This window comes from Gallinula chloropus (assembly GCF_964237585.1).
Source record: "Gallinula chloropus genome assembly, chromosome: 1".
NCBI classification, from domain to species: Eukaryota; Metazoa; Chordata; class Aves; order Gruiformes; family Rallidae; genus Gallinula; species Gallinula chloropus.
The window spans coordinates 136,768,995-136,903,237 of record NC_140085.1 but is presented as its reverse complement, the minus strand read 5'-3'; the positions used below and the strand labels follow the sequence as shown (position 1 = coordinate 136,903,237).

The 134,243-nt window shown below is 37.3% G+C and overlaps 1 protein-coding gene across 1 annotated transcript; it reads left to right on the top strand.

The window, feature by feature from the left end:
• Nucleotides 1–23,705: 23,705 nt before the first annotated feature.
• Nucleotides 23,706–114,226, top strand: STS (steroid sulfatase; the record flags this gene model as incomplete). Its single annotated transcript, XM_084261072.1, has 10 exons — nucleotides 23,706–23,764; nucleotides 25,941–26,093; nucleotides 27,661–27,782; nucleotides 30,264–30,386; nucleotides 35,817–36,240; nucleotides 45,129–45,265; nucleotides 70,198–70,335; nucleotides 81,261–81,420; nucleotides 83,978–84,099; nucleotides 113,723–114,226. 10 exons carry the CDS (start codon nucleotides 23,706–23,708, stop codon nucleotides 114,103–114,105), a joined length of 1,821 nt encoding a protein of 606 aa, XP_084117198.1. The 3' UTR covers nucleotides 114,106–114,226.
• Between the last annotated feature and the right edge of the window lie 20,017 nt (nucleotides 114,227–134,243).

Sequence of the window (134,243 nt, the reverse complement as noted above, 5' to 3'; positions counted from 1 at the left end):
TTATTTCAGTTATTATATTTAATTTTTTAAAAGTCCGTTTCGGTTTGTGGGTCTCCTGAGGCGAAGGACTGTAAGTGCCGTGCCGCTTAGGGAGGGAAGCGGGGCAGGTGCTGGCGTTTTGACGCTTTAGAGCTCCTCTCCTCTAAAACTTTCGTGTGCCTGTGTGGAAGTTTATGCGGATGGCAGCACCGCGGGATCGTCACTGGGGCCATGAACAAAAAGACACAAAACCTGAAGGGAAAGAGTAAAGTAGCGGTGTACAAGCCCATGTCTTCGTGGTTGCTGTGTGTGAGAGTTCATCGTGGGCTGTTTTGGGTGTTGGGTTGTGTTTGTTTGTTGGTTTTGTTTTTTTTTTTTCCTGAAATGTTCGAGAAACAAGCCAGTGTTATTGAGACAAAGGAAAATCTTCCTGCTCAGACACACCAATTTCCTCACCATTTCCTTTTTAGACGGTGTGTGATTAGTAAGTCAAGTCCTTCTGCCCCTCTGCTCTGCCCTGGTGAGACCACACCTGGAATATTGTGTCCAGTTCTGGGCCCCTCAGTTCAAGAAAGACAGGGAACTCCTTGAAAGAGTCCAGTGCAGGGCCACCAGGATGATTAAGGGTGTGGGACACCCTCCTTATGAGGAAAGGCCGAGGGAGCTGGGCATCTTTAGCTTAGAGAAGACGAGACTGAGGGAGGTGACCTTATTAATGGTTATAAATATGTAAAGGGCAAGAGTCAGGAGGATAGAGACAGTCTCTTCTCAGTGATGGCCAGCAATAGGACAAGGGGCAATGGTTGCAAGCTGCAGCATAGGAAGATCCATGGGAACATAAGGAGCAACTGCTTCACTGTGAGGGTGACGGAGCACTGGCACAGACTGCCCAGAGAGGTTGTGAAGCCTCCATCTCTGGAGACATTCAAAACCACCTGGATGTGTTCCTGCATGATTTAGTCTAGGTGATCCTACTGTGGCAGTGGGAGTTGACTAGTTGATCTTTTGAGGTCACTTTGAACTCCTAATGTTCCGTGACTCCCTTTTTATTTGTTTTTTTTTTTTCTCCCCCTCACACAGGTAACTCATCAAGATGGGTGAAATGCCAGTTGCAGAAGCAGGCATGAAAAGAGCTGTGTAAGGCCCCCAAGGTGACATACTGGCTTGGAGATTCGTACATCTGTGCCAAGGCAATGGTTAGCTGTGGCTTTGCATAAGGGAAGCCCTATCTCTGTTTCCTGTAGGTAGGCCTCTCAGCAATTTTTTTTTCTTTCTTCTGACTGTGCTTCCATTTAATTGGCAACACCACCATTTTAGCAAGTTAGTGGTGGTTTTTAGAGCCCTAACTGTAGGTGTCATAGAATCAGAGTTGGATTTTAATTTAGTCCCCTTGTGCCTTTTACCTTCCCCAAAAACCTGGCCCTTAAAAGCACCCTTACCCTACGTTTGTGAGAAATATCATAGACAGGAAGCCCTTGTGTCTCTACCTCTATTATCTTGGAAATAAGACAAAAAAAAATATCCTTAGCCTTTACCTTTTAATAATAAAACTTGACTTTCAAACAAAGTTTTTTTGAGTTTTGGGTTGGTTCTCTTTTTTTTTTTCTTTTTTTTTTTAAAAAAAAACCTTGTCTCATTATGTAAGGGTTGTGTTTAATGATGTTGCTTAGGCCCTGCCTATGCAGGCTAGGGAAAAGACATTACGCGGTGCCTTAGATGCCTTCTGTAAACGTCATGCATAGTCATGCTGTGCATCTGTTAGTTCTTGCATAGATTTAAGTAAAGGCGTCCTGTGCTTCCAAATTATTTTTTTTCTTAGTAACCAGTGTTCAGAATGCACATGGTTCTTTTGTTTCTGTAATACTGTGCAACAAGTCAATGTTTCAACTTCATTCCAGACAGCAAATCTGTTAGTTTTGTATCCAGAAACAAAAGAAAGACCAAATCCAAAACACAGTGAGTACAACAAAAGTGTTAATCTGTTAAAAGGAAAAAAAAATATGTATTTCTATCATTATGGTAATCTCCATACTTGTAATATTCTGCTATTCTAAGAATGTGTTTCTGCTGTAAGAGTGAACACTGTTGTGGCAAAAATTTCAAGAGCATGAATAATGAGGTTGTATGGCAGTTCTACCTGAGGTAGAATCATTCACTTTCTAATTATCAAATATTCTAAAAAAATCCATCTTTGGTATTTGTTGGCATAGTAACACCTGTACTTCTTAACAGGAAAGCCACATCAGTCAGGGTCCTTGTATTACTGTTCTGATTACAGAAAAGCATAGGCATTTTGTTCACAACTTCACCTTCCCTTACCACCTACCCAAAAGGGGTTATGCTTACTATTTTTAGTTTGCAAATCACCAGTCCGTATCATAGAACATAGGCTTATGCAAAAGTTTTGAGTATTTAAAGTGCAAATCCTAAAGACAACCTCCTTGGCAAAGCCCCACAGAATTGAAGTGCAATACACAGGATGAACCTTTTCAGAGTTAAGTAGTCTGTGATACAAATCTTATTGTGCAGATTTCAAGACAGTCTGGTTACCTGACCTGCTGATGACCTCAATTTGCTTTGCTTTATTCTGGCTCATAGTGATAATCAGCATAATGTTAGTTTACTTGATTCTTCAAAGCTACATTCAAACACAGGAAAATCTTCCCAATATAGACAAACTGTTTAGGTTTATTGACTAAGCCTTCTTACTAACATAATGAAATAGCTTGAAAGTCCAGGCAAGACCTCCATTTGTGGAGGTCTGTATTTTTCTAGATGCACAAATAAGTGAAAATGCTGATGTAAGGTGTGCTTGTCTTAAACATTTGTCTCAGACATCTAAGCCATAGTATTTGTTTGTTTGAAGTGAAGAGGACTTATTTTAATAACTTTTGAGTTATGGGAAGCATCCTGTACCTGGAGGTACGGTAACCCTGAAAACCGATCGTTAATTGTATCCTTACTAGCCTGATGTCCCCCTTTTAAAGAAGGGGAAATTTGCTTTACTGAGATGTAGTCATGCAGGTAGACTTGAACCCTGCGAAGTCTTAAGAACATGGTTAACTTCACATATATATTTTTAATTAATTTAACTTTCTACATGGGCACATATCAAAGCAGATGAACAAACCTTTGCCGAGTTTTACATTTTATCATGTTACGTAGTGTATATACAGATTTTTAAACAACTGTAGATTAACTGTCTTCTTACCCCAAATGAGTGTTTTCTCTGGCTTTGTAACAATATGTTAAAATAACTTCTATTGTTCTTGCATGTGGGATAAAGTGAAAATACTCAGGTATGTATCCATGGGGTTAAGTATGCAACACAGTGTTTTACGTATACAAACCTCAACCAGGTTTTTTTTTTTTTTTTTAACCTTTGTATGTTTCTTGTGGTTTTCTCTACCTTAAAGCTAAAACCTTTTCCACATCACTGAAATGTTGGTGACTGATATTCTTCTCCAGGAGAGTAAAAGCTTGGGAATATGCTTAATTATTTTCTTGGGTAATGCCCTTGACTCAAAAATTGTAGTTTCCTATGTTATTACTTCATATTGTGCTTGAAACATGGATTCCCTTACAGGATTTTTATAACACTGATACCAGCATCACGTGCCATGTGTTTCACGTGGAGATGACTGGCTTTATTTTCCTTGTTCTGCAGGCGCCTCAGCAAAGAGGATAAACAGATTATAATCCATTTTGCTTTGAATATTAAAAAGGAATCAAAAGACTTGAATAAATCCAGTAATTTAAAAGCTTTCACAATGATTTACATGAACAGCTGTTAAACCTACTATTAGTAACAAATTACTTGGAGTTAAATGCAATTTAATTCAGGTATCAGATGAGATTCTCAACAGTTGCTGTAGTTGAGCCTATAAACCCTCCTAAAATGAAACCCCACCCAGTGCTGGATGCCACCAATCAAGAGCTTTTCACCCTAACAACACCAACTAAGAGAATTTTAGTTTTTTTCAGTTCCATTTTTTGTGATTGCAAAAGGGAATAAGAGCACATGTCTTAAGGTAATGAAATACCGTACACCTGCTGCCCTAAGTCATGTTTATTGATTATGTTATGTCAAAAGGGAATATGTCCTCTTCAGTTAATCATATGGGTTTTCCTACAGCCAAGAAAGTAGGAGGAAAGAGAATCGCCCATTTTCTGGATTTTTATATTTGCCACTAATTATGATAATGAGGGATGAAAGTCTAGCAAAGTCAACCAAGCACACAAGAGGGAACTAGGGATTTGAGATATTTTTGGACGTCTGGTGAAGGTGCTGGAGGGCAAATCCTATGAGGAGTGGCTGAGGGAGCTGGGGCTGTTTAGCTTGGAGAAGAGGAGGTTGAGGGGAGACCTTATCACCACCTACAACTACCTGAAGGGAGGTTGTAGAGAGGTGGGTGATGGTCTCTTCAGCCAGGTGACAGGAGACAGGACAAGGGGAAATGGCATGAAGCTGTGCCAGGGCAGGTTTAGATTGGACATTTGAAAAAAATTTTTACTGAAAGAGTTGTCAGGGCCTGGAACAGGCTGCCCAGGGAGGGGGCTGAGTCACCTTCCCTGAATGTGTTCAAAAAAAGGGTAGATGAGGTACTGAGGGATATGGTTTAGCATAGAATGGGAATGGTTGGACTCGATGGTCTTCAAAGGTCTTTTCCAACCTTGTGATTCTGTGTCAGTTGCTGTGTTTATTGGTGGGGTTCTACAACAGAACAAGCAGTTTCTGAGTCTGGGAAATAAAGACTTAATGTTGTGCTTCAAGGCCTTTTTCATTTCCATTAAAGTCAGTGAGAATCATTTTCTCTCCTCTATGGCTTGTGATTTAGGTTTTTAACATCATTTTTTGTCTTCCAGTAAAATACTAGCTGCACACAGGCAAAATGTTCAGGTGATTAGCAGTGTCATTGTAATTGAAATCCTGAACTGCTGAATGGGTGAGTCCCACTTAGCCTTAAAATATCAGAGAGATTTTAAGAGAGGGCAAAGAGAAATGCATCCCCAGATAAGATCTGAAGCGGTGTATTTTGTTTTGCTATTCCTGTGTGATTTGGCTTCCTCTGTGGGATCATATGCAACTTTATTTATCTAACTATCCATTGTTGCAGGAGCGTAAAATGCTGTTTATCCTTTTGTTTTTCTTGTCTGCATGTGAATTTTAAGGTTATATTTTTTCATTTTTCTACAGTTTGATGGTTAAAGATTGCAGGGGAATGTTTGTATTAGTGATACCACGTGGTATCATACGTCCTCTGCCAACCTTCAAGACACCTATCGCCTGTTTGCTGCCAGCGAGGGTTGAACTGGGTGTAGTTGTCCTTCCAGTGGTCCCTTTCAGTTTTGTGTTTCTAAGCCTGACCTCTTCAAAGGCTGCAGTAGCCACATCACAAAATGAAAAAGAGGGAGAAGGAATTGTAATTCTCTGGGTCGTGAGGTCTCCAAGCCACTGATCTGCAGTGCTCCAGATTCAGGCTTTATATGCATGTTCCCCACTCAGGATGCAGCAAGTTGGAGAGTCGAATCTCCAGAGCTCAGACATTCTGCCTACATTGTGGGTGTATGCCCTTCCTGATGATTTTATATCTACCCAGTAGAGCCCCTGAACAGCCAGAATATCTCCATGATCAGGGTAAACATGCTGTCAGCATGGGACGCTGTTGGAGGCTAGCTGTTGTACAGTACCACAACCTTCCTGGTTTTGCAGTGGTTTGAGCAGCCTGAGGGTCTAGTTTATACCTAGCCCGAGAGGCCATAACACCATGCTGGAACTTAGGAAGTTGCAATTCTGATCAGGAAGCAGTTGCTTCCTGAAGATGGGAAGGGAGAGGAGAGGAGAGGGAGTAGTGCCAAAAAGGGTTAAGCAGCTGATGCTTGAGTCCTTTTTGGAGCTGAGTTAGATATGTGGACTTTTCTTGACTTGGGTATAACTTTTCCTTGGCTTCAGGAGTTAAGTGTACCTCTCAACCAAGACATAGTAGATGATCTTTCGAGGTCCCTTCCAAACCATAACAATCTATGATAATTCCCTTTTGGGAATTCCTCTCTCCTTCCCTACATGTGCAGATCCACAAACACACATGGTTTGTATACTCCAGAACATGCTGTTGTGGACAGCCAAATATGTCTGTAGGGCACTAACAAATTCTTGAATGAGGAAATAACCCCTTCGTTAGGATGTCCACTTACTTTAAGCATATATTTGTGTGCTTTGAGGAATTACATTCAATGTGTTGTAATAAAGTGTGTCAGAAAACAATATAGTCTTATTTTTACTTTATACATTCAACTAAAATTTTCTTAGCAGAAGATCAGCAACAGGTACTTGTTTTTAATAAACATTTGTAAAAGAAGGAACACCACTTCTAAAAATGGATACAGTTAGGTATATAAGGATGCCTACAAGGAATCATATAGTCCCAGTGCTGTCAAGCCAGTGAGAACCTGATTTTTAATATTATTTTTCCTAAGTCATCTAGTTCCACCTACTAAGTGCATCTTAAACATTTCACTTTGGGTTCTGTGAGATGAACGATCCTTCACCGTGGCACTGAAGGACTGAAAGATTACTAAACTTCCACTTCATGTGCTTACATATAGGTAAGACCACAAGAGATATTCATAATCAGTTTGAGTTATTTGTATAAAACCAGAATTGTTTGTGCTTAAAATATCTACCCAGATATTATATCCAAAATTTTCTAAATTGTTCACTGAATCTTTTGTTCTATCTCTACGTTTTTTTTTTAAATTTATCAAACATCAATCCTTCAACCTTTCATGATAAGTTATGCTTTCTGAAATTTTTAGCATTTTGATTGTTCTTCAGGATTCTAGTTTTTCTGTATCCTTGGAGAAGTTCAGCATTCAGGTAAATTTTTGTAGCTGTGGGTTTTATATGTCACAAATAAAAAGGCCATCTTCTACAAATAGACTGCTGCCACCTTAATGCCAAATACAAAATTCCTTTGGATTTTAAGAACTGAATTACCATATGAATTACCATTTTTGCCACAGTTTTATTTCATTCCATTCACTTATGAATGTTTTTTAATTCTTACTAATATTTTTTAGTACTGGAGTTTAGTCAGATTATTCTGACTGAACAAGAGCTGAAAACTTTTGTTGCCACTTGTCCAATTTAAAATTTAAATTTATGGGTCACTTCTAACTGAATCCTCGTTAATTAAAGATAGAATTATACTTCACTGAAATAGATCGGTGGCAACCTATCTAGCCCATGAAGAGCTTAATACCTTTTCATACAGTGTGAAAGTTTTTTCGGCACATTTTAAAGTATGAAGAATGATTATCCTACAAGCCTGATGAGACAGCTATCTGCAGGAAGCTGTGTTGCAAAATGAATTGTTATATTACCATTTAAAAGCTGCTGCATGTGTCATTTACACCAGTGGCTACTGCGAGCAATAGGGAATGAGGATATTAATGACCACATTTGACAGACGGGCTTCACAACCTGTTTTTCACTGACAGTTTTTCTTAGGCCAACAAGATGCTCTCATCTGGAAAAAATTAGGTTTATCCAATTTTCAAAAGCTATTCACAAGACTTATAATATCAAGATGGCTGTATATCCTAACTAAGAAGGATGTGCCATCCAGAGGCTGGCTACCTTGTGTTGGGGTCATGTTGAGTTGTAGAGCTTGGAGCAGAGGTGCTTCAGAAAGCCCAGAGCTTCACTCAGTAGGTGGCAGTCTTGTCAGTGCATCTGTACCAGGGCCCATCTGGGATGGTGTTTGCACTGAAGTTTTTTAAAGTTGGTGGAAATGCAGTAAGCCCTTGCTCACCTTTAATTTTTTTAATATATTTAGCTGGGTGATTGTTGATTCTTGAAGAACTTGACAAAGGCTGGGGACCCACATGTTTATCTGCTTTTTCCAACCTAATCACATCTAGGAAATAAAATAAAATAAAATACATTATCTAATACGTGTATTTTTTTTCTCTGTCCAAACCCCTCTTACTTTAAAGATCCTGTTCTGCATGTGACTTGAGGTAGTTTAGACAAGTATTATTGGATAGTTGGGATCTACTGATATAACAACTATGAACCTGGGATCTTTATTCTTACATGGCATAGCTGATACATTCTTCCAGCTAAACTCCTGTAGCTCTTAACTAAACACAACCACGATAAAAAAATCATAAGACCATGTCACTGAGTTCTGTATATAAAGGTTATTGTGACGTCCTCAGAACTGTACAAAGTCCTCTGCAGTCCACACATAAGGATTCCCCTACATCCTTCAGGACAACTACACGGCTATGGAAATTTTAGAGTGAAACTTGTTACAGGCGTTTTTGGACTAAGCTGAAGAGTAAAGTTTAAACATCTAGCTGCACTGAAAATCATGGAATAAAGAGCCCCTGACATTCAATAATCCAACTTGTACAAAGTCCCTAGGAACAGCAGAGTTGTGTCTTTTTATTCTGGGTATGTGTGACTTTCAAAAATTCTTCTGAAATTAGTTAAGTTCCTTGGGTATTCTTTTAGTAAGAGAGGCTAACAGATATCTTGTGTCCCATTTTTAGATCTATTTATTGGTGTATTTCATTTGAATCCCCATTATATATGTGTGTATTAGCATATTAATATGGAAGCATAAGCATTTAGATGTGCACCAGCATTCAACCATTCTAAACAAACATTATATCATGTTTTGTTTTCACAAAAGTATATATGTACTATACCTCATAGATGAACACTTAGTAATGTGTCTAAATTTAATCCTAAACTTTTAAAACTTTAGCAGAGATGTTTGATGAACTGAGACAAAAGGTCTGCCTCAGTGTATTTCTGCCCTTCCACTAGATTCCAGTAAACCCAGTCATGCATTTCCTTTTCTTCCCAAAGACTATTTAAAAAATAGTGTCACCTATTTTATAGAATCATAGGGGTTGGAAGGGACCTTGAGAGATCATCGGGTCCAACCCCCCTGCCAAAGCAGCTCCCTAGCTCATATTGCACAGATAGGTGTCCAGACAGGTCTTGAATATCTCCAGAGAAGGAGACTCCACCACCTCCCTGGGCAGCCTGTGCCAGGGCTCTGTCACCCTCACTGTGAAAAGTTCTTCCGCATGTTGGTGTGGAACTTCCTGTGCTCCAACTTGCAGCCATTGCCACTTGCCCTGTCCCCACAGATCACTGAAAAGGGGCTGGCTGATTCCCCCTGCATCCCATACTTAAGATATTTATAAATATTAATAACGTCCCCCTTTAGTCTTCTTTTCTCTAGGCTGAACAGTCCCAGCTCACTCAGCCTTTCCACATAGGGGAGATGCTCCAGGTCCTTAATCATCTTTGTAGCCCTTCTCTGGACTCTTTCCAGGAGATCCCAGTCTGTTATATACCAGGGAACCCAGAACTGGACACAATACTCCAGGTGGGGCCTGACCAGGGCAGAGTAGAGGGGGAGGATCACCTCCTTCGACCTGCTGGCCACACTCCTCCTGGTGCACCCCAGGATCCCATTGGCTCTCTTAGCCACAGGAGGCACACTGCTGGCTCATGGCCAACCTGTCATCAACCAGGACCCCCAGGTCCTTCTCCATTGAGCTCCTCTCCAGCAGGTCACCCCCCAGCCTGTACTGATACAAATGGTTGTTCCTTTCCAGGTGCAAGACTTTATACTTGCTCCTGTTGAATCTCATCTAGTTTCTCCCTGTTCAGCTCTCCAGCCTGTCCAGGTCTCTCTGGATGGCAGCGCAGTGTTCCTGCATGTCAGCCACTCCTCCCAGCTTTGTATCATCGGCACTTGCTGAGGGTGGATGCAATACCCTCATCAAGGTCGTCAGTGAAGATGTTAAACAGGACTGGACCCAACACTGAGCCCTGGGGAACACCGCTAGTCACAGGTCTCCAGTCATGCTTTTGAGTTCAATTCAATGAGTTGAAGATCCATATGAATGTTCATATATAAATGAGTAGATAATAACTCCCACTTGATGTCTGGAAGATCAAACTATCTTAACAAACACTCATAGAATCACAGACTGGTTTGCATCCCATGGGCAGGGGCACCCTCTACTAGACTAGGTTGCCCAAAACCCCATCCAACCTGGCCTTGAACACTGCCAGGGAGGGGGCAGACACAGCTCCTCTAGGCAACTTGTACCAGTGTGTCATCACCCTTATCTAATCTAAATCCACCCTCTCTATTTTAAATCCATTACTCCTTGTCCTTTCACTACTTGTCTTTGTAAACAGTCCCTCTCCAGATTTCTTGTAGGCCCCTTCAGGTATTGGAAGGCTGCAAGAAGGTTTCTAACAAAATGTGAAAGAAAAAACAAAGTTGAACTCTGTTCATATTCACGTGAAGTGGAAAAATATAAACGACAAAACCCAACACTAAAAAACAAATTAAAAAACCCCACTGGTAAAATGGTAATATAATCCATTAAACAGCATAGATCTGTTCCATGTCATTGGAGAATGCATTACTGGGTAACAAAGTACCCTATTTACCATAGCTTAAATGCAGCCTCCCTGTTAGCATTTCAATTTTCAGTCCTACTTACACTTTGAAGTCATTGAGTAATTGTCACTTTAGCATCCTTTAGTGATTTCTAATCGATCATGGAGAAGAAATCCAAAGAAAGAAAAAAAAAACCAACTTAGTCTTTCAGCGCTCAGATTTGGGCAGGAAAGTGGCAGGATATTCCTTTTTTCCTTCATTAACTCATAATTTTTTGCATACTGCTTTAGTTAGAATGGGTAGATCTTTTTCTATGCAGCATTTCGGTTGTTCCATATCAAGTGCCTTGAATTGTCACATTAATTAGCACAGACACGTCCTCTTTTCATTCAACCCATCTATGTTTTGGCATACATATCCTTGTTTTATCACTTCTTCTAATTTACATGATCACAAGTGTTTAATGAATGTTGCTTAATAATGATTTTCAAAATAAAATGTATTGCAAATAAATGGTTATTATTATACATCTCTGGAGAGGCACAGTGTATGTACAGAAGAACCTTGGTGAGGGACATGTATTTTTGTGTTTTGCCACAGATGTCTCTTTTTCTCAGAACCTTCTAAAATACTATTTTTCTAACAGTATGATTAATCAAAAGGATTAAAAACTACACATTTATTTTGACACTGAAAGGAATTGTAAAATTATCTTCATTTTCACATGTTAATGCTTTCAAAAAGTGCAAGCAATAGGTGCAGAGTTTTTCAAAGGTTCAAGGTAGAGCTAGCATTTCCTACTTTTATTTGAGACCGAGAAAAGATTATAATTTAAAATTGTTTCCAAGTTGTTACAGTACAATATTATTTTAAAGAAGAAGGAAAAAATAACACAGGAGAAAAGCTCTCTCTGATTTCTTGAACCACAGAAAAACATCATTTAAACTTTGCAGATAGACAGCTGTTCAGAAACATTGGTTCAGTTTGATTTTGCCCAGTCACTGATATCTTCAGTATTTTATGTTTAGAATGTAAGGCTTGGCTTGCCTTAAGTTTCAATGGCATCGCTTGTCACACCTCTTTGGACATCTTCCTGATCGAGTTTACATTCGAAAAATACACAAATTGAGAAGGAGGGAGAACATTAATACATAAACCAGTTAGCTCTTTTCAGAGTGCAATGAGTGATTTTTCATATTAGAGTCCTTGGGCTTCCTGGGAGCAGTCCTGTAGCAGACTGTGCAGTGAGCAAACCCGCGTGGGCTGTGGTGTACCGTATTTATGTAGAGAGAATTTCTGAGCAGTTCTGAGCCGCAGAAAAGTTTGAAGACCACTGATCTGAAATTAGACTTTAAAAGGTGCTTTAATGCAGTTTCTTAGAAGTTGCTATGTAGATATTCTGAAGGAATGTTTACCATGTGTACTGAAGGCAGACACCTACCTGAGATTCTGGCACTGCCCTTATTTTCCAAAAATATGGTGCAAAGTCACTAGCATTTGGAAAGCCTAACAGATCCTCAGCCACCAGCTAAAACACCTCTTGCACTATGAAAACATGTTGAGACTGTTTCCTGCTAGTGAAGTGGTGTCTTGTCAAGAGATGTTGTCAGCACTGTGTAACACCAGGTTATCTTTTTTCAGTGTTGTCCTGCTTTCTTTCCCTCCTCCCTCTGTTTCAGTTCACGTGACTTGGACTTTGTACCCATTTACTGATAATAAGTGTGAAGCCATCTTGTTTGAAAACTAGAGGCAGAAACTGAAACAGTTCCGTGCTGCAAGGTAAAATCCCCCTCCTGCCCCAAATCTGTTAATTTGTATATAGTTTCCTTGTAAACGTTGAGGTCACATATAATTGGAGTTCATATTCTTTCACAGCTCAAAGGAAATTCTTCATGGCAGGAAATTAGCGATTATGGGAGGTAATAACATATGCACTGTTGTCTTCTCCTCAAGGTATTGCTATGTATTTTAGATAAGAAAGGGGAAAAGGATGCTAATACTCAATTCTTGTCTGCTATAGTGGCAAATTATTTTGTAACAAAATGCACTTTGTTATTAGGTATTTCGATGAAGCGGAACATTCGCTGCCTACAACCAGTTAAGAGTATAAGCTTTACTTGAATTGTGAAAGCTTTTTTTTTAAAAAAAAAACAAAAGAGAAAGCAGGGTTTTGTGAACTAGAACATTTTCCAGCTGCACAACAGTGTTTCTTCTCTTGCCACTTTGGCTCTGGTTGTTTAAAAAGTAATGTTAAAAGTGTATGTAATTTTGATTACAGACTGTTTCAAGAATCAAATGGAAATGAATTGTTAAATAGTTTTGGAGAGGATTAGGCTCTGAAATAAGCTTGTAGTTTTGAAGTTACTCTGGTTTGTGGTCAGTTTATGTAATCTGCCAGAATCAGTTTGATTCAGAGGTGGAAGCTGGCAAGACTTAATTGTAACTTTTTTTTTAAGTGACAGTAAATGAATCTGCTATCTCTTGTGGTAATCTCATACACATCCAACCTGATAACTGGGGGTAAACACAGCTACTGAGGGCACAGTGCGTGTAAGAGGAATTGCTAAGACAGAGAGGACAGCAAGGAGTAACAGAGAAAGAGAAAAGGTAAGGGAAAAATCATCACTTCTAAATAGGTTGTATCTGCCAGGCTTAAACGGCAAGACTGCATTTGGTCAACTGCTCTGAGAAAAGAAGGAGGAAAAGCCTATTTAACCAAGTGTTAAGTACAAGTTAAACAGGTGATGAACACATATTGCTTGCTATGCAGTTTTGTAATGACTTGTTAATAATATGGGTTCCGTGCATCCTGTTTTCTCACAAACACATTTTTGCTTCTGCCCTTAGGGTGCTCTCTAGGTGGATTTTGTTTAAGTACAGACCTGTGTTAAATCCATACCAGACCAGCAGCTGAGGCTGCTTTAAAGCCAGGAGAGACACAGTCACCAATAGGAAATACTGTACACAACTGGCAGCTGGAAGAGACTATGTTGTGGGGAGAGAAGATGTAGAGAAGCCAAGCAAGGAGACACAGGAGCTTCATGAGAAGTAATGGTAGAGTGGTAGTGATAATAGCAGTACCGGAGCAAGAAGAAGTGGACTTGTCAAACAGCTGCATTCAAGAGGTATTCAGCCTGAGTTTAGATCATTGATATGGGATAGGAAGGGATTTGGAACTGTATGATTTAGAAATGTTGAGATTGCAGAAGAGTTTGTGAGGTGGTCTCTTGATTGTATGAGAGGAAGTTTGGAGTGAGGAGGAACGAAATAAATTTAGTTCAGGGTAAGAAGAGGGATGGAAGGAAGATAAGACATTTGAGATGAATTGTTAATAAGTGCATAACGAGTTGTGGCTACAGCACTCTGAGCTGGGAACATGCAGATTTGGGTTCACAGTGATAGTGTATTTTTCACATCCTGGAACTACGTTTTAAATTAAAAGGTAATGGCAAGAAAATGGCCTCTTTTTTCTACCATGGTAAAGAATCAATTCAGTCAGAAGGAGACCTCAGTGTACAGAGCTCAGACAGACCTGTTTTCCTCTGACATTGCAACTAGCCAGATTGGTGGTTGTATGGTGTTGTATGCAAACATGCCTTCTGCAAGAATCCTTAGTGTTACAAAATATAATTAGAAGTCAGTAGGCTAGAAGGCTTCTTAGTCCTCTTGTTTTTGTTTTGTTAATGTTTATGCTCTGCACTTCTGACAGACTGGCAACTATGATGAAGAAAATCAGAAGCTGTTGATATGGATTAGTCCTTTACAAAAATTACTCTTAGCTATGTAAGAAGCATCACTTTTCCAGTTAATATAAGTTATTATAATAGACAGCTAGATATCTTGTCTATTATAGCAGTTGTCTAATAATAGCAGTAAAGTATTAATCCTGAAAAATGCATGTTGGACAGAGGGAATGATATGTTCTTTTTCACTAATGAACAGAATCCATCCTTTAAAAACATAAGGTTGTGTTGGACCGAAAGGCACAGAGTGAAGGAAAATGTCCTTTCTTAAAAACTTACTTAAAGTCATTCCAGTATGATTGAAAAAGCATGTTATTCTCTTCAAATATAGCTGCAGCATGCTCCAGTCCAGCCCAAAAGATAATGAGACCCCTGGAGCTGTTATTGAAAACCTGTTCAAATGTTAAAAGGAAGTTAATACTGGTGTACCGCAAGAAAATGGAAAAAATGCCTCTTTGGAATACTTTTTATATTTATTTATGCTCTTAAAATGTCGTACAAAATAAGGTGAAAATGAAGTGAATTGCTGTAGTCTTGAGCTAATGATAATTTTCATTTTGTCCTGTTGAGATTTTGCCTCTTGGCTCCCATGTGCAAAGGGGTGCTGTTCCATTCTAACAGCAAGAATTCCTGGAGTCCCCGTGAAAGAGAGAAAGAGCTAGGGAAAAGGAAAGGAAGGGGGAGGGAGGGGGAAGGGGAAAGAGTTTTCTACTCGCAGAGGGCAGAAGGAACCTCAGCACATTCTAGTTTAACTGTTCCTTTTTCTGTATTGCTGTTGTTCAGTATATGCACTTCTACACTGTTCAAGATTTTTTTTTATTCTGTCAGCTTCTAAGGACCTATTTAACCTATTCTTGTATTGTAGGCAGAAATTTTTAATCTTAGAATAATTTGCTGTTCCAGATACGCTTTGTTTTAAGACTTTCATTGTAATTGTTGCCTAATCCTACGATGTTTGGTGGACTTGGCAGTGCTAGGTTAACAGTTAGACATGATGATTGTAAAGCTCTTTTCCAACCTAAATTATTCTCTGATTCTGTGTTTATATTCTGTCCATTAAAACTTTCTCAAATCTAAGTATATTCACAGTTACTTTCTTTTTTCTTTCTGGGGGATTCAGTTATTCCTTTGCATGCTTACTGAAATTAAGAAATTAGTAAATCTTTGGAATTGGGATAAAAAGTTGGTTAATATATATATACCTTATTTTGTAAATGTCTTTGCCCTTTGGCTTACACATTTTTGGAAGATTCTGATTTATCTATTTTGTAATCAGGCTGCTATGTAACTACTATGTAGCTCATAATCATTCTTTTCCTAATTGTACATGTGTTCTTTCCAAGGTAAATATTTTCCTGGCTTGTAAGAACTCTTAATTTCATGATCCCTTCTTTTTGTTTTGAAATCTGTTTTCCAGTAATCATATTTGATTTTAAGGCTATTTTGTACTTTTATTGTTTGCAATGAATAATGCTAGTGGAATACCTCTGCTTTACAGCTGGTTAGGTAATGATTTACCATCTTACTTCCCCATTTCTGAAGATTTGTACCCATCATTTTATTTGGGGAAAAATAAAAAATTATGAATGGATAATTCTATTTTATTTTTTCTATTTTTGCATTAGGTCATTAAAAAATGGTGGTTTGGGGGTTAATCTTTTAACCCTGTTCAAAATAACAATTTTGTCCAAAAAATCCAAACAAATTGTCATGAGACACTTTCATGATTATTTGCAGAATGAGGTCATAGCATTCCTTGACTATTAGTTGTATGACAGAAGTGACATAAAGCGGACATTTCTTTGTTTCAGAAATGGTAGAGAAGGGTCTTGGTCTTAAATAAGCAGCTGGGCTTGTTTATTTTGAATGTCTCTTCTGCAAATTAAGAGGAAGAAGTTACTCATTTATGTCTTGAGCCTCCTTCTCGCACCAGAAGTCAGTTGATCTCAAATTTAATTATTTTTTTTAAGTAAAAAGCTTTGCCATTTCTCTCCCTGGTAAAAGGTTCCCTTTTAGAACCTAGATGGATTGGATCACAGCAAAGAAACTTTTGGCTAATGGTGATCAATGAAAGTAATTTGCCATTGGATCTGTTCATCCCTTTTCATATTAAATGTGGTGGGTTGGCTCTGGTTAACAGCCAGGCACTGACACAGCTGCTCACTCACTCCCTTCCCCTCCTGCCCTGTGAGATGGGGGGAGGGAAAAAGGAGGAACAGAAATGAAAACACTCTAAGGCATAGGCTGAACAACTTGGGGAATTTCATTTATTGCCAGGTAACATAAATATTTAATTATTGGTTTGAGTATTGGAAAATAACAAAAAAGGAAAAAAACATTTAAGCATGAAGGCAAAACACCTTTCCTCCCGCTTTCCTGCCACAAGTACAGATTCCTTTCTTCCACCTTGTAGTCTGCATTTCACACTTTCCCTCTAGACATCTCCTGCCACATTGCTACTGCAGGTTGGTCTCAGTCCCTTCAGTGAGACCACATGTGGCACAGGAGGACAAAGTCCATGCTTAGCCACTTGTTACCCTCTGCCACTCCTTGTTACTCACTATTTTCCTGTCCTCTGGTGTGGATCCTCCTTGGGCTGCAATCCCTTTGGGTACATACCCACTCCAGCATGGAGCACCTCCTACTGCTCTGGTCTTGTTCCCTCCTCTTCCTCCTCTCTCTGGCCCCCACTGTCCTTCTCTCTGTGTTCCTTCCCTCCAAGTGTTTTCTGCCCTCTCAATTATGTTTCCCCAAGGTGCCACCAGCTTGACTGATAGGGTTAGCCCTGATCTGCCATGGATACAATGCAGAGCTGTCTAGAGTTATGGTGTTCAGCACATACTTTAATAGCATTTCTAGGAAAGAGCACAAAGGTTGGATGAGCACAACCATTTCCTCTCAATGATTTTACATGCCTTCTCAGAGAGGCATGCTCAGTTTCTACAATAGGGCAGACTGAACAGCTCTGTGTGGACAAACGAGACCTGCTTGCAGTACATACCCCTTTCTCGATTAAATGATCCGTATATATCTTTATTGTATGATAAGTGTACTGTTACCCTCTGTTCTCCTACCCATTACGTGAAAGGACAAACATGCATCACTACCCCATGATGGGAATAAGTGGTGTGACGGGGATCATGGTGTCTCCCATGGTGTGATGAGGATCAGGGGAACATATGATCCTTGAGCATGAGAGTGGGTGCATTCCAGTGACACAACAAAAATGTATACTATCACTGGACATTGCTCATGCACATTAACAATCTTGCTCTTGTCATATGTCAGGAGGTAAAGTGTTTTTTTTTCTTCTTGAGGAGGACCTGATGGAAGAAGGTCATAGGATCTGGTAATGACTGGACAGTCACAGGCCGTTTTCATTGTCTTGTGGGTCTGTAGCCCTTGGACAAGAGGGAAGCGGAGAGTCGGCTGTGATCCACAGTCAGCCTAAGCCCACAGTCTGTTGGTTGTTATCATCTGACTTGAGTGACAGTGGGGACTTGGTGAAGCACGTTACACTAATTGAGAAATGTAGTGTTTGTATATTATACAAAGGTTTTTTTCTTCATGTTTTATCCTGAGCACACACAGGCAATCAACTCAGCATCGAATTTATTTCATGTAACTTGTACACATCTAGTCTAAACTAGATCTCTTCTCTGGTTTGTGGAAAAAGTCCATGAGCATTACTTCCAGTATTATTATTCCAATCATAAGAAGAGATGAATCATCCTCTTAAGGTGCCAGTCTCTTTCTATTAATTAGAGAGGAAGCCCAACTAATTAGCTCAGACTAAATGCACAATTTTAAGATACATAAATGCAGATAAATTGGTTTGCACCATGAGGGTCTAGTTGATAGGGGCCATCTAGGCATTTGACTTAATATTGGCTGAATGCAGCCTTTCCTCAAATTTTGTGTCAAGTTGTATTGAGAGCCCTTGAGTGTTATCACAAAGTATAAATAACAACAGAGCTGTTTTAAAAATAATAATCCCACACTTTGAGAAGAAAGTAATGCAAATAAAACTCATCTTTTCTTTAAATGAGACATCTTGTTGGAAATAGTATAACATACTGAAACATTTTATTGATGTGCTACTTGCTAACTTTATGTAGCAAAGAAAAATTAACTGGCCATTTCACTACAATTTCTCTCATAAACCACCTTGACTAGAAAAATGGTTGTAGATATGGGTGAATGCAATAATATGTTATAAAATCCAAGGCTTTGATCTTGACAGACTCCGGAGGATGCCAGTGAATAACTCAAGGGGGGAAGAGGCTGATATTTGGGTTTTGAGGCTGTTTTTTTCCACTCAATATGTTTCATGTTTTCCACTAATAGACATTTGAAGACTGCCATTGGAATGAAGAAGACGTAGAAACTGTTTTTGAATTGAATTAAATTAAAATGTAGTGTTAAGCGGTTGCCCTTTTTTTCTCAGTGTCACTCCGAAAACTTGCATCAGGGCTTATATAGCAACCTTCTGACCTGTGCACTACCCCTGTGAAGGGAGTGTACTGGTGGAGTTTCTGTTTTTATCCAATATTACATTTAATTAGGATTTTTTGTTTTCCTTTTTAAACATTTTTGAGGACTATTACTATGAATATGAATACAAATTCATAAGAGAGTGGTTTAGCTACAGCTGGGTGAAGGTGAAGAGACTGTAACCAGTAAATAAGATGAAGCTATGGTTTATATGTTGTAGCAATTTGAGTTGTCACAGTACAACTTGTCAGTTAATTTCATGTGTAAGACTCACGGGGCTGCATATTTGTGTCTTTGCTTATTCTAAAAACAGAAGTGTGAAGTTTTAATCACACAAGTTCTTCTTCCTTGTGTCTATTTGACACCCTCGAAAAGGGCTGTATGTAAAATGCTCATTTCACACATCATCCAGCTGTAATATATTAAAAAGAAAGATTGTCAGCTTTCAAAACTTTGAGCTAGATATCAAGGATGAGTTAAGCTAAGCCCTCAAAGTATGTAAACAAGTGTCATGTCACGCTGGTTAATATGTTACAAAGTTCTTAGTCTAATTGGCACACACACATTAAAACAGCATAATAATAATTTAAACAGCTTAATAACAGCATATGTTAACAGCTTTACACATCAGTCAGCATCATGTGATATTTACTGAAGTTGATACAAATTTCGGAAACCAATCTTTCTCATCTCTCATCCTTCTGAGCAGCATCAACATCTAATGGTAACTTTTCTTGTATTTACACTAAACACAAAATGTGGGCAGAAAGATACAGACCGAAGATCCTTGTGAAGTAGTGAACTGTAAAACCAGAGCAGAGGTGCATCCCTCATACATGCTCACACATTTTAGTAATGTGCAATTATTTCTTTTAATCATCTAGAACACTTGTCTCTGATTTCCAGGAGGTGACATGACCCGGTCACTGATAGTTACCCAGGATTAGCTTTTTTTACCTAGAAAAACCTTTAAAATCACAAATCCAACCAATAACCTAGGACTGCCCAGTCCACCACTAAACCATGTCCCTAAGCACCACATCTATAAGTCTTTTAAATACCTCCAGGGATGGTGATCCAACTACTTTCCCAGGAAGCCTGTTCCAGTGCTTGATAACCCTTTTGGTGACTAAATTTTTCCTAATATCCAGTCTGAACCTGCCTGGTGCAACTTGGGGTCATTTCCTCTTGTCTACTTTTTAAAATGAGAAGTTTTTTTTCTCTTTCAGTATCATGCATAACTGGCAAATAGGATGACTACCAGTGTTATCTTGTGATTTTCTTTATTATATTGCTGACCAGAGCCCATATTCAAAATTACATTTCTAATGAGCATTTGGCTACCAGAAGGAATATTAGAATGAAAATCATGAAGTAATGATCACGATAAAGAGTGTATGGTCTAATATGTGTATGTAGTTAGACAGATTTTTTCCTACAAATAAAACAATGGCATTGTATCATTAAAGATAAACTTTACCTTCTGTTCAGGTTATAATTTACTACCAGAAATAATGTTTATTGTTTATTCATACTGCCATGAAGTTCTGTAATTTAGTTCAGATGAACCTAGAAAATTCTTGAGACGCCACTTAAAAAGGGTACTTAAACTGAACTTATATCTGATAGAGGCTCCTTGGCTTCATCTGTATTTGATTTAGATCATTATCAATCATGCTTGAACAAGAAACATGATTATTTTGTGCTTTTCCCAGCTCCTGTTAAGAGGAAATTTCTGTCTTAGAATGAGACCTTTTTTTTCTAAATTAAATACAGATTTTTATGGTGTACATAGTTACCAGAAGATGCATATTGAAATCTAATTGCCCTTTTCATAAAAGAATTCCAGTTTTTCTACAGGCGCAGGTTTATAGATAGACAGACCCCTGCCCTCTTTGCCCACACCTTGAGAAGGCTGAATGTAAATCAGTTCCACCCTGGAAAACAAACAGTCCTACTAATCTAACAGTCTGAAGTGTTTAACCAATAGCTAGGATGGAAGACTCCTGTGTCACTTCGACTTTCTGAGAAAAAAAAAAGGTGAAAAAAACCCCCAAAACCCAAGCTACAAATAGTCACGTCAAGTGTGCCTGGACCTGAGGAAACCGGAGGAGCACATCTGTCGCTGAGGTCTGGAGAAGATTCTGAGAAGGTATTTTTACCAGGGAGGAAGAGGAGTAGTAACAAAATCTTGAAAAATCAGCATTAAGAAATAGTGAGTTTTCACTATTAAAAAAATTTTTAAAAAATATATATACAAGCAATCTTATTGCTGAGATTGAGGTATCAGTGACCAATTAGAATGACTTTTTGCATGTTTTTAGCTGGTTTCAAAACCAAAATACTATTTGTTTTTCTAAATGAATTTGCATTATGAATGGGTCAAAAGCATATGACTTTCTCTTTTTAGAGTCATATGATGTAAAAGATGCAACAGACACGACCAATTTGTAAGAGAGAAATTGAGAGATTTGAGTTAATGTTATTAATAGTATAGAACATTACCATCTTTACAATTCAAAACCTTAGTTTTTTCTTCCAATGAAGTTGAGGAATTTTCTCTTTACAGAATCTTATGGATGACAGCATTTTCTTCTAGTGTGTTTACAGTATTATTTTTATGACTCTTAGGGAAATTTTTGGACTTCTGGCATTTGGTTAAGCCGGGTAATTTTAATATTTTTTTAATCCTGCTTAAGGATAGCACAACATTTTTTAATGAGATGAGTATCTTTAAATGTTGCTTATTTCATCAGAAAATACTGTTCCTCCAAGGATAAAGTATATTAAGCATTTTCTCAAAGGATTCTGTTACATTAAAAGAGATAAGTATCTTTAACAAAATAAAAATGGTGGGCTAATTCAGTTGGGAAGAGTTTCATATCATCATTCTTGTAAGTCATGCATGTGTCTAGTTATCAAGATAAGAATGAAACTTCTAGCAGTAACTTGAGTCAAATATGCCAAGGGTGATAAAATCCCAACAACTCTGTTTTCTGTATGATCTGCCATCATTTTTTAATGTAGAAAACTAAAACTTGAAAGAAGTGATTGGCAAATCCATATGAAATATCAACAAATTAATCACCAAATATAAACAAATATATATAATAACCCCCCTGTTGTTTTTATCCATTTGATTTCACACATTTGTAATTCATTCATTTCAATACAAATAAAAAAGATTAATTATTGGAATCCCAGTAATGCAATTTGGAGATACATAGAAAAGTGCTTATATGTGTTTATATGCATGCACATGCATGTGCAGATGTGTATCTTGAAACATGTATGTATGTATGTATGTATATATGTTCATATTCAATTTTTATAGAAGTTTAAATAGCATGTATGAAATCTGAATTATTATATGGCACTTGTAGCAAATTAAGTACTTTCTTAAATCTACTCAATTTAGCAGCAACCTTGGGAAGAAAGGAGGTAACATTAGTCCTGCTATATCACAAGGAAAGTGGAGGGGGGATTAAAAGGTGCACTTTCATGTCCTACACACAAATAAAGAAAAATGTTACCACCACAATCTAGAACATGTCTTCAAAGTTGAAGCCTATTGCAGGAAGGAGAAGAAAAGCAAATTGATTTAAAGCCAAAAAGCAAGTAAACAAAAAAGCTAATTGGTTGCAAGTGGACTAAAACAAATTCATGAAGGTAAAAAGGTCTATGGGGACCTACTGAGTCCAGTGTTCTCCTGTCCACAATACCCTAAATACTGATTGCCAAAAGCTAGAAGGGCACACCAGTAGAAGAATATACTTGCCAAGTTTCTTACCTTCTTTCCTTAAGCATTTGGACTGGCTGCTATTGGAGGCTAAATACAAGACTAAATGAAAGCTTCATCTGATTTGGTGCAATCGTTCTCATGTGAAGTCTGGAAATGCATGTCTTTTCACCATTGAAAATCATGGTGTGACACAGATGAGCTTCAGCATTCTCACATTTTCATTCTTCTCACATCCTTCCCCCTTTACTCTTCTGACTTTGTTATTGTCCATTCCACTCAATTTAATCCATCTGATTTTTCTTCCTTTCGACATACATTCCTTCAAGGTGCATTAAAAGTCTGCTGTGGAGAGAGCTCACCAGTGTTGTTGGGTTTGCTTTGGGGTTTGTTTTGTTTTGTTTTGTTTTCCTGTTTCCCTGTTGAATTAAATTCAGGGACATATTATCAGGTTGGAGGCAAAAAGCCCAGTGCGTGAAACCGTCTATAGATACTCCCTCAGATCAGAGGAGTATCTAGCAACATTGTTTCAGAGACATCTTTCAATAACTTTTTTAATTGATTTGCAAAATGTGAAATGGAGGTACCAAGTGAGGCTATCTTCTCCAAGAACAGATCGAAAAATGATAGATTTTCAGTCACTTTGCAAATGGCAACGATCTAGTTGATACTGGGCACAACTATTTTAAATTTTGCTTTGTAGATTTGTTTTAAAATATTGTATGAAGAGGCTATTTAAAATATATAGCAGATTTTATATTTGGACCAAGTTGATTAATTTTCTTGGGTATTTTAATGAACAGGCTATTTTCCTGATGATTTTTTTTTCTCTACATAGACTTAAAGTTGCTTTAAAATTCTGATAAATTGTAGTCAGTTAATTTCTGAGAGATTTCACTGACTGTTTAAAAAAAATATTATTTCTTTCTGGAAAATAAAATGCAGTTTCTACTTTAGTTTCCAACAGTAACTTTTCTCAGTCAAAGGAAAAATAATTTGTTATGTTCTTCTTGCTAAAGACCCCACACCTACTCAAAAAGACTACTCTCCATAGCTCTGTGCCTTCTAAGTAAAACAGAATGTTTTGTTTGGATAAGTTGAATTAAACTTTGGAATTACTGTTTGTAAAACTTGTTAGCTTTGTGCCTTTAAAATTACAGTTTTATTAGTTGCAAGAATATTTATTTATAGGTTTCATTCAGGCAATATAAGACTACAGAAAAACAGTGGACACTCAGTAATTCTGTGAAATAATGTACAGGTCCTGTGAGCATCCATGCAACTCTATATACATGTACATCAACATATATGTCAGCTTTTTCAATGTCCCTGTTACCATGGGCCTTGAGACCCTCGTGGTCTGAACAGTAGAGTAGGAACATAAGATGCAGCATCACGTAGTTCCTATCCCATGGGGTCAGTGTGTTATTCTTTTGCAACACATGGGAAGCAAGTCATGCTTGTTTATTCTTCCAGGGATGAAAGGTAAATCTGCTGTGCAGATTAAAAGTTTGCACTGTGACAGGTGCTACACAGCTTCATTAGTATGGTAATCTGATGAAGCGTGCGTTAGATGCATCCTATCTAGCAGAACAGTGTTTAGTGTTTTAGTCTTTATGTGTATGTATTTTCCACTTCTGAGATAAAGTAGATTGCTTCCCATGAAGTGAACCAGGTAGTGATCTGCTGCTGCAGTGATACAGCGAAGCTCTTTGGGTATGGTCAGCTGAAGTCTAAACCAAACCTGTTGTCATCAACGTGAATTATAAACGTCAGTGGGTTATAAAGTGTATGCTAAGCAGAAAAAATCACCTAATAGGCTTCTTTTTATCTGTGAACAAGCACTAAAAGAGATAAATTCCTCTTTGCAGCTATACTTTCTGACAGGATGGCGATAATGAAAGCTGGGAATCAGAAGTCCCACTCTGTCTTGGTTGATCCCCCACTATCTTGATCTCATCCCACTTGTGTCAGTCACAAATCTTATCTACATAGGCTCTTCTTTCCAATCAGTTTCCTTCATTTTCCTTAATCGTAACTCCTCAGTTCTTTCATCCCAGACACTCCCAGTTCTCTCACTATTGGTTTTCCTATCCCCCGTCATACTATTCCTTCCAGTTTCTTCAAATCTCAACCACTTCTCCTCATTTCAACCAGCAATTTTCATTCCAACTGGGTCTCAAGCTTGCACTCTTCCTCTTATTCAGGTCAGTGCAAACTGAACTCCTCCAGTTCTGACTACATCACCTTCTCTAAAGATATGTTTACCCACCACACCTCACTGATTTATGAATCTGTCTACCTTGATGTCTAGTCTCTGTACCAGTTCTTCCAGTTCTGGCCATTTGTTTTTCTCCATTTGTTTTTATCTAACATAACTTACTGATTTACAAGTTGGGTTTGGTTGTTTTTTTTTTTTTTCTTCTTGACCTGCTGTCCCTATTCTCTCTGGAGATTCTTGTTCCTGGTTTCTTTTCCTACTCTTTCGCTTCCAAATTTCTACCTCTCTCTTGGTTTCCTCTGCTTTTCTCTCCTTTCCTTCTTGTCCCAGTATGATCCAGAGTGCAGCTGTGACTCATACTTCATCTGTGTTTAAAAAGGCTGCCTGCATCCAGAAAAGATGTGAGTATTACTAGGGGCAGGAGTGAGAGTCTCTGTTCTTTTTTGATATGTATACCTGGCATAGCCCATCACAGCCTAGAGGCACTCGATTTCAGCCAGACCATAGTCAGTGCCATTTAAAAGAGAGATATGACATGCACCTGTTGAAGTAAAATACTGTTCATGGCCTGCACATCTGCAATTAGATTGTACTTTTATAATAAAAACATTTGATGGTATGTATTATTATGTACAATGCGTTCCTCTTCCTGTTTTAAGTTGGATGTAGAATGAGAATTGTTTATAGAATGTGAAATTATATCAACATTTTTACATAATTTTGCTATAGGTCCTGATATTTAAAACATATGCAAAGAGCTTTTTCTTAAACATTTTTTTTCAGTAATTTGTTGGTGCATCTGTTCAAATCCTTTGCCATAATACTTAATCCTGTCAAGGGATTCAAGCAGCATTTTCTTCCCCTGTTGCAGAGAAACTCAGTAATTCAATTCAGTGACCTAAATGATTTTGGTTTCTGTGTTTCTGAAATCACATTTATACATAAAGGATAAAAAAACCCAACTTATTTACACTCATGATTTCCTACCATGTAGAATCATGTAGTGCATCTATGTACGCAAAAGTATGGTCACTGAGGCTTTCACTTTTTTTGTTGTTGTTATTTAAAGGCTTCATCTGTGAAAGGAAAAATTATCTATATACTAAAAGATACATTTTTGTTTCAAAAAATATGCCAGGAAAAATAACATAAAAAAGCCCACCCTCTTTAGGAAAAAAAGCCAAACAAAAGTGTACAATATAATATTATCTTTCTCTTCTACTATATGATCCAGGACAATAATAGGTCTAAATTAAATTATTTAAATTAAAAAAAAAAAAAATCTTTCTCTCTTATGTTCTCCACTGTTTTTTTTACACCAGGAAGAAGATGAGACTCTTTTTGCTTCTAATAATTTACCAGTGTGCCACAAACTGTGTGAATACCCACCATGTTTCAAATCCCAATTTCATTTTACTGATGGCTGATGATCTTGGTATTGGAGACCTGGGATGTTATGGGAACAGAACCTTAAGGTATGATGATGCTTATTTTATTATTTATTACTATGGAGAGTTTGGGTTTGTTGGGGGTTTTTTATATATAGTGTTTGATGGTTTAGGTTTTTAGAGTTGTAAAGTTAAAAATCCCAAAACATTCAGAGATTTGATTAGTGATTCTTTATAAGTAGCCAACATTACTTTATAAGTAACCAGAGAATTGAATGTACAATGTTTGTTTTCTTTACCTAATAAAAAACCCACCCACTTATCTTGATGTATTTATCTCACTGAAAAGTTGCATCATAAACAGAGAGTTGAGTAACGAACCAAATAAGGGTAGGTATAAGAGAAGCAAGCATTAATTAATTAACAATTTTCTGTAGAATATAGATGACCCAAACACTATGAACTAAGCCCGTTTTGTGATTCAAGACAAGCTTGTCACTACCCAATTGGAAATGCAGTGCTGTTTTTTTCCCCTCCGTTTATCACTGTGCTGTAGCAAATAAAATGATTAAAAGAAATGTTTTTTATACCTGAGTATTAACAGGTATAACAGCAGTGTTCCCAAGTATGATCCTCTTCTGCCATCTTAGATCTGATGGTTGTGTGAATGGCAGACATTGTACCTAGTCATTGTGTTTAAGTGGAGCAAAGCCTTTGATCAAGTTGAATAAAATGTTCAGACTAAAAGCACTGTCCTGTCAAATGTAAACTCCTTGTAACTCAAACTCAAGAAAAATCATTCAAGTTACAGTTTCTAGTATTAAACAGAAAAAAAAAGTATTACAAAACTAAAGCTCAGATCACTCCCCTCTCCTGGACCAGAACTTCTCCAGGAATGATGTTCTCTGATGCAATGATTCAGGATAGGTCAGGGGTCTACTAGAGCATGCTGCAGCTAGGATTGTAGTCTGTAGTTCTCTTTCAGGACTTCTTGCAGAAACCAACTTTCATCTGCATGTTGAGCCAAGTCACAGACAAGTTTCCCATGCAGATATAAAAATGTGGACGTGCTCCTGGATTTAATATTGCAGACACAATCATGTCAGACTTGCAAATGTTGTTAATATAATGGCTACCAGTCATGACTGAATGTCTCCTGATAACTGATACCACAACACAACATTGCAGCAACCCCAAAAATCTTTTGCTGTGGAAAGAGAGAAGTCACACCTTACCTTACAGGGTAAGGAAGCACAACCTTTCTCCAGTCTCTCTTCTCCCCACTGCTGAAGGAGAAAGGCAAGTAAATAGTGAAGTTTCAATTCTGGGTCAAGGAATGCATTAAAAAGGGTTTCAGTGCAACACAGCCAGGTATCATACAGTTTAGTACTGGCCACAAAGAGTAGATGAGAGTGAGGAAAAAGATTTCTGGCACAACGCCACAGTGTCCCAGTTCAGTGTTGTCATGTAATGTAAAAATACGTTATACACAATAGTATTTGCGTATAACCAGCATGGTTTTGATAATCTTCATACAGAAAGTCTTAACTTGATTTTACTGAGTTTTTGCCTGACATGCCTTGATCTCACTGTGCCCATTTCCAAATAATCATCTCTGTGTATTCTTTTCCCCCCCCTGCTTATATTTTTATAGAACCCCTAATATTGACAGGCTAGCAGAAGAAGGAGTGACCCTTACTCAGCATATAGCAGCATCCCCACTTTGTACTCCAAGCAGGGCAGCTTTCCTAACAGGACGGTATCCTATCAGATCAGGTAAAATTTCATTACTTTAGTAATATATATATATAAAAAAATATTTTATTTGCAGTAAACTGTAGCGCTTTTTTTTTTCCTGACCTTTCTTAATATCTTTATCATTTCAGTGACTAATCAAGCTCAGTAGAGTTGGTCAACATTTGAAATGTTATATACGTATATAGGAAATTTTCAGAAACATTACCATGAAAGTAAAGCTCTTTTCTTTTTTATTTGAGGAAAATTATTTTTTAAAAAACACTGAGGAAAATCTGTTTGTGTTTATTTAATGGAAGGTACAGCCAAATTCCATTAACTTCCTCCACTGTCCAAATGGCCGTGGGTTCTCTTTGCCTGCTTCTCCAGTTGCATTCAGGGAGTTCTCAGGATGTTGATGGGCAGCCTGAGCATCGCAGAGATGCATAATGGAAGAACTCAGTGTAGATCCTTCTGCTCAGATATTTCTGTTTCTACAACACCACCTTTTGGTTTAGACAAATTGTTATTTTTCAGGGGAGGGAGGAAGGACAGGTCATTAAGGTATTCTGGCAGTCCTTAAGGCTGGGGGAAAAAAAAAGAAAAAAAAAAAATCATCTTCCTTCTTACTAAGTATTTTCGTCCCGTATCTACCCATGCACAGTGTTCAGTATCCTACGAACACATGCATTTAATAACTTCACTTACTTTTAAAATACCTGATCCAAAGCCCATTTGACTCAGTAAAGATCCAGTCTGTTTATTTTAGTGTGCTGGGACTAAGCCCCTCAGTGCTTAGCCATGCAAGTTTAACATTCCCTTAACATCATTTTTAGCAAGGATCATTATACATTAATCAGATCACTTGTTCATTAGTGATAAAACATCCTGTCCTTGCTTCTGGGAATGAAAGCAAAGCAAGACTCTGGAGCCTACTTGATATGTTCGTGCTCATTCAGTTCAAGTAATAAGCTTCTGCAAAAGTGCCAGCTAATATAACTTGCTAAATTTTCCATTACATTCAGCTGCAAAGAAAAATTTTATATACCTGTTACACCTATATTTCTATTAATATTTACTGTAGGCAAAGCCACAGGTCACTTTCCATTACTATCCTTCTGACTTCTGAAAACTTAGCATTTGAACTAATTTTTTTCTTAACTGATCTGCTTTCAGTTCCACATTGGTGCAAAAATTGGAACTTCACCATAATTAAATTACAAAATAGCTAAATACAAACTACTTCCAAACATCAGTGAATATGTAAATAAAAAAATTATATATTTAAAACTCCTGCTAATAAAGATGAAGAAAAATATTCCAAAAATGCAGTATTTGATGAGACACAAATTCAGAGAAAGGCAGCAATAAAAAAAAAACTCAAACCCAAGTATCATTCTGTACTTACATTCTGGTAACTTAAGGGAATTACACTGATTTTGGTTAAAACAGATTGAAGTACAAAAAAATAAATACAAATAAGTATGTATTAAATAAAGTATAGATATGTATATATGACTATATACTAAACAATCAGTAAAGCTAACTGGGTAAAAAAGTGAAGTCAACATTTGAAAGGAAAGTTGAGCTTCCTAATAAACCAGTCTAACAAGTCTTTTCTTTCTTCTAACCACAAGGGATACCTGAGGGCAGATTCTACATCAGTCATGTAACTTTGGCACTGCAATCCTCTAGTTGCATAATTCAGACTTCCTGGAGATACATCTGCACAGATTTGCATAGATTTCTGTGTTCTGTCTGTACTCGGAGCCAGCTCTCATCTGGAATCCTAGTAATCTAATTTTCATGAACCTGAGCTCTCAAGTTCCTCATCCTGAGAGTAGTGTATAAGCTCAAGTTTGTGTTCCTCAGACCCTCAGTACATAGCAATTACTGTGCTTTATTTAGATGTTGTCTTGTTACCTGGTACCCGAGGCAGCTTTAATGCACTCTGTGTACATCAAATTATGTGTCTTCATGTCACTGAAACACTGGTCCTGTCCCATCAAAGATGAGGGCCTTAGTCACCCTGTTTCGTCAGTCTCTCTCTTGTTCTGTCTTTGACCTCATGATATTTACATGCCCAGCTGTAAGACTACCCCACTTCAATTTACATAGCCTAAAGGCTTGTGGAAAACCACATAGGAGGGAAGTGGAGGTTCTGAGAGTAGAACTTAGGAGGGATCTCACTTAGTCCTTAGTCCTGCTCTGTGTACAAGAAAAATGAATGATGCAAGCTCAACTTCTTTCAGACACATTATACCTCAGAACATCTGCAGAAAGGGCTGGAGTTGCTTATGTGGTGGCTGGCCCCACAGTTATAAGCAGAAATTTCTATTGTCAATACAGAAAAGACCCCTCTCAGCTAAACGGATGATGGTATCTGCCACTTGCAACGTTTAGCAACTGGTGGTAACATGATGTTTAAGCAATAACACCTACAGAAAAAAGTGCCTGCAGAAAGAAGGAATGACAATGGTATCATTTTATTACCTAAGTCTCACTCATTTTCACTGTGTTTAGGAATGGCCGCCTTCTCGCGAGTTGGCGTCTTCCTATTTTCCGCCTCTTCTGGGGGACTTCCTTCTGAAGAAATCACGTTTTCCAAACTCCTGAAGCAGAGAGGCTATGCAACAGCTCTAATAGGTAAAACTACATACATTGCACCATTATTTTTTATTAATTTCAATCAAAAGATCATTAGCTTTCCATATAGGCTGTTAAGGGTCTTCATTAAGCTGTCCCCTTAATGTGTTTATTATTCTGATGCAAAGCTGAGCACATTCCTATGTGTATGTGAACCTCTAATCAGGTAAGTGTGTCTAACTCACATGTGCAGTTATAGACTCATTGTGCAAGGTGCTGAAGAAACATGATGAACAAATTGAAAATTAGTCAAGCTCTTAGAAAGTTTTCAGTATAGATAGGAGCCTGATTACAACAGAGAGACAGTGAGGGATCAATTGCAGGATATGAGTCAGCACAGCGGTGGGATTCATTTGACTGGCTTTCAGATGTCCATGAAGAAAGTAATGCAGTACCTGGGATGGATTCTCAGTCGACAGGCAGAAATGAGCACTTCTAGGAAATTTGTCTCATCCTGTGGTAGATGATTAATATAAAAACGTGTTTCTCTCTCATTATAAAGATAGTTCAGACAGCTAACTGCAGCATAAATATCATGGAATATCAAAGGAATCCCAGCAGATGAGCATTAAACAGAATTGGAATGAATATCAGAAAGATATAGCGTTTAAATAATGTGACTTTTTTCCACTAATTTGGCCACTGACTTACTCAATACTGTTTGCATTTTAGAAGATTTTTGTGAAATACAACTTGTATTACATAATGCAAATTTCTGTACTGGAATTACCAGGAAACAGTTGTTCAGACAACATCATACTGGAATGTTACTACATTCTTTTGTAAGCTCGATGCACCAAATTTGATTTTAAAATGGAACAAAAACAATTTGGAGAGTAATTTTTGTTTAAAAATTGGGCTGCTTGGCAAACTAACAATTTGCACCTGTGTTAAAAATGTCTGCATTATTTAGGTATATATAGATTTTTTTTTTAAGTTTATATAACATAATCATGTTCCTAACTAAAAAATCATACTTGGCTATACCACAGCCTTAGAAAGTATAAAATACCTTCAAGTCCACACAGCTTCAAACAGAAAACAAGAAAATCCTAACAGAAATATATTTAGTGCAGACGTATTCAAACCATAGTGCAAAAATCCATTAATAATTTGTCACTTTCATCATAGAGTTAATTCCTATCACTCCATATTTAATTAAAGACTGAAAAAAATATTCTGTTTGTAATAAGTACTGTAGTACAAATACTCATTTTCTGGGGCTGACCTAGTTAATGTTCTTTTTTTAACTACTTTCACTGCAGCATGACAGCTTACCACTTAGATCTCCAGAAGTTATCTCCATGATGTTTAATGAACAATTCTTCCGAGTGGCCTGAATGATAGCTCTGAAACCATAAGATGTAACATTACCATATCCTTAGAGTATAATGAAGGCTTACAAAAATCAGGAAGTGCATTAAAATTAAGGATAAAGTATATGTAAATGACAAAAAGAAAAATTATGTAGATTTGAAGACTAGATAGACAGACTCTGATTCCCAACCAGCCCATTTGCTGTCTCTGCTGGTATTCTTATCACATCATACTGGTCTAGGTCAGGGAGTCTTTGCTTGGTTCAGTCTAACTCAGCAGTTCCCAAACAATTAATTGTCAAATCCTGCACCAGTGATGGATTGGCATAAGGGTAATTTGAAGCCTTTCAGTTCCTCAAGCCTGTACTGTCAATTCTTTTTTTTTTGCCAAGTTTCTTTCCTCTTTACTCTCTAAGGACATTTTTTTCCCCCTTCCTAAATTCATTTTCTTTAATTTTTTTCCTTCTTCTGAATATATTCTTTCTCTTGCTCGATATGTCCTTGACTGTATTTTAGCTGTAAATCTATCTTATGTATGTACTTTTTTACCTCATTGTTTTTCCCTCGTGACACGAAGAAGGTGGCATCCAATAGATCTGTCAGGCAGAGACACAGTCAGAAGATCTGCAATGAAACTGAGTATTCTCAAAAAAGGCAGCTGCATTGAATATGTAATATTTTACCTATTAAGGATCCCAAAAAGTAACAAGAAATGTGGATGTTTTGTAGGAAATAGCTATTAATAATGCAAAAATTCCACTACTGTTATACTCAATTACAGTTGAATAAAGACTAGCTTTTCCTCACCACTGTTATCAGTGTGTTGTCTAGCATGCAGAGAAGTTTAAAGACCACCTATGTAAATTAACTTGAAATACCAGCCGCTAAATTGGGACTGGTATCTTTACTCACACATGAGGTGGTGTATTGTTGAAGGGATTGAATGTTTCCTCAGTAAGTTTGCAGAAGACACTAAGGTGGGAGGAAGTGTTGATCTACCTGAGGGTAGGGAGGCTCTTCAGAGGGATCTGAACAGACTGAGAACAATGGGCTGAGAACAATGGGCTGAGGTTTAACAAGACCAAGTGTAGTGTACTGCACATGGGACATAACAACCCCATGTAGGGCTACTGGCTTGGTGGAGAGGTAACTAGAGAGCTGTCAGGCAGAGAAGGACCTGGGGGTATTGGTTGACTGCTGACTGAATATGAGCCAGCAATGTGCCCAGGTGGCCAAGAAGACCAATGGCGTCCTGGCTTGCAGTGTGGCCAGTAGGTCTAGGGAGGTGCTTGTGCCCTTGTACTCGGCATTGGTGAGGCCACACCTTGAGTACTGTGTGCAGTTCTGGGCTCTTCACTATAAGAAGGACATTGAGGTCCTGGAGCGAGTCCAGAGAAGGGCAACCAGGCTGGAGAGTAAATCATGAAGCTGTGCCAGGGCAGGTTGAGATTGGACATTAGAAAAAAATTTTTACTGAAAGAGTTGTCAGGGCCTGGAACAGGCGGCCCAGGGAGGGGTTTGAGTCACCTTCTCTGGATGTGTTTAAAAGATGGGTAGATGAGGTACTTAGGGATATGGTTTAGCATAGGATGGGAACAGTTGGACTTGATGATCTTAAAGGTCTTTTCCAACTTTGTAATTCTGTGATTCTGTGATTCCGTGAGACACGATCACAGTAGCAAGATAAATGATTGTCTGAGCCCATGAAGTAGGATTAATAGAACAGTTATTAATAAAAGAGCTTAAAATATGAACATATTAATAATGTATGCGTACATACTTTATGTTATTATTGTTCTGTATAGCTTATATAAATAAATTTCTTGGAGCACATAAAATATTTCTGTTTACAACTTGCCCGGTATCTTGTATCTTACCATTTATCTGAAGAGTACAAAAGTATACCAAAAGAAATACGCCAGTATGTACTACTCATTCTTCAGATTGTTCCCTTTTAAAATGTCTGAGGGAAAACATGGATTTTTGCAGCATTTCCAACATTCTGGGTTCTGAAAACTGTGTTCCAAATGACATTTCTTGCCTGAATAAGACTTGCCTCTCATTTCCATTTGCCTTTCATTGCACTGCTTTTGCTCTGCAGAAATATTAATTATGGCCAAAGGAGAAGGCAAAAAGCCCAGGTCTGAAACTAATAAGGTACTAATAATTTACAACTAACAGCATAGATTTCACTCGGAAGCTTGGTAGGATCTGCCTAAATGTGTATGATGCTTGTGTGAACTGTCCATACGATGGAGCTTTACTTGGCAGAGAGGTGAGAGCATTTTGCACTGGCCTCAGGAAGGCTGCAGAGTGCAAAGCACATTACAATAACCTGTTGAAACTCTGGCTCAAGGCAGGGGCTGTCCTCACTAGGAATGAAACAAAAGGTGTACTGTGGACCCAGTCACCCCTTGCTTTTGCAGGGTAGCACAGGACATATCAAATCCCTCAAACTTGTTAAGCCATTTGAGAATGGCAAATGTGTCTTTCAGTCATGGCCGCCGATATAATTTGAACCAGTGCTTCTCTTACTTTCCCCAGCTAACCTGCTCTCTGATTTGTGATCATTTACCTTGCTTCTGAGCAAATCTTTTTTCTTTTTTTTTTTATTGGCACAAGTTAATCTTGACATTGAACAATTTGTTGTGCTTGCTAAAACCTTTTGACAAAAATAGGTCGTGTATTTTCCTTTGCCCTGATTTGTTGTTGCAAGATTCCTCTGTCTAGTTTTATTGAGATCCAATTTAAACAAACTTCTTTATGTCGTAATAAATTACCTTGATGGCATATTTAATTTGTTTGGCTCTCTTTTTCATATTTTTAACTGAATTGTAGGTGTTTTGAGATTGATAAATAACAGTAGAAGACTAAAGATTAAAGCTTTAAATTATTTTATATTTGTGATTATAAGCCTCTACCTTAATTTCACTTAGCTAGTTTGATGATAGTTTTTTCATAATTACCTCGCAATATGTCTGGGTTTAGGATTATTCCACTTAAACTGAAGTATTTATTTTCCAAAATGTGTATCTGTGCTTCCTGAAAATGAAATTCAGAGTTGCAGTCTTAGCTAGCTTGATTCAGGGGGAAAAAAAAAAAATAATTGGTCTAGCAATATATATTGGCATTTTTTTTCAAGGGTGCCACATTTTGTCAGATATTCAAAACATTTCCTCACTTATACCAAAGAGCATGGCTCTAGCCATAATTTCTGCCAATAGGCTTAACTGAATTTATTTTTTTAAAACAATGCATTTCAATTTAAGTAACAGCTACCAAACACTTAATTCTACTGCACTAAGTGATGCATAAGCATATGGCAGGGAGTTGTACCTGAATTAGAAAATGAATTATCTAGATACTTGCTGTAATCAGCATGAACATAGATTATGCTGCTATAATGTAAATCACATGCACTGTTTTCTTAATGTCAGTCAGTGTCCAACATTATCACCCAATTAGAATGGTTTCCTAGTGAGACAAAATGCTGAGACACATTATTAGTGGTATTTAATTCATTTCTGTTGTTTCTTTTTTTTAAATTTATGTATATAAAAATATATAGGCAATTTCAGATATTTTGCAATCATTTCAATAATTAATGCCTTGGTAATTTCACTGTTCTTGATGTATTACAGCTATGTTATAGGTTTTTTCATTTTATTTTTTTCTTAAACTTGTCAAATGTGAATGATTTGCCAGAAACATTTCAGAAAGAATATTTCATAAATCCAGATTGGCTTCTCCTAAGAAGACAGTAGCTGCTACAAAATGGTGTTTTCTCATGACTACTTAACTACACATGCACAAAGGCTTAATTTTCAAACTTATTTGCTAGGGCTCTGTTGCTCTTCAGTGATCTGATAGCTCACTTGGAATTTAATGGCCTCCATCAGGAGCTCTGCCAAACTATATCCTAACTAAAATAAAGAGGCAGACATAAATGAAGTCTCTGATAAAGGAAGATTAGATTAAAATTAGGGATCCACACAATAAATGCTGGGGGGCCAGGGTATCAGTCATATAGTGAGAGTTTCATGTTTGGAATAGCACACATTTTAAGTTTGATGATTTAACTACAAAAATGCTGCCTGTCCCTTTCTCTTTGTAGGAAAGTGGCATCTTGGGATGAACTGTGAAAGCAGTGATGACTTCTGCCACCACCCCCTCAGTCACGGATTTGATTACTTTTATGGGCTTACTGTGACCAATTTTAGAGACTGCAAACCTGGCCAAGGCAGCGTATTTTTAAAAGGGGTTCAGAAATCCCTTGTTGTCCCAATCCAAATTGCTGGAATCACCCTGGTCTCTTTGGCAATAGTGCACTACATCGGTCTCCTCAAAGTACCTTTCCACGCATTGGGTTACTGCTTGTTAATAATCGCTATTGCACTTGCGGCTTTGATCTTCTTCTTTTATCATTTTCGACACCTGAACTGCTTCTTAATGAGGGACCATCAGATTATCCAGCAGCCACTATCCTATGAGAACCTTACTCAGAGACTGACAAAAGAAGCCGTGAAGTTTATAGGAAGGTAGGTTTCTAACTGTGTTATAAGTTAATATTGGCATTTCATCATGATGATGATTCTTCTGAAAAAGAAAAAAAAAAGTAAACTGGTGGGCATGAGGAATATGTCATTATATATTTTTGTCATTTTTTTTCTTAAAAGATGACAGAATTTCATCTAGTTAATGAAAGTGACATTTTTCTACTGGATATGTAACAGATTTCTCTATAAAAATGAAAAACTATTTGTTCACATACCTTAGGGAAAAAAAATTAGAATCTAATAGCTTTTGCATTTTCATTCTTGAAAATTTCATGTAATATGGAATACGAATAATCTTTTGTGGTGTGACTTAATTATGTGAAAGCACAATCCAGAGTCATAATCCATGACTTCTGGAGTGGGAAACTGTTCATCATTTGTATGATGCATCCATCAAACAGCCTTCATAAGGCAATTTTTTTAAGATACAGTCATTTTAGATGCCTCTATTTTTATGTCAGATTGATTTTGAAAATATCTGATTTATAGAAGCTAGGAAATAAATGTTTCTTTGAAAGCAAAGATTTTTCAATGGCCAGGGTATCGGGTCAGTGAAACGTTGGACATACTAAATAATTTTTAATTTTTTGCAAAGTTAACTTCATATTGGCATAATTTTCACTAAAGTGCATTTATTGGAATCAAGTCATTAAAGTATACTCTTGTATATTCTGAAAAATAAATCAATAAAATTGGGGCAAAAATATTTCATCCATTTAACTTCTTGAAAAACATATCAAAGTGTTTCTCTTGGTCCCTTTTGAAATAGGTTACATCATTTCTAAAATTAATCAAAGTAAAAACATGTTCTAAGACACAAAATGTCCCTTAATTACTATTCTGAAAAGTATGTGACAGGTAGTTTCTGTGAATACATTCACATGGTGTCATTGCTGAACAAAAATTTATACCAAAGAATTAGAGGCTATTTTTTCTATAGTTAGTGACTGTATATGCTATCCATCAAGACTGCTAGCAAGAAAAATCTTTATCTAAAATCTTGATCTCATATTTCAGTTTGATTACTATTTCTGTCATTATAAATACATGATGTGGTGATCTCCACTCATCGTATCAAAATATTTTTTAGTGTCAAATTTTTTAAAGTAAGTCTTCCTAAAAGTTAACATCCTCATGAGGATTTATAAACAAACTCAAACATCTTTATTTCATAAAATTACAGAATAACAGGCTGTTTTGGATTGGAAGGGACCTCAAAGACCATCTAGTTCCAACTCCCCTGCCATGGGCAGGGACACCCTCCACTAGACCATGTTGCCCAAAGCCCCATCCAACCTGGCCTTGAACACTTTCAGGGAGGGAGAAGCCACAGCTTCTCTGAGCAACCTGTGCCAGGGCCTCACCGCCGTCACAGCAAAGAATTTCTTCCTAATATCTGATCTAAACCTACCCTCTTTTAGTTTAAACCCACTACCCCATGTCCTATCACTCTATGCCCATGTAAACAGTCCTTTCCCAGCTTTCATGTAGGCCCTTTCAGGTACTGACAGGCTGCTATAAGGTCTTCCTAGAGCCTTCTCTTCTCCAGGCTGCTCAAGCCCAACTCTCTCAGCCTGTCTTTATAGGAGAGGCCCTCTGATATCCAGCTCTGATAATCAGATTTTCTGTCGGTGATGGTGATACAAAGATGACTTCTCATCTACATCTACATTCCCAGATAGGAAATCAATGCCAGAAAACTAGTAACTCTTTTAACTTTATTAATATTCATAATGTGCAGTGTTACTGTATAGCTTAGTCAGTGTTTAGGGCTGGCAAAACAGTGTATTGTCTAAGTCAACATAGCTTTGTTGACTAAGCTCAAGGTAAGTGACTTTACATCACCTGGGCATTTGGCCCCAGTTCTCAATGTAGTTTCCAGATAAAAGTGGTGTTAAATTGAAGACAAGGTTAATAGTACATATTCGTAATTTACAATAAATTTTGTTACAGGAATGCTGCAATTACAGTGAGAATTATAACAGAGACAATTCAGAGTCAATGGTAAATTAAAGAATATCCAAGCACATTAAGGTATTGAGAAGCAATTAGGGCATTCAAGCAATCTTAACTGTGCCCTGTAGTGAATTCACATGCAAAGTATATGACCATAAAACTCGCTCCTGGGAATAGGAGTAATTAGATTAATATTCACTGAACTGATCTGTGCCATATATTAGTGTGAGCAACAAAATCAATATTTGCTTTGACATACTGGTTCTGACATTATGCAGCCCATACCTGTCAATTCCAGTGCTCCAGTAGACCGTTGCTTTTATTACTAGTCTACTGACTTCAGCCATTTGTAGGGGTATGGCTGTCAAGAGGCAACCAGACTGCAACAGCTGTCAGACATCTGGCTCTCCTAAGTGAAGGGCTGCCAGTCTTTTGGATGCCATGGTTGCTCCACAGCATTCTTGTCGTTCCATTTCTTTCAGTCAGCTGTCTCCCTCAACCCTCCTTTAGCCACCTTTGACTCAACAACCTGCTTTGTCATGCAGGTTTCTTTGTTTAAATGATGCAGTAAATAGCAAGCTCAGTCCTGTACACCAGTAATTCCTGTGCTTAAGTATACCAGAGTTCAAACAATCCTGAATCTGAAGAATTCAGTCATTTGCCTTAACTGGTTCTTACTACATTTTATTATTAAACTAGAAATCTCCAGCTATCATACATGTTTTGGTTGGTTAATTATCTTTGCAATAATTACATGATGGACCTCCAGTCTTCACCAGCACTGATACTTCCAGTATAGCCCTTTCATCCTATATTTATATATAATGTATATCAGTGAATATATAGTTACACATATAAAAAAATTACAAATCATAATTTATCTATAAAAATTTCTTATACCTACTACCTATACTACCTTTATAAGTCCTGCAAAGTTCAGGCAATTGAGTCCCTGACATTATTCTCTTTTCTAGCTATTCCTCAGTCTTTTTTCAATTTTATTACTTCTTACAGTGAATATAGTAATGAGATTTTGTAATTTTCGAGTCTTCTTATAATTTCTTCATAGCGTGTAGCTGTGTGCTGTTATATTTACTTTGGTTTGGTTATTTTGAGAGGTAGTGTTGTATCTGCTCTTCCTTAGTCTAGGATATCTGTATTAGTGTTCTCATTCTCTCCTAGGTAGATTGAAAGAGAGCAAATACAATGTTCAATACTAAGAAATAGTACTGGAGAAGAACAGGTACAATATAGGAGTGTTAGATCCAGCCCATGAAAACAAATACTAATTCTATTGGGTCTGTCTGAGACAAAGTAAATTTTCCCCACAGCAGCTCTCATTGTGCTGTGTGTTGGCAGCCAGCAAGGTGTTTGTGACACACTGGTGTTCTGAGCAGCTCTGGCACTCATCAGTGCTGTCCCTCCAATATTTCTCCCCTCTTCACCAGTAGGCTGGAGGTGGGTAAGATCCTGGGACGGGGCACAGCCAGGACAGCAGACCCAAACTGTCCAATGGGATATTCTATACCATATGACATCTGCTTAGCAATAAGAAGCTGAGAGAGAAGGGGAGGAAGTGGCATTCATTCAGGTATTTTTACATTTGTCTTCTGAAGCAACCACTACACATACTGAAGCCCCATGTCCTGGGAAGTGGCCAGGCATCGCCTTTTGATAGAAAGTAGAGAATATTTTGCTTTTGTTTTGCTTCTGCACATGGCCCTTTGCTTTTGCTTTATTAAACTGCCTATATCTTGACCCAGAAGTTTGGAGGGTTTTTTTCCATCTTAATTTTCTCCTCTACCTGTCCTGCTGAGGAGGAGAGTGATAGAGTGGCTTGGTGGCCACCTGGCGTCCAGCCAAGGTTAAACCACCATGCTAATTTAGTTGCTTATCCTAATAGTAAGGAGACAGATAAACTCAGTGTATGTTAATTCTAATTACTTTTTCACAAGAGCAAGTGCATAATATTGTAAACCTATCAGAACACTCTCTAGACACTACAGTGTATTTGAAAGTCAAATGGATGCTAATTATTTCATGTTAAGTTCAATGTTGTTGTCACTCATGTGTCTTCAGCTCGTCTTTTAATGACCAGCTGCACAGAAAATCCAAATCTGGAAAATGCCACAGACCTTTTTTTAACCTATCAGAAATTAACAAGACAAAAGTATGATACAGATAACAACATCTCTGACAACTTCGGAGAGCTGATCACAATTAATAATAATATTTTTAAAAATTATACTAATGAAATCTAACTTCTGTAAAACAATATTTGCATACAATATGTTTATATTCAGAAAGCTGTGTTGAAGATGATATTGAATGTGCAGATTTACTTTTTTCAGTCATAGAATGAATAGCTATAATAGAATGCATGCTATAATAATCAAAATTTTGTGAAGACAGTTAATAATTGCTTATTGTCTTTATTCTATTTCAGTCCTTGAGACACTGTTACAACACATATTCAAATTTATTTTAATCTAATCTGGCTGACTGTGGTTTAGAGGTTTTTCTTATATCCTTAGGTTTTAAGATCAGGCATTTTGTATGCTGTACTGGAGTTAGAGTTCTGAAATCAAGTGTTTGACCATGCTTGTCCATCATATTAAGCATTCATTTAGAATTTATTGTGAAAAAGTAAAATGGAGCTCATGTTCCCATCTCATTTCCCATATAGAATCATACTGGAAATCTCAGTTTGATTTGGCAACCAACAGATTCAAAGCCCTGCCAGTTCCTCTGCTGCAGTGGTCTTAGTTTAACATCAGTGCACAGAAATGAAATCAGAAGTACCCAAGGAGTTTTCAATGTGGCAAGTATTTAGAGCAAAACTGCAGGAAAAAGTTTACAAGACCCATGTGTGTCTGTAGCTCAAAGTCAGGTTAGTTGAAACTTGCTCTCTTGAGCACTTTAAAACTCTCTGTTGCAGCTCAAGCATCAACTAAACCCTTGTGTAATGTAGACTCCTCACACTGAGAACAATCCATGCAGTGCAGAGGAGTCACTAGCGGTGATGTTTTCAAGATCAGTTAAGCACGCATTAAAGAACATGTTACGTCAGACGTGTGTAATCTCTCTGGTGACTCAGAAAAATGAAAAGACTGTGTGATTCATGTTAGGATACACCTTTTTAGCTATATTTGAATAAGTCAATCTCAGATCTTTTGAAACTGAAGTTCCCTGTGTTTGAATTGTGTAGAAGACAGTGGCAAAGCATTTTTGAAGGAGCTGTTTACTGAAGTGCTTCAGGAGTTAAGCTGCTATTGTCAAATTTCTCTCCTGCCTACTAGCTGATATTGTCATTCCATTTTCAAGGTCGCAGTAAAGGTAGTCAGCTATGATTCTCTTCAAAGAGTTTTGCCAGGAGATAAATAGCTGCCTGTGATCTTTTATAGGATATTAATAGGTGAGACACTTCTCCACCCGACAGCGAGCTGTCAATCAGAACCTGTCAATTTGAGTTGCAAAGAAGAGAATGATGTAGTGCCCTTCCATATGAATCACTGATTTGATGACTCTTCATGAAATGATCTTTGTGTCAGTACCATTTTGAAAAAAAAAACAAAACAACTAAACTTGAGTTGTTATTTCTTGAAAATAACTTTTAAAGTGGAGTCTTTTGATACTCACTTTTAGCAATACAGACACACATTTAGAATTATGGGCTATCTTTGTGACATTAGAACAAGGCAGTTTGATGGAAAAGTAAATTGTGCCTGCACCATGGTAAGTGTAACGTAGATTTTTTTTTGGTGGTGTTTTCCTGTAGACTTTCTATGTTACTCCCAATTCAGTGGACTATGATTAAGGAAAAAGTCAAAGATAATCCCATGCACTAAAAAATGTAAAAAAAAAAGGTTGTAAAAGAAAAAATCACCTGCCTTGCAGAAATACTCTTTAATAAAAGGTCAGCGTTATATTAATATACATATGAAACATTTAGCTTATAAGTATACATAATTTTTTACTCGAATTGCTTGTATCTTTAGTCTTTTTAATTGACTCAGAAGTCTCATGTATATTCATTGCTACAGTAATGAAAGGTTCTCACACATATGACCTCTCAAATAGCAACAAACACAACTTTGAGGAAAGTGTATCTTTTATAAAACATTGTATTTTCTTTATTTTTTGAATATTTACTTCATAATACTAAGATAATACAGGATACCTACACAAATATTTGAAAGACATTTAAATATTTTTTTTCCATTTTCCACATGAAAAATATTCTGTTTATTCCGTCATTCTTTTCAAACATTTTATGAAGGTAAAGTCCCAGTCAGAAACACATTTGTCAAGTAATCTGGATAAAATTTTCCCATTTTCAGTTCATGTATGACTGCTTATGCCACTAAAAAAGAACACTTTAATGAAATAATGTGCAAAACCAGATCCAACCAAGGATAGAGAAAATATGGATTATATATATACTAGAAGAAAACTACATGTTAAATATTGATATCTTATGAATCCTTTTTATTAAAAGATTTTTTTTTTCAGGTTCTAAAGGTTAGACTTTTTGTTAAAGAAACATTTTGTATTTGTATGTCTGTGTTGTTTCCTCTTTAAAAGGTGCATGAATTAACTGCATAAGGAAGCATGTAGTCTCTCTGATGTTCACATAAATCACAGGTATTATTCATACTGATTACTACAGAAAATACATAAATAAAGCAAAAAATACTCTGAAATTAGCTGTGTACTTTAAGATAGGATTCAAACAGGTTTTCTGGGTAGTGCTTTGTGATTCAACTGTTATTTACAATATGCCTCATGTACTACAAATGCTCTTGGAGCGTATAGCAGTGAATTTGGCTAGTACTTCACAATTTTAAGTAAAGTTCTATAAATAATGCATAAGAAGAAGTTCTTACTTGAGCTGTGCTTTCACAGCCTGCTGGAACTGATCATAAATATCATGTTGACAGATCACATGAACAGCAAAATTTACAGTCAGTCTATTTATTGCACTCTTTCTTTTGTAGCATTTCAGGAAATGTACAGAAGACAATGGAGACTGTTCATTACTGTGAGAATAAAAATATTTCTTTATGTTAGTATGTAATTTGAGATTACTTATTTTTTGGTACAACATAACTATAGTGTTATGTCCCGATCACATGCATACACACAGAGAGAACTAAAAGGTAAGAGAAGATTTGTTCATACACACCTTAGTCCAGGATAAAGAAGGAGGAAAAAAAGATTATTGGGAGTGGTCAACATGGATTCAACAGGGGGAAATCATACCTGACCAAGCTGATAGCCTTCTATGGTGGCATGACTGGCTGGCTGGATAAGGGGAGAGCGGTCAATGTTGCCTACAACGACTTCAGCTAGGTTTTTGACATCGTCTCCCAAAACTTCCTTATAAGCAAGTTTAGGAATTGTGGGTTGGATGAGTAGGCAGTGAGGTGGGTTGGGAACTGGCTGAATGGCAGGGCTCAGAGGGTTGTGGTAAATGGCACAGAGTCTAGTTGGAGGCCTCTATCTAGCAGTGTGCTCCAAGGGTCAGTACTTTGTCTAGTCTTATTCAACATATTCATCAATGACCTGGGTGAAGGGATAGAATGCACCCTCAGCAAGTTTGCTGATGATACAAAACTGGGAGGAGTGGCCAAAATAGCAGAAATCTGTGTTGTCATTCAGCAAGATCTGGACATGTTAGAGCATTTGGTGGAGAGTAATCTTAAGATATTCAACAAGGGCAAGTGCAGGGTCCTATACTTAGGGAGGAATAACCCCAGGCACCGGTACAGGTTAAGGGTCAAGCTACTTAGAAGCAGCACTGTGAAGAAGGACCTGGGAGTCCTGGTAGACAGCAAGTTGAGTTTGAATCAGCAGTGTGCCCTCATGGTCAAGAAGGCCAATGGTATCCTGGGGGGACACTAAGAAGAGCATGGCCAGCAGGTTGAGGGAGGTTATCTTCCCTTTCTACTCTGCCCTGATGAGGTCACATCTGGAATGCTGTGTCCAGTTCTGTGGTCCCGAGATCAAGAAAGATGGAAATAGTGGAGAGAGTCCATTGGAGGGCTACGTGGATGATCAGAGGACCGGAGCATCTCTTGTATGAAGAAAGGCTGAGAGAGCTGGGCCTATTTAGTCTGGAGGAGACTGAGAGGGGATCTCATCAGCGCTTAAAAATACCTAAAGGGCAGGTGTCAAGAGAATGGGGCTACACTCTTTTCAGTGGTGCTCAGCAACAGAACAAAGGACAAGGGGCACAAACTGGAACACATTAAGTTATGTCTCAACATGAGCAAAAATTTCCTCACTGTGAGGGTGACAGAGCACTGGCACAGGCTGCCCAGAGAGTTGTGGAGTCTCCTCTAGAGATATTCAAAACCTGCATGGACACAATCAAGTGCAGCCTCCTCTACGTGATCCTGCTTGAGCAGGGAGGTTGGACTAGACAACCTCCAGAAGTGCCTTCCAATCCCTGCCATTCTGTGATTCTGTGAGGAAAAGTACTAGTATACTTGGTTTAACATAGTCAGTGATATTATCTTATGTTTTACACTGGTCTTCATAATAGTCTAGTTGATCAGCTTCTATATAGCCTTGTGAGGAAAATAATTATGCTTCACATACATATGAAGTTACAATGGTTTTGGGTTTTGGTGTTTTGTTGTTATTTTTTTAACAACAATTATACTTGGGCTTTTATATATGTACTTCTACAGTCAAGGTACTCGTAGCCAGAAACTTCTAGATTCTTGGGTTTAAAAAAGTCCTCTTTCAATATATATGTCAAACAATAATTTGATTTTGTTGTTTATTTTTGCTTTCAACCCAATACACAGTTACGAATGACAATGTTTTTAAGCTCTACTGTAGGAAGATTACTTTGTAGAAAATATAACAAGGGTTTGTGCTTTTGTTTTGTTTTATTTTTTTTCCAGGAACACCAATGCACCATTTCTTCTTGTCCTGTCTTATCTTCATGTTCATACTGCTCTATATGCTTCAAAAGCTTTCAGAGGAAAAAGCAAGCATGGATTGTATGGGGATGCAGTGGAGGAAATGGACTGGAGCGTAGGTACGTTGTATGTGCTTCTAATATCAATGGAGGTCATTCATGAAAGACTTAGATTCATGTACACCAAATTCAGACCTTGGAAACTTAGTTGTCTACAGTATATCTGACATGATTATTTTTTATATTTAGGGGAACAAACCAGCAATTTAAAAGGAACAATAATCTAGCCTCTTGTAATATCTGCTTTATGATAAAATTCATTGTGTACTACAAATGTCTGCTTTCTCACTACAAAGGTAGTCCATACAGTATGGACATAGCAGAGATATGGACATCTTAACAGTGGACATTTGAAGCAGAGTAGTTGAATTCAACCCCATGAGCTTCTGGGTGCCATCTGGCCTCTGCAGGTTATCCTAATAAAACTGTATCTTAACTCAAAAAGTGATCACATGATATTGATATAAAAATATTTTCAAATAAATTGGTTATGTATTATTAGTAAAAGTAATATCCTAATTATTTTAGTAAGTTCTCTGAATTAGTGAAATCACTCAGGTGAAGTCCAACTCTGTTCATGAAGCATAGTCAAAAAAAAATTTGCCCTTCACAGCTTTCCATTCCCTCTGAGGTCGGAGAGCAGTTCATCATTTGACATGATGGTACTGGACAGACAGATGGACTTGATGATCTTAGTGGTCTTTTTGAACTGTAAAGATTCTGTGATTCTATGATAATTACATCTGTCAACATGATTCCCTTATCTCCACATGTATTGAAATGACCTCTGATTCCAGATATAATCACCCATGAAAACAGCAAACAGGTCATTTTTGAAAAGTATCATATTGGAAAACAGCAGTATTAGGAGCTAAAGATGAGCTTGCATTCCTCCTTCCCATATATCCCCAGTCGATTCTGTTCCCAGTACAGCTCAATGCAAATTGGCTTTCTTCAAGAAAATGTTACTTCCTTATTAAGTTTCTATAAACAGACATACAGCTTTGGTGCATACATATTTTTAAACTATTTTTAAACTCTGAAGTGAAACATAATGTATATTTCATTGCATATTTTGCATCAAGAGGTCTCATGAAGAAGCTGGTGAGGGGAGGGTGGAGGAAGGCATCACAGCACATTTAGCAATTTGTAATGAATGTATTTAGTGCAATATTTGTCAAAATGGGGAAAACCCATCTGAGAAACTGTGATACACTTAGTAGGAAGGGGTTTCAATGTGGAAAGTAACTGCATTAAACAGAAACAAACCCTCTTTTGCAAATCAGGTTTTGTAACAAGAGAGTGACTTTCATTCCTGATGTATTACACCCTGAATCTTTTATCAGTTTTGTCAATGGCCACCAGCATCTGATCAATCAAGTGCTTGCAGTAGATGAAAGTATGTACGTCTTATCCTTTCTCTTTGCATCCACATTATAGCAAGCTACTGAACATTAGCTGGTCTTATTGTCTGTGTTTGATTTTTATGATTTCTTTTTCTGTTCCATGATATTTTAGGTTATCCCAGCCTCACTGGTCATTTGCTGTTGCCGTTAGGTTTTGCTGTCTCCTTTGAGAGATAGGGTTTAAACCTGGCTCCAGGGTTTGAACAGAGAGTTGGAAACCCAGGCATGTGGCATGCTACTGATTCAGGCTACTTAATGATGTAGAGGTGGTAACAGATTGAAAACCACAACTCTCTTCCAGAGTAACCACAGGCTCTTAGGAAATATTTCAAACAAACCAAACAGTAGGACAGAAGCCTGTCATTAAAAAAACTTTGGATATGTCAGAGATACAAATTCAGTGGTGAGAACATAGGAATTTTGAACAAATTCAAAGTGGAGATCCATGAGTTTCCTCAAATATTTTAATGTACAGTCCATTGCAGGAAGATCAGGGGAAGGAAAGACAGCTCAATCAATCAGGAAACAGATCCTCATCTGTCATAAACTAGTATTCAAGCATAAAATTTTCTTTAACTTGGTGGTCTGGTTATGTCGTTTCACTTACGTCTTGTAAGACCCATCTGCTGATTGTGTATTTGTTCCAGGAGGTAGAAGGTATGTTTAGTTGCTCTGTTACTTTCTCCATTATTAGAATGATGAAAAAAAACTTTATGGCTGATATTTCCAAAGTAGTCTGAAGGAATAATATAGGGGTTGTTCCTTTGGGGTTTTTTTGTTGGCTTATTTTTTGGGGGATTGTTTGGTTGGTTGTTTTGGGGTTTCTTGTTTGTTTTGGGTTTTTTGTGGGTTTTTTTTTTTTTTTTTTTAATTGAAGGAAGTACTTGCTTCCATGAATCTCCACTGAAAATTACAGCCTTAATGCATCAGCTATGTCAGACAAAATAGATTCATTCACTGTTCTACTGATGTCAATAACCAATATATTCTTAGAATGCTTCTGAAGATGTTACAGTAGAAAAGTCAAACAAAATTGTCTGGAAAATCAAAAAAAGTGAAAACTAAATTTTCCACAAAGGGAGGTTTTGTCATTGACTAGACAGAAATAAGTATTTATGCATAGTTAAATACAACTTGCAAAAGCAATAAGAACAAAATAGCACAGATATAACAACATGCTGCAAAACCTCCTAATTAAAGGCAACATAAGCATAGGAATTAAAAATGAGTGAATGGAAAATGGAATAGTACAACATCAGAAATACTTGGCATCTGATAGGAAAAGAAACACCAACTTCAAGTCTAAAAGATACTTGCACTGCGTTATTTGCTGAGTGGGAAATATTCTGGAAAACCCTTGTAGATTATATCCCACCAAAAAAAAAAACCCCAAACAAAAAACAGAATAGAAGTTAGAAGTCAAAATACAAGTTTGGACTGTGAGGTACCAGTGGTGAAAAAGTTATATCAAGATTGCACCAAGAAATGTAAAAGAAATACTGTTCCTGATTTGAGAGACAGCCTTCCTAGTAAGACAGAGAAATCCATTCATGCTGAGAATTCTAAACAGGAAGCAATTCTCCATTTTCATTTGTTTATTTATTAGGAATCAATTATCTAATTGGACAATAATTAGATTATATGGCAATGTCCACGTTAGGAGGAGAAAATTGTGTAAGACACATTAAGAAAATACTTCTTTGAAAAACTAATGTTTGTGACTTGTTAAAACAATACTGAAAAATGTGATTACATTCCATGTCAAAATATAAAAAAAGTTTAGGGACCATTTATGGCTACTGCTTTGGCATGCTGATGTATGTATAACAGAATTCAGTGTTTAAAGAATTCATAGTTATAATGTCACTGCATGTGACGTGCCTTAGAGAGTTATTCTCTTACTAATAATATTAATTTTCTTTCAATGTAGGCTAAGCACCTCATTTATGCTATTAATTATGATTCATATGAGAGCAGATGAAATAATCTTAGAGTCTAAAATGGAAAAAAGAAATTATGAGTGAACGAATGCGGTATTATCCTTTTCTTCCTTCCTTCCTCCCTCCCTTCTTCCCTTCCTTCATTCTTCAATTTCTGATTGACTATAGGAAAAGAAATGGACATACTCAGAAATTTCAATGTAAATTGCATTACATTCATTCAAAATAGTTCACTGCAAAGAGTTTTGGAGCCCCCTGTAGATTTGCATGCAAGCTCTATGAGACACACTAATTCGAAACCACTTTTGCAAATGGCTGTTTATTGTTCTGTTAACAGTAGCAAAGCTACAAATCAGTTCTTAATCCTTTGTGGAACAATCATAGCTGAATGGCTTAAGTGTTAAGAAAGTGTGAGAAATTGCAGTTTGGCACAAGTTAGGTAACTAGTGTGAGGGCCTTGACTGGGTATTTTGTTATGTGAATGCCCTGCAAGCTGAAAACAACTCTCTGCCATGATCTCTTGACTTGTCTTAGAATCAAGTTATTCCAAGAAAATATTACCTTCATCTGAAGTTAGTTAATTAGAAGAAAAGGAGTGGAAATAGATACCAATGCATCTTACATGTAATTTGAGTTTGAAGTATCTTTAAAGTTTTGGTAGAGTTATGTATAGAGCAGCTCCATATGTCCCCAGTACAAGAGGGATATGGAGCTGCTGGACAGTGTCCAGAAAAAGGTCATGCAGATGATTAAGGGACTCCAGCAACTATCCTGTGATGAAAGGCTGAGACAGCTGAGACTGGAGCTCTGTTCAGCCTGGAGAAGGGTGAGGATCTTATTAATGTATATAAGTATCTGAATGGAGGGTGTAAAGAGGAGGGGGCCAGGCTTTTCTCATTGGTGCCCAGTGACAAGAAGCAGTGGGCACAAACTGAATCACCAGAGATGCCTTCTGAACATGAGGAAAAATTTTTTTACTCTGAGGGTGACCAAGCACTGGCACAGGTTGTGCAGAGAGTTCGTGAGGCTCCCTTCTTGGAGACGTTTAGAAGCCATCTGGACATGGTCCCGGGGTTCAAGTGGCCCTGCTTTAGCATGAGGGGGTTAGACAAGGTGACCTCCAGAGGTGCCTTCCAACCTTTACCATTCTGTGGTCCTGCGAGACGTTGAAGAAAAGAAAAAAAAGCTGTTCACTAATGTCAGTTCATATTTTGAAACAGAATCAGATGCAGTGTTTAAAAGTCAGTCTAGAGGAACCAATGAACTCTTCACTTAAGCAAACAGAAGCAATATACACTCATGATACTCTGCTCCTCCACTCCTCTCTCATGAGATCTCTCCTGGGTGCTGCAGCCAGCTGTGGGCTCCCCAGCACAACACAGACAATGGACCTGTTAGAGCAGGTCCAGAGGAGGGACACAAAAAAGAGTTATCCTTAATTACTTTTTTTCCAGAAAAAAAAAAATCTTGTATGCAAAGACAAGCCTAAATTATCATGGCTTTTCAGCTTATGTAATAATTTGTAACAGTGCAATGTTGATTTAAAAGATAAGCAAAGCAGAATGATGCCATATTATCAGAAATGGCAGATAATTAGCCTCAGTTCATTTTATCCAGCCATTATGAATGTGACATAAACTTAACTGAGCCTGAAAACTTGAAAGATGGAACTAAAAATTTGGAGAGTGATGCCTGATGCTAATGGTGCATTCCTTGACCTTGCTTTCCTGAATTTATGCTGGTCTAGACCTTAAGTCTAGAAAGTTTATTTTTAAACTGGTTTTGTTATCATGAAAGATGTTCAGCCAGCTTCTCTGAAGAAGCAGCTATTCAGTCAATACAGGTACTCTGTGTAAGGAACAGCATTTTCCCACCCTTTTCTGCCATTCTGCTCTTACCCTAACATTAAGAGACTGTTTCTTCAGCTAAGAGACGGTGGTTAAGCTCTTGAAACACATTCACTCTTTAGGTCAGATCCGGGAAGATTGTCAATCAGGGCACAGATTAAAGACATTTGTGGATCTGCCTTTTATGATATGGATGCTTTCCAGTTACGGTCTGGGCTAAAACCCAAACTCATTTCATATGTCACTAAGCAGCAATGACTTTCAGTCACTACTGAACAGGGCTGAATTTAAGAGGTGACTAAGTGATGAAAGCCTCCCATTTCCACTATGATAAGCCTCCAGAGCTACCTAATCCTCCTTAAGTACAGTTTCCTTTTTCTATATTACATCTTTGCACACAGCAAAGCTCCCTCTTAGAACATTATTTACAAGATTACAGAGCACATCTCATGCAACCATTCCTATAGCGGTTTTTAATCAGTCTAAGTTCTAATCATTAGTACGTTTAAGTAATGTCTTAGTAATGTGCACTCCATGATGGAAGACTTCAGTGTAATGCAGCTTGTGTTAGTAGTGCTGTGTTGCTCAAAATTTGCTGCCAGCTGCTGCACAGATTTCATTTGCACCAGATATCGCAGGAGTTAAATTGTCAGCACATGATGTGTTAGTGCATTGTGAATTTTACTTTGCAAAAATCTAATCATGCAATATTCACAATTTTAGAGGCTCTAATACAAAAATTTTAAAGGTCTAATACAAAAACAACGAAATGACATTCAACATTGTGACCAAAATGCTCTAGTAAGTGAAAAAAAAATATAGAATTGCTTAAGACAAGCTATCTTCCATTAGTAGGAGAAAGGTCAAACCTTGTTTTAGATAAACTAATGAGAGAATCCTGATGGCTCTTCAAGAAATAAGGATAAGAAGATCTGTAGTTAAATATACTACCAACATTTTGTCTAACCTTTGCTCCTAAAGTTTAGTTTCACATATAAAGGCTATGGTTAGATTTTGCTTTAGTTGAGGTGGTTGGGGTAGGTCATTATCAGTGATAATAAGAATATTATTATTTAGTCTAAATCTTTATGATTTAGACCAAAATTGACCTGCATGAATATGGTGATTTCTGTGTATACTTGCAAGAGGAAACTGAATGGGGCTAATTTGGACAAATTGTAGATAATCTCCAAAATAAAGACTGGCAAAGCAGTTTAAAGGAAGCTACCAAAGATTTTGCCAGTGGAGTGCCTCTGCATAGAAACCTTTTTAGCACACATACTGTAAAGCTGATAAGAGGAATTGCATTTGCCCTGCCCCAAAGAAACTCTACAGAAATTAAATCAGTCAGACACCCAGAGCAAGGGATCAGGATGGTAGGGAGATATGATTTACAACTCCTTTTTCTCACTTGGGTGAAAGTGTGTCCCTTTCAGCACTGACTTATGAACGTGATTTTGCCATCCTTTTCCTTCAATGCTTGGCCACCGAAAGCAATATCCATCTAGGTATTTATAGAGCTTTGTAATCATGGTTTTAATATAGGATGCAACTGAGCTAGTAGGTGAAGGATATTGCTGGCAGAAGTTACATCTCTATAAAAGAAATCTAAACATGAAAAAAAGGAGCAAAGAAAATAAATATGTTAAGGATTTTTAATCTGGGCATTTAAACTTTCCAACCTACATCCTTTACTCATACCTTCAGATAGTTTTGTAGTGAATTACCCGGTACCTTAATATTACTCATACAGTCTGTGAATAATTATACATTCATACAAACACACAGAAGGCACAAGTGAACCTTGTAAGTCTTTGAAGTCAACTACTTAAAGATAGCAAAAATCAATTGTCCTATGCTTGTGTCTTACGGTGCAGTTTTGAAGCATATGTTTACATGCCATTTCTTTTCCCATCGGAACCCTGTCTCCTTATCACAGACTGCCTTCTTAATGAGCAGCTACTCATTAATACACCTTTTACAGTAGGTGTATTCCTCACTGTGAAATAGGAAATCTCATGTTTTATTTAACACACACTATTGAAGTTCTGTTTGGAAGACAGATTTCTGTGACATCTCTCATCTTTTCTGTGGCAATACTTCACAGAGTATATAACAGATTCACAAATAAAGCATTTTCACAAAGTTATTGTGAGATAAGGGGATCTCAATCTTTTTCATAGAAGAAACACTGAGGCAAAGGATCAAGTTCATATTTACCTACTGAGGTATAGCTTTGCTGCCACTCCCTAATCCAGCTCTGAAACTATCGTAAAGCAGTAGGACTTTAATTCAGCTGATGGGAATGGGAAATATGTGAAAACTAGACATTTATCCTTCCAGGTCTAGATCCATGTTGGGGGTGGGAAGTGGTTAGAATGTACACATGGACTCAGGAACTGAGGTTTTCTTCTAGTTTGGGGGATTAAGTGGCATTTTTTTTAAGGATAATTAAATACCTTCACCAACATTAGAACTATAATGATACAAACACTTTCTGAGATGACTGAGGAAATGTCTTCCAGCCCTTTACCATTTATTCACAGCTGGCTGCATTTTAATTTAACTGTAGAAAAAAAACCTAAAACTGACCATGTGGATTTCAGATTCAGTGATAATACTGAGAATCACAGTGGTTCTTTTAAAATCATTCCTGCTGTTTCTTGGAGAGACATGAAACTTTTTCATGCTTCTTTTGAAAAATATGTTAATTGTTTTGAGAGCATACTGTCAGAAAAGAGGAGAACTAATTCTCAGTAAAAACAATAGCAATAAAATAGAGCTTATGACAGTATCGATTCTGTGTTGTAGTAAACCATTGTTCATCATCAGGCTGCTTCATGTTAGTGAATTGCCGTGCAGAAATTTCACTGTTGAATTCCAGGTACTAATAAGCTCTTATTGATGAGGTTGGTAGAACTGCCTTCTTATTGATGATGCCTAGTTGTTTGTTTTGTTTGTTTCTATTTTTTCTCAACAGTATGTCTGACTGCTAAAACAACCACAGTATATAATAGGCAAGCTGGTAATACCAGCAAACATCATTATTCTTCTAGAAACCAGTTGTGTATTTTGCATTACAGAAACCTTTTTATTGCACCAGCAGATAAGTAATGACATTTTTAAGGTTAGGGAAAGCTCTAGAGTAATGATGCTGGGACTGGTGAAAGGTGGGATGATGAAGTTGTAACTTTGCTGTGCTCTAGCTTTTTCCCTCACTAAGTGATTGTAAAATGAGACGTTTATGTTTCATTTTAGGGCGCTGTTTAAGAAAAACTGATACTGGATCCTTATTATGCTTTCCTACCTATTATTTTTTACACTCATGGGTTTTATTGTTTTGGTTTGGTTTGGTTTTTTGCATATTTCATTTAGTATATTCAAGGTATTTTTTACTATTTTAAATGTTTGGGGTTTTTTTTCCTCTTTTTGTTGGCTTAGTTTTTTGTACTTTGTAGACATCTGCGGTGGTTTGACTCTGGCTGGAGGCCAGACACCTACCAAAGCTGCTCTGTCACTCCCCTTTTCAGCTGGACAGAGGAGAAAATATATATTGAGAGGCTTAGGAGTAGAGATAAGGACAGGGAGAGATCATTCTGCTATCAGTGTGACAGGCAAAACAGACTCAACACAGAATAAAGAAAAGAAACTCTCTGATTTATGACACTGCACTGCACACCCGGTGACACCAGAGTTGGGTAATGAGAAGTGTGACCAGATCTTAAAGCACCTCCCCCCACCCCTCCCTTCTTTAGAGACTTCAGTCATGATTTCTCTATCTTCTTCCCCCCTCATTGTGGCATAGGGAGGAGCAGGTACTGGGGAAATGGGGGTTTTGGTAAGTTCATCATGAGTTGTTTTCCTTCTTGGCGGTGGGCGGGGGAAATCCTCACACCCCTTCCCCTGCTGCACCGTGGGGTCCCACCCACTGGAGACAGTCCTTCACCAACTTCTCCAATGTGAGTCTTTACCCACAGGGCTTCAGATCTTCACCAGCTGCCCCAGCGTGAGTCACTGCTATGGGGTGCAGTCATAAATCATCGAATGTCTCTCAGTCTCCCAGGCCCAGACTGCTCCAGCCTGGTCCTCCATGGAGTCACAAGCCCCCCACCCCACCCCCATCAAACCTGCTCGAGCGTGGATGTCTCTCGTTCATCTCTGTGTCTCTCCATGGGCTGCAAGTGCTGGCAGGGGCTTGCTCCAACACGAGTCACAGCATCTTCTGTATGTCTCCACTTGCCCCAGCATGGGGGGGTCTCCACAGGCTACAGGTGGGGTCTTGTCCTTTTCCATGGGCTGTGGGGGGACAGCCTGCTTCACCATGGTCTCCACGGGCTGCAGGGGAATCTCTCTCTCCAGCACTTTGAATGCCTCATCCCACCCCTCCTTCTTCACTAGCCTTGGTGCCTGCAGTTTCTTACGTCTTCGCACTTCCTTCTCTGGTGGCAAAAAGTGTCTGCTTGTGGTTTTTTTTTTTTCCTAAATCTGATTCCCAGAGGTGCTGTGACCATCGCTGATGGGCTCAGCCTTGATTAACGATGACTCCAGCCTTGAGCCGGCTGGTGTTTGCTCTGTTGGGCCTGCAGAGAGCTTCTAGCTGCTTCTTGCAGAATCCACCCCTGCACTGCAGCCCTCTCCCCCCTTCCACCAGAACCCCACCATGCAAAACTACAACAAATTATTAATTTGAAATCATTCCCTCTCCCTACTCAACAGTGGAAACTTCCTCATGAAGACCATGTTATAGTAACCCTGAGAACATCCAACAATTTTTTTTGTTACTGTAGTACGCTCAATATCCAAAGAAACACCTGACCCCTAAGGGCTGAGTTGCTTGCCTGAGATGATGAAAGAGTCTCCAGGATAGTCAGATCCCTTCTTTAGGTCAGTGTGAAGTTATATTCTGTAGCTACAGTGGATCTTGAAGCTTGCTGCTACCAAAAGAGGGGAGGCAGGGTACCCTTCCCTCCCTTCCCTCCTTCTAACCACCTTCCAGGCAAAGTAGAAAGGAAGCAGAGCAACATCTTCCTTTTTCAGGAAATGTCCTTTTAGCAAGCTACTTAGATGGACTTATCTATAATATGAAATAACTTGCCTAAAACTTTCTGTGACTATCTAGCTCCTTAGATGTTTCAGTTTACATGGTTTTAAAATACTGCTACCATTTCTGTGTTATGAGGATAAAGGATATAGAATCTTTAGGCTCTTACATTTCAGTGGATGAAATATTTGTGGATTAGTATTTAACATGCATTTCTGAATCAGATCACAATTTAAAAAAACAATGCAAAGAAACAGGAAGTAACACAAAAGTAAATGTGCCTTTATTTTGAAGAATGGAAAGACCTAGCCCAGAAAATCAGTATGAATTTTCTCTTCCTGCAAACCCAAAGATAACTTAGTTCTGGATGTCTGAAATAAATTAGTAGCTCAGGATGTCTCAGCAACTCTAGCCAAGTCATGGAAGATACTATTTTTGGCAGTTTTCTGAAAAGTACAGCTGTGTGTATAGTATATGGCTGTATGAAAGGTATCAAAGTGTTTCTAATCCAGATTAGAGTTGATTTTGGCACAACAAAACAGATGAGCAAACATTAAGCAAACAATAAATGAATAAGTTTTTTCCTTTATTTACAGCTTGAGCAGATATATTTTTAATGTTCAGCTTGGTGGATGAAAAATTGGAAATAAGCTGGAAATGTGCACTTGCCGTCCAGAAAACAATTATATCTTGGGCTGCATCAAAACAAGTGTCACCAGCAGGTCAAGGGGAGTGATTCTTCACCTCTATGTCACTCTTGTGACACCCCACTTGGGCAGCCATTACAAGACCTGTTTTAGTGGGTCAAGAGAAGGCCACAAAGATGACCAGGGGGCTGGAGCCCCTCTCCTTTGAAGACAGACTGAGTTGGGCTTGTTCACCATGGAGAAGAAAAGACTATGGGGAGGTCTTTCTGTGACCTTCCAATATATAAAAGAGAAACTTCTTGCCAGGGTCTTATATTAAAGTATTAGGAAGACTTTACTGTGAGGGTGGTGAGGCCCTGGCACAGGTGAGATGGGGCTTTGGGCAGCCTGGTCTAGTGGAAAGTGCCCATGGCAGAAGGGCCTGAATGAGATGGTCTTTGAGGTCCCTTCCGACACAAATCATTCTATGATTTGTGAGTCTATGCTCTTTGTAAAATCATCACATCATACTGAAACCTTCAGAATCATTTAATAACATGCATTGTCAACAAGCATAAAAGAGCCATTGTCATTAACTTTTTTCAGATTACAAGGGGTTTTTTTTAATTCCAAAATTCCTTATCTCTGAAGCTTGTAAATCCAAATTTAGAATTACTTTTGTCAGCTAAGGAACTCTGATTCAATTTCTTGCTGACAAGTTGTGTTTGTAAGAATGCTTTAATGAATATATTCAAAAGTTTGCTATGGATGTTAAATAGACAGTAGAATTTTTATAAAATAGAAACAAGGGATTAAAAAATAATATACAATATCTTGAGAATATTAGAACCTTTGATAACTGAAGTGTGAAAATAGGACAGTTCTGTTTATAAAACTCTTACCATACATAGTCAAGGTGGCAGCCAGGAAAAAGATTTTAACAAAGTATCTGTGGTAGATCTGTTAGCATCTCTGAATATGAGGCACCCTTCCCTTTTGGCAAATTCTTTTCTTTCCATAAGTGTTAAAAGAGATCTTGGCTCATCCAGTAGTACACATATAAGAATGTGGTTATGATGCAGTGCTCCAAAAACAAAGCCTTAGCACTAGGTTCCACTCTCCCATATTGATATGAACAGTTCCATTGAACTAAATAGTCAGGATAACTTTAATATATTTCCATATGTGCAGTGCTGGTTTTATATTCCACTAAATAAATGTGTGACTTCCTGATGTGAAAGAGGTGCACTTACATTTAGGTGTCGAATCTGGTCTCCTTTCCTTGTAAGCTCCCCATATACCACAAGCAGATAGTTTATTCCTTTTATCTTTTTCTTTTTTCTTTGCATTTACTCTTTGCCAGTTCTTCCCAATGGATTGTCACAGAAGATCACACTTCCACTTTTCCTTCCACTTGGCTGCTTTTCTTTACTTGGCATCTCCTACAATGATCAGTCCCTATTGATAATAGCTTATCAGAACATCATTATTCAAGCAGTTCTGGAAAGACTGGGTTTTAAGCAGGAGGGACAAAAGTGTCATACAAATGAGATTAAAAGGGTGGTATAATTTTGACACACCTTAATATTACACCTCCCTTCGGAAGGGATCTCTGTTAAATTAGCTAACAGAAAAATTGCATTTAATTTAATCTTTCTTTTTATATAAAAAACATTTCTCAGTTTCACGCAACTCCTGTTTTAGTTACTCTTCCCTAGGATTTGGAGAAGGCATTCTCCAAAATTCAAAAATAATGAGATTAAATTTTGCAACAGAAGTGTACATGTAGTTTCAAAGTTTAGCCATAACATCAGAAGGGTAGTAAACAATTCATCCACCTTTCTAATATGTGCAAGACAGTGCTAATTATGTGGCTAGCAATATCTGTCGAAGCAGAGATGGAAAGGAGAGGTGACTGCCAGTCACTCGCAGGCAGGAAGCAACACCACAGAAGTGTCATGGTTTTGCCCCAGCCAAGAGCCGAGCACCACACAGCCGCTCTCTGAGACAGTGTGTGTGGGGAACTGGAGGGGGAGAGGGAAGAAAGGGAGGAGAGGGAAAAGAACCTCAAAAAAACCCAAACCTTGAGGATTAGGATAAGGACATTTTACTGGGAGAGCAGAGAAAGAGAGATACAGCAATAATAGGACTTTGTAGCAAAATACACAAAACTTGTGATACACAGGCAGTTTCTCACTGAACTGCACAACTCTGGCCATACAGCTCAGAGCTGTCCTGAAACTGACTGTCCCAAAAACTATGTGTTCTGGAGCTGTGTGTTTCTCCCTTCACCAGCCCCTCTTTATGCTGAGCATGACATAATTGGCATGGAATACCCTCTTTGGCCAGTTTGGGTCACCTGTCCCAGCTGTCTCCCCTCTCAGCTTCCTGGGCATCTCCTGCCTTTTTGTTAGCAGGGCAATATGAACAACTGAAAAGTCCTTGTCTGCTTGGCAGCAACTAAAACATCAGTGTGTTATCAGCAGTGCTCTGATTCTAACTCCCAAACACGGCATTCCACCGACTGCTAACATGAAAATTAACTCCACCCTAGCCAAAACCAGGACAAAGTGTCAAATGCTCATTAGCAGGAAAGTAGACAGAAAACAAAAGCCAAAGATAAGGATGATGTCTGTGCCCCTGAAAGTGGGCTCAAGTGTCCCACCTGTCCCGTGAAGTCCTGATTGGGACTAAAGTTTTCCGCAATCTAAAAAGATGTTATTCAGGACGGAGTGAAACATAATGTATATTCTTTTGCAATAACCACAACACATTGTACAGAACAAACTTTTAACATTTTAGCATAGTGTTTAAGGGTAAAATTCTGCTATGATGGCTTCTTTAGCCGTATTAGTTTAATAGGACACAAAATTGACAGGTGTCCTTAAAAGAATCCCTGAAAAAATTCTATGGGACATAGCCTAAGTGTTCTTGTCAATTTGGAGCTGAAGTAATCAAACCTTATATTGCAAATTTCTCAGTCCATTCACATTTCAACTTTTGTGTGGTTCTGCCATAGTTCATCAACCCGTTGTTGCAATAACCCTCAGGTGCTACTCATAAAAAGTAGATGGCCAAGTTATAGAGAGCTTTGAGGACTTTCTTGGCAAAAAGTACTAGAGAATAACATAACATTTTTCTCTCAGAATGTAGACTGATTTTCTGATGTGGCATTTAATTACTTCCCTTGTTCCATATTTAAGTTTAGGAAAATGCAGCAAGAGAGTAGAAAATAATTGTTTAAATAGGAGGCACTGCTATAATAAATACAGTATCATGAAACATATGCAAATGTTCTATCCTACTGTTCTCATATTTAATTGATGAATCTTGATAATGATTCAGTCAATTTCTGAGTATAGCTAGTCATGCTTTTCCAGTGCCTTTGAAAGCAGAAATCTATCTGTTGTTGTGTACTTCTTTCTCTCTGTATGTGATATTGAAACACCAGCCTTTTATGGAACTGTTCACGTGAAGTGAAGAGATTTCAAATCTTCCCAGTTCAAGGATGTCTATTTAGATGCTGCATCCATAGATTTGATGTTATAGGTTCAGAAAGATCTAGCCCTTTAAATAGGATGCATTAATATGTACGGACTGAGCCTATACCTGTCTCCCTAACCACTGGAACAGTGTTATTCCCATAAGTAAGAAGCATGCTGGCTAGTCCAATGTTTTTTGCCATGTGTGCTTTGGGGAGTTTATGTTGGCAATAACCCATTTCTTCCACACCTACTATCTCTATCTATTTTCCTTTTATTTATGTTAATATTTCAGGTGATCTATAGTGTTGCTACATGAATGACCCTTTCTCATCTCAAATTTAGCCTAAAAAAACATCTTTCTGTGATCCTTGTATGCAAAGCGGAGCCCTCAAGAAATGTCTTGCTCTCAACAAGAAAGTCCCATAACTACTGTTTTGTAACTTCCCATTACAAATCAAATGACACACAGCATTCATATTGCTGAACCTTAGAAAATTCAGATTACTATTTTTGTGATTTCACTTGTCACATATTTGCTTTATCTTTTAGTTAAAATCAGGTAGAGAAAAGTCGAAGAAATGGACCTGATGATCTTAGGGCCCTGACATGATCTTATGGCCCCACTATGTCTTGGGGGCACTAAAATAGATCTTTGCCTATGCAAAAACCTCAAGTATTTCATAATTGATTTAAGAGAAGAGTAGCATATTTCCCTTTCCAGGCCTCAGTCCATAAAAAAGTAGACATCTGCTGTTCTAATTAATACTACTCTGAAGCACCAAGAAAAGCTCTTTCCAAATAGGTTGGGAATATTTTTTTCAAGAGGACTTAGATGAATTAAGGAATCAAAGTCCCATTTCATAAGCTACTGAGTAATCTTCTGAGCTAATCATCTATGATCTATGAGGATGACCTGAAAAATTATTTGCCTTTCCTTCAGAAAGATTTCTCTGGAGTTTAATATGAGCATGGACACTGTCATCTTGAAAACGCATGCACACACACATAGAAAAAAAGAATAGGGGTGGGGGAGGGGAGTGGGAAGGAAAGATGCAGAATATTGTGTGAAAAAAGCTGAATCATAAAGAAAGATTTTCAGCCTTCAATTTATTTGTTGGGTTTTTTTCCTGAGTTTGGAGTGTCATCTAGAAAAGAAAGATTGGGGCTTACGTTCATTAGTGGAAAATTCCCTTGAGGTCAATTTTCACAGTCAGCCTTGCTTTCTTACTGGTATTAACAGTGTTTGTAGAGAGATTCATTCACAGCTAGCATGAGTTGAAGATGCTGATTGCACAGCAGGCTTCAAGTAAGCCACTGAGTTTCCCAAAAGCAATTAGAGAAGTAAGTGAATGAGCAAGTGTGCATGGTAATGGTCATGTCAAGGGGGTAATAAAAGGTATCTTCTGTTTTGGAGTTAATGCACAGCAACTTTCATGTAAGCTTAGGTTTGAATAATTAAAATCAGAAAGCTGGGAAATAATTAAGATTTCATAAGGAATATTAATTAAATCTTGCTAAATCTCCTCAACTTGATAGTGTATAATTTATATGAAATGTTTAAAATCTGCTCTTAAATTCAGCAAAGATGAAAAAGTTTGGCTCTTGAAAGACAAGAAATACTTAGGGTCTCATGTCAACCAATTTTATCACACTTTACACTTTATTTAAAGTTATACACTGTCGAATATTTTGAAATTTTCAGAAGAGTGCAGGGGATTAAAATATGGGGTTAAATTACTTGCCCTGATTTTAAACTCTTCATAATTTTGTCATATTTTAATCTGGAAAACTGTTGGCATTACGCATTTGGATCTAAGAGCATATACATATTCAGTTTAAAACTGAGTCTGATGTTAATAAATGTTTAAAGCTTTGAAGATGTACAGAAGAGTTTCTTTTATCACTCCACAATTATTGGATAAATCACCAATCAGCATATATTGGAATGATCAAATAGCTGAAGTCCTAAATTCACCTGGCAGTCTAATTCAATAGTATCCTTTGGTTGTCATTGTTTCCCTAGCTTCTACATAAAGTAATCCCTTCCAAAATTTAAAAGAAAACATTGGAGACTTCAAAGTGGGGAACTAGACAGTGTCTTTTGAATTGTGTATCTTAGATTTATGTGTGAAATGGCAGCTTATTCTCAGATGTGTGCAGAAAGAAGATGTAAATTTTCCCAAAAAGTTAGCACAGTTGTCATGTAAAATGCTAATGCAATGGACCCTCCTAAAACTGCATGACCATCGCTCATATTTTAGCATTTTAAGCAGGCTAAAAATTAAGATTTACATTAGAAATACCTAGTCTTATGTTTAACAGATGTGAGGACTAAAAGTGAATTTCAAGCAATGCATTTAGTATCTAATTTAAATACTAATAAGGAGATATCCACAGAATAGTTATATTTTTGACCTTTAATGATATGTCACTAGTTTTATAGTACTGATGTAAATATGAAAACCTTTCCATCCCACATTGTCTATAGTTACAGGTCTTCACAACTTTTACAGCCACATCTTAACTCTGTGCTTTATTAAATGCATGTATTTGTGTCTCTCTAAAGTATTATTCCAACTGTCATGTTTACAAAATGGTTTGAACCATTTGTGAGCAAGAAAAGTAAGAGGCATGGTACTCACCTCTAGGAAATACTTACCTTATGTATAACTATAGCAAAGATTTAAATGATTTATTCACGGCTGCTGAGCAGTGTGTACCTACCCTGCTATGCACCATGCTGAAAATTTATCCTGAGGGTTTGAAAGGCACATTACACTTACAAGAATGTATAAACAGTCACAAGCCAATTACAAGTTTACAATTACATGGCAATTCAAATCCAAACAGAAAGCAAATTCATACTGATATCTGACCCCACACTGAAGTTACTCTGGTTTTGTCTTAGTTTTTTAAAGACTGCCCATCTCCAAGCCCTTACACCAATCTTACCTGTCTCATCCCAAGTCTAGGAGAATCCAACAGAAAAGTGTTTGATGTTCTGCAGACTGTCTGCACATAATGACTACTGATTTGAGTAGCAATTGTGGGTGGCTAAATCTGGGGCAATCACCTCATATTACCTCATTGTGAAAAGAATTCAGAATTTTGGGGGCCATATTCATTAACCTTGAGAGGTGAGCTATAGATATGAAAATGCTTCTTTTGCTTCATTCATTTAAAAAATGTTTACAGTAACTATGTCTGATGTAGATGTGTATGTACACTGTGTATATATGTACAGATGGAGCCTGGTGCTCATTTCAGAGTTTCAGGGTAGGAGTCATCAATACTACCATGTTTTGAACTGCTAGCAGTGGTAGGTCGGGACTGTCTTCCAAGCCAGAGAGAGGCTGTCAGCACACCATCAGAGACAGGAAATCCCCTTCAGAGCAGCTCTGCTGCGGTGATGTAGACCAAATGCCCATCTGTAGTGCAAGCGCCTTAGGTGCATTCCTGGAGTCCATCCTCAAGTTCAGTTTAATTTGAAAGTAATCCAGGTCATTAACTCCAAAAAGGCTTTGCTACGCAAACAGAAATATGTTAATTGTCCATGATTTGCTTTACTGTAAATGTGCACTCCTGATTTGAATTAAAACAGTAATATGGATGTGCTTTTTCAGAAACAGATGCTACTTGTTTGGCAAAACATCCTGTTGACTTTGAAGACCCCACTAAGCTTTCATAGCAGGAATGTAGCACATTTGAGACTCCGGCTTTGTGCTTTGGAGAAGACTTCATTACATGGCCTGTTTCTGTAGCATAACTTTAAAAATAATGGCAGCACAGTAGGAATGATTTGAGGCTCCAGTGACTCTACCTTCCACTTCCTTCCTGCAGAATTATTAAATACTTTGTAATTAGTTATGAATTTCTTTTCTGTTCTATCCAAACAGTTATATGAACCAGCATTCACTCCCACCTATGAGGTCCATATGCTAATGCTTTCTCTATGGAGAATCAGTCATTTTTTTCTCTGGATATTTTGCTGACTGGCTAGATAATGTGCCGTAACATCAACCTATTGCTTTACCTCAGAATTTCCACTTTCCAGTGGTTGTGTTCTAGCTCTGAATGTTAAACAAATTGCATACAGAGTTTATGTACTGTTCACCATATGTGCAGCCACTTCTTCTGTTGCTGTCAATGGTTTTATTATTTTCCATCTTTACCTCAAGTGTTGTGCTCAATGACTAGGTCTGAAAGTGATAATTACTTCCCCACTGCAGAGACAAACTGATTTACATATTTATCAAGGGGAAACTGGATGGCTATGAACATATCACAGAAACATTTGCATATTTATAACTTGAAAAGTACAAAAGCTAAAATTAAGATAGGGATGTATTGGTCTTAGTTACCAAACTTGTTTTTATACAAAGTTTTTAGTCAGTGGGTTTCATAATCAGATCAGTCCATTAAGGAGAGAAGAATCTTTTTTCATCACAAAAAAAATCAACATAGAGGTCAAAAGCTTGTGAATGATCATGTGCAGAAGTTGCAACATTGTTTTCATAAGGTGAAACTCCTTACCTATGAGCCCTGAGATGATGAACTCTGGAATTAGGCTGAGGAGAGACCTTATCACTGCCTACAACTACCTGAAGGGAAGTTGTAGAGAGGTGGGTGATGGTCTCTTCAGCCAAGTAACAGGAGATAGGACAAAGGGAAATGGCACAAAGCTGTGCCAGGGCAGGTTCAGATGTTAGAATAAAATTTTTACTGAAGGAGTTGTCAGGACGTGGAACAGGCTGCCCAGGGAGGTGGTTGAATCACCTTCCCTGGACGTGTTTAAAAAACGAGTAGATGAGGTACTTAGGGATATGGTTTAGCATAGGACGGGAACGATTGGACTTGATGATGTTAAAGGTCTTTTCCAACCTTGTGATTCAACTCCTGTAGCAGGAAGTGGGTCCCAAGAAGTTTACTGTGTAGTGGCTATATAGTTGAACGGCATCAATATCTTTTCTGAGAGAAATACAGACTTCCAGATACTTGTGTATGTAGGGTTAATTTGTAGGAGTTTATGCATACATTCAAAGCATTCCTGGCTTGCCACTCACAGAGATGACTAAGGTTAGGTGTGATTCCAGTTAATTATGCTCTTCTGAATATGCTTTAGGAAACTTTTCTTTATTGAGAGTGTGTTCAAACACTGGAAGTAGCTTACAGTGACCACCCAGAGAGGTAGTCGATGCCCCAAGCCTGTCAGTGTTTAAGAGGCATTTAGACAATGCCCTTAACATTCTGTAACTTCTGGTCAGCCCAGAAGTAGTCGGGCAGTTGGACTAGATGGTCACTGTAGATCCCTTCCAACTGAAATGTTCAGTTCTTGTCTACTTTATCTTGTGTCCCCCTATCCTATCCATATCAAAAGAATTCTGAAACAGCAAACAAATAAAACCAAACCAAACCAAAACAACAAAGAAAGAAAAAAAATCCAAACCAAATCAAAACACCCCCCCCCCCCCAAAAAAAAACCCAAAATCCCCACAACCATACTGCCTTTTCCCTTTTCTAGGCAAAGATGAGATAGTTGATCTTCCCAAATAGCTCCTTGTCCAATAATTGTTTCAACCTCACTGTAACCTTCTGGAAACAACAAGGCATGTAAAACTCTTCTGGAATGGCAAAATAATATTTAGAGAAATTCTCTTTATCGTCAGCTGTCTTGGCCTCAGATGGATCATTAATCCTCCTTCTGAATCCTGTTACTTCTAATCTGGCAAATTGCTTTAGAGCTTTCTTCATAAGTAGAGATGCTATTTTGTCCTAATGCCTAGATTACATTGACGTATTCTGTAGAGTTTTTTATGCATAATTTCAGAAAGACTCTTAATTATTTCAAATTAATACAGATAACATTTCTGTCTTATTGGTTTCAAATGACAGTAAGGTAATTCATGAATCAAACACATTTGCTCATATCCTTGCCTGACTAAATCTTTGAACAATTTTCCAAATCACTAACTCATTTGTAAACACATTATTGTTTTTCAATGTTTCTACCTTCTTTTCAAATTAATACTTATTTTTTTATAAATCAATATCATAGTGTGCATGAGCACAGCAATTTTACATGGTTCAAAACGTTACATTCTGCATTAAAGTGGCTGGTTGAGCTGCCATTCATGCTGCGTTAGAGGAGTCGAATAGTGGCATGGCATTCTCAGTTTCTTTCTAAAGAACAAAGTCAATTGTACTTATCACTTTCATGTGGCCATCACTCCACTGAAATTGGCATTTTCATTTTAAGAATGAAACAACTGTTTATAATTTAACATAGCTTGAAGCAAGAGTGGAAAGCGGAATGTAGAGAGCAGTCCTCAGTATATTTGGGAGGAAGCTTTACTTAAATGAGTTACTCATTAAAGTAACATCTTAATGCTGTCCTTAATCTGTTTTGTGTCTTAAAAAATAATTTTTAAGAAAGTGTCCTATGATCTAATGCCATTGTGTGCTACGTTAGCCATCTGCATCGGTGTATACATTCTTAGAATGGCAATAGCAGGAGACACTTGATCTGAATTCCTAGTTGCTTAAATAGCTTCAAAAATTATGCAGCTCCTTCAGTGCTAGATTGATTTTGTTGTTCAGAGATGTTGTCTTTCCAAGTCTGTTCTGTTCAAATCAGAAAAAAATGTGAACGGTAGCATCCATAGAGATCAGTGCAGCTGTCAATTTTTTAGAACATGGCTTTCAAGTGAGTCCTTCCAATCAAGATTCCTCGCATTTTCATTGATAATTTCCTACAGTGGGGATAATATTGTTGTTTGAACTGAGCTAAAGCTTTCTCCGGCTTATTTATTCTACAGTTTGCAGGATAAACTGCATAAACTCTTTACATCTAAAAAATCTTTTAAAATTTCTATTGCTTTCTGCAAACAGCAATGGGACTCAGAGAGGATACTAAGCCAGCTGAAGACCTGTTCTCAGGTAACTGAAGAGTACATGACATATTCTTGTCTGAAAAGCAGAACTGTTACCTGATGGGCAATAACACCATTCCCACACACAAGGGAGATACTGCTTTTGTTCAGGCCTGGGTGCTCTGTGGAGTTCCACAGATCAAGCCCACCCAAAATTAGCTCCTTTGTAATACTGATATGCAAATATAACAAGGTAATACATTCCCAGTTTCAACAACTGGCTAGTAATTAACATGTAATTATAATATCTGCTGTAACATCTTTAATCACTGATCCTACATGGAGCAAGGGTTTTCACCTGTGCAAGGGTCTTCTCGACCCATACATGTGTTTCTTAGTATTTTAATGAAGACAGTGCAGTTCAGGATGCCTGGACTTTGTTTTCACTGCCAAACTGGCTGTGTGTGGACAGATCTTGCTTAGATGTTCTTGGTATTCCAGGACAGTTAGTTTACAGATGTTCCTTTAAAGAGTTCCCTTTGATCCTTTTCTTAGCAACCACATAGCAACTATCTACAATCATTCATAATTACAGAGACATTGTAATAAAAAGCTGTGGTTAACTTTTAAGTTTAATGGTACATTATTAATATGATACCTTTCCAATCGTATTTGTGGGTGAAACAATACAGTTTTACCATTTTCTCTTAGTCAGACATCCTACTCAGACTTAATAAAGGGTGTGGCTGATATAGTTGCATGTCTACTGCTTTGGATAGGATTCATCTTACTGTCTGTGATGTCTAATACGAAGCCATTTAGTTTTGAGCTACATGTCCATTTACCTCTTTTTTAGTCAAGAGGTAAAAAAAGGTCTTTATGTAGTTGTGAATCACCTCTTCCAAAATTAGGCGGCTAAAACAGGTTAGATGAAACTCTACCTTGTTTGTTAACTGGCATTTCCTGTGAATGTTGATACATAAATTTTAACTTAATTCTAAAGTCCTTGTAAAATCTACAAAAATAATGAGAGGAGGAGTTAGAAAAAAACAAAACAAAACAAAACAAAGAACATAAATTGTTATAAGAAAACAGTATATATTTTGCCTGCTTTGTAATATTTGCTTCCAAAATTGGTAATAGTGAATGTGAAAGCTATCTCTTTTTAGATATCCACAATACATTTGTTGCATTTTTCTTCTTTATTGGTTGCTATTTAGAAATGCTAATAAGTTAATGTATTGCCCGTGTTAACAGTAGCCACATAATTCAGCTGAACTTTAATGAGGCTTATCTTCTAGTACCACACACTTTATTGCTTATTTATGGTTTTCATTCTAGAAGGTGTCAGTTTCAAGATGAAAACAGAAATTAAAGTTTTGCTTCATTTCTGAGTGCATTGTGAATGCCATTCTCTGACAATAGTGTTATTTGAATTATCACTATTAATCCATCTGTACTGAAAGAAGTAGTTGCTAAATAAATTGAGATTTTAAGGATTTGCTAACTCCAATGTAGCCAATAGTCTTTGTATTTAAAAAATCTAAAGGAAGGAAATGGAAGTTGTATGGAGTTCAACAAGATGAGACTTTCTATGCATTTTATTGGGGTGGTTTTGTTCTGAAATGGGTAACATTTGAGTATCAGAATTTACTTTTTTCAGGATAATTCAAGATATTCAATCTCAATTCAAGAGGAAAAAATTTATCATAATGATGACCGCTTTATTTAATTAACTGTGATAGCAAGACATCTTTCATTGCTTCTCATTTTCCCCCCATATTAATTAGGAAATCAAAAAGGCCGTTATTGAATGACAGCAGATGTCCCTGATTACCAGAAACTGTTTAATGTAATGTAGTGAGTGGAATTCTCATTTTATTTTCATTTTGTTTTATATACAGGATGAACTTGAAGATCCAATTTTATCAAGGAAAACTGCTTAGGCAAAAAATGCATTTGTGCCTGTCATTGCATGTAATTCTATGTGCGATCCCTTTCATTGTTATCATCATAAAATCATAGCTGGATAAAGGTTGGAAAGGAACTGTGGAGGTCATGTGACAGAATACCCACACATAGTGGGTAATTTATGTATATGTTCCACTTTTTTATAATCATTGCCACCTTTCCAAGGGATATTATAATTACTTAGCACGTACATTCTTCAAACAGTCTTAGAAGCCAATGAGAAATTGCCTTTTTCTTTCCTGGCACGAAGTCCACTGCTGCAGCAAGTGAATGGCGTGTCAGATGTATCTGCATGATTTTCACCAACTTTAAAATGTCAGCCTTTGTAACAGATTTTCCTCAGCTCTGTTGGGAAATTTCAACTCCCACAAGGTTTTGAAATTTACATAAACAAATTCTCCTACTCCTACATTTCTTCTCGGCTCATGATTTACACACAGACCAACAGGTATCACTTACTTAACTGCTGATGTTCCTTTATTCATGACACAGTCATTTCAACTGATGAGCTATGAAGACAGTCAGCCTTTTTAACAAGGTGGTTTTAGACTGCTATAACCTTAAAAGAGAAGTAGAAATAGTAGCAGTAAGGTAAGGTAACTACTCCTTATCCAGAAAAAAAAGAGCATAGCAACAGAAATGATGATTTGAAAATCATTAAAGAAGGTTCTGTATTTAAAAACTCTTATCTCGTCCTCTTTGACACCATAATTGGGCATCAGTTGATGAGTTAATTCTTAGTGGACAGGTGAGTAAATCAAACTTAACATTCAAATTGGACCATTCTTGGATCTTTAAGTAAAAAGTATGAAGATAAAATGGTTTTGAAGACAGAATTATCTTTATATGCTCTGAGATCCCTTCCCTAAAGGACAAGGTTAAAACTCATTTGCAGGCTGATGTGAAGAAGTATATTCTTAAACTTTGGCTAGTTTCCAGGACCAATAATTTTAGATTCCTAATCAGTATAAAATTCACTGGAGTGAGTTACAAAGAGCAGCTTTACTCTCATTCATACAGAAACCCTCTTTAAAGATCTCAGCCTAAATAGGTTTGAATGCTCTCCACAGTGCTAAGGTAGTGTGAGGAGCCCTTTGTGAAAATGAAACATTTGTCCATGGTGCTTTGGAGTTTCAGTACAAATCCATGTGGATTCCTCTTTCAAATATGTGCATGTGTATGTGTTCATTACCTTAAACATTTTGAGTTTAGTTGATATCTGTTCTTACATGATGAGAAGTTTGGGACTAATTAGTAGGTTTGATAACGAAACCGTGGGACCTCCAAAAACACTCCATACATTAACTTTTTCTCTTTTTTTTTATTCCTTAGAATGTCTTATTCTAACACTCACACTAAGATTTTTTTTCCATGCTGCTTCTATAGGTTGCTAGGCAGCAAAGCTTTACCCCCAAACTTAGCTCTCTTCTGCATGCTGAGACTCTTTCAGATATCCTCAGTGGTTTGAATCTCCTTGCTGAGGAGTTTCCTTGATTGAGAACAACTGCTTCGAAAGGTCACTGGCAGTCTGTGGATCAGCCCTTTTGTCTGATGTGAACAAATCTTCTCATTTTATACTTCAAGAAACCCTGCAGCAATTGAACCATGGTCCTGATTGCAACAAGCCTTGTGCAATTGTCCCCTACTGTATGCTGCATGGTGCCAATTGCTATGTATAATAATGTTTATATGGAAAGTGATCTTAAAAAGGCATAAGAACAATATTTGTATGTGCCTAATGAAAAAAGCCACTTGAAGACATTAAAGCTTTTCTTTTTTTTTTTTTTTTTTTTTTTTTTTCCTTCAGGGCAGATTCTGGATGTGCTGGAGGAATATAATCTGACTGATAAAACTCTTGTATACTTTACATCAGACCAAGGGGCTCATATTGAAGAAATCTCCAGTTCTGGAGAAGTCCATGGAGGATACAATGGCATATATAAAGGTAAACATTCTCTGAATTTCAAGAATTGTTTCAGAAACTATCTCAAAACTGTAATGTACTTTATATCTAAGAAGGTCAAAACTTGCTTCCTTAATAGTAAGCTTTTCGTGACTTTCATTCTAAATTCAAACATAGGCAGCAAATATAAGAGCTTTACTTACAAATTCATCATCTTAACCAGAGTCTATGCTCAACTGTGGAGTTTAAAAAGTATCAAATATACTCTTGAACTGGCCAGAGATACAGCTTTGGAAGGGTGTCAGTTTAGATTACTTTACTATCATGGCCGGATAGCAGAGTATAAAGGAAAAAAAGATGGGTTTTGAGGCATCAGGAGTCACAAATGATTGCTAAATACCTTACAGTGAGTGAGATTGCATGAAAGGAGGATAATAGAGAGGAAGGGAGAACCAGCAAGAGAGGCCCATGTTTTCATTACAGAAAAAGTAGAAAAGAGAAGTAAGGCTTAAAAAGAAAAATAAGGAGCTGGAATGAGTTTGAGATGGGCAAGTTCCACAACAGCCAGAAGAGGACAAGATTTCAAACAGAAAAATCTGAGCTGGAGAAGAGAGTTTTGACAATAATGCATAACTTACTGAATTGAAGATTGATTTGAAATTGACAGACTTTAGTTAAAAGGACAAGAGTTTAGTTGTATTCTTTTAGTGGAGGTCTTGAGAAGATTAATAACTAAAAAATACGTAAATTCTGTGGAGACTTAAAAATTGTTTAAAGTCTACTTTATTGTAATACATTTTCTTCCAGTGATATCACATAATACTAAAAGATACTGCTTTGGTTGCACTGTGGTGATCTTGGAGACAGAATAATTCCAGCTTAGCAAACAGCCTTCCTCCTTTTGTTCATTCCCATATCCCTGGCATGATGCTCCCCTCAATCACCAGAATCTAATACACTACTGGATAATAAACAACATTGTCAAAGAGGAAATAAAGGATTCCCCCTGACAAAGTACATAAAGAAGTGTTTTCCAATGTGCAAATGGTAGAGACAGAATGTCTGGAAAAATGAATGTCAAAATGCTTTCAATAATCTTCAGTCTTATTGAAATAGGATAGGACTACTTGGTTTTCTTATTGTTCATGAAATGAAGTGAATATTTTTTCTCCTTTACCAGAGATAAAGGTCTATTCATTCTTCAGTTTGTTTTCCCCTTATATTTCAGGGGACAAGGTCAAAGAAAACCAGCATGTTTTTTTGAAAGTCATTTACCAAACTTGAAACTTTTAGTTGTAGAAAGAGGTAAATTGCCTTTAGGTATGATTTTTTTTTTTTTAAAGTACTGTTGCAGAATTGCAACATCATGTAGTAGTAGAGTCTAGAAAGCACCTCCCAAGGTACACAGTCCTAATCCCTGCAGAGCAGGGTCAGCTAGAACAGATTGCTCAGGGCTATGTCCATTCAGATTATGAGAATCCCCAATGACAAAGACCCTGGGAAATTTTCTTTAGTATTTAATCACCCTCTTCATTAAAAAAACAAAACAAAACAACTTTTTCTTACCTTTAAATTGGATTTCCAGTGTTGCAGTTTGCACTCATTGTCTTCTGTCCTGCCACTGGGCACCAACTGAAAAGAGACTGTCTCTGCCTTCTTTAGTCAGGTAAATCCATGTCTCCATACAGATGGGCAATAACCCACTGTCATCGTTTTTCCCCAGCTAACATGTTGGGAAAAATAATTGGAAGGGTTAAAGTGAGAAAACTTATGTGTTTAGATAAAGACAGTTTAATAGGAAAATCAAAAGCCAGAAGCAGAGCAAATGAAGGAATTCATTCCCCACTGCCCATGGGCAGGCAGATGTTCAGCCATCTCCAGGAAAGTCGGGTTCTGTCACATGTAAGGGTGACTTGGGAAGACAAAAGCCATAACTCCAAACATCTCTCCCTTCTTCTTCCTCCAGCTTTATATGCTGAGCAAGACATCATATAGTATGGGATACCTCTAGAATCAGTTGGGGTCAGCTGTCCTGGCTGTGTCTCCTCCCAAATCTTTGTGCACCCCCAGCCTCCTCACTGGTGGGGTGCGGTGAGGAGCAGCAAAGGCCTTGGCTCTGTGTGAGCACTGCTCAACAGTAACTAAAACATCCCTGTGTTATCAACAAAGCTTTCAGGACAAACTCAAATCAGTGCCCCATAGTACAATAACAATAAAATACAGCGAGGTTTTCAAATGCGAAGCTCAGCAGTTATCAGTCCATAGGTATGCCTGAGACATGTCCCTTATACTTCTGAGAGAGATATGAAAATAATTCCACACAAGCAAAACAAGCAATGCCAAAGTCATGAGGTTACATACTATCAGATGGGTCCCCTTGGGCTAACACCAGAGTGAAATGTGACTTCAGTGTTAGTACTTAGGCCTTACATAGTGATTTAAGTAATTAAGGAACCATATGGTTACATATCTGTAGCTATAGGCACAGCCTGAGGTATTTTAGAAGCTCTGAAAAATATTTGCTTTCTAGAATGCCAGACAAGATACAGGATAAATGGTGAGGTGGCAAAAAAGACAGCTACACAGGGGAATATGCCTTCTTGGAGAACTTTGATTGAATGGAGTCTTTGTTATCAAGTCTTGTGAAATTTTGTGTTCATTCCTACAGAATGGAGAACGATTTGAAATAGATCTTACCTGAATTAATAAAAAATCTGATTGATAGTGTTACCTAGGAGAGGTATGACTTCTTATTTTTAAAATGAATTGTGTGGCTTGCAGTTACCACCTATGTTATGCTGGAAAATTTTGTAATAAACTGTGGGAGAGAAAATGCTCACTATGTAAGAAAAAAAAATAATTATAGCGTGAGATACATTCCTCATAAAATAAAATTAAAAGACCTATGCAATCAGTTGAATATACTTTTAAAATACAATTAAATCTGTTTTATCTTCCACTTTCTCCATCTCCATATCAGTCCTCAGTTTTACAGGTATGTTTATGCATCAATTTCAAATAGCCAGAAGTGGAAGTGATCGATTTACCACATAAATAGCGATTTTAATGTATAAATATTTATTCATATTAGCAGTCATGTACAGCGAGTTGTGTTAGAAGTCTGTACATCTCTGGCAGATGTAATGAAAACCAGACCTGTTAAGAGCTAAGTCTCAGGCACTGGTGGGGCAATGTGCCTCACAAGGCAAAAAGACAATCTTCGTGCTGCTTGGGCTTCTGTCTGCGTGCAGCAGGAATTTGCTTCACCTGATGAGTAGCTTACCAAACTGGGAGACATGTTCATTCTTTCTCCCTGTCTCTGGTAGACAATTTCTGCTACTAACCTTTTTGTATCTGAGCGTTGCATGAATGCAAATATGAATCAAGCCACTTAACCCTCTTGTCAGAGCTGGAGCAGTATGCTCAGCGATAATTGGTTCTGCTCTAAAATCAAAAGCTCTCAACAGATCTCCACAATTTGAACTCACTAATTTGTCTTGATGCGCCGCCAAATGAGCACCAATAACAAAATTTAAGAGGAGTTTGGAGAGTTAGGTTAGCACTGCAAGACTGAAAGCAAAAAGGGGAAATTGCTGTTTGAAAGCTTTATTAGACTGTGGAACAGCCACTGTAAATTTGGATAGCCCTTGAAATTAGAAAACAGAGGTAACATAGTATTTAACTATGTGTTGTTACACAGAATCTAGCTTATTTCTTTGGTATCCTCTTTTAGAAGACCTTCTATAGTAATAATATACACTACCTACGTTCTATGGCAAGGTGACCCATACATGAGGGAAGGCATAAGGATGTTGTCTTAGATTTTAATAAGTCTACTTAGACTTTAATGAAGTCTTTGACACTGTTTCCCTCAGCATTCTCCTGGGGAAACTGGCTGCTCATGGCTTGGACTGGTCCGCTCTTCACTGGGCAAAGATCTGGCTGGATGGCTGGTCCCAAAGAGTTGTGGTTTTGCCATATATACTTATCTCAAGCATAACAACAGGCTGTGTGGAGAATGGGTTGAGAGCAGCCCTGAGGAGAAAGACTTGTGGGTGTTGGTGGACAAGAAGGTCAACATGAGCCAGTAATGTGTGCTTGAAGGCCAGAACATCAACTGTATCCTAGGCTGCATCAAAAAAACCCCATGACCAGCAGGTTGAAGGAGGTGATTCTGTGCCTCTATTCTGGTGACACCCCAACCTCGTGTACTGCATCCAGCTCTGGGGCACCCAACAGGATATGAAGCTGTTGGAGTGAGCCCAGAGGAGGTCTACAAAAATGATCAGAGGGCTGAAGACAGACTGAGAGAGTTGGTCTTTTTCAGCCTGGAGGAGAGAAGGTTTTGGGGAGACCTTATAGAGGCCTTCTAGTACCTAAAGGGGGCCTACAAGGAAGATGGAGAGGGACTTTTAACAAGGGCATGGAGTGATAGGACAAGGGGCTTTAAACTGAAGGAGGACAGATTTACATCAGATATTTGGAAAAAAATAATTTTCAGTGAGGGTGGTGAGACACTGGTACAGGTTGGCCACAGAAGCTGTGGCTGACCCCTCCCTGAGACTATTCAAGACAAGGTTGGATGAGTCTTTAGGCAACCTGGTCTCACAGAGGGTGTCCCTGCCTTGGCCAGAGGGATTGGTACTAGGTGATCTTTGAGGTCCTTTCAAACCCAAACCATTCTATTATTCTATAGTTCAATTATCTATTTGTTTTCTGCCTGTTAGATTTTGATTCATGACAAGCTTTTATCTCCTAACCCATGATTAATATTACAGAAATTTTTCCTGAATGTACTTGTCAAAGACTTTTCAGAAGATTAAATCTATATACAGCCTCTAAACCAAGAAACCCATTTTAGCAAAAATTTATTTCCAACAACTTAAGATGACCTTTGTAACTGAACTCCTGGAGGACTTCTGAGTGCATCCATGATAAGTTGTTTTACCTGATTACTTGATGTTTAGATCAGAAACTAATCAGAGAAATTGCCAGTTTCTCTCAGAAACCCAGTCATTCCTGCGGACTTACTGATCAAATGGAGCCTTTGGGCCTACTAGTTCCTTTGGAAACTTGTTGTTCACAATTTTATTTGTTTTAAAAAGTCTTTATTTCTATGTATTTTCCTTTTGAGTTCTTTATTGTTCGTACCAAATCATTCAATGCTTTTTCATAAATTTTCATACAATTTATAAACACTAAGTTATTTATAACATATAAACTATTAAGACTTACAGTATATAAATTGTGGTCCATATTTTCCTGTTAATATTTTCAAAGTGAAATATGAAACTATTGTGCTTAACTTTGTCTCTTTGTAAAACTTTCTATGCCATTTTTCCAGGATTTTTTTTCTCTGTTCTGTGACATTTCTCTGTTAAAACATGTGGAACTTTGAGATAATGTTTCTGCATGTGATATCCAAAATATTTATGCTCACTTCCTCTTGGGTGTTTTTCACTAGCTTCCTCATTAGTATGCCATCTACAATTTAAACATGTCCATTTGAGCTAGTCACTTTAGCTTTCCTTAAGGAACAGAAACACAGTTAGCTTTTCTGAAATAATTAGATCTCCTTTTAGAATAAGATGAATATAATAAATAGACAAATTGAATATTCTCTCAATTGTGTAAACAAGCAGCTTAAGATGACTGGTCTAAAGGATTCTTCTTTGGTACCCTGAGATACGGAATCTAATTATTTTGTGGTAATTTTTATTTAGTTGCTTAGTGGCTTGGTTCTTGAATTAGCTTCAGTATATTACAAAATATGGCTCTCCTGTTACTTACTTTGCAGCAGTAACCAGTGAAGACATTAAAACCTTTTCTCTACACTGTACTATTTCACTGGTACATATGAAGACAGTGGAAGTCGTCCCCCATTCTCACTTGTTGACATCTATCCCACTCTGTTACACATAGGATTTTCTATGAAGTCCCCTTGCATCTCTTAATACTCTTACTGTCAGCTTCTTTTAGATGTGTATTTTGCCTGTTCCTTGGACCTGTGCATTAGAAACATTGTCTTTTATTGTATTTATAAAGCATTTAGCACAATGTATACAGGCACTTGGCTATTGTCATTGCTAGACTGGGGTGTGAGTTCTGATGCTAATGGAAACTCAGGCAAACACTCGGAAACCTTTTGAACAACCTTCATTTTATATGCTTTGTGCCTTAGAAATAGGTATATTCATAGTTGCTTTGTTAATATGAATGGGAAATAACCATGAATGATTCTAAAGAACTTAGTGATTTTTTTTTTTTAATCTACCTGTGGTAGGTTGACCCTGCCTGTACATCAATCAGGTGCCCATCAAAGCCAATCTATCACTCAGACAGACAGGGTGAAGGAAAATATAAAAAAAAAGCTTGTGGGTCCAGTAAAGGGCAGGTAGAAATCACTCAGCCAAAATAGACTCAACTTGGGAAAATTAATTTTATTTATTAACAAGCAAATCAGAGTAAGGTAATGAGAAAATGAAAACATATTTTAAAAGACAATATTTTAAACATCTTAAAAATTAAAAACATATTTTAAAATGTTTTTAAACATAAAATTTTAAAATATGTTTTTAAATATATTTTAAACATATTTGTAAACAATACTTTAAAATATTTTTATACAGGTCAATATACTGAAATTTTAAGTTCATTCATCAGTATTTCTTGATGCTATTAGTAAACGTTTTCCTACCAGTAAGCCACAGAAAAATCCAGCTTATCATTACTTTTGTCTCAAGATCTATGCTATTCCACATTAATGATATTAGTTGGACTTTCACTTTTGACTTTAATGAGAACAGGAACTGATCTTTTTTTTTTTTTTTTTAATCTACTGCATTTTTATATTCTCTCTGAAGTGATCCATTTTTTTTAAATAAAGTCCACTACATAGAGTCCACTACAGATTGGTAGGATAATTAGTTTCCTTGTATTTTAATATGATTCAAGAGAATCAGTTGTGTTTGAAACTTTGTCCTAGAAGAATATAAGAAGGAAATCTTCATCATTCATCACTCAAAATATTAACAGTGATATACCACAGAGTTTCCCTTTATGTATCGTCCTTTGTAAAATCTCTATTCCTAGAGTTAGGTAATAGCAGTCAATTTAAACCAGAGGGAGGAAAAAAAGAAATATTCTTTTAGCTAAGATTTGAAATGAGGTTAAAATGGAAATCGGACATCATGTTGTGGATGACTGCAGAGAGTTTTGTCTGCACCTTGCTTCCTCCTGCAGATTTTTCAGGAAAGGTGAACGTAGGCGATTGTTAGTATAACACTGAAGGGTGCAGCTACTCAGAAAGCATAGATAGCTAAGCATGAAAATACAGCCTGCTTTTTTTTTTTTATGCTACTTTAAAAACATCTTTAGAAGAATTTAAGAGAACAAAAATAACATACAGCAAGGCTACCTAGAATTTGCCAGGCATGCAGACTACTAGGTTGCTGCTTTTTCTCTGTTCCAGTGTTGTCAAGTCCAAACAAAATACAAAACTAATGACTCAGATTCTGAAATATCAAGAGATTTTAAATAATGACCTTTAGTGGATTTTTTAATTTTTCTTCTAATTTTAGCCATTTGGATTTTTGCTTGATGTTTCAAGCATTAGTAGGGAAACCTTGATTTATTTTTTAAGGAAAAAAGAAAGCATATAGTTTGAGCAATGTTTAACAGCTAGAGTTTTAAAGACAATGTATATCAAGGGATTTGTAATCATATAATGGCATTAAGCAAGTCTAGTGATGTCACTAAACACAGTTCTAATAAAGATGAACAACACGTAGACATAGATAATAGAAGACAGTCTTCCGCAATGACCTATAATTCCTGCCCTGGTTCCCTGCTATTCCTAACCTCGAGAGATATCAAAAAATTATGCTCCAATTAGTCTTTTGAAAGGAAAACAGCAGTCACTTCTTCATAGACTTAAGCGAGGAGATAGCCCTGCTGTGGAGACCATTTTGCTTTTTGTGCCTCACAGCAGGGAGGCAGAGTTTGCTGAGTGCTCCCTTTGTGCTTGGGTAATGTGTAAGTTTTCTCTCCTGTTCTGTGGTGATTCAAGAAAATTGTACTGTGAACCTCGGAGCTGTGAAAGTGATCCAATATCTAGGTTTTAAGATTTGCAACGTGTGGGAATTTGATTCACCACTTACCTTGAAATTGCTCTGTCTACAGATTACGCAGGAAGAAACAGTAAAATGAGAATTTATTTAAACAATCCAATCTAGCTAGGACTCTTACTACGTTCAGACAGGTATACAGAAATCCAAGGAATCTCACATTTAAGGCTCCTTGTCATGGTTTAATATCAGCTGCCAAGCATCACACTCTGCTTGCTCACTCACTCACCCCAATGTGAAATGGGGCAGAGAATCCGGAGAGTGAAAGTGACAAAACTCATGGGCCGAGATCAAGGTTCCCAGTGCAATAGAAAAAGCAAGAGCTGCACACACAAGCAAAGCAAAACAAGGAATTCATTCACCACTGCCCACGGGCAGGCAGGTGTTTCACTGTCCCCAGGAAAGCAGGGCTCCCTCATGTGTAATGGATACTTGGAAAAACAAACACCATCACACCAAACGCTCCCCCATTTCTCCTTTTTCCCCAGCTCTATATAATGAGCATGATGTCATATGGTACAGGATATCCCATGGGTCAGTTGGGATCAGCTGTCCAGGCTATGTCCCCTCCCAACTCCTTGTGCACCCCCAGCCTCCTTGCTGGTGGGGTGGGGTGAGGAGCAGCAAAGGCCTTGGCTCTGTTTCAACACTGTATTCATCACAAACCCAAACCAGAGCCCCCACAGTAGCTACTGTGAAGAAATTTAACTCTATCACAGCCAAAACCAGCATACTACCTATGGTATAGGTGAGCTCTTGGAGTTTTCTGTCTGTCCGTACAGTCCAGCCATGAAGCAGCTGTGATGCATATGCAGAACAAAGATCTGGCTCATGGGCTAAATCACCTCCATGACATAACTGTTCACTGAAAAATATCTTAATTTGAGGATATCTATGATTTCATGTCCTTGTACTTTTTTTGTATTTTATTTAGCTTTTACTATTCCTACTCAACAGGATTTCCTGTGAACCATTTCTCAGGATACTCCTCACTTTTCTGCAGGGTAACACATAATCCCCATTAAACTTTTAAAATTCTAATGGCTGTTGTATATGCATAGTCACCTTTTCTACAGAAGATACACACAGCCCTTTGACATCTACACTAGTCACAGCTCAATCATATTAACTGCTCAGGTTACTCTTTTGTGAACACTTCCTTCTGCTATCTGCAAGTATTTTAAACCTCACCAAATAACAATTCTATAGATTTAAATCTACATTTTATTTAGATGTTTTGTTTGAAAATAACATTTTTACAAGAATGTAAATAACAAAAATCCATGCATATAATTCCAAAGTTTTAGAATTGCTTCATTATGAGAATGGAATTGCATTTGATATAGTGAAAAGAGTAAGTTTTTTGAAGATAGTCTGATTTGAACTTGGCACTGCTTTCCAAAAAACACCTGTAGCAAAGATTGTTGTTTGACATAATCTTGCTATTAGAAAGTCTTTTCTGATGTTCAGTTGGGAAATTATGTCCCTGACTATTTAATATTATGAATTCTGATAAAGCCCATGAAAAATGCAGCAAAATTCTGATATAATAAAGAATCACAAGTTGAAGATTTTTCATTCACAAGACTATATATAAAAATAGGTAATGATCTGTGCAAAGGAGTTATTGTTTGAAGTTGCCAGTTACATTTATGAACAATGAAAAACCTGTAGAAAACCTCATTGATCAGTGAAAAACCTGTAGAAAAACACATGGATTGTGAATCTCACAATACCGCAACAGGAAAGACCATGGAGTGGTCAGTAAGACAGACAGCATACATGGCAAGGCCTGGACTTGACATCAAGATTTTAACATCTACGTCATGTTTTGAAGGTCTAAGAGTCTGAGGAGGCATAACTATTCAAGTACATTCTTTTAATAGTTTGCTCTTTTGTGACTTATTTATCTATTTATTTAAAAAAGGAAGATAGAGAAAAAAACAGGCTTATAGTAGTTTTTATTTTTTGAGACATGAATTGCTGTTTGATTCAGTTAATGGCAATTTTCAACACTCATCTTCCTCTTCTTTCAGACATTTCCACTGTATAAATCAATCACAAATTAGTTTTGAATGCCTGGTCCAGACCATGCTTAAGCACATCCCAAACCCATCTGTTTACCAGAAATGTTTTTTCCTAAATGATATATTAATTTCAAAGATCAACATAGTCACATGACTGTATAAGACAATAATAGTACTTGTGATATCTCTACATAAAGACTTGTGTCAATCTTCTATTAAGTAATGTTAGAAATGTCATAGAATAAGCACATTACCTTTCTGCAAAGACACTGGGAGCACTGGGCAGTGATGGATATTGCAGAAACAAATGAAATTATTACAGTGCAGTCTTGAATGCAAAGTTCTTCCTAACTGAATTGGAGAATTCGGTAACAAATTAGTACTTTCTTCTCTATAAAGTAGTTAAGAACTATATTTAATAAGGTATCATGTATCTTCTCTGGGTTCAAACCTCAGACATCTAGGCATACTTCAATTTATTTTCTCTTCCTGTCTTTTTAGAAATATCTTCACATAGCTCTGTGGCACACTATCTAGATCAAATTCTAAATGAAGATATCCACAAGGTGCCTTTTTATCTCCTACAGCTGTTACGAAACTTTGTAAAATAAACACTTTTTATAAGCTTTTTTAATACAAATTGGTTTGCTTACTGTAAGAAAGGTACTGATTACATGTGGAAAATCCAAACCTAGGAAATTTTAAAAAGATAAATACATTTAATGAAAAGATTCTAGCCAGACAAAGTCTTAGTATGTGGAAACTGAACCTTGCGGGGGGTGGTTTTTCTAAGAAACTGATTTCTTTTTTTCAGGTGGAAAATCAATGAACTGGGAAGGAGGTATACGTGTGCCAGGGCTTCTCCGTTGGCCTGGAGTGATACAGTCTGGTGCCTATATTGATGAGCCAACAAGTAACATGGATATATTTCCTACCATAGTCAGACTTGCCGAGGCAGTGTTACCTTCTGACAGGTATGGTGTGAAGTTATCTCTGGTTCAGAGAAAGTCTCATAAGGGTTATATACATTCCGGTGTGTTAAGAATGAAAAGAAGAAACTAGATTTTAAAACCTTTTTTTTTTTTTTTTTGTCATGACTTATGTTGTTTCTTTTTATAATGACATACTGATATATTTTACAGGAATATTTTATGTAAAAACTTGCAGAATAAGCTCCAAGAAATGAGAAGAGAATACCTTCAAGGGCAACATATTGTCAAATTAGTCCTAGAATTATTTATTAAAAGCAAAAGTTAATGTATCAAAGAAGTCTTTCTTCTGTGTGGGTGAATGTGGTAGATAAATGAACTGCAAGTGTAAATTATTTTAAACTTTACGAGCTTAACCTTGGCCTTCTTAGTGTGACAAAACACATCAGAAAGACAGCTAGGCTTTTCTCACCATTATTTTTTTTTTTTTTGTTCTCCAACAATTAATGAAACTAATCCCTTACAGAATTTTGCAGCCTGATAAGAATATCCACTGTATTTCTAAAATTCATAAGATGCTTTGTTGACAGTCCAACCCTGTGCTTTGTCTTGTTTGGAACATAACTGGTCACAGCAGGAAGGTGCCCCCACCTAAACTCTGTTGCCATCCCAATCCACTAAGTGGAGAAACCTGCTGATACTCTCACACTTTGAATGCATCTACCATAAACAAACAGCTTTTTAGCACATAACATCCAGAATCCACATGAGTAAAACCAGTGGTGAGCAGAGACACTCTGCTAATAATGATTCACTGAGTGCATGAAGGAAATGCCTGGGTAGGGCATGTGCAAGACATGAAAAATTAGTCAGGCTGGTCCTGAGAGATCCACTGTAAGCAGTAATTATTGAACCTGAGCAGTTCAGACTGTTCTTAATGTGGGCAGATCTTACGCACATTGTTTTCATATTGCTGGAATGAAGACAAAGCACCAATAGTTTATTTTGATGTCTTTGATAGAAATACCAATATAGTTGTGTAACTCCCACTTGCAAGGTGCATCACCCTGATTCTTCCATGTAGACTAGATACCATAATTATTGCTTCATAGTAGGGCATGGACTGGCTTCAACTGGTGAATTCCTATCACTCCACTGAATTCTTCCTGAGAAACAAGAGAAATTACTACTATTAGGATTCAGTCACTGAGAGGGAGCTGGTTAAAAAGGGAAGGAGGAGGTGTTCCTAGTTAAAGAAGAAAAATAAGTATTCAGAAAGAAAGTCTCATATCCCCTTGAAACCAGCAGTTGTGGGAATGCAAGAGTACTGGAGACATACTGCTGGAGACACACCTTTCCCCATCAACAGCCTGTAGAAGAGAAAGTGTCCTGATCTCAGATTCATAGTGAGGAAACTTGCAGAGGCAAGACAAGGTCCGTTACTCAGGCAATAAAGCATGGCAAATTAGAAGTGGGAAAGACATTAATTCAATGGACCCCCACAAACAGTGATGCACCTAGAAAGCAGAGTTGTTGGGATACAGAGATTTAGGAATACCAGGATGTTTTCCTGCCCATCCTTTGAGAAGAGTCCAACACAATGGTGACGAGGCATATAATTGCTGCCAAGAATTTCATAGTCATATATATCTCATGGCTTTAAAAAGTCAAGTTAATAAATGTATTTTAGTAGCTACACTAATATGAAACTGATTTTACATAGTAATGAAATTAATATAGATACTTGAAGACATTTTTCAAGTTTCAAAAAAGTTTTTTCGGAGATGTTGCTCAAAATCCTTAAAAAATAATTACCTGCTGATGTATATAGATCAGAAGAAAGTACTTCGTTGTAAAAATTTTGTAAATTTGTAATTCATACCAGGTTAAAAAAGTATATTGTGATTTCTGATCAGCAGGCAGGCTGATTGCAGCAATTTGAATGCTTAATTTATGGAAACATTTAAATGCTTCACTTATTTTATAACTTCATTTTTATGTAAATTGACTGATTCCTTCAAAGCATGAACAAAATTGTCCAGCAGCATTTAGAGAATTTTTATTTATATATGTATATATATATTGCTCAGTGTATGCGTGTGCAGTTGATAAACACATTTAAAGATAGCTAATTTTCAACTTTGAAATGGCTAGTTCTGTCTTATGCTTCTGGCATACATAATTTGCTGGACCAAGTTCTTACATTACTTCTGGGGATGCTAACACAGCGTAGCATATATTTCTCTTGTTTTAAGGTTACTTTGACCAGAGAACTCCCAAACAGCTTGAACATGTACAGCTGGAGGACTGTGTTGTGGCAAGTTATTCACATATTTCTGGTCACTTTCTTGCAGAAAGAAAAAAAGATAAAAATGGGTTGAGGAAACAACCATTCCTGATGGCAAAATGTAAAATTAATGTTTCCTGAAATAATATAAAAATCAAAGGAGAACAGAACCTCAAGGTTTTTCTCTGAATTGACCAACTGCAGGTGGCCATTCAGATTTACTTTTTTGAGTAGTGGAAATGCAGAGTTATAATATTTTCTTGGTAATGTGAGGTTAGGTTTATTGCACTGACTATGAAATGTTTTCTTTCTCAGAATAATTGATGGACATGATCTGATGCCCTTACTTCAAGGAAATGTTACACGATCTAAGCATGAATTTCTCTTCCATTACTGTAATGCATATTTAAATGCAGTGCGCTGGCATCCAGAAAACAGTAAGTAAACTTGCCTGTTCACATTTTAAATATTTCATATAATTTTTATTGCAGCTTGAAAAGAATCAGAAAAAAGCCCTGGGCCATAGAACCAAATAAATAGTTTAAAATATCTATATTTTTCCTTCTTTTTCATTTTTCTTTTTGCTCAAACCTCCCTATTCACTAATTTACTGTTTGACATTAGTTTGTAGCTATACATCAACATTTCACATCAATACAATACTGAGATCGATGGTATCTGAAAATATACTCTTTTAAACTTGCCTGAAAGAAAGTGTGTGTGTTACAGAATTAAGTAGTCAAGGTTAACAGTTTCATCATCCTAAAAATGCACGGGTAATAGGATGACTTGCATAGTAACAGCACAAGTATGATGTCAGTCTGGTCATTTTTATTGCTGGGATAACAAAGTATGGAGGAATCACTAAGTCAGTCATAACTATCCAATAAATAAATATAGTATTTTAGGGTCTCTTCTCATGCTTTTTAATGAATAACATAATTCCAATTTGTAGGCCAAGGAAAGAAGCTTTTCCCAGTGGTTTGCCCATTTTTAACTAACAGCTTACTGTTTCTGGTAGCAACTTCCACATTAACCAAAGCCTATTTCCCTTTCTATGAAAATCTCTGCACTGAAAGAAGTCAAACACACTTTTCTCTCATCTCAGTTGACATTCAAAGTGACAACTTGTTAACAGCTTCAAAATGATGATCCAAGATAAGCTTTGGTGTAGCATTTTTTGGTTTAAGTACCTTGGGAAAGTTGACATGGTTAATAGTTAATGTGCAGACTTAAAATGAGTTTGATACTTTGTCTTCTTGATCATCTGTAGGCTGACTCTATCTGTCTTGGACTAGGAAAAGGGAAAATACTGTATATAACATATTTACCATTACTTTGCCTATATATCTTTTAGCTGATGAATAATCATAAGGAAGAATCAAGCAATGTGGTTATCTAGTACCACTTTTCTCTGAGGTGGAATGAAATTATTCTACATCATGATGAGGAGAAAAATAAGCAGATCTCCAGGCAGGCAGAGAAGCTGTTTTTCTCAAACTTTCACCTTTGCAAGATGAAGTACTCCTTGTCTAAGGAAAGGGTCAGGTTTGTTGTTCACTGAAGAGGAATTTAATGGAAAATGAAGGGGAGCAATAACAAGGGACTAGCCTATTGTATTTACTTGAGGGGCAACAATGTGGATTGGGATTCTCCCTTTATCCTTTCTCCAAGGCAATCAAAAGAGAGAAACCATTCAGAACTTAGCAATAACATATTCATAACACTGAGCTGATTTTTGTATGGAAGGAGTTTTTTGCTAACTTGTTAGACTGCACTGTAGTGTAAGAGTAGGCAAAACCCAGATATTTCTCTCTACTCTCTTTTGTACCAGTCCCCCGGTATGGCTCACCACCTTCTTTCTTACCTGTCCAATCTCAAATCTTCAAAAATTCTTTTTCCATGTAGACAATGCAGTCATATTTGCAAAGATCTTTGTTGCAGTCAGCTAAAGGTTTGCCCTTGTTTATCTCTCTCCCATGTGTTATAGTTGTATAGAGATAAATTGCATTACAGCTGTGCCCACCTGATGCCATCCGCGCTGCTGTGCATACTCCTGTGGAAAGATGAGTGTGTTTGTTATTTTTTCTGATATCTTAGTAGCTCTACATGAAGTAACTGATAAGTTCCAAGTGCATTACATTACTAGTGACAGTATTGTCTTCTAGTCTCCCACCTGAGTTCACTCTTTACAGCTAGTCTGAATTCATCAAAGGTCATTATTTCTGTTACTATTAAGTGATAGTTTAGTATGCAAAAATAAATACAAGTAAAGCAAAAATATAATCCAATGTGCTCCCCCCCCAAGCAATTTTTAAAACCATCTAATTAAAAACATTGCAGAGCTTTTGCCTAGCAGCAGAGAACTGAATTAAAATTATCCTATAGCAACAGTTCATTCCCTATACTTAGGACTACACACAAGAATGCCAATAAAGCCATGCTCATCAAAGACAGGCCAGAATACTGGAAAATGGCAACTTCAACTTAATCTCAGCATGCTATTATTACCAGTTACAAGACTATCAATCTTCAAAGTTTGAGTATAGATTTATCACTATTCCTAACTCTACATGTATTCCATGTCTAACATTTTATGGCCTAAATTAGTATCACAGTCCTGCACGAATTTACACATTTTCCAGTATCCAGAAAAGTTTGTAGGATCTCTCATCTTTAAGTTGCACCTTACTAATCACTGTAATCAAGTGAATAGCACTTAGTTCACAGAGGACTGCCAGATACTTAATATTCTTAAGGATAGTCATGAAGAGACGATATTTCTTATCTAAGAAATATCAGGAAATTATTAAAAAAAAAAGTCATCAAGGAACATTAGAGAAAGCTTAAAACTGCAAAGGAAAATCCTATTTATTTGTTTGTTTGTTTATTAGGTAGCATACAATCTGTTCTAAATAAAGAGGAAAGGTGCATATACTGCATATGTGCACTTATTAAAGCACATATTCTCATGTTTCTTGCTCTATTTTCTGAGTAGTCTTAGTTTGTATATCAACTTCAGCTTGTATGTTCTACTTTTACTCCTAGATACTAAAAATGTATCAATAGGTTTGATTCTAAGGAAAAGTATATCAGAAAGGGTATCAAAAAATCTGCCCAGTCATTTAGCACTTTGTTGACTCCATCACTCCACAATTCCCTTAATAAATACTTTTGCTATTGTTAGATTCCAGCGTGCTTCAATCTGAAAAGAAATGAACCCTAACCTTTAATTTTTCACTTTTAGGCTATATATATGAAATGTGTAAATTTCATTTATGTGCAATTTGTAGTAATTACACACTTTTCCCTTGCTTGCAAGTTTCTAAGGTCTGACAATGAGGTTTGTTTCTCACATCATGCAGGGAAGATCAGAAAGTTCAGAATAAACTATTACCATTTTGCATTTATATTTTTAGAGATGTGCTGGCTTGGGCTGAGTTAGTTTTCTTTGTGGTAGGTAATAAGAGTGTTGATAATACAAGAATGTTTTAGTTATTGCTTACATAGAGTCAAGGACTGACCTGGTTTAACCTAAGCAACTAAGCTCCACACAACTGCTCTCTCACTCCCCTCACAGTGGGAATCAGAGGGGTAAAGGGTGAGAAAATTCGTGGGTAGAGATAAAGACAGTTTAATAGGTAAAGTAAAAGCCACATGTACAAGCAGGGTCATTGCCATTGCTGTTATCAGAATGCTCCCAGCACAGTAAGATGATCAGCAGTGCAGCACTGCAGCAAGCAGTGAAAGCCAAAACCAGCTGCTAACAAGTACTTGACTCTTTGCTCACTACCTTCACTGTGAGATGGGGAAGAGAACTGGAAGGGCAACAGTGAGGAAACTGATAGGTTCAGATAAAGACGTTTTAATAGGAAAATCAAAAGCTACAAGCAAAGCAAAACAAGGAATTCATTCGCCTCTTCCCACGGGCAGGTGGGTGTTGAGACAGGAAAGCAGGGCTCCGTCATGTGTGTAAGGGTAACTTGGGAAGACAAAAACTGTCAACCAAAATATCCCTCCCTTCTTCTTCCTCCAGCTTTATATGCTGAGCATGATGCCATACAGTACAGGATATCCCTTGGATCAGTTGGGGTCAGCTGTCCTGGCTGTGTCCCCTCCCAACTCCTTGTGCACCCCCAGCCTCCTCGCTGTTGGGGTGTGGTGAGAAGCAGCAAAGGCCTTGGCTCTGTGTGAGCACTGCTCAGCAGTGACGAGAACATCCCTGTGTTATCAACAAAGCTTTCAGCACAAACCTAAATCAGAGCCCCCATAGTAGCTACTATGCAGAAAATTAACTCTATCCCAGTTAAAGTCGGCACAAGATCCTAAGGATTTCTCATAATCAAAATCAGTGCACATCTTCATTGAGACCTACTAGTTAGGTCAGATACTGCATTCACAATATAATTCCACCTTCATCGGTCCTTTAAAGGAACATTTAGAGGATGTGTGCTATGCAATGCTCTTCCTAACCAACATTTAAAATTTAAAAAGTGTTATCATTTTTTGAGAGATGTGAAAAGAATCTCTCTTTTGTCTACCTTCCTCCTTTTTCTCAGACACAGAAATTAAGTTAACATAATTTTCCTATTCATCTCTATTTGTTTCACTTATATTTTTTCCTCGTATTAAAAAACAATCTACACTAATCATCATGTTCTGAATTGAAAAAAGGAATGAAATATCAGGTAATTTTTTTTGCTTATCATTCCTGTCTTACTTTCACAGAGTCACACAGACTGACATTTGTTATTAGCACCTTGGAAAAAGTCGTGACATAGAGTCCTAGTCCTTGGAGGATGATTTCCTGTTATTTTAAGTCCTTATAAATATGTTTAATTTAATTGATCTGTTAAAAATAGAGAGGAAGGCCTGTTAAACAGAGTCAGCAAAGTACTGTGATTTATCATTGTCATTGCTTACTATCCACAATTAGCTGGTATACCATTGTGGTGGTTTGGCCCTGGCCAAATGCCCACCAGAGCCACTCTTTCACTCCCCTTTTCAGCCAAAAAAGGGAGAAAATATATATTGTGAGGCTTAGGACTCAAGATAAGAACAGAAGTGTCATGGGCAAAACAGACTCAACACAGAATAAAAGAAAGAAAACTAATTTGTTACTACTACAAATACACACCCAGTGAACCAGAGTCGGGTAATGAGAAGTGCAGCCAGGTCTTAAAGCACCTTCCCCCCACCCCTCCCTTCTTAGCAGACTTAAACTTCATCATGATTTTACTCCCTTCTTCCCCCCCACCTACATGGTCTAAGGAGGGGCAGGGAATGGGGAATGGGGGTTTTCAGTCCATTCCTCATGAGTTGTTTTCTTTTTTAGTTGGGGTGGAGAGAGGGCATTCCAAACACACCCCCTTACCCTGTCGCACCGCGGGGTCCCACCCATGGGAGACAGTCCTCCACAAACTTCTCCAACGTGAGTCCTCTCTGTTGGGGAGTCATCTCCTCACCATTCCTCAGCATGGCCCTTCTTCCATGGGGTGCTGACCTTTGGGCCCAGACTGCTCCAGCTTCGTCCCACACAGAGTCACAAGTACTCCAGCAAACTTGCTGTGGTGTGGATCAATCTCTTCACAGGCCATAGATGGTCTCTGCTTCCCATCTTTATCCATGGGCTGTGAAGGGACACCCGCTCCACCATGGTCTTCCCCAGGGGCTGCAGGGGAATCTCTCTCTCCGGCACCTGAAGTGCCTCATTCTTCCCCAGCTCTCCTTCTTCCCTGGCCTTGATGTCCGCATGGGTTGTTAAATCTTCTCTGGTGGCAACAGGCACATGCCTGTGGGGGTTTTTTCTCCTATATGTGATTCATCACTGTGACCATCACTGATTGTCTTGGCCCTGGTGAGCAGCAACTCTGGCCTTGAATTGGACAATGTTTACTTTCTGGGGCCTGCAGAGAGCTTCTAGCTGCTGCTTGCAGAAGCCATCTCGGCAGCACCTCCATTGTCCATTAAAACCCAGCTACACAAAACAGCAAGTACCAAGATATGCAACCAACACCTTTGAGAAAAAAAAGTCTCCAAACTTTTCTGCCTGCCTAGTAACATGTAATCATTTAAGTTTTTTTAATCATCAAAAAATTACATTTAAAACAAAGAGGGTATAGGATTTGCCTTTACTTTCTTGAGCTGAGCCATCCAGTTATATGTAGTTTTCTGTTAGTTGTGTATGTCAGATTATATTTTTGTCGTAATTTAACTCTGATCACATATTCTTGTGCTAGTCCAAGTAGAGCAGTACTTGTGTATTTGCTAAAGTTATAATTTAGCATAACTGAATACTAAAAACCTATCAAGAGCTCTGTCTCCAGAACATCACTGGCATATGAATCGGTGCTATTAAAAATGTATTGCTATGACAACTTAATTATAAGGAGAGAATTCATCAGATACAGAGCAAATTTACTGTTGAATGGAACTACTGTGTATTTCATGCTACTTGGATTGTGCACAAAATTTTCATTTGATAAGGAGGGAATGTATTGTAATCCCCTGTAATAAACACTGAAAAATATAATGCCATTCAGTCCCTACTATAAAGAAATTATAATCTTTTGGTATAGCATCTTGGTGCTACTAATAAAAATGCACTGTTTCTGATAAAAGCTAGAGTGTCTTTACTAGCAACACTTCAAAATGGATTTCATTATTCAATGGAAAATGTCATTCAGTAAACAAAAGTAGAAGATACTTGCTATGGCAAGCTAAGTTGAAGCATAGTAAGCAATGGAATCAAACCACCTTAACATGCAAGTCCAAAGACTTTAAAGAAAGTTGAAGTTAACTGAAAAAATCTACACAAAGTTTTCTGGTTTGCCTCACTTAATATACAGGATATATTGCAACTAGTCTTCATTCTGAGATTCTTGTATGTTTTGACATACTGCAATTACTGAAAATAGTTCAATAAAATTGACCAGTCAGGGATTTTTTCTATATTATTATAGAATTTATAGCTATTGTGATTCTTGACTGTTGCAGTGTTCCCCATTATCCAACTGTCTACAGTATTTCATGAGAGATATTTTGCTCTTTGACTGACAATGAGGGGATCTTCTAGTCATGCATTTAGCCTTTTCTGCAGTATGCACTGTTACACATTGAAAACAAAAAGAATGTGAGAGGAGTATTTTCTGGTTTGTGGCTTTCAGTTTAGGTATGTAGGATAAACTTACAGGGTTCTTCTTTGAGAGGTTCCTTCAGGTTCTGTTTCACTGAATATATTTGAATCATAAGATAGGAGAAAGCAGGAAAAATCTGCTAAGAAGGGCCATTTTGTAACAATTTATGGTTTGGACAGGTATCACCTTTATTTTGAAATGTAATTAAAATACAGCGTATTTCTGAAGAAATGAACGTAAGAAGAGGAATAACTTGCACTTTTCCTTGCCTCTCAAAAGAATGGTGACATGCATACTTTAAGAGGCAATAACAATTACCCATAGGCTCCTTGGTCATCCATGCAGGCATTCTGGTGTTCCTGCCTGACTTTTTCTTTGCTGGGACGTATCTCTCCTGGGGGTTATTATCCTTGAATATTAACCAGCTTTCTTAGGCCCCTCTTCCCTCCAGCTTTTGTCCCGTGGTACTCTGTCAGGTCTCTGAAGAGACCAGCCTGTTCTTCTGAAGTCCAGGGTAGTGAGCTTCTGTGTGCATTCCTCACTTTCATACAAATCTTGAACTCCACCATTTTATGGTCTCTGCAGCCAAGACTGCCCTTGAGCTTCACATTCACCACCAGCCCCTCCTTGCTGGTAAGGACAAGGCCCAGCATGGCTCCTCTCCTTGGTGGCTTCTCTATCACTTGGAGAAGGAATTTATCATCAATACATTATAGGAACATCCTGCATTGCTTATTCCCTGCCGTGTTGTCCCTCCAACAGATACCAGAGTGGTTGAAATTCTCTATGAGGATAAGGGCAGGTGAAAGTGAGACTACTCCTATCTGTATACATAGGGCCTCATCTGCTCACTCTTCCTGGTTGAGTGATCTGTAGCAGACCTTCACTGCAGTCTTACCTATTCCTGCCCTCCCTGTAATCCTGACCCGTAAGTTCTTGGTCATCCATCCTCAGATGGAGCTCCATAAACTCCATCTGGTCATTCACACAAAGGGTGACACCCACCTTCTCCTTGTCTCCCCAGCTTTCCATTCCAAAACTCCAGTCATAGGGCCCATCCCACCACATCTCCGTGATGCCAGTAAATCATAGCCCTGCAAGTGTGAGTATGTGTCCAACTCCTCTTGTTTGCTCCCCACGCTATGTATGTTTGCACAGAGGCATTTCATTTGGCTGACTTACTGTCTGGGGTGGCTGGAATTCCTTTGTGCTGCACTTCAGATGCTCTCCTGCTGACCTGATATCGTTGTCCAGACTCTGAGCATCTATTGCACTGGCATCAAATTGATAGTAATGGGATGGATTGAAGCTCCCTCCTCCTCCCAGCAACTTGAGTTTAAAGTCCTCTTCACCAGCTTGGCAAGCCTATGACTGAAGATGCTCTTTGGTTTCTTTGACAGATGGACCTCATCATCCCCCAGTAGATCAGGTTTCTCAAAGCAAGTCCTATGGCCTAATTAGCCAAGCCCTTGACTGTGACACCCAGTCCTCCTTCAAAAAGGTGCTCTCCCTTCATGCCCTGTCATAAACTTCTTCTACTTTCTCTAATAGAAACAAGAAATTTAAATTCATACATTCTCTGAAGCCTCATAAGTTACTTTCCCACTCTCCTTCTCATTAGTTTCTTAGCAATAAGAGGGCAGTTTTTTCATTGTCTTTGCCATATGCTGAGCAAATTGTATGGTAGCTTCATGTGTAAACCATGGAATGTGTTTATCAGGTAGACCCCCTGACAGAACCCATACTTTCACCTGCCAGAGCTGAAGTTTTGCGGACTCAACTCAGATCAATGTGATCAAGTGCTGAGCTCTTTTATTGAAACACACACAGAGCTTATATAGGTTTCTGTGCACGAGTTACATTACATTGCTATTGGTTAGATGCTCTGTTCACCTGCCTTACATGTGTCTCACTATGGCTAATAATTGGTTGAGGCTACACAGTCACATAGTTCCTTTTTAAGGCAGTTGTTAACATTCTTGCAGTTTGTTGTCTCATGGAATTTCTGACAAGCTCCTGTTGTCAGATATCTGCTGTCCCATTACTGAATACTGACGTGTCCCTGCTAGCTTCCCCAGGCCTGATTATATGGGGGTCAGAAGTAAATCTGGATGGGCCACAGAACCCACTCCTCTCATACATTACTACATTCACGTAACTTTTTCCCTTCTGTTTGCTTGCTTCCCTGAGATGCTTTTTTCCATTTATGGTTTACTTACTTTCTCTGTGGTGAACAAAGGACTTAGAGGATGCTCTTAGAGATTCGTAAGGATTCACATTGACCCTGAAAATGCTAGCAGTTATATGACTTGTTTTCATTGATTAGTAATAAAAAAAAAAAGGTAAATTTAATAGAAGTTTTATCCAAAACCTTCTTTTCCACAGCATCTTCTAAAGGCAAGGTAATACTGCCATGTGACTACAACTGCTGTCAAGGAAACATTTTGGTTTTTTACAAAGTGTTTTTTTTTTTTTTTTTTTAAATCAAATCTTATCATACTGACCTCATATCTCTTCTCAAAAAAGAACAAATAGGAAAGGAAAGAAGGAATTTTTTCTTATTATCACTTTTTGTTGTTGATTTCTAGCTAGTAAAATTGATGTAGCAACACTTTTTGTCTCAGAGAGCTATTTTCCCCAGACTGTGGTAAAAGTCCTTTGACACTGACCTACACTCAGACTTACAGTGATCATATAGTGCTTTTTCTTCATATAAAAATAGCAACCGTAACATACTGGTCTATTGAATCCAAGATATCCTGACCTAAATTAGTAATGTTCTTAGTGAACAGAGAAAGGTTGACAGGTTTCACTGATCATATAAAGGCAAAGGCATTTAAAGTAGATAATTCCGTATTATTTAAACTGCAGCTTGAATGGCTTGCTGTCAGACATTGTGTCATGCACTTGTGACAGTACAAAAGAAATTCTTACAGATTTTTTTTCTGTATACTCCACAGCTAACAGTCATATACAGAAAATAAAAATCTGAGTTAGAACAACAATCTGATAATTTTTTATCTACTTATAAAGTTAGCAGTAGTCAAAACAAATATAAATAACAACTACATAAAAAATAGATAAAAATGCACTGCAACTTTCAAAACTTAATTTCAGCTTACCAAGTAACATAGAAAGTGGGTCTTTCACAATTTCTGGAGCATTACACTTCCAAAAATATCTTTAGTTCACTGTTGGATTTGAGCCTGCAGCATTTTGCATGTTACATTCAGAACATAGCGCTGATTCATCCTAATTTTAAAATCGAATTTAAATGGCATATGTTGTCTTAGGCAATATTCTTCAAGGAAATAGTTATTACATGCACAACCCGTATAGATATTCTGTGTGCCGCAGCCTCTGACATCCTATTAGTCCTAGATAATAAAACAAAGAATTTGTTTATTGGGGAAATTCCTTGGAAAACTGACTGCTAGTATACCATAAAAGTCCATGTCATGAAAGGCAAAAGAAATAATTACAGATGAAAACAGGGGGGTGCTCAGAGGGTGGGTGTGCTTGGACAATATTACGCTGGAAGACAGTGTGCATCTGTAGATGATGTACACTCCTTACCATGTAGTACTTCTGAATATGTTGTGATCAATACTTTGCAAAGCCAACACATACAGAAATATTCAATAATCAGTGTAAATGTCCTTTGGCTGAGTAAAGCTAATGTCCCACTACAAACAGTGACTTTCCTATTGTTTTCAGACCAATTTTCATTTGGTCTCAAACTATTAGAGGACACATTACATTTTTCAAATATTTTTTGTTAAGACGTCTAGACTTTCCTAAAACTAAAAGGCAGATTTCAGTTTTTTTTATTGTTTTGTTGTTGTTAGTAGAGAATTTTTTTAGATGAAATTATGTAAAAACTTTTCATAAGTGATAGTGCATTTTACTAATAATTTTTTTTTTAGTTGTTGCAATGACATATTAGAAGTGTGAAGTCCATGATATAGCACAGAACAAGTTCCTACAGGTTATATTTTTCAAATTTATTAATTATTCCAATTTTATCCAATAATTTATTGAAATTAATTATTCAACTCCAGTTCAGTCATATGCAGCAAAATGATAAATATAATGCATACATGTTGATTTAACCTGTGGTCTAGATATGGGTGTCTAACTCAAATACATGTGAGATTCTCCCTGCCCCTCCTCAACAATGTCACTTTAAAGCAAAATAGCTTTCATAGAAGGGTGGGAAGTTAGAAATCATGGTGCAGTCACAACATTAAAAGTCAACAAGACCAGAAAACCCTCCAGAAGAATCACAATATTTTAATACTTAGAATTAGCACTACTGCAATAAAGAAAGGCTGACCCTTTTGCTATTAGGAAATGTTTGTACTCTGTAAGATAATTTTGCCATTGCCAATCGTGTGCTATTTTTTCATTTACTACCTGTTACTTATCTGTTGCACATTAGTTTTTAAATGGTATGATATAACAACAACAACAAAAGATTCTTACTTATCTCACTTATTTAGTGGGAAGAATAGAGTCTTTAAGACTCAGTAGCTTAATTGTGTTATCTGGGCACTCTTCAATGCCATAGTATGAAATACAAGCATAGTTTCACTCCATAGCTCTTATCCATTCATATGGTCCTATTCAGTGACAAGTGGAGATTGAATCTCAGTCCTAAAAGCATTGTAGTTACCTTAGTGTCAGTTCATATCCTTGATAGCAGAACTACTTGGCCATTGTTTGGGTTCAATGATGTTTTGATCTATTTTGCTGATGATGATTCCAAACCAAATGTAATTCTCTACCCCTTCATTATAAGTTGTCATTCAGGAAGATTTCAGTTGATTCACACCTTTTTCTTTTTTTGGATATGTGCCATTCCTAATTCAAGTATTTTCCAAAAGCTATCACTGTTAATTGATCATTTGTTTGAGCTCCCATGATACATACATAATACACTAAGTTATGTGGAGAGAGGGAATAGCAAAGTATAAATGGTCTCATGAAGATTTTTAGTCTAGCATTACAAAAGTATGAGTTAGTAATTCTAGAAAAGACTTTATGAGTAAATCTACCTGATTGAATTACTTGTTTTCTAAAAATGGTATTGTAACACTTTGTGGAGATTCTTTTGAATACATTTTTCTTCAATTCTAGTATGTTGTGAAAAATATTAAAATTAAGACTTATTAGTTCTTAATGGCCATGGTGTCTTAGAAATGCAAATCCTTTAGTAAAGCTTGGGTCTAGCTCCACTCTTTTTCCTACAGCTGGCCATGATTTTTCTTTACTTCTCATCCTCATCTCTCAAATTATCCCAACATTCAGCCCACCAAAAGGGGATTCATTGAAGCTACATTCCTGTTTGGTTTTGATCAGCTGTTACTTTTTTGTCCTCAATGTGTTTATGTTGTTTTAAAGGAAAATACAACATAATGCCTACAGTAAGTAGACTCTGGATGTTAAAGCATTTGTAAAAAATTTGAATTTTCTGTAGCATTCACTCTCTGTTTTATGTAGCATACCTAACTTGGAAGCTAAACTAATGCTTTTTTGCATGAAAGTTCTTTTTATCTTCATCAGGTGCACTATATGATATCAGGTTTGTATTGTCTGATTTCTCAAAGGATAATCCCCAAATTTAATTTTGAATTAGAAGTATTATATACAAGTTTAAACTTATGAGTTTCAGCTATAGAGGATAATACTGACAGTTCCATAATATTGAGTGGTAAATTGCTTTTAGTATTTATAGCTGACAATGATTTTTGGATTCAGAAAACAATGCAGTCGCTACTAAAGCAAATTTTCAGCCGTAGCCAGAGGCTCTAAGAGCATCTATATTTATGATTTAGAAACAACTGTAGCCCATGAGTGTTTAGGTCAGTTTTCAAAAAGCAACTTAAAAGAAAGGTGGAGATAACCAAAATGTCTTTGTTTTTTTTTTCCCTCAGAGAAAATCAGTTTCATGAGTAAGGTCTCTTTGTATATATGCCATAAAGGCATGAGTTTATGCATAAGTATGTGGAGAAACATATGTTTCACAGAAGCGAAGGCAATCTGTGTTGTGTTGTGAGAGGGAAGTTTTGCCAGAAAAGTTTTGAATTTGCTAAAAAACCCTAAATGTCATCTGGAAGAATTCATCCTAAATAGAGCTGGTTAGCATAAGACTAAAGCTAGAATCAAGTGAATGAGGGAGAGAAGAAAATGTAGTTTTGGTGTTGTGCTGAAATTGAGGGTTTGAATAGGTGATTAAAAAAAAAAAAAACCAAATATAGAAAGCATATAGAATTATGTCTGGAATCTTGTTTTCAATGTTGATTTTTAAACTTTGAAGGAAAACTTTGCAACTTCATTCATGATTTTCATTTTCATTCTCTATTATAATCTTTTTAGTATGAAAAATTTAGTAATCCTCAGTTCATCTTTAGTTGTAGAAAATACATTGTTACTTGAAATACAGATTATAATGAAATGAAATTAATTTTGAAAAAAAATATTATGATACTTGAAATATTTAGGTTATTATATTTGAGTTTACCAAAATAAAAACATTTACAGGTTTTTATAGCTATAAAATTTTTATAGCTAAAATATTGAATATCATGCTTTCACAGTTTTCAGGTTTATTCTTCCAAAAGTCTTGCAAAGTGCTCAACATAAGAATAAGTATTGAATGCTAATGTCTGAATTTGGTTTCATTGTCAATGGAAACAATGGATAGAAGAACAGCTGGGAATTGCAAAAATATTGTACAAGAATACCAATTGTTTGTCCATCTCCTTCAGTTCACTTGATTCTGCCCTGGCAGGGCTATTAGATCATTTAGAAGTATTGGGGATCTTGAGAATGCCAAGTAGTTCCAACACCAGGACTGAGTAGTGACCACAAAAGGCTGGCTTAGAAAACAATGTTGATGTTCACAATGAGGCTGTGATAGTTAAGAAAAGATGCTGAGAAATTATTTAAGTGGATTTTGGAGCTTGATACTAAATACAATGCCTTTAGCTCATGAGCATTGCCAAAGGCCTCTATTTTTCCACCTTTCATATGGTAAAATATTTCAGGTCTCTTGTTAGGAAGTGTTTTTCTGCCAGTGATTTTAAATAGTTACTGCATACTGAGTTTTGGCAAAAAAACAAAAACCAAAACCAACCCAAACAAACAAACCAACAAACTAAACAAGTTCTGAGAAGTATATTTGAATGTTTAGGAACTAAGTTTAACTAGGTTAAACTAACAAAAAATGAATGTACTACTGATATTTCACATAATAATTTTATTACATGTATTTAAAAACATTTAATCTGATTTTAAGTAATCATGATAAATGTTCAAATTTTAAAGATTGAAAATACGGAAAATTCAATATATTTCTGTGTTGCTTTAACATAGCATAAATATGAAAGACTTTATAAATCACTATCTCATAATCAAGATAAAATTTTAAGTATAAAGTATTTGAATACTGCAAAAGATTATTCCATTAGTCGGTACTTCTCAAACATAAGATCTTGGCAAGTGGCTACAACTATCAAGGACAATGTCTACATGCACAACTGCCTGAGTATTCCTCACTAGGTATTTCTTCATTTTGTCAAGCTTGATAAATACTAGTGTTAGTGCCATGGCATGGAAGAACCAGCAACAGGACTGTACCTCATCAATGTGTGAAGCTCAGTTCTTGGCTGAGCCCATCAATGCAGTCTCTCTAGACACACAAGAAAAAGTTCCCTTGAACTTTCCCATACATTGCCTTTCCCAACTAATTTCCAGCAATTTTTTCTTTTTGTGACCTAAATTGACCTCAGATATGTCCTTGTCATTATTAGATTTTGTATTTAATTTGTTGCACATTCTGACAAAGTGTATAAGAGAGAACACATTGTGTCTCAGGCAGGGAGAGGAACACCTTTAGAAAAGCTTAAACTATTTGTGTTCCTTGGTTACCCAAGGAACTGTGTAATATGTCTGTATAAGGGCATCTTATTTCTCCTCCACTGATAAATTTTGGTCTGTTCTTTGGCAGATGGTAGTGGAAGCAGATAACTGCTTTTATATTTAAGTTTTTTGTCTTCTTATGTTTGATAGACAAGAAGAAAGTAGTGATCCAAAGTGATAATGTAAAACTAGACAGATTTGTGAGATTCAACAAGACAGGAAAATCTTTCACAGTGAAGGTGAAGATGTGGGTGAAAGGAAAATTGTTTACCAAGTCCATCTGCCTGGCTTGACTTCCATTTGAATGTGGTTTGTCTGGGAGATTTCTCAACCTCTAATCCTAACTGAATTTCATGTTCCTTTTTATGTCTACACAGCCTAGGTATTAAGACCTCATTTAGAAGTACTAATTCAATAATGAAACAGAGTTGAAGCTTGGGTATGTTCAGTGTGAATACCAACCATTTAGAGACATCTTTGGAGGTTTAAGAGAAAGTTAAGCAATCATGTAAACTTTGTCTGAATTCATGTTTTAATTAATCACTAGACTGAGGTTGTAGTAAAAATCTGTCAGTGTGCAATGCACTATAGGATGAAGCAGAATGGATGACTGCAAAGCACTGCTGAATATTAAAACAGACCAGTTCTTCCACTGGAAATAATTTTTGTAAACCATTTTCTTTTCCATTGCATCAGGTGACTAATATATATATATGGTTACTTGTCCTGTGGCAAATAGCATGAAAATGCTAGGAGGAGACACAGTAGGAAAGACAATAGGAAAACAACACATTTCCTGGTGTTTCCTGTTACCGTTACTATTGCTGCAGATCTTTAAAGAGTGTTTTGACAAAGAAACCAGATAAAATTGAGAGATGAAGATTGAGTTTGCAGAACTATGAATTCAAATTTGAATGTGAGATTCAAAAGTCGAAAAACAACTACCAGTATGCAGATGTTTGTAGTTCACAATTTCTTTTGAGTGCTGTCATCACTCTTAACTGCAGTCAGGATGGAGGGCATATATAAAATTTATATCTTGTCATGTAACACCACAAGCACTGTCACTAGTTTTGAGGAATTACAATGTGTAACTGTATGACTTGAGACTGCAAGCTAGTGTATATTCTATTTATTTATATTACTTTTTAAAGTAAGGCATTAAAACCATTAAACTAAATCATAATCTATGGTATAAGAGTCTATACTCTTATACTAGTAAAAAGATGTAGCATTTCAAGTTCAAGGACAAAGATGATTTTGTTTAACTTATCTTTGTAACTGTCTTGTATAGCAGAACCATAGTAGTGCCACAATAATTAATAATAGATGTTGGATTAAGTTTATGACATAAGTGCCCTCTTCAAAGATACTTTGAGGCATGCTAGAATTATTACATTTAATTACGTAGTTAAAAATAGAAGATCAAGCCAAAGAGAACAAACATTGTCTCTACCACCTCATTCACAGAAGTGGTCTGCCTATGCTCCTTCAACTGTGCTTCAGAAATCATTTTACAGCATTCATATATTATAGGAAAGAAATGCAGAATGTCCCATCCTTCATCACCCATAAAAATAGCTGGCTAGAAAGGTTAAATGATAATTTTTAGGAGACAAACCAAATGCTACCAGAAGTCATAGCAATTTTGTCTTTCTTTCTATATATACATGAAAGTGTAAGGAGGTGTAACACATAGAATGAAAGACAGAGACTGGAGTTTCCCAGATCCATTGCTGATTTCTTCTACTTTGAGATGAACTCAATCCAGGGCTGATTACATCATCTGAGCACTCTGGACATTGTGTGGGACTATTCTATGCTGCTGAATCTCTCTGGCATGCCCCAGGGGTGCCTTTGTTCAAATACTGCACCCAGGTCCATGTGCCACATAGCTCAAAACCATCTGGTCTTACCTGGATATACTTAGTAGCATGTCACATATCCATATGCATGTTATGCCAAAAGAAGAAAACAAGCTTTTTCTGATGGAAACTTGAGTAACTGAGGAATTTATGTTTAGAGTCAGAGGATGTGGCTAATCAGACATGAGATTAATCTTAAAGGAGCTTAAATCTAAATACCGAACTCTGCTTTTTCTATAAGGTAGAGTTGTTCACTGCACAGGACACTTGTCTTAGTCTTAATAAAACTTCCTAGATTCTTCCTATTGACGTTGAGACAATATTAAATGAATCACTCACAGTGTATCCATCAGAATCAGTGCAGCAAAGAAATAAACCATTTTTTATTAACTGTTTTATTAAAGCAATGGCTCAGGCGAAAAAATGATTCACTAATCTGTTTTTCTTCTCAAATAGTTTAAAGTAAGAGATTTGATGGGAGTTGAGGAGCATATGTAGATCATTGCTTAAACCATTAATTTAGCTCACAGCAGCTTCAATCAGAGATTACATTGTACTTTACAATTTAAGCATGAGGTTATTGTTTGTATTCTTAAGCTTGGGTAGAAATAACATGTTGAACTGAAGGCAAACAAGATTAAATCATCCTCTCAGTAAATTCATAGGGATTTTAACACTCAATCCAATGGACACAACTCTACAGGTGGTGTAGAAATGGATTCTAGAATAGAAAAGAGAGATAACTGAGGGACAGGACAATCCAAATAAACTCTGAGACAATTGTCCACACCTAAATCTTTATTTAAACTCCAGTAAAAGTTCATGAAGGTTTTGTATTTGAAAAAAGTTAGTAGATAAAATATTAAGTGAAAGGAGTGTGCCAGTAAAATGTCTGTTTTCTTCAATGAAGGAAATGAATGATAGTAGCACAAAAGTTACAATAGAAGACATCATCCTTCAAGAAATAAAATACATTGTAGGGAACAATTGTGCAGTGGCAGGGGCAATGAATTAGATGACAAAAAGAAATTAATTTGAAATATCTGAAATGAGCTTTTGCTCTTATTTGTTACAACTGGAAAAGGGGAAACTGCATACATTAATATGAGAAAGATACATAGCATAAGCAGAGTCAATGCAGATGTACTGTAGCTAGTGATTATATTTCAAAGGTTTTTGATAATTAAGGAAGAATAAGACTCATTTAAAAATACAAAAGTAACTTATATGAACAAGGGAGGTAAACCTCTCTATTTTCTGCAGACAGTTAAATATGTAGGTTTAAGATATACTTGCGAGGAGGAGATGTCCCACTGTCTAGGAACACTCTGGTATCTTTCATACTCAGCACTACCTTGTGGATAGATATTTGATCTTAAAAAGCAAAATTAAAGATGGACTGGAGAATGCCAGAGAGGCAAGAAGTTCAACTCTCTAGCTAAGTCACTTAAAAGTGACTCCAACAAGACTGTAAGTGACCCAAAAAATAGTGGTGCCTTTACTGACAGAGTAACATCTAGCACCTGAGCAGAGTGAGCAGATCTGGCTGCTGGTAACAGCACCAACTAGGCAAAGTAGTGATTTAGGTTTGAGGTCCATCCAGGGACCCAGTCAGGACCAGGAGGAGATGGGAGCACAGGCAGAGCTGCAAGAAAGGCTACAACCTAGGGTTGTCCAGAGACTGGCCTTGGAATTGACACTCCTGCAGCTCCACTTGGTCGGGGACTGATGGCCTCAGGCTGAGCTGAAATGAAAATCCTGGTCCATCATCAGGGTCCATGATGGGGGCCAACTGAAAGGGCTGGGCAGGGCCAGTGGACATTTTTAGTGCCCTCAAGCCACAGAGGGCAGCGATGACAACATGTGGATGTCTGCAGTATACTTAGAACTGAGCTAACCTGAGCTAAATAGTCTCATCAAAAAGAAATGAGCATAATTCTTCTCACTCTAAAGCAGACTTCTAACAAAGGTAAGAACCAGATCAGTATAGATAGTAACTAGCTTACATAAAGACCTCCACATTGCAGTTGTCTAAAATTACATGACCAGATTGTCAAATTGCATACTAAGTAGCAGTACAGTGATGAGCAATAAAGCCTATTCAGTACCCTAAATTTAAAAGTAGAAACATCTTGCCATCTTTTTCACAATGTGAAAAACTTTAATATTTTTCTGTGCCATGAATTATACTCTGGGAGTCTCTTGAAGTTGACTCGGAATTTTAGGATCATATTATTTAAGTTTTTTAGTCTTATTAATGTTTATAAAGATCTCAAGTGTAGGACACGGGGGAAATAGGCAGCCCCTTTTCAGTGCTCTGTGGGGACAGGACAAGGGGCAATGGCTGCAAGTTGGAGCACAGGAAGTTCCGCACCAACTTGCGGAAGAACATTTTCACGGTGAGGGTGACAGAGCCCTGGCACAGGCTGCCCAGGGAGGTGGTGGAGTCTCCTTCTCTGGAGATACTTAAGACCCATCTGGATACCTACCTGCGCGATATGTCCTAAGGAACCTGCTTTGGCAGGGGGGTTGGACTCGATGATCTATTGGGGTCCATTCCAACCCCTATGATTCTGTGATCTTGAAAATCCAATTAGGAGAGAGCCACTTACCTCACTTGTTCAATTTTCCTTTTAACACGGGACTAAACCAGTCATGTACCTTGTCTCTTAGCTATCAGCTCTCCGAGAATCTTTTTATTCTTTCTTAAGGTGGTGATGATTGGCACAGCTGTTAATGCGGCGGCATAGATGTCATTTCCCAAAAATTAATTTATAAATGTCAATAGGTCTCATTCCTTGTCACCAGCCTTTATCTTAATAGCAATATGCAGTGTCAATGTAATCTATCAGAGAAATTGTACAGAAACTAATAAGACCTCAAATACTATGTTTGGTTTGGGGCCCCTTACAACAAGAAAGACATTGAGGCACTGGAGTATGTCCAAAGAGGAGTAACAAAGCTGGTCTAGAGAACAAATCTTATGAGGAGCAGCTGAGGGAACAGAATCACAGAAGCACAAGGTTGGAAGAGACCTTTGAAGATAATCAAGTCCAACCATTCCCATCCTATGCTAAACCATATCCCTAAGTACCCCATGAAACCTTTTTTTGAACACATTCAGGGAAAGTGACTTAACCACCTCCCTGGGCAGCCTGTTCCAGGCCCTGACAACTCTTTCAGTAAAAATTTTTTTCTAATATACAATATAAACCTGCCCTGGGGCAGCTTCATGCCATTTCCCCATGTTCTAGCTCCTGTCACCTGTCTAAAGAGTCCATCGCCCACCTCTCTACAACCTCCCTTCAGGTAGTTGTAGGTGGTGATAAGGTCTGCCCTCAGCGTCCTCTTCTCCAGGCTAAACAGCCCCAGCTCCCTCAGCCGCTCTTCATATGCTTTGCCCTCCAGCCCCTTCACCAGCATCATTTCCCTTCTCTGTACTTACTCGAGGACCTCAATGTCCTTCTTATGGTGGGGACCCCAGAACTGGACACAGTACTCAAGGTGTGGCCTCACCAATGCTTAGTACAGGGGCACAATTACCTCCCTAGACCTACTGCCCACACTGTTTTTGATACAACCTAGGTTGCCATTGGCCTTCCTGGCCATCTGGGCACACTGCTGGCTCATATTCAGCCTGCAGTCAACCAACACCCCAGGTCCTTCTCTTCCTGACAGCTCTCCAGCCAGTCTTCCCCAAGCCTGTAGCGCTGCATGGGGTTGTTATGTCCCAGGTGCAGCACCCTACACTTGGCCTTGTTAAACTTCATCCCGTTGGTCTCAGCCCATCGATCCAGTCTGTTCAGATCCCTCTGAAGAGCCTCCCTACCCTCAGGCAGATCAACACTTCCTCCCAGCTTAGTGCCATCTGCAAACTTACTGAGGGAGCATTCAATCCCTTCATTGAGGTCATTGATAAAGATGTTGAACAAGACCGGACCCAGGACTGAGTCCTGGGGGATGCTACTCGTGACCGGCCTCCAGCTGGATTTTGTTCCATACAGACAACTGGGGTTGTTTAGTTGGAAGGAAAGGAGGATGAGGAGAGACCTTATTGCTCTCTACCTGAAAGGAGATTGAGGTGAGGGAGCTATCAGCCTTTTCTCCCAACAAATGATAGGAGAAAAGCAAATAGTCTCAAGTTTTTCCAGGTGAGATTTAGATTGGATATTAGGAAAAAATGCTTCACTGAAAGGGTTGTCAAATATTGGAACAGGTTGTCCAGGGAAGTGGTTGTTACCATCCCTGAAGGTATTTAAAAGATGTGTAGATATGGGTCTTAGGAATATAGTTTAGTGGTGGACTTGGCAGTGTTAGGTTAATGATTGGACTCAATGTTATTAAAGATATTTTCCAACTAAAATAATGCTGTGATTCTGTGATTTTATAACATTAACATGTTTCCATAGATACATAGACATATAATTTACAGATATTTATACACATTTGTATGTGATAGTCCACAGTACAGTTTTCTCATGAGATTTCTTCAACAGTAGAAGGCAAGTGCAGCAGCCCATTTTTCTGGTTTTGAGGGTTACCTTGCATGAAAATCACTGACATGTCAGTGTCATGGGTTTATGTCTGTTTGCCAGTGATTCAGCTGCACAATCCCACAAAAGACTTCAATAACATCAAATATCTAATTCAGAACATGTAGATTGTGGGAGTCAATTTACTTTTCTGTTGGTAATAACTCACGAGTCTTTGGGTTGCTTACATTGTTTTTGGACAAAGCAGAGTCTCTTTTGTCCCCTCTGAACTATGTCCTTTTCCATCCTTTCCCCATTTATTTCCCTTTGCCTTCCCATTTCTGAGCTTCTATTCTCATTGATAGCAAAACTTCTTTTGATGCTCTTAATTGATCAAACCCTACTGTAAGTCTTTCCCTTCTACAATTGCAGAAGCTCTAAAAAACTCTGATCCTCATGATGGTTTCCCTTTCATTTGCCTTTTCTGTTTCTTAGTGTCACAAGTTCCTTCCATTGTTCTGTCTAGAGAAGTCTCTTATCATAGAAGTGGATTTTTGCTTATTTTGGTTTGGGGGGCTTTTTTTTTTAGGTTTTTTTGGATTATTTCTTTTCTCATTTTCTTCTTTGATAATATCAAGAAGACACACCCTTTTGCACTGTATTGAACATGTGGGTCACTTATTACTGCTTCTTGCTGAAGTACATTATAATTTTTATTGAAGATAAATTTCCCCCTGGTTCCTAACTTGCTTTGTGAGCATCATCTTTACTCATAATTTTCCCCCTTGTTGGGTTGTTTTTTCCTCTCTCTATATGATCTTTCCTATTTCATGGAGGCATCCCAAATGGTCTCCCAAATCACTAGTTTGTGTTCAGTGTTTCAGCCACAACAGCTGGAGGAAGCAGAACAAGCATCAAGTGTCATTTACCTAAACTATCTCATTAAGCATTTTAATTTCCTATCTTGATGCTCATATCAGAGCAGCTGCAGCTGAATTTGGGTGACATAGTATGGACATATTATTTGGTAAGTGTGAAATAACATAACTGATGAAGGGGAGAAGAGCATTTCTAGCTTCCACAGACACCACAAAACTGTTTATATCAAGCTCTAGAAATGGACCTAATCAACTGATACACATTTCTGCTAACAATATTTTAGGTAGGAAAATGTTTCTCCTGACAAGCATGACAAATGCTGTTACAGTATTTTCTTGCCTCTGCTCCACTCTGTAATGGTGGCAGCAGTTATTGTTAGGCTCAGGCAGAGCTATTTATACCCTGGGACTTGCACTGCTCCACTCCCTGCTAGCAGTCCCCTAGTTACTTTGGGACACAAAGACAAATAAAGGAGGGAAAAAATAATTCCTAATCATAGTAAGACCATAAACTCAACTTGGTAGTCCAGTTGGTTAAGATGAAATGAAATATAGACCTTCTTTCTGGGTTGGTTGGTTGGTTTGGTTTTGGTTTTATTTTGGGTTTTTTTTTGTATCTTCTCACTTGCATCTCCTTTTCTCTTAAGATTGCACACTAGGGGTCAGAGATGGTTACAGCATGGAAGGACAAGCCAAACCTCCTTTACACTAATCTCATGAACCATTCCTTGCAAAAAACAACCAAAAAAACCCCAACCAAGCAAACAAAACCATGAAAGATTTTTTTGTTTACTTCATTCATGACTGAACATAGTTTATCATCCAAAATTATTTTGAATTAATTGACAGATCTGAAGTAACCTTTCATCAAAACAATTCTGACCTCTTCATTTAAGTCCCGTATGAGGAACAGTAAATATATTTTAATCTCATTTGCAGCCTCAGGAGACCCTTTTCTGCTATTGTTTTTAGTAGTAAGAAGCAAGTTATTGCATTTTGGAAGGGTAAGCCCGGTTTTCATCATGCCACACACATTCATTACTTAAAGCTGGAAACTAGGAGGAGAGAGTCAGAGTTCTTTAACTTTTCCATCACTTACTGTCATCTGGAGAATAGCTAGAGAGCTCTGCATCCATCTTGCATACCACCAAGACAAAATATTCCCATTGCTCTCCTAAAACTATTCTTTTCAAACTCAAGCCTTCATGCAGACTGCAAAACGGTGAAATGTTGGGTTTTGCATAGAGGTCCAACTTCTGAGACACCTTAACCTTTGAACATGTCCATGTGAAAACATACTTCTAGAAGTTTTCTTAGGAATAAATTTTTTACACAAGCACACATACAAATGTTTCAGTTCTAACTGGCCTAATACCTGCACAATTTTTCCAACTTCCTAATAAAAATATAGGATACAAATTCCTCTTCACCCCAAAGTTTAACACCATTTACAATCTTTTGCTAGTTTCAGATTCTAGCGAACACATGCATGACCAAATATTATCATGTATTTCAGATACTAAACTACAAATACTGTAGTCTTTAGAATAAAACCAGAATTCCATCATTACAGGTTTGGGGTGTTTTTACTATTTAGTGCTGACTGATACCGAGATTTTTGCACCATAATATATAGAAATGCTTGCTTTCTTTAATTCTTTTTTTTTTTTTAACTTTGACAAAAACACCCCCTTTGCTATGTTTTTATTTATGCTTAACTGATTCAATTTTCAAAATAAACATTTTTTTTCAGATTTCCTAAGTATCCTAGTAGCTTTTTGAGAACAAAAAACCCCAAACAACAAAAAACCCACAACTGAGACAGTTGTAAGAAAGCATATTTCACCTTTGTCATCAACTTTTCAAAGGTTTAAAATAAATAAGTAAAAAAAAAATCTCATATTCTTGGGCAATGTACAAAATTCTAAGCTACTGCATTTACAAAATTGCTTTTTTTTTTTTACTTTTGAAGTAGCTTTGTATAGGTATTTCTTGCTATTTAAACATTAACCATCAAATATTTTTTTCAGATTATTTGGAATACTTCATTAGCATTCTGTGTGTCAAAGATTTTTTTTGACATCCAAATTTTTAAAAATGTCTGGAGAAAGTGACTTATAAACAAGTTCCTGGGGATGGTTTTAGCTGGTTCAAATTTGCCTGAAAATATTTGCAGAAGTTACTTAGTACTTCCTTTGCATCTTTGAGTAATAGGTTTGCTCAGTGTCAGGAAAATTGTTGTCTCAATCTTGCAGATCTGTTCATTTCACTCAGAATGATTTCATCCACTTTATGTAAGAGAGTAATGATTGTCCTCAAATTATTTTCTGTTAATAAATTGCATTTTTGAAGGACAGACAAAGCAAAAGTAAAATGCAGTTCTGAATATATTTCTCTTTGTTTTTTGTCACCTTGGACACAGTGTCTGTGCTTTGTTACATTCTTAAGCGTGTTGCTTTCTTGCTTCTTAACTGTATCTCTCTCTGACTTCGATGGAAATCCAGTACACACAAATCAATACTGTTTATCTGACATTTAATACAATAAGGCTTTTCTGTTTTGAAGGACTTCTTTTCTGTATAGGTTGGAAATGACCAGTAATTTTTTATTTTTTTTTCCCCAACACTCTCTTCCATCTTCAGCATGCCACCATCTCTGCTTGCATAAACTGAAAATTACATGGGCCTGTAAATAGATTCTTCAAATAAATCTGTAGCAAGTGTCTGGATTATATGCATGAAATTACTATGGTTAGAATTTTTTCCAGGGCAACATGTATTCTTCCATGTTGCTGTTAACTAAGATTTGCAAATACGAGGCATAACATTGCGCTTCCTATTTTAGCACCAGAGTTTCTGTACCCATGTGTTCTCATTTGGGACTTCAACAAGAAAAGAAGGGACAGTAAATGGTAAATCAATGGTTTTTTAAGATTATAATGAAGAATTCAGCAAAATAATTATTTGTCAGCTGCTACTACTGTTTGATCTTGACTTTTGAACAGTGGAAGCTTCTCATAGCACAGCTCTTACTCTATCTAGGTAATGAGCTCAGTCATGAGATACCCGTCTTGACTTCAGCAGCCTGAGCATTGTTTCACCGTGTCATATATGTTTCCTCCAGCAGTTGTTCAGTATTAGATATCCACCAATATGCAATCCTTTCTGGTTTTACTGCAATTTCTATCATAAGATTTTAAAATTACTGCTACAACTAGGGTTTTAGCTCAGATGCTGTATGTTCTGCACGGTTTTTTATGCAAGTCTCTTCTAGCAACAACTGATTGTCATAAACTAACATTATGTCTCTGAATATCACTCAGTTATTTTCCACCTACACTGGGACATAACGTGCTGTCTTTTCACTGATGCAACAGTATAACACCATAAGACATCTAGATACTTAAAATAATACAAACCTAAAAGTTATGAATTTTCACCGAAGGAAAAATAAAATCACAAATTTTTAAACTCAAAATCAAATTTTTATTATCCAAGGAATGCACATAGTCATAAATTTAACATGTATATTTTCTTTATAGGAATCAAATAGTATTCTCTATGTTTTACAAATAGTTTTACAGGAATTTAGCAACTGAAACCTTTTCTAAGTTGTTAAATCACTAAAGAGCTGAATACATACACATATGGGCTATCTATCTACTTTATATAAAATCAGCAGAGAACCTAACAAATCTAAATAATTCTAAAGATATAGGAAGCTGGAAGGAAAGATTCAATCTAACAATCACAAGGGTTATCTAAGAAATGTCAGTTTTGAAGCAAGTCACAGCTTTCATCTGCTGCTCTGTATCAATGAAGAGCAGGATTGTGTTGGAGTGTGGGAGCTGACAATGGCTACAGAGCACACTTGAGATTCAGGAAAGGTCTGTGGGCGCTTTACATCAGTACACTGTTCCCAAAGAGTTATGCTCAAAGGCATCTGAATTCAAGGAGAGACCAGCTCCCCAGTTCACAGGGAAGAACAGGCTTGTTTAACTTGTTCTTCTACAGAAGGAAGAAACAAAATAATACGCACAAAAGAGATGACAGGAGCAGAAAAACCTATAAAGCTGCCGTCATAGACTAAATGCAGTGAAAATGAGGTCCAGACAATAACACAGAGATAGGTACTCTTTGCTTCAAGAACTGCTTATCAGAAAACAGCATTTAACCATCAATGGTTAAGAACAGTGCTATTATAACAGAAATTACATCCATACCCAGCATGTCACTTCATCTTGGAAATATTAATGTATCTTACGGAGATATATTAATCTCATGGCTGCTACCTGTCGGAGCTGTGGCTGTCTGCATGACAGGATAAATAGATGGGCGAAGGATAATAAAACAGAAGCGGAGTCTGTTACTGCTCAAACTCTGATGAGTTATGTTCATAGTGTTTTTTCTTGAACTAATTGCATCCTATTTTGAGACTATTTATGTGTACAACTGCTTTTTTTTTTTCCACAATGTGTGAAGAAAAGAGGTATTCTGAGAGCTGAATAGGTGAAATTGTTGGATGATTCAGAGAGCAGGAGAATTACAGAGACAATGGACACTAAATAAAGTAGCTATGAAGCACTGGGACAGAATCTTGAAGGGTGCAGCAGGATCAGGGTTTACCTGCGTTTTTATAAGGGACCTGATATACTTGACTGTGGAGGAGCCCTGACAATTTTACTAGTAACTTCACTGAGGAAGAGACATATAGTTATCTTTTCATATAAAGAGAGTTTACTATCCAGATGCTTTGCAGAACAAAGGTATCATTAATTACTGGGAGATTAATTTGATCCTTGTAGTTAACCCTCTGACAAAATGAGGTTTTATATCAGCTGAGAGACACTGGGAGAGAGCTCTCTCTTTTTAATATTGAGCCTTATACAGTTCATCAGCTTTACAGATTAGAAGTCTGACAGCTCTTTATGTCTCCTAGTATATTACACTGGCTGCTCCACAGACAGAGACACTCACAGGTACGCTGCAGCTTTTATAATGCTTAGGAAATCGGCGGTTAAAGTCTGAGCTGCTGTTCCTCCAGCACCACATGAAGTTCCAGATCCTCGCTGAAACAACACTGCAGTGCAACAGATGAATGTTGCACAGTAACAGACTTTGCTCTCCCAGAGCTCAGTGTTTTTGCGCAGTATGATCATGGAATTATGTAGCTGCATAGCTGATAAACTAGCATCAGCTCTTCAAAACATTGGCAATGTGATTCAGTCATGACGTGATGTCACATATGTCCTCATGCATGGTTTTGCAACATGCCATATGCTCTGTATATAGGCAAGCCTGAACAAGTCTTTATTCTGTGGTGGAAAAAAAATCATGGTACAACTTCTGTATTTATTTCTTTTCCCTGTGCCTTAGCTATATGATCTCCCCAACTTTATCTCTAAGCCTTTGAACTGGCCTGACACTACAGTGCCCAATGCTAAAGAAAAGTTCACTGACAACTTGTTTTTAATGTCATTCAGCACAAGCATAACATCAGAGATAGATGTGTGGTAGGACAGCCTGACCATGAAGTTCTTGTGTACATGGCTTTACTGGAATTCCTTTGAGTTCATATGTTAATAGCCATATAATTTTTTTTCTGCTCTTCTTCTATCAAGGTGTTTATAGTGCCCTGAATCAAATTCTTAGGAGAGGCAAATGTTGCGTGGTGCACAAAGGCACTTGCTGCACTGATTAATAAAGCCCTTCAGCATTGTGTATTTTGCATTGTCCATCTTGCCAATTAAACACATTTTTAGAGCCTGAAGAAATGCTTAGTGTAGGATTACATCCCTTCCTGAATTGTAAATTATCTCAGTAAATAAGAGGCATATTTCTGCTCTTGGAAATGTTCTATGCATAAGTTCAAAAAAAAATTAAAGAGGGGAAGGGGGTGTGTGTATGTGTTAGATTTTGTTAGTTTATTTTTATTCCAAGGCAAAATCAAAGAATTAAAGTATAAAAACAACCTTTCAAAATGATATTGCAAAGGTAGATGAAAGAATGGTACCTTGCCTTGCCTTCTTGCTTTTCCCCAGTAAGACGGTGCCATTGCTGCTGTCACAGCCAGAGCCTTTTAAAGCCTGCAACGTCCTATTGTCTGTGCCAGCAAGTCACTCTCAGCCTTTAAAGCTCCTTCCCCTTTGCTGACTTTCAAAGCAGCATTCAGAGGGTTCTTCCAGTCTAATATGTATAATAACCATCACCCCTTCGACCCTGATTTAAGTGCAGACTAAGTGAACTGGAAGTCTCCAGGCTCTGTCATTGAATTGGTTCCTAAAGGCAAATTCTCTTATAATGTGAAAAATGCTGTGGGATAGAAGAAGCTGTAAAGAATCTTAAGGTCACCTACTGTCCCTTAAATTCATGCTATAGACTAGAACTGCAGGCTCTGACTCTTCAGTGCACTGAAACATTTCTTTCTTTTAACCTGCTTTTATCTTCAAAAATTGTTATTTAGTTAGAGCATGATATGTACCGGTTCATCTTTGCCCTTTCTGCACTTTCTAGAGCTTTCCATTCTGTTGAATTGATGAAATGATTAATGAATATTAACTGCTGTAGAGCTCATAAATCTGTTACCAGATTAACAAGCTTTCTGTGAATTAAACAAGATTCAACAAAATGCCAAAAAATAGTTTTAAAAAATGAAGTGATACCAAAAGCATTTTTCACCATAGGGTGCTGAGGAATGTAAATTACTGATAAACATGTCTTTATAGACTCAAGAGGGTAGGTAGTTTGACATCATAGACCTCAGCTGTTTAGTATTCTACTTTTATTAAGAATAAAGTACAGATTTTTTAATCTAATTGTTGTCTGGTCAATTTATGGAGTACCATGTGCTTCCCTGGCTGTGGGATGACAGTGTGCTTCTCTGGAAGTGCATGCCTGTTCCTGCCTTCCCTGTCTCATCTGAGATACTTAGAGAATAGTAGCCATTTTGTGATTATTCCTCTCTTTTAAAGTATTTTCAGATTTTGCAGTGTATCTTCTGTTCAAGTGTGTTTCATGAAGGAACTAATTGATATCCTCTTATTCTTAATACAGAAAACAATTAGCATTTGTAAACAGCACTGTGCTTACACAAGTGCAGACAGTTCTGGTTTTCTACACAACAAGTTTAGCAGAGAATGACCAATCTATAAATTAAGCTCTTTGGTTCCCACTTTACAAAGCAGAATGTCACCTAAAAATTGCAGCACAGTAATTTAGCATCCATACCTTTTCATGCCAACACTTTTAATAAAACAAGAAAATCTGTCTTTTCAATGAAAGCATGTGGCAGAGATCAATGGGTTAATACAACAAAGAGAGGAACGGAGAAAAAAAGGTAAAAAAGAAATTATTTGGATTAGTAAAAGGAGAAGCAGACGTGACCCAACAGTGACTAGATCTGGTCAAGGGGCAGAGTTATATTTTTAGAAGTCTTGGAGAAGGAGGTGCAATGGCTTAGTAAATATTTATGGAAATCTTCATAGCAGTGTTTATGTAAAAATGCAAAGTTCTTTTAAGACTTCTATGATTTAGTTAATGAGAATTCTTCCAAGGGAATGAAATGATCATAGTTATTTCATAAATATATGTAGCATGAAAATCACTGTGTTTTGCTTATTTTTGTTTAGCTCAATTTTGCTTTACTCTTTCAGTATATTGCAGTTGCTGTGCAGAGAAAGGTTGCACCTAAAGACTGATTTCCCATGGTGTAAATTAGACTTTCATAAGACTAGAGGACTTTTAGTTTGTCATTTTATCACCAGCTGGTTTGTGTTTGTAAATTGCAGGTGAATCTGTCTGGAAAGTCTTCTTCTTCACTCCAAACTTCAGTCCTGAAGACTCGAATGGCTGCTATGATTATCATGTTTGCTACTGCCATGGACGATTCATCACATGGCATGATCCCCCACTGCTCTTCGATCTTTCCAGAGACCCGGAAGAGAAAGTCCCCCTGACTCCAGAAACGGAGAGTCGTTTCTATGAAATCCTCAGGGTCATACACCTAGCAGTAGATAACCACACCAGATCCCTGCATGCTGTCCCTGACCAGCTGTCATGGGACAACCTTCTCTGGAAGCCATGGCTCCAGCGTTGCTGCTCATCTTTCTTTCAGTCTTGCTACTGTGACTATGACTCAGAAGGGAGCCTGCTGGAGGTGCACTCGGGATAAACAGGCTGGAATTTCCTTTCAGAAGCTGGAACAAGAGAGTGTGGGTAGCTGACTTGAACCACCGCTGTACTAGCATTTGGAAGGTTTTGTTATGTAGGAGGACCTGTCTTTAAATACATTATTGCACAAAAGTGTTCCAAGAGAAGGAAGGCAAGACACACTTTTTCTGTCTTTATAATACAAGAATCAGCATGAAGGACATGTTGCCATCCTCATCTTGCAGAAGTGTAGGCTGTAGGTATTTTCTAGATGAGATGATTTTCTAGATCTTCAAGCTTTCAGCTGTTTCTTACACGGCAAGGAATTTACCTGTACTTTCTGTCAATTACAAGCACTGAATGTACACTTTCCTGTCCTTTTTGTGAAGTATTACCCACCATTAGTAGGACATAGCAGCAATTGAAAATAGACAGGTAATAGTGGAGAGATCCACTTGTTACTATAATTTGGTAAATGATAGATAGGTAAAGAGTAGACCTCTAAAAGCATCTCTATTAACAAGCATCGTGGATATGAAATAATAAACAGATTACAAACACCCTAAAATTGCATGTGCCATGAACATGTGGAGAGCTCTGTAGTGGGAGACCTCGCATCCACTAAAATGGTGCTGTCTAGCAAGTGCCCTACTGCATGGCATCAACCTCTGTTTCTAAGAAAAAACACTTCAAGTGCACCAGGTGTGCTTGACTGTGTACCGTAAGTCTCCATATATATGTGCATACATAAAATGCCAGCCAAATTCATAACCCCACACCCCCAAATCCTTCAATCCCTGTTATAAGAACACCCTTATGTTCATAGCACAGTTGCTAGAGATTTGATCTATACTTAATATATGAGTTCCAAATTCACATGATACTCTAAAGATATGTTTCACTATCTGCTATACCTATTCTTCCACTGATGAATTTAGCATGCATCACAAATATATAAAAGTTGGTCTTCCTTTAAATATCTTTGCTGCCATTTAAGCTCTCTGAATAAGATCTAACATTTTTTGAGAAGCAACTTTGATTTGAGCACTGAAAGCCAAATATAACTGCCTCTGAGTTCTTAGCAAGGCCTTGGGAAATCTGCAGTACTTCAGGGCTAATTTCTGTATCCATTTTTATCTACATCTCATTCAGGCACATTTTCTTTCCACTCTACGGGCAGGCAAACTATTTACTTCTGCAGACTGTACCATAGAAGAACGTATCAGAAAAATACTAAAATGATTTAGTATCTGATAACTGAAGGGGAATTGTTTGTTATCAGCAAACACTAGTTAATTCCAACATTATAATGTATTAAAATCCATGATGGTATTAGCACATCAGTAATGCAAAAACTATCTGTGACGTAATGCAAAAGCTGCAGGCAGCCAACATTAAGGTTGTGACCCGGTTCTTGGGAGCTATTGAGCCTGTCCTATAAAAATATATTGTGATATATGGTATATTTCTCTGTCTGGCTTTATTTGATTTTTCTGCTGCAGTTTCATTCAAAGTTTCATTTTCCACAATATCCAGATGCCTGTCCTGGGAAATGTCCTCTTTCCTTGAAGTCCTATTTTTGATGTTTCACCTTGTGTTCATGATTGTTTATCTTAAGTATGTGCTCTGCAAGCTCTCTGTAGGTAGCAAAGTCCTGTGTCTGCTGATAAAGTTCAGCTGCTCAGTTATTTCCCTCATAACCACTCAGGACTGTTTGTATTATATCTGGAAATCTGTCAGGTGGCCTTTCAATTGGTATAATTCCCTCTTTGCTTTATTTTATTAACTAATGTGCTACATAAGATTAGGAAGAAAGGTGCCTGAAGTTTGAATACAAGTACTTATCTGCAGTGATCAGTGGCTGCCTCTTGACATCATGGCAGGATCCATAAATCTCAAATTTTTGGTCCTCACCATGTGGCCCAAGAACACCTTTGGGGCACAGCACTGGTGCCCACATGCCTCCCCTCACAGCGAGTGGGCAGCCTGGGCTGCAAACGGGGTGCTGGCTGCCCCGACCCTGAGGGCTGCAGCAAGGGGGGATGCTGGGATGCTCCTTCCAACTCCTGCAGCTCTGCTGCAGCTTATACAAAACTTTCCAAGCAAATATTCCTGCTGAAGCATATAGAAGAAAATGTAGTAGAGTGTTAGGTATACAGCAGGAGCTCAGACAAGGTATTTGGTGTCACTGGAGCTGTTTTGTTCCTATGGCTGCTGAGCTGCGACCTTAACAGGGATCTCAATTTATATTCTCAAGGACATCCACATCTACATCTTTTCATCAGGAGATGCTATGTTGTTATTATTTCTTTTCTTTTTGCAGGTGCAAGAATTGTTTGTTCTGTTAGGCACCGCAGCTGTTCGGTGCTGCCAGACGGAGGTAGCAAAAATGATACTTTTTCTACTGCTTTGATTTGTTCTTGACTGGATATGTCCTTTCTTTTTACCCTCCTTGACTTTTGGTACCATCTCACTAATCTCCTTTCTTAAAAAGTTCACACCCCTCAAGTATTTTCCCACCTATTTCTTTGCCACTCAGCCCTCTCATTTGCTTGTCATATTGATCACAAGGGCTATTTTTCCCTAATCAATCAGAAAATGAAAAGTGGTCTTTGTGAAAAGATTTGACTTTTAGGACTCCTTGACTCTGCTAACCTCCTACTTATTAAAGGTCTAGCAAGGATTAACTTTGCATTATGTAATCTAAGAAATTTCAGTACACCCAAGAAACCCTGAATAATAGAAGTCCTTTCTTGTTTGTGGCACAAGCTTCATATTTTTCAAAATACAATTTAATACAACTTTTAGTATTTTGACTTAAGCAGCAAAATCTGAAATCCATTTTTACAATTTTTCATTCCAGAAAATTCTATTAAGAATAGGACAGTACTTTTTATACTCTATGTTAATCCCTTTTCATTTAATGCCTAAAATAAACCCTCCCTTTATTGCAAATGTATTATACCTTTCAGTACTGTACCTTCTGTGCTGGAGATGGCATATCAGATCATGGTAATTAAAGTAGTAAAGTTGTTTACCTGCAAAATAAAAGCACATTATACCATTTCATACATAACAAATAAAAGGTTTTTTTTCCCAGAACAGATTATTGATGGGATATACACGATTCACAGTTTCTTAACAAGGATGTCTCAAGGAGAATCTGCTGTTCTGGTACTTTGAGACTTCAGTCTATCATTTAACGAGCATCAGTGTTGTAACGCGGTGCTTGTTTGTAGAATATGTCAGTTTAAACTGGGAGTTAAGCTTCAGAGGGAAGTGCTTTCCTCTGCAGTGTTATTTAATGGTATCACATCCTAGTTTGTCACAGAGTCACTGTATGGCCCAGAGCAAGCCTTTTAGCTCTGTTTCTCAGTTCCTCCTCTGTGCCCAAAGAAGAGTAACAGTATTTCTCTAAGTGCTGTGAATACCAAAAGAACAAAAAATGCTGAAAGCTGTAAGCTGGTCGAGGTGCACTTTGTAGTCAAGATGGTATCTTCTTTACAGAAGAGACAGTTTAAGAGCTGGAAAACTAGGGTGTAGATGATTCCCCTTTACTGGGAGGGAAAAGAAACCCTTACCTTCAGGTTTGCAGATAGGGTTTGTGCTTACTGTTTAGCACATGTGGGATTGGGGCCTGGAGGAGAGAGAACAGATGGCTAAAAATGATGCACTCTGGGGATTCAGAGAAAGATATTAGTCACATTTTTCTAATTATGTTTATCTCTCTTTTAGCAGACATAGGAAACCACATGAAATTATTAAAATAATATTTCCCCTTCGGGGACTGGATGTCACAGGTTCCTGGCTCTTAAAAATAGAGATGTCCCAGCTTGCCTCAAATTCCCATGTCAGAAAAAGGAGAATAAAAAAAAAAAAAAGAAAAAAAAGGGAATTGTAAGCCTTTAGAAATAGATGTCAGCTCACTGAAATCCAACAGAAAGTTTACAGAGAACTAAGTGAATATGGTCTGTATCCTTCCTAACTCGGTGAGAATCATCACTTACCAGCAATAGTTTATTTCACATTGAGGTAATGTGAGAACTGGGTGTTCGTATGTGTGGACAATGTGGAAAATTTCACAGTTGTTACTTGATATAGGAACAAATGGAAAAAGAAAGAAAAAAAGGGAAAGCACAGCTATCTATGTTCTAACAGACTACATGTATTAAAACATTGGGGTCTTTGATTTATATTAAGACATGATAGTTCTGTGCACAAGACAGGCCTTTTCTTCTTTGTCATTTCTCTTTCCTCTGGCATTTCCCTGTGCAACACTTGAAATGTGCTCTGTGGATCTCACTTTCAAGAGGCGTCTACGCTCCCTGAGCAAAACAGCCAGATGTGTGGACAGGAGGAAAAGCTCGCAGAACAAAACTGTACTGGGGAACACCAGGGAGCAAATGCTTTCTAGGGGTCATCATCAACCTGAAGGCAGAGACCTAAAGTTGCTGACTCCTCTGGGTGTTTCAGGGACCACAGGTGAGGAATGAGGATGCCTCTGCAGCCGTCTAGACTACAGTGTGTTCTGTATCCTTCAGTGTCAGATTGTCAGGGAGAAATTTGCTAGGGGCCCACAGAATGCAGGACCCATTGCCTCTGAGTCAACACACCAGCAGTAGCAGTTTGTTCCCTGAATAACCAGAAGATCTGAGCCAGGCTCTAGGGACTCCCAGTTTTCCAGGCTGCTAAAACTGCTAATAATTCAGGGAGTTCTGGAATCACTTTGGTAGATCATACGACTTTTCCAGAACATTCTAGTGTTATTGATAGCTTTTATTTATATCAGAACAGAGAAAAATCTGCCTAAAACTTCACCTGTACAACAAACGAAGGATGTTCTAAACTGTTCCTAAGACTCCCATGACAGCTTTAACCTGCTGGTTCAGTACTGAGAGCGATGAGCTTGCAGCAACAGAAGGTTCAGCAAGTGAAGGTTTCTTATGCATATGGAAAGATGATGAATTCCAGACTGCCACTGAAGCTTGCATTATACTGGCTAGGGAGATAAAAATTGGCTTGACTATCCTCACATCTTGAAATGTACTCAGAAAATTATGAGACATTGCAGACCTTGCATGATGTGGATTGCAGGCCTTGAAAAGCTTATACAGCATCTCCTGGACACGTAGAAAACATTCCTGTAATATAAATCATGCTAGATTCCCTACGCAGACTAATGTTAGTCTTATCTGTAAAAGAATAGTGCCACAGGTATTTTTCTTGAAAAAGAAAACTGTATTTGAAGAGAACAGGTTTAGCATATACGGTCAGTTACCAAAAAACCCTCCAACATTATTTATTCTGCAGTTATCAAATAATAAAACCTTTTTATGCGGATAATATTTTATTTTACTTCATTTATGTGAAAAACACTGTGAAGTAGTTAAAATTATAAGGCAGAGCTCTTCATTGTGACACTTATTTTAAGAGAATTTGATATGAAGTTGCTTTGGGTGGCAATATGTATTACAAAAGATTAGACAAAAAGCTTCTCAAAAGCCTCATGGACTCAAGTTGGACTGCAATAGAATAATGTTGTTTTAATGTAGTTTTCATTGCTCACAAAGGAAAAACCAAGCTATGAAGAACAAATAACCTAACTTTATAAAAATGGTTTCCTTGTGCTGATAGTGATTAAAAAAAATACTAGAAGTTTGTACCATGTGTGAAAAAGTCCTTTTTTTCTTCCTTATTTTCATCTTTTGTGTTATACCTCCTCCTCTCAAACAGATAGAATATTCAGGTTTAGAAAAAAGAAGTGCTCATTCGTTTATAATTGTCAACCTTACACTGTCATGTGTAATTCATTCAGAATTGACTGATTAAAGACACTGGATAGATGTTTAAGATCTAGAGATTGTTAAAGTAGGAATTTTAGATCCTAACACTTCCTTGTCTGACAGACATGAAAAGCAGAGTCATCCAGTGACATATCATTGCTCACCAAGCTTTTATAAAGCATATTACTCTGCAAAAGGAGCTGTTTCATGCCCCATCCTTTTCCCCTATGATACATACTAAAAATAAAGGGAAATCCTTTTTGATACTAAGATTTATGCTTCTGAATGACATCCCTCTTTGATTATCTTTTAACAAAATTCAGTCACAAGAGGCCATCCCTAGCAGCTAGATGGCATTCTGCCCTTTCTGGAAATGAATAAGAATGATAAAAGTCTTTTGCCTGAGCTCAGGCAGCTGCATTAATGTGCACTGAATGACAGCTGCAGAAACTTACTTCTGCTCATCAGTTTTTAAGCACTCAGTACCAGACTATGTAGAAGGATGTCATCTTCATATTTTAAACCTATGCTCAGTTTTAGGTATCTACCATATTTCTCCTTTTGGCTCTCTAGGTCCACGTTAGGGAACGAAGTTTCACTTTAAAAAGTTAGTTTGGTAGATTTCCCTAAGGTTGTTTTACAAAAATGTAAACCCTTTCTTTCACAAAAAGTTGTTAAGCTGGAAGAAGAATCAAGGTGATCATCCATTGAGATCCAGACTCTGGCCTTCACAGAATAAAACCAGAGTCCAGATCTTAGTGGGTTATCAGCTTGACCTGATAGTACAACAACCTATTTTCATGCAAAGAGACAGATTGCATCCATAAAACTGTCTTAGTAAACCCATAGAAAAGCTGCAATGTCCTTGTTTTGAGGAATTGTATCTGATTAGGCCACAATTCTTCTTCTGTCTTGAAAGCAATTCAAACTGGAGCAGAATATTTGCTGTTTATTGAAATCTTGCTACCAGTACATCTCTGCTGTTCAAAGACTTGTAAGGCACCAACCCCCTAACATGAGCTGTGGCTTAAACTTTTACCCAGTTGATTCTCAGGTACTGAGCCTTCAGCTTTCCTGAAAGGAGCCTGTGTAATTATACTATCCTGGCAAATCCAAAGGAATACATAGTCAGGAAAGAGGTAGAATAAGGAAGTCTTTTGGGAGACTAATAGCATGTTTACAGACTGGGACCTTGGGCATGCTTTGCACAATTTCATTCAAAACTGGTTAGGGGAGAAGGTACAAAGTCTGTGAACTAAACTGACATGGGCAATCCCACATGTTGCCTAATTTTTTTGAATTCTTTTTAGAAGACCGACATTCATCAGAACATGTATCTACAATCCAGTTTAGAGGAGGCAAGAATGCTATGTAGAATTTGAGAGATCTAGGAAAGCATACAAGCTGGGAATGAAAAAAAAAAAACAAAACACTCTTCATCTTTGGGTTGAAACCGTGCACTGAGTAGTAAACAATTTTAAATGCAGGGAATCATGAAGAAAATATTACCTAGTGGTAAGGGTGCTCATCTGGCTTCTGTTTACAGCTTTGCTATGAAACTTCAAGTCTGATTAAATATTTTTAATCATCTGAGGTACACAGCCTGCCTCTGGAGAAGAGAGGGACACACCTTATAGCTACCAAGTCAGTTTCTGTTGCTGTAACTTGGTCCCGACTGGTGAGTCTAGGAATCTTTCCTGCACAGTGGCAAAGCTTGTACAGGAAGGCAGAAAGTATGTTGTGGTTGTCTTTGTCCACCTTCTTCTCACACCCAGCCAGCTGCTTTAGGGATGCTTTCTTTTAACCTCATGTTCCATCTAGATAAATGTTGTCGAAGATTTTCATCCTTGATTTTGGGATTTGAAAAAATCTGTGCTAGTGCAGAAGAACCTCATTCTTGCATTGTCAGGAGTGCTGTTAAAGGAGCACCAGAGTTCTTAGATGTCACAAGGAGGACATATCCCTGGGTCCCAAAAGATTTCAAAATCCCTTCAGGTAAAAGTGCAATTGTAGGCCTGAAATTTATTTCAGTTTGTATGCCTACAATGAAGATACCTTGAGCTGAGCTGGCCTTCATTCCTACCTAGGGTAGAGAAAAACAAGATGTGTCTAGCCTAGCTTGTATGGCTACATGAAGATTTTATCTGTCATGCCAAAGAATATTCTTATTTTGCTTTTCCACAGATTAAAAAAAAAAAAAAGAGGCATAAGATAACTAGTATAAACAGCATATATCTCAAGACATCTGTGTTTAAGGAGTTGGATCCTACTTCTGTCTCCTGGAATCTTTAAAACCTTTTTCAGAAAGTGAAGCATGCATGAAATTCAGATGCTTTCAACAGTACCCAAATGGAGATATTCATAATCAAAATTTTGCATCTAAATGCCTTAGTTTCTCTTAAAGCATTGTTTTTAAAGGCTAAGCCTTTAAAGGCTAATGCCTTGTTTGGTTATTTGCTTTTTGGCTCTGACATCCACTTTTTGTGTGTGTGTACCATGGTCTGTGAAACAGTGAAGAAATATCCTATTGAAATTATTTAAACGAAGTGTCATCGTGATACAGGTCAAGCAATTTGTTTTTACGGTCATATTAATCATTTTGTATGCCCAGATTTTAATTATTTCACTACAGTGAGATATTTCAATTAGAATAGAGTTTTGCCAACAGCAAATTAAGATCTTTTCCAATTTACATTTTGTTAACATCAATTATGATCATGTTGAATGAACTCGACTCAAAGAATACTGCTCAGCATCTGAAAGTCATGACATTTAATATACATCTATCAATCTCTGCTATAGTGAATGCTTACCTGATGTGTTAAAAGGTTTACATTATTGTTTATGGATCATACATTTTCCATCTTCTTCCATATTCAGAAATACTTCTTAGTCAAGCAAACAAACAAAATACTCTGAATTATGCATGAAAAATCATTTTAAGACTCCATATGCTAAGCACTTTTTATAGTTTGTATCTTAGGTTAAAAATGTTTACCCTGCATTATACTGGGCATAAAACTAGTTGCCACACCGTAATGGATTTTATTTCTTAGTATTCTGTATTATCACATGACTAAGTACATATCTAGTAAGAATATAAGCAGCATGAACGTTGTTTGGCAAGGCATTTTAATACAGGTGTGCAATTTATCATGTGTCATTGTGCTCAGGAATTTTGCTGAGTGAGACCCTTCACCAACAGAAGATGCACAGACTGCGTCATGTACAATATTTTACTCTTACTGTCAATATCTTTAATTTACTCTATAACAAATACCTCATAAAAGTTTTAAATACCAGGTGTTTTCCACCTTCCACATTCCATATTTCAGGCTGTCTCCATCAGATATTTGTAAGCTTGCCTCCAGTGTGAGTCTTTGTTGGAAATACACTGCTAACTGATTTCTTTTTCTGAGTTCAGCAGCCAATTACTTCTGTTAAAAAGATAATGTTTACCGTAAAGGTCATGATGTAGGATATACTGGCTAAAAAAAAGATACTAAAAACCTAACAGAAGAATGAAAAGCTTTCAGAGGGGATAAATCCAAAGGCACTGAGGATCAACTACTATCTAGTTATAGGATATTCCTTTTTACATAGGTATTTTGGATGAATACTATAAGCATATATTTCCCCATACATTTTTATGAATTATTGTCCCTGTCTTTACTGTAGACAACAGACAGTGTAACAGGATGCAATACATCCAAGAAACAATATATCTGAAAGATGATGCAGATATCCTCTTTTCAGAGATATCTGTCCTTTTCAGGACAGATAACTGCCTAAAGACAGATTATTTCTTTCTGTTTCTAGCAATTCCTAATTCACAGAAGAATGCTATACAGAAATTAGCAAGGGATCCTACAGAAAACAAGAAAGAGATATTTCTAAGGATTTTAGTGTGTGAATCTTTATGGAACATAAAATACTGAAAGAGTCCAAAGTTGAATAAGATACTCCATTCCTATAGATTATTAACTGTTTTAAGAAAAGTAACATGTACATTTCAACATTCATCAGAAAATTTAAAGCATATTAATCTATTTAAGGACTGTCATTTTACGAAGTCTACCCAGTGTAACTGATTAGAAGAGATCATTTGCAATTTTAGTGGACTGTCTACAAGTTCCACTAATCACCTTAGATTAAAAAAATGATGCCTAGTGATCACAGACAATGGGTATGTTTCCTTTATCCATGTTTCAATATTCATTTACATTTGTTTTTGTGCAGTTGTAATTAATTGGAATAAATGTGTGTCAAATAGCTGAGAAGTAAGTAACCTGATTTCAGCAGAAAGATTAATTTCAGTTTCACAGAAATGTCTGCCTGTATTTTTCGTCTATTTTACCCCTATGATCTCCTTTTACAGTGTATGACAACTATCATCTGCTCATAAACCCTGATTGCTAAAAAATATAATACAGCAAATAGAGAATTTATTCAAATTTTCTGTTAAAATAAGACAATTTATTAACATAATACTTTGTAAATGATTCATAGCAGACCATTTCATGGACATTTCATGGCTCATATTGAGTATATTATGTGCCCTGAGTATATTACGTGCCCTGAAGATACTGCCATTTGAAAGGTGGTCTGTATGCTTACAGAAAGCACTTTTCTAGTTTACCACACACCACATGACCCGAGTATTGTTTGATAACCAATGAGCACAGAAGTGTCCCAAGTCCCTAACAATTTTTATTTGTGACCATAATGTAATATCTAATCCTAGATATTTTTGAGATGAATAATGTTAGTAGTGAAGCATGCAGAGGCCTGTGCAAAGGGCAGCACTGTACAGGGATTGTAATTCTGCAAAGCTGATGGTTCAAATTCAGCAATCATTTGCTTTTTTGTTGGGGTTGGGGTTTTAAACTTTTTTTTTTTTTTCTCCTTCCCACCACTCCCAGAGAATCTTAAAATTCTACCAAAGGCTAACACTAATCCAGAAGCAGCTTTCAAGTTCATATCTTCCATATTCAGATTCTTTCCCAGCCATACAGATGATTGATGTATCTTGAAGTGAAGAGCTTTTTTCTCATTGTCACTTTGATTGGCCAGAAATGATTTGTAAGTGCAGTACATGAAAGGACTCTCAACCTTCAAAGAAAAGTGTAGGAGGGGGTGGGAAGGGTGTGACAGAAAAATTTTTCTTTGTAAAAATTATCCATCAAGTTTTTGTCCTCTTGATGCCATTGTGTTTTTGCTCATTTTCATCAACAAGAAGCAGCATTTTCTGAAGAAGAGATAAACATTGTTACCAACTTTAAGAAATAATCAACATGCAATATTCAGGGTAGAAATTCAGGGAAGTGAGAGAATGAGGTTCAGGAGTAGGGTTTATTCGCTACTTCAAAAGATATGCCCATGGAATTATACGAATCTGCATCTAAACTCCTTTAATGTCACAGATGGAGAGATAAGAGGGGTGCACTTCACTCTTAAGAGAGAGGCAACACTATGCTTATTGGTATAGAACACTATGCTTACTGATATAGAATGCTATGCTTATTGATATAGAACAAGTGTTTGATAATACATGTGACGGTGATTACGGTTCGATGATAAAGTAATCTTTATTATTTAGTGCATAGAGAACAGGGTTAGACGAAGCTGACAGGGAGACCCTCCCATTGAGTCATGAGGTTCAGAAACGACCCCCTTTCTTTCTAAACACCTTTTGAGAGAGGAGCCTAGGTGTGGCTGGATCCAGTCTTAGTCCCAGACTTTGTCAACAGTTTATGTCTAAAGGACTATATATGCACAATCATTCCTTTCTAGTTCTTAGCTAAGATCACAAAGTTTAGTGCATTTATTCCCAACTCACTTACTGAGGATCTGTTGCAGATCTGTTGCAGCAAGGATTCTCTTGAACTTGAGGAGATCCTGATGTGCAGCCCACTGTCTTTTCAGGAGAGCTCAAGGGCTCTTGGACTGCTCAATATTTACGGAGTAAGATGACTGGCTCATAGTCATATTCACATACCACCCACAGGTGCCAGTGGACACTGACCAGTGCTCTGTCCAGGTAGGTACGTTAGCATAGATAGCCCTTGGCTATTCTGTTGTTATGTCTCTTCCCAAAGTCACCCAAGGTGGATGCAGACATCACAACCATCACCAACAGTTATAGATTAATCCAGATTTACGGGAAATTTGGGCAAAGGTGGGGGCAGCGGGGGAAGCATACTGTCACACTTAATTGGTGGACACTTGTAATAAAACACCCTTAGGTAGTTTTATTTATGACTCCTCCTCTCCTCTTCCTCTCTCTTTTTTTTTTTTTTTAAGTATGCTTTATTCAGGTGAAGTACTTCTACTTTCATTACACTGACATTCCTCTACAAGTATCTTCCAGACCTAAGAGGAAAAGACCTACAAGCTAAAGTGCTGAAGGTGGGGGGAAGAAAGACTTGATACACCAGAGAAAAAAAGACGTAGTATTAATAAAGATACTCCACCAAAGTAGAAATTAGAGTAATATCTCAGCCCTAAAAGGTAAAATGAATATTTTCATCAGCACTTTGAATCCTACTTTTTATAAACAGACTTGGTTTCCCTGGCTACACAGGCTTCTTATAATTGAAGGGTATATGATGAAAATATATAGCATTTCATGATGATTACTTTCAATGAGAGCCACCAAATAGTAAAAATTTTGTAAGAAAGGCTCTAGACCTTATGATACAATAAGGACTGTCTAATGTATTTGAACTAATTTATTTTTAGGATCCCTTTCAAAGCAGGTACTGAAACCACTGTGTGATGCTGCCTGTTCAACTACATTGTCTATTCTCATCTTTTTTCTCTGTGTCCTTGTACCAGCAAGATTAAATAACAGTGACAGTTAAAAAGCCTTGGTTTAACTTGCATAGATATATCTGGAGACCCATGCCAGACTTGAGTTCATTTAAGATGTTGCTTGACAACCTGATCCTTTGAACTCTATCTGTACTTGATCTTGCACCTCTATGTTGCCATGGCTTCCAGATAAAATAATATATCTATTTTACCCTAAAGGCACACCAGCAACTAACATATTGCAAAGAGGTCTCCTTGGTTGTTCTTTCAATTCTGGAATACTGATGGACAAACTCACTTCATGCACAAGCATGCACATCATTAAGTTTCCTTTTAAAACCTTCTAGAATATCCTTTGGAAAAAAAAAAAAAGAAAGAAAAGTATATCGCTTGAATCTCTAAAACTCGATTAAAATTATTATTATGATCTCTACCCTGTTAACCTTTATGATCTCATTTTCCACAGTTGCTGTTAAATTGCTTCCTGCAAAGTGCCAGAACAGGTGACATTGACAATATGTTCTTCATTTTACCCACTGTATCAATGGGTAAAAATGATTCTAATAAGTCGTCATCAATAATTATGATCCCCTAAGAAAATATTGCACCTGTCTCTCTGCAAGATATAAGAATGGCAAAGTGCATACCACTGTCACACAGAACAAATTGCTCTTCAGAATGACGTGAACAAAATAAAACATAAAATAAAAATAAATGTATGTTAGGAATTTAGGAACATAAATGGATTCTTAATGTAAGCAGTTCACAGAAAAAAAAAAGGAATTTAAAGTGTAGCAGAAAAACATTTTTCTATCAAAGTCTGGAGCTGCAGGAGGTGATTGAAAGCTTTGCAATGTCGTGTGGTACTTGTAAAGTCATGATTGCTAGTTATAGAATATGCATTTTAAATTATTTTTCAAATGTTTACCATACTAGTTTAGATTCAAACTGTGAGATATGCAGTCATGGTGGTAAACATTTCCCAGCAATCACAATATTTTCAAAGAACTATCTGTAGTGAAGTAGAATATTCATCTGAAGGTGAGCAAGATATGCATGTAGTGCTAGGGGGGTCACAGTCACTCAGTGAATTTTGGTTTTATATTGAAACACATAGTTGTGTAATTATAGAGGAAAACAGGATGAAATAAATCTTGTTGGATTTTTAAAAAATCTTAAATTAAATATTTTGACAAAATTATTTTCCTTTCCCATTTTGTTCCTTTTCCCTACTTCTTCCCTGTTTTTGCGAGATTTTTTTTAAGATTATGCAAATTTAGGCTATTTTTTCCTTTAAATTTTCATTTTTAAATGAAAACTTTGTTTTTTTCATGAAAAAGTTCTCTTCCGCTACTACAAAATATAAAAAAAAATTTGCTGGTAATTCAGAGATGTCATTCTCCTACTTTATGTAAGGCACTGCTCTTCTGTATGCCCTGAAAGCATTATTGCAAGTTAAAAGGAAGGATATGTCTGACGCTTACAATCAGGAATATAAATCCATATATCAACTCATAAGTAGAAGGGGATCATTTTTCAAATACTAAGCACTCACATCTATCTGTGACTTAATTCTGAGAGCTCAATACCATATGTTTTGCTAACAGATACTGCACTATGTTGTGATGCAACATTGCTTAAAAAGACATTTCACAGCCAGTTTAGACTGTTCTTCTCCGAGGAATACAAAGTATACCTAAAGGATGAGGGGGTTTTCTTGGTGATATTTATTACTCTATGAGTATTCCCTGCCCTCTGCACCTCACTTTTAGAAGCATATTGTGGAGCTCACATTTTTTTAAAAGTCTCTGAAGCATACATTTTTCCAGTGTTCAAAGCACATTATCATTTCAGTCAACATTTCAGTAGGGCACTCTGTTACTGCCAGAGCCCAGATAGGTCCCATTCAGCTCGGTGTTTGATAACAGATTCCTGAATGAGATTAGAGAAGCGGAGCAAAACCATATAGCTAGGAAATTAGTCTCTATCATATATAGTACTTTTACAGCATCCATATCTTTGAATTTATAGGATGTACAATGGCCTCTCACATGAAAGGTATAAGATAACAAATAACCTTATTCTTCATCCTGGAGAAGTTCATCAGATATAGTAAGATTCCTAATGATGAGAAAGGAGGAATTGTGAAGGAAGTTTTTTCTTGGGTTTCTGATTTTCTTGGTTTTCTTGTTTTTCCCGGTGTTGGAGTGCAAGTTTTTTGGCTACAAAAATGAAACTATAAAGATGAAGTTCCTAAATGAACTATATTATGTGCTGATATGATACATCTGATATTTCAGATGACTTTCCACTTATATTTTTCATTAATTTCCACTTATATGTTTTCATTAATTCAGACCTGACACACAGGATCCCCTTCTTATTAATGCAAGAGTAGGAATTCTGGAACTGCCAACATCAGCACCAGGATTTCTCCAAAAGAAGAGATTCTTTCTCAACCTGGCCATAAAGGCTTAAAAAACCCCAACAACTAAACAGGATAAAATTGTAGGTTTAGGTTTCCATTCCATTTTCCTTTCCTTCTTTCCTTCTTTCCCCCTTCCCTTTTTCTTTCCTAAAAAAAACCCCCAAAACAATAAACTAAACCATACACATAAAAAAACCCACAACCAAACCTGCTGTCACTGGGACAATTGGAATTGCCAGCTCTGTCATGGGGCTAATCAGAAACTTGAGGTGAGGTCATTTCTTTAGCATCAAAGTCAGTCTTGTGGGTTCTAGTGCTTCCAACTATGACACACATCTGCCCTTCCTCTCTTTCTTTTTTTTTTTTCTTCCCCCAGGAGTAGATGACTTTTGGATGCATTCCCCAGAAGAACTATGTTTCTGGGGAACTTTTGCTGTCCCACTGCCTACTCCAGTACTGGAGCAGGCAGCTCCAGGGATCTCTGGTCCATTTCCCTTTCCAAGCTTTTGTCTTTATCTGTGTCACCCCTCATGTATGAAGTGAGACCCCATGTGACAGGGCAGATAAACAGCAGGGAAGGAAGGGAAGAAGGCTATGGTTTTGAAGGTAACAGGTTTTTTCTTTTTTGTCTTATCAACTGCTTGCAAAAGGTATCACCTGATGCCTCTGACACTCTCTCATGCCTGTGCCTACCTGCACCTCCTCAGTAGGGGAGGAATACATTGCAAAAGATATTTCATTGCCTCTGTGTCAACTATGGGCTGGAGAGAGAACAAAATGTTGCTTACTGTCAGTGTCTTAAAATATTGGAAATTAGAGCTTTCCCATCACAAGCAGCAGGCCAGCAGAAGGTAGCCAAATCACCATTGGTTACTCTGAAGTGCCATGTTATGTCAAGAAGACCTGGTATGTATTCTAGGGGGTGTTTGTGTGGATTTATAAAACTTCAATCTTATGTTTGAAGGGTTAATCGAAGCATGAAAAGTATCAATATTACTCAAAGGATGAAAGAAACCTGAAAATCAGGACATGTAAAGCAGGAAGTGACTTAAAGTGGGAATAAAGAAAGAGTACTTGCTGAAGAAAAACCACAAAAAGCTTCCTGAAGCTAAAATGCCAGCTTTAATATATTCCCAAAGGAATATAACAAATTCAGACAGTAAGTGAAGCAACCCTAGGTGTGTGGCAGGTCAGGAACCCTATATGGCTGGAGTTTTTGTTTAACTTCCCTTTCCTCAAAAGGATGGTGTGGAATGGAATCTCTGAGAATGAGAACTTTAATTACTAATTGTTTCTTATTTCAGCATGATGCACTCAGCCCGTTATACTGGGACAACTGTGTTGTGACAGTCATAATTGCACTGGTGGTAAGCTTAACATGGGGGGAAACTGGGTTTTTTGATAAAAGATGACAGACAGAAAAGAATAATTTTCCAGCTGTCTGAAGGGAGGCTGTTACTCATTGAATGCAAATTTTGTTGTAAATTTGATCTCAGCAGGAACAATGTCCTTGTATGACAAATGCGGAAGAGGATTTAACAGATATAGAATATTAAGACACCTTGTTTCAAATGTATGTGTGGAGCTTTATTTTTCAGTTGTACAGTTTGTCACTGGAAGTGCTCAAACTAAAAGTGAGTGCAAAACAGCTAGTAGGAATTTGTATGCACAAGGTGCTAGTTTGCATATAAAATCAGAGCAAAATGAGAAGAGTTTAGAAAACCAGACTCTTGAATGGTAGCCTAGAAATGGGTGGTAGACTGCAGATGGGAGAACATGCTGAAACAGAACGCCTGGATATTGCCAGTGTTTCCAACATTTCAATCCTTTTTAAACACCTGTGTCATCTGTTTGCTGAACAGTAGGGCACGCTTCTGATGTTGCAACCCAGATTTGCAATGGATGTAAAAACTCCTGAAATGTAAGATGAGTCTAAGTGAGCTAGAGCTTGATTATATTCAGAGAATAATTAACTATATTTACCCACATACATACTTCTGAAATGATACTGCCAGTCTGCAAGCAAACAAACTCTCAGTGAGGGATCACAGTCTACTAGATCCTGCTGCCACTGAAGCTGAAGTTAACAAGAGGTCACTCGGAGACATGACTTTTTTGGCACTTCCACATTTCCCCCTCACTGCAAAACCAAGCTTTACAGAAGCTCATAAGAATCTCCAAATGAGAACATAGATCTTTCTAATTGCGAAGCCTTGTATAAATAATTAAAAAACAACAAAAAAGAAAAAGTAAAAAGAATTGATGGCATGTGTCTTGGGATGGTTAAACACTATGAAGAATTGTTGCCTTAATGCTGTTGTGGCTCCATGTCTGTCTATCATTGTATTATTAAAAAGGCAAGTGATAAAAACCTGGTTTAATATTGCTCAAAATAAAAAGTAACATTTTGATTTCCCTCCAGAAGATATTCTATTCTGTATGCAAAATGTGTTTTTTCTGGGGAATGTTGGTTGGTTGTTTGTTGTTAATATTTTTTTAGTCAAGGGAGAAGCCATCTGCAATTAACATGATTTTTGCCTGTGTGCTTGGATTGCAAATTACAAAACTCAGACTTTAAGATGTCCGACAGCTTTTGCATACCATCCAAAGCTCTGTCTCCTTGCTTATCTCACATAGCAAATTAATACTGAATCCTTTAATACATGTACATAACTCAAAAAACCTTGATGTGAGAATCTTCATTTAATTATGTCAGATATGTCCAATGTTCCAAAACTGGGTGGTAGGATGCAGTCAGTATGCTAGCTTATAATAGAAACTCAAAGAATGCTTCTGATGAATCAATATCAACTACTGATTTGTGGAAATTAATGTAAAACCACCAATTAAATCTTATGAATTCTTAAATAGATATTAATGTTGGTCCACACAGATATGCTCATCTAAACATGGTAATACAATAGCACATGCAATATAATCTTTACAAGACAGAAAAAAGTCTCCCAGAAGCCTAGGGACTTTTGGAGCCAGATTTTCGGTAATAAGAGATTTATATACTACATTTTTAGCTGTCACTAAATATTTTTACTAGTATAGCAACAAAATATGAATATAAAACTCTATGTATACTTACTGTATTGCTTTAATTTGGATTTTTTCTTTTGATAATATTTATATACACTTTCGTAGTAGTAAGAAGAATAAATTAAATTCAAAAATCCATTTTAATTCTGATAATTTTACAGAACATGAGGTCAGTCATACAGCTCAAGAAACAAGAGCTATACCAAGGCAGGAAAATACTGATGGACTTTTCCTATTTGATGTGTTTCACTGTTGAAGACAGAGGACCCAATACCTCAGAGGAATTTTGGCACAGAAACTTCAGTTAATTTAAATTCAATCATAATTTCATCAATTTAGGTTGATGGAACTTTAGCATCTAAATGCCTTTGGGAAAGTAGGTCAAAGACCCTCAACATATTTAATATCTACATTCAGTCACACAGATTAACACCTATAAACCAACTCTGGGATAGACTTACTCAACTGCAAAGGAGTCATAATATTGCTTTATGGCATTACTATGGATGTTGTTTAGCTTAATTAAACACAAAATTTCATTAAGTCATGGTTTTTATTTTGATCCTCTATCATTTTTATGATGCTATCACAAAATTACAGAATGGTTGTGGTGGGAAGGGATCTCCAAAGGTCATCCGGTCCAGATCGCTGCTCAAGCAGGGCCACCTAGAGATTGTTCATTACTTAGGCCCATCTCCAAATGGCATTTGAATACCCTCAAGGATGGAAACTCTACTACATCCCTGGGCAGCCTGTGCCAGTACACAGTTCTGTCACAATAACCAAGTGCTTCTCGATGTTCAGAGGGAACCTCCTGTGTTTCATTTTGCGTCCATTGCCTCTGCTCCTGTCACTGGGCACCACTGAAAGACTCTGGCTACTGTCTGCCTGTATATTCTTACGTGTATTTAGAGACACACATATACCCACAATTATTATTCTCATATATATGCCTCCTGCAACCTATCTTGTTTGGTGCATCACTGTAATGGATACACTGTCTTAACCGGGTATTTTAGAATTTCAGTCATCACAAGTATAAATGAAAACCAATTATGATTTTATTCTTACATGTGTCATGTGTTGCTCTAACTGATTTTTCCCATTTTAGTATTAATTCTGGTTCTGCAGATGTGCACTGGAATTTGAGTTGCTTTCCCCCAAATGAAAAAGATATATACTTGTCCTCTAGAATTTAGTTTGCCTAAATAGGTGCCAGCTGAAGTAATACATCACCTCTACTGTAGGACCTTTCTTTGATTCCTGGATAAGAAAGAACAATTCAAGCTGTGTAGTTTAATGTAGCTTCTGTATTCCCTGTACAGACAGTGGAATGACAATCAGGTGCCACTAAAGGACTGCACATCCCTTCATATACCAAAACTGAAAAATTTTGTTTACCACTAGGTCAAATCTCTGGGTTTTTTTGGGTTTTTTTTGTTTCTTGTTCATGTAACTATAATGGTTTGATTCCTGTTATGAAAGAACCATAGCAACTTTTTCTGCATCTTGTCATGTCCCAACCACTATGAGCATTTGTACCTCTGTTTATTGTAATGGTTCCTGAGTGCACTATCTTTTGTCCATGCTAGATTTTATGGAACAAAGTTTTGGTTGAAAAACACACTGCTAAATTTCCATACAGTGTCAATTTATACTTACATCTTTTTCATAAGCATCGCTCATACCAAGGATTAATTTGCATTTTGCATTTTATGACTTTAAGATATTTGTTCTAAATTTGTCCTTCAGTTTTCTCTTCTACTTTTCATTGGTCATGCATTTAGAAGAAAGAACTGTATCATGTAGTAAATAGCAACAGCTGCAGCGGTAACAGTGGCAACAAAAACAATGCAATTTTACTATCCATGCCTATAATAATATATAAGATTGACACAGATGTGTTACTTGCAAAGTGCCAGCTGCTGGCACTTCTTTTCTTGTTGACTATAAGCAAATGAAAAAGAAATAAAACATTATTTCTGTGACACAGCATAGATATTTCAGCAAACATGAGGGCACGTTTCGTACCTGAATATATTTTACCCTTGGATACATTCAATTTGTATTCATTTTAGAATTTACTCTGTT